This window comes from Artibeus jamaicensis, unplaced genomic scaffold (genome assembly GCF_021234435.1).
Source record: "Artibeus jamaicensis isolate MK-2021 breed Jamaican fruit bat unplaced genomic scaffold, CSHL_Jam_final contig_1998, whole genome shotgun sequence".
NCBI classification, from domain to species: domain Eukaryota; kingdom Metazoa; phylum Chordata; class Mammalia; order Chiroptera; family Phyllostomidae; genus Artibeus; species Artibeus jamaicensis.
In genome coordinates this window covers 2,585,535-2,712,109 of record NW_026521407.1, presented here as the reverse complement: position 1 = coordinate 2,712,109, position 126,575 = coordinate 2,585,535, and the positions used below count along the sequence as shown (strand labels likewise).

At 46.8% G+C, this 126,575-nt stretch overlaps 5 protein-coding genes, 1 non-coding gene and 1 pseudogene across 11 annotated transcripts; 4 read left to right on the top strand and 3 right to left on the bottom strand.

Moving 5' to 3' along the window:
* The first annotated feature begins 5,116 nt into the window (after window positions 1-5,116).
* LOC119052672 (U6 spliceosomal RNA) lies at window positions 5,117-5,227 on the top strand. Its single transcript, XR_005083173.2, has one exon. It is a non-coding gene; the product is annotated as a U6 spliceosomal RNA (small nuclear RNA).
* Window positions 5,228-13,955: 8,728 nt separating this feature from the next.
* On the top strand, window positions 13,956-19,364 carry GIP (gastric inhibitory polypeptide). 2 transcript variants are annotated; one of them, XM_037149990.2, is made up of 6 exons: window positions 13,956-14,153; window positions 14,979-15,083; window positions 16,527-16,673; window positions 17,181-17,270; window positions 18,191-18,292; window positions 19,240-19,364. In XM_037149990.2, exons 2-6 carry the CDS (start codon window positions 15,010-15,012, stop codon window positions 19,247-19,249), a joined length of 423 nt encoding a protein of 140 aa, XP_037005885.2. In that variant the 5' UTR covers window positions 13,956-14,153; window positions 14,979-15,009; the 3' UTR covers window positions 19,250-19,364. The 2 variants fall into 2 exon arrangements, with proteins under 2 accessions (XP_037005885.2, XP_037005886.2); XM_037149991.2 differs by lacking the exon at window positions 13,956-14,153 and adding an exon at window positions 14,169-14,255.
* A 5,876-nt stretch (window positions 19,365-25,240) lies between these two features.
* Window positions 25,241-34,277, top strand: SNF8 (SNF8 subunit of ESCRT-II). Of its 2 annotated transcripts, none has more exons than XM_037149976.2 (8): window positions 25,241-25,388; window positions 25,747-25,797; window positions 27,400-27,538; window positions 28,445-28,549; window positions 29,889-29,961; window positions 30,838-30,979; window positions 31,882-31,956; window positions 32,899-34,277. In XM_037149976.2, the coding sequence occupies exons 1-8, from the start codon at window positions 25,335-25,337 to the stop codon at window positions 33,034-33,036; spliced, it is 777 nt and encodes a 258-aa protein (XP_037005871.1). In that variant the 5' UTR covers window positions 25,241-25,334; the 3' UTR covers window positions 33,037-34,277. The 2 variants fall into 2 exon arrangements, with proteins under 2 accessions (XP_037005871.1, XP_037005872.1); XM_037149977.2 differs by having other exon boundaries at window positions 25,373-25,461.
* An 83-nt stretch (window positions 34,278-34,360) lies between these two features.
* On the bottom strand, window positions 34,361-49,017 carry UBE2Z (ubiquitin conjugating enzyme E2 Z). The gene is made up of 7 exons (XM_037149902.2): window positions 48,615-49,017; window positions 46,728-46,800; window positions 44,828-45,015; window positions 42,198-42,309; window positions 39,408-39,520; window positions 38,669-38,759; window positions 34,361-36,376 (listed from the first exon to the last, which is right to left on the bottom strand). Exons 1-7 carry the CDS (start codon window positions 48,929-48,931, stop codon window positions 36,206-36,208), a joined length of 1,065 nt encoding a protein of 354 aa, XP_037005797.1. The 5' UTR covers window positions 48,932-49,017; the 3' UTR covers window positions 34,361-36,205.
* Window positions 49,018-55,836: 6,819 nt separating this feature from the next.
* Window positions 55,837-58,624, bottom strand: ATP5MC1 (ATP synthase membrane subunit c locus 1). 3 transcript variants are annotated; one of them, XM_037150014.2, is made up of 5 exons: window positions 58,562-58,624; window positions 57,828-57,875; window positions 56,931-57,008; window positions 56,395-56,573; window positions 55,837-56,054 (listed from the first exon to the last, which is right to left on the bottom strand). In XM_037150014.2, exons 1-5 carry the CDS (start codon window positions 58,607-58,609, stop codon window positions 55,940-55,942), a joined length of 468 nt encoding a protein of 155 aa, XP_037005909.1. In that variant the 5' UTR covers window positions 58,610-58,624; the 3' UTR covers window positions 55,837-55,939. The 3 variants fall into 3 exon arrangements, with proteins under 3 accessions (XP_037005909.1, XP_053529181.1, XP_037005911.1); XM_053673206.1 differs by lacking the exon at window positions 58,562-58,624 and adding an exon at window positions 58,433-58,456; XM_037150016.2 differs by lacking the exon at window positions 58,562-58,624 and adding an exon at window positions 58,363-58,452.
* A 30,428-nt stretch (window positions 58,625-89,052) lies between these two features.
* On the bottom strand, window positions 89,053-114,523 carry CALCOCO2 (calcium binding and coiled-coil domain 2). 2 transcript variants are annotated; one of them, XM_053656986.1, is made up of 13 exons: window positions 114,418-114,523; window positions 106,466-106,654; window positions 102,118-102,220; window positions 101,822-101,955; window positions 100,891-101,016; window positions 97,851-97,939; window positions 97,400-97,469; window positions 96,678-96,800; window positions 96,308-96,394; window positions 93,759-93,854; window positions 91,638-91,773; window positions 90,349-90,377; window positions 89,053-89,832 (listed from the first exon to the last, which is right to left on the bottom strand). In XM_053656986.1, the coding sequence occupies exons 2-13, from the start codon at window positions 106,643-106,645 to the stop codon at window positions 89,662-89,664; spliced, it is 1,344 nt and encodes a 447-aa protein (XP_053512961.1). In that variant the 5' UTR covers window positions 106,646-106,654; window positions 114,418-114,523; the 3' UTR covers window positions 89,053-89,661. The 2 variants fall into 2 exon arrangements, with proteins under 2 accessions (XP_053512961.1, XP_053512968.1); XM_053656993.1 differs by lacking the exon at window positions 114,418-114,523 and adding an exon at window positions 114,272-114,411.
* LOC119052601 (60S ribosomal protein L37a-like) lies at window positions 109,830-110,107 on the top strand (annotated as a pseudogene).
* Window positions 114,524-126,575: the final 12,052 nt, after the last annotated feature.

Here is a 126,575-nt window from a genome sequence, read left to right as displayed (position 1 = left end):
TTTTACTAATATTTTATTACCAAAAGATTCATTAGAAACACTTAAGTCTGTCTCTGTGAAACCAGGTTTATAAAGAAAAAAAACCTAGTCTAATAGAATGTTATTTTTTTAACTGATTATTTGACTAAACTGAGATACAATTCTACATGTGATTTCTGATTTTCATGGGTTGATAATTTAGAAAGAGTTTTGGTCCGCCCACCTCTTTCCTAAACACCCTCAAATTTTTTAAGGATTATTATGAACACAACCTCCACGATGAAATAAAACCTGAAAGTATTTGGTCAACGGTCATGTAATAAATTAGTGAGTACGTTTTTAAAGTTCCCATTTTTAAATGTGTTTATAAAGTGTAGGAAACAAATATTAGAGTTATTTCTAAACTGCTTTGAAATAAGGTTCAGGATCTCTTTCCCTATCTTCCTCTTCCTCCCTGCCCCTCCCCCCACCCCTCCCCTCTCTCTCCCTCCCCCCTCCTTTTGTTCCTCCATTTTTCTTCCTACTCCCGACACTGTCAATTCCTTTCCTCCCCCCCTTTACCTTTACCCTCTTTTCAATTTTTCTTTTTTCCTTGTCACTTCTCTTCCCCGTTTTAGTGTTCTTGGGCTCCTCTGCCCCTCAATCCATTTCTTCCCTCTCTTTAATCAGTATATCTCTCCAAATTTTCTGTCTTTTTATTTCACTCCTTCCCTTTTCCTTCTGCTTCTCCCACCCTCACTACTTGTTATCATTCCAGTGTATTTGTGGGGTGTAGAAGGTGTCAGATATGCTTGAAACATTTTGTCCACCAAAGTGGGAACCCCGGGGTGAGGCAGGGCTCCCCCACCCTGTCCTCTCTGTTTGTGTTGTCTGCACACTTGCTGGACACTCTTACTGGTTTGTATTCTTTTTCTGCATCATATGTTGCTTATAACTAGCCTTGTTATTAGCACTTTATGTATCAAATTCTTGAGGGCAGAAACTATAAATTACTCGGGGAGTCCAACACAATGCTGACAGGTGTCTAAAACATATATTAAATAAGTATCTTTTGGTGCTAGCTGAGTAGACAGTGTCATTGCGATAAGATAAAACATTGTGTTTAGCCTGTTACGTGTTTTTTTTTCTTTCCTTCCTTCCTTTTTCCTTTTTTGTAAATATACTCCACAATCATCCAATGAAATACAGGTATATTCAGTCATTCAAAAGGTTGATTAGTCTGCATCAAAATAGCAACAAACTATTTGTAGCATCCTCTGGCGAGGATGTGAAGAAAAGGGGACCCCTGTGCCCCAATTGTGGGTTTGTGAGTTGGTGTAGAGCAGTACAAAGTTCCCTCAAAAAATTAAAGCTAGAACTACCCAGTAATTCCACGTGTGGTCATCCATCTGAGGAAAACAAAAACACTAATTTGAAAGGGAGGGTGCAGCTTTACGTTCATCGCAGCATTATTACAGTAGCCTAAACATTAAAGTAACCTAAGTGCCCATCAATAGATAAAGTGGATAAGGAAGATGTGCTACATATACAAGATGGAATATTACTAGCAATGGAAAAGAAAGAAATCTTGCCATTTACAACAACACGAGGGGACCTAAGGGGGGTAATATGAGTGAAATGAGTCAGGGAAGGACTAATACTGGATGACCGCATGCACACGTAGAATCTAAAAAACAAAACGAAACAGACTCCCAGATACGGAGGACAAACTGATGGCTGCCAGGGAGGAGGTGAGTGGGAGAGCAAAGAAGGTGAAGGAGAATAAGAGGCACAAATTTCCAGTTGTACAATCAGCCACAAGGATGTAATGTACGGCATAGTCAATAACATGGTGATAACTTTGTACAGTGAACAACTGGTTACTAGACTTACCACGATCGCTTCATTGGGTATGTAGGTGTGGAATAATTATGTTGTACAACCCAAACTAATATATGTTAACTATATATTTATATATATATATTTTTACTAACCAAGGGTTCTCTCTGGGCTTGTCATTTCCTAGTGTGGCACCCACAACGGTGCTGTGTCCAGTCTCCACTGAGGAGCATTCTTTCCCTTCTGTCTGGTCCTATAGCCTTGGCGTTCTTCTCAACTTAGGGTCTCAGGCAGCCAATGGCAACCGCCGGAGCCCGTGGGCACAGCCCTTTGCTGTCCTGCCCTCCCTCGACCAAGCAGCCAGGGGGATGAACTCAAGGCACAGCCCACACGCACCTTCTGCCAGGAACGCTATTCAGGTCTTTTTGTGTGTGTGTGTGTGTGTGGGATTGTAGCTAGCACCCCATTAACCATGTGAAGATTTGTTATTTGGTATGTTATCCAAAACAAGTGCCCTCCCAAGACAGCCTTCCATGGGATGTCTGGGAAAGCCAGCCACCCTAGCAGATGTTCGCTGACTATTCTAGGTTTCGATACAACTATGAGCACTCAAGAAGAAGGTAGAGCAAGTTTTATAGCAAGCTAAGTTAAAACAAAAATGAAGCAGGTCATAAAAACAGCAAAGTAGGGGTTTTCTTCATCCTCACCCAAGAATATGTTTACTAATTTTAGAGAGAGAGAAAAGGAGACAGAAAAAAATATTGATGTGAGAGAAACATAGACCGGTTGCCTCCCATATGTACCCTGACTAGGAAAGGAAACCACAGTCTAGGTATGTGCTCTGACTGGGAATCGAACCTGCAACCTTTTTTGGTGTATGAGATGACACTTTAATCAACTGAGCCCCCTGGCCAAGAAGTAGAGTGGGGTGTTTTAATGGTTAATGTGTAATACTCCTTACTAGCAAGAATATAGTGAAATAAAATATTCCATATGGCTGTGTGGGAGGATAATTTTCAGGCAACAAAAATCTTTTTACGTTCTTACTATTTGACTTAGAAATTGCACTTTTGAGTAACGCTCCTACCAAAAATCTAGTATATAAGTCATTTTATTCAGCCTTAAAAAGGAATGAGATTCTGAGACTTGTTACAACATAGGTGAATCTTGAAAACATTATGCTAAGTAAAATAAGCCAGACGCAAAAGGACAAATATAATATAATTGCGCTTATATGAGATACATAGAGTAGTGAAATTCATAAGGGCAGAAAGTAGAAGAGAAGTTACCAGGGACTGCTAGGAGGAGAGGGGTGGAGAATTAGTGTTTAATGGGTACAGAGTTTCAACTGGGCAAGATGAGAAAGTTTTTGAGATGGATAATGTGATGGTTTCACAACAGAGGAAATGTACTTACCATCATTGAATTTTACACTGAAAATCTGTTAAAATTGGAATTTTTTTGTCATGTATATTTTACCATGATTTAAAAAGGTAAAAAAAAAACTTTCAAAACTTCAAAAGAGATAATACACAAACACGTTCATTATCACTCTCAAGGAGAAAAAAAAAACCATAAATGCTTAAAAACAGGTGAATATTCCAGTAACTTTTAACATAGGCATCTGGTAAAATATGTAACCATAAAATTCGTTTTTGAAAACGGCTTTAAAAACACGGAGGGAAGTTTACAAAAAGTATGCATCACACACTGGGTATTTGAGCACATATAGTTCATATGATTGGAACCATCTTTTAAAAAAGATAGATATGTGTCTAAAAGATTAGAAATTGCCTTACAGAAACTCTTGTGCATGAACACTCAGAGGGGTGTACAAGAGTATTCACAGCAGAACTGTTTATAATAACAAAACCTAGAAACCACGCATGTCCATTTCACGGGAGAATGGGTAAGGAGAGCCATTCATAGCTTTGCGATGGAATACCAGTGAGCCGTGACAATGAGTGAACTTCAGCAACCTGTACCATCCTGGGGGAAGTCCACAGTACTGATAGACACAAACCAGCAAAAAGCCAGACTGAACATACATGTTATGGTTCCCTTTATTTAAGTTCAAAACATGCAAAACTAAACAATATGTTGTTTAGGGATGCATCCAGAAGGGGTCAAAATTTAAAGAAAAGAAAGAGAATGATGAATAAAATTCCAAATGGGGTTAATTCTGGGAAGTATGGCAAGGATGGTTGTAGAGGGTCTCACAGGGCACTTCGAAGATGCTGGAAACGGATGTTCTAGTTCTTGATGGAGTGGTGGATGCACAAGCATTTGTTGTTTTATTCTTGAAACTTCACATGTTATCTTTGTTAAGTATAGATAGTTCATAAAAATTAACTGAAATAATAAAAACCTGGGAAAAAGTGTTTGAGAACATAGATGCATTTCTCTCTGTTCCTCTCTCTCTCCCATTCCCTATTTCTCGCTCTCTTGACTCTGCTATGTTTCCCAAGATTTCTAGATTGTCTATTATATTTTTGTAATACATGAGTCACCCCAGGATACCTCTACAAGCTGAAAAAGGGATAGTTCTAGATCATCCGCCGTTTCGAGATTTGATGCAGCCAGAAATTTTTCCAGTAGCGACCAGGGTGAAGGGTTAACTACAACTCACCCTGATCGATCATGCATGTGACTTGACTTAGCTAAAGGGCTGATTCATTACATGTCTATTCCTAATAAACCGAGATGCCCTGTGCTGAAACTTAGGACCAGCAAGCTAATCAACTGGAAGCAAACCCTCAGATTGACACCTTCCTGGATTCCCAGCTTGTCCTGGATCTTGCTGACACTTCCCTGCTTTGAACACCTATGTTTGAGACATTTTCATCTCCTTTTGCGTTCACTGGTGCCCTCTCAGGGGCGAAGCCCATTTTTTTCTTCATCAGCCCGGGCGGCTCTTGCTGTGGAAATCTCAGAAAACACAGCTCGGGGTCCGTGTTGCTTTGTTTCTCTGAGTGATTTCCACTCTGTTCACCACCTGAGATCTCCTTTATTCTTTCTCCACAAGGCCAATGTTTTGAAAAATCTTGCCTATCAGAAAATTTCATTGGTCAAGTAGTAACGAACTGCACTGCTGTTGAAACTTACCCGTGTCTCAGCAGACACAGACAACAAGTGGAGTTGCTGCCCCCACAGGAAGCCTGAAATCAGAACTCGCCCGAGCGCCGCCAGGAGCACATGTCGGATTTGCGTTAGATGTTCAGCTGCCTGACAATAGCTCACGGAGACCGTGGCCCATTACACCTTCCTTCCCTCCCTCTTAGAACCCTGAGGTTCTAATGGTTTGCAAAACATTCCTCGAGGGCTCATTTGGCCAGCACATGTACTAAAATTGGGATGATACAGAGAAGATTAGCCTGGACCCTACACAAGGGTGGATGACACACTAATTTGTAAAGTGTCCCATATCCTGGGAGATGTGAAGGACAGCCTAGGGGACACAGTCCATAATGTCATACTAACTGTGTGTCAGTTGGATACAGAAATATCAGGGCAAACACTTTGTAAAGTATCTGATTGTCTCACCACTATGCTGTGCCCCTGAAACTAATAAAACGTAATATTTCATGTAAACTGTAGCTGAAAAAAATATTTTGCTCTGGCCAGGTCGCTCCGTTGGTGGGAGCATTGGCCCCATATACCAAGGTTGAGGGTTCGATCCCCAGTCAGAGCACCTGCAGGAAACAACCGATGAGTGCAAGAACTACTGGAACAACAAATCGGTCTCCCTTCCTTCCTCTCTCTCTAAAGTCAATCAATGCTTTTTTAAATGTTTAATATCCCAAATGTTTAAATGTTTATGTTTCCCAAAAATGTTTAATTAAAACATGTGTTAATCCTCACTTAAGGATATATTCATTGATTCACTGAATCCAGAGAGAGAAGAAGGGAGGGAGGGAGAAGGAGAGAGAGAAACTCCAGTGTGAGGGGGAAACATCCATTTGCCTCCCAGCCAGGGACTGAACCCACAACCCAGGCATGTGCCCTGACCAGGAATCAAAGGAACCCACAACCTTTTGGTACATGGTGATGATGCTCCAACCAAATGAGCCACTGGCCATGGAAAATATGAGTGCATATATTTTGTAATCCTCACGCCAGGATGTTTTTTCCATTGCTGAGAGAGAGAGAGAGAGAGAAACATGAATTGGTTGCCTCCTCCTACACACCCCAACAGGGATCGAACCTGCAGCCTGGGTGTGCGCCCTGACTGGGAATAGAACCTGCAACCTTTTGGTCTATGGGACGACACTTCAACGAACTGAGCCACACTGGTCAGGACCAAAAATATTTTTAATATGAAAAAAAAAAAAGAAAAGAAAAACATTATTCAAGACCAGCTTTCCCATTCTAGTACATTTCCGTGGAGGAGAGCAGAGGAGAGCAGAGGAGGCAGAGGGAACTTTGTAAATTGTAGAAAACACCGTGAGGTGCATGGTATTGTGTCTACTTTCTAGGTCAACTGTGCCTGGCCCCCAAGTCTGTGCTCCTGCCTTTCTGACAATGGAGCATTAAAAAATTCTAACCCAACCGTACATACATCACAATTTATACCAAAAAAAAAAAAATGTAAAGAGAACTCAGTGGAGGAAGGATAGTCTTTTTAACAAATAGTGCTGGAACTCTTAAGTATTCATTAACACAAATCAAACTTCTTTCCATACTCCATTCTATATACAAGTTAACTCAATAATGGACCTCAATGTGATCATTTAGGTCATATATCTAACTGTAAAACCAAAGTCTCACCCTGGCTGGTGTAGCTCAGTGGATTGAGCGTGGGCTGTGAACCAAGGGGTCACGGGTTTGATTCCCAGTCAGGGCACATGCCTGGCTTGCGGGCCAGGTCCCCGGTGGGGCCATGTGGGAGGCAACCACACATTGATGTTTTCTCTCCCACTTTCTCTCTCCCATCCCCCTCTCTCTAAAAATAAATTAATTAATTTAAAAAATCTCTAAGCCTTCTAGGATAAAACCACCGTGAACTTGGGTTAGGCAATGATGTCTCAGGTGTCTCACACATGCCCCCCTTGTATAAAGCTGAATTCATAAATTGAACATCATCAAAATTTGAAGAACTTCTGTTTCTCAAAAGATACTGTTAAGAGAATGAGAAGACAAGCCACAGACAGGGAGGAAATATTTGTAAATTATGTATCTGATGAAAGACTTGTATCCCAAATCTCAAAACTCAATAACACAAAACAAATAACCCGCCCCAAAAAGGGCAAAACATTTTAATATATATTTCACCAATGAGGACATACAGATGGCAGATAAGTCCATGAGACAATAGTTCATGTCATTAGTCATCAATAAAATGCAAATTCAAATCACAATGACATACCAATACATACCTATTAGAATAACTAAAATTGAAAAAGACTGACCACGCTCAGCTTTGGCAAGACTGTGGAGGAACTGGGATTTCTGCACAGCAGGTGGGAATGTTAATTGTTACTGCCACTTAGGAGAACACTTTGGCAATTCCTTAAAAAGTTTAACATACTCCAATCCTAGGTATTTACCCCCCCCAAAAAAAGAAAAGCATACGTCACCCCAGCCAACGTGGCTTAGTTTGTCATAGCATCATCCCATAGACCAAAAAGTTGTGAGTTCAATCTCCAGTCCAGTCAATGATTCTCTCTCCCAGTGATGTTTCTCTCTCTCTCCCTTCCTCTCTTGATAAACTCAATGAAAAAGAATGTCCTCTGTCTAGGGTTAAAATGTGTATGTGTGTGTGAGAGAGAGAGAGAGACATGTCCACAAATATTCATAGCAGCTTAATTTGTAACAGCCCAACTAGAAACTACCTAAGTGATAGGAGAGGAGGCTCTGGGAAAGTTTTGAGGATGGTCGATTATGTTCAGGACATAAACTGCAGTGATGGTTTCATGAGAGAGAGCATAGGTCAAATTGTACACTCTCAATTAAATGTGTACAGTTAATTGTGTGTCAGTTATCCCTCAAAAGTGCAGTGTTTTAAAACCCCGGTACCGTGGAGGGAGTGGTGAACAGGGAAATGACCATTTTCCATTATCACAGTAAAGATGGGTTCAAGCAAGAATCATCAATGGCTGTTAAATACATCGGAGGGTGGGGGAGGTCTGACCAGGGAAAAGGTATTTGCACTGTCTAAAAGTGTCTCCGTGCCCTGGCCGGTAGTGAAGTTGGTTAGAACATTGACCCTGTACACCCAGGTTTCGGGTTTGATCCCCAGTCAGGGCTCGTGCAAGAATCAAGCAATGACTCTGGCTGGTGTGGCTCAGTGGACGGAGTGCTGGCCTGTGAACCAAAAGGTCACTGGTTTGATTCTCAAGTCAGGGCACATGCCTGGTTGTAGTTGGGGGCGGGCAAGAGGCAACCGATTGCTGTGTCTCCCACACATCAGTGTTTCTCTCCCTCTGTCTCTCCTTCCCTTCCCTTCTCTTTCTAAAAAAGAACCAAAAAAAAAACCCTACCAATGAATGTATAAGTGGAACAACAAATTGATGTTTCTCTCTCTCTCTCTCTCTCTCCCCACCCCCTTTCTCTTAGTCCGTTAAATCAATTCAAAATATTTTTTGAAAGGTGAGCTGGGATGGGAGTAAAAGACAGAAAACTGTACCTGAACAATAATTAAATTAAATAATAAAAAAGGAAGTAAATAAATAAAAGCTAGATTTATTTTTTAAAAAATTTTTAAAGTGTGTCCCTGAATATAGCTTATTAGTTACAGGAAGAACAACTACAACTACATAGTGGGAAAATTCAACAAAAACTTTGCGTGATCAAAATGGTCATCAGTCACGGGCAGGCAGACACCTAGTTCCTCCCGGTGGGGTACAGTGACAAGGGCACCTCCATTTGTCTAGTGGCCTGGCCAGGACACAAAACCTGAATCTAATTAGGGAAAAAGCCGACAAACAAACCCAAAGCCTTCTGCGCATCACCGTCAGCGTCACGGGAGAGAAAGGCTGAGGAACAGAGCACACGGGACCAGAGACACGGCGACTAAGTGAACACGGCCTGGCCTGCCTCTAATAATGGAGCGGAAACACCCAAAAGGGCACGATTGGGACCATCGGAGAGAATCGCGATGTGGACTGTAGGCTTTACGTCAGTGTTACACCACTTGAATTGTGTAATTGTACTTACTGTGGTTGTATGAATGAGCGTCTTTGTTCAGAAGAAATATACATGAAAATATTAAGTGGTAAAGAAGCAGATGTACGCAGTCTACTCTCAAATGCTGAGAAGGTAGGTAATGGAAAGATAGAACGTAAGTAGCAACATGGTGAAAATTGTTGAGTATGTGGCTATATTGGAGTTCTCAGTATTATGTTGGCAACTTCCCTGTAAGTTTTCAACTGTTAAAGGTTTTTAAAACTTCCAGATGAATGACTCTGGGAATGGCACCGAGGTATTGGGATTTCAAAAGGCTTTTTATGTAGAGTTGCCAGATTTGGTAAATAACATACGGGATGTTTAGTTCAATTTGAATTTCAGGTAAACAACAATTTTTAAACTTTTTTTTTTTAGCAGAAGTATGTCCCATGCCATATTTGCTGCCTGACCATCCAGTGCTCTTTCGGAATGTAACAGAATGACATCTGTACTCTGCAAAATATCAGAGGAATTACTACCTCCGTGTCTTCAGGATCCAAAATCAGCTCAGCCCCCACTCTCACATAGAGAAAGAGACTAAGATAAATAGATTTCCAATGGCCAGGTTTTATGACAACGAGAAGGAATGTTTAATGAATCTAGCATCTTCTATAATAATGCCAGTGACAGTCAATACCTTTTAGGGCTGATTATACAAGGGTAGGCAAAAGTAGGTTTACAGTCATTCTTATGGAAAAAGATTTGCAGGTTATGATGATCACAATAGCTTTACTAACTCCGCATTTTACATACTCACAACTTAAACCTACTTTTACCTCCTTGTATATGTGGTAACCAACCTCTAAGGTGGCCCCCAAGGATCCCTGGCTCCTGCATAGTCTGTCCCACATTGTACCAGAGTTCGCCTGTGTGACGCATACCGTACAGTGGAAGTAATGGTCACATCTGGATTTAGGTTTTAAAAGGCATTTAGGCTTTCATCTTAGGTGCCTGCCCTTGCTCTGGGGGAAAAAGCCCCGTGGTGAGCAGCCCTGGGAAGAAGTCCACAGTCCAAAAAGTGAGCTAGGGAGGTGATCTACAGCCCCAGGCATGTCTTCTGAGGTTGCAGCCTGTCTGAGAGCTCACTGCGATTTCTTCGGGAGAGACCAGAGACCGGGAGCCGGAACCACCCAGCTAAGCCACGCCCAGATTCCTGAGCCTCAGAAACTGCGAGATAAAAAATGTTCCTTGTTTTAAACTGCAGACATTCAGAATCATTTGTCATGCAGCAAAAAGTAACTAATATATCAAGATATAATGTAATACAATGTATCTTGTATTATATATAATGTAATACTAAGTTAAGTATCCACATTCCCCAAATCCTTCATTTGAGGTAGGAATTGTTACCTCCCCCATTTTACAGAAAGGCAAACTGAAGCACAGGAGGAGTTGCTCTAATCAGCAACTAACTGATTACTAGCTGGCATAGGTGAGTCTCTCCCCAACCCTTGCTCCTCCTATGGAACTTCACAGCCTTCTCTGTGCCGGGCTGAGTCAGCCAGCTTCATTGTTTCATCTTACCTAATTCTCACCTTCCAGAGAAAACTACCAGCCAACACTCCCCAGACCTTCCCATTAACAAGACACAATAACTTCACACTTACCTGTGAGGTAGGCAGGGCAGATTTTGTTTCCTTATTCCCAGTTTAGAGTTAGGCAAGCTAAGGCTCTGAGTGAGTAAGGGCTTTGCCCGAAGTTAAACATTACTCAGGAATGGTGAGACGGTGGCGTTGAGGCTGGAGTCCTGCTACTCATCTCTCCAAAATCAGGGTTGTAGAAGCCTCCCCCAGCCCATACCCACTGCAGGAATCTGTGTGCATGTGCATGCAAGGGGAGTGTCCACTGGGGACCCTGGAACCGCTCCTTCCCTCATGTCCTGGTGCAAGCAAGAGGGAAGGAAAGCCCTCCCTCTCCCCACCTTCTTTCTGTGGGACGCACTCCCCCCTGGAACAGAGAAGGGCTTAAGAATGCTGCTCTCTCTGGGAGTCCAGCCCTTTGGCCTTTTATCCTAAATGCATCACCAGTTCTTTCCCTCCCTGGAAGTAAGAACCTCTGGCAACCCCTCCCCGTTCTAACTCTTCAGTGGGTTTCTCCTCCCATGGATTAGGCTGCAACTAAGACCTGAGCTCTTTTCTTGACAAACAAAAGCAAACAAAATAGCTTTTGAAAACAGCAAGAGGGATTGGAGGTAGAACTGAGAGGGGGCTTCCAAACTGATTCCTTGCAGCAGATGGCCAAGAGAGGCTGGAGGTGGTCTATTCTTTCTTGAAGCTCGTTCTGGAAAGTTGTCTGTCTTTACCTGGTCTGGGCAAGAATGTTTGCAACCGTGACTGCGTTTGTGCTGTGACTGGGGAGGAAAGGTCCCGGTAGTCCTTCTAAGAATCAAGATAGGCCAGATGACTGGACACAGTTTGTGAGGTTCCTGTCACCTCTTGTCTCCTGTGAAGGAGGAAAATAAATCTGCCACCTGTTTTAGGAGAGATCAGAGAATTCTGCCTTCTGAGTCAGCCGGTGAGCTTGAAGACCAACCGAACTTCAAAAGCAGAGTCCCCTTTGAAAGGCTGCATCCAATGCCTGAGTCACCCCGGCTTGGCTGCAGAGCTGGGCCTGGAATGTCTGCGGTGGTCCTGCAGGCCATGGGGTGGGAGCGGGGGATGGCGGCCTGGTGACTCACCACCTGGAGCTGGTAGAGTCAGCAAACCCCAAAGGCTCTCCTGCTGTTCCCACGCCATTCTGGGGCTTCAGTTAAGAAGCCAGGAGTGTGTGAGAAGCAGGTCCCTGGGTTCTCTTGCAACAGTCCTGCCGGTGTCTCTTCCCTGAACACATTCCTTGACTTCCAGGGCTCCTCAGACATCCCCCCCCCTCTAACTCTCTCCAACTATCTGGGCCATCAGCCCTTGACTCTGGGCTTTGGGCTCCATGGAGGGGTCCTCTCTGCCCTTCACATGCTGGAGATTCTCTGCAGTACCCACGGGCTCTGCCACCTCCTTAGCTCCCCGCCCTTGTGCCCCCACTGCCATGCACGGAGTTCTGCACACTGGGGCACACCTCTCCTCATGGCGTGAGTGGGTTGGCTAAGATACCAGTGGGGTTTATTGCACGATTTTGATCAAGTCCTGAAAGCACTTTTGATGCCCAGAAACCTCTCAAGGCCACATTTGCCATTCCCGGGGTGGCCGGTATGCCCTGGGGGTGGGTGGGTTGGGGAAGCTGTGAGCTCCCCTGGGAGTTTGGCATTTTCTCTGATCTCCTCAGCTGGTCCTGCCCACATCCCTCTCTCCCTCAGGGCCCAGGCTACATTCTCCCTAGTCTGTGCTCTCCACTGCAGGGCCCAGGAGCCAGAGATCAAAGGGAAACAGGGAGGGCGGCTGCAGAGAGGTCTCCTCCTGGAGGGGGTGGGTGGGGACTTAAAGCTGCTTTTGAGCAGCCCCCCCCCTCAAAACAAATCCACAGAGAACCAGGCCGGGTGCGGGGCTACCAAACCTATCACAGAACCTCCTCGACTCCGGTTCGGCGTCAGACCAGAGAACAGTGCCCGCCGTCTCAGAGACTCTCTGCCTCCAGGGTTTGGACACACCCTTCTGAGCCCATCAGTGGTGCCGATCCACAGGAAGCGGGACCCCAAGCAGCCCCCGTGTGCCCTTTGGAGGCCGGGTCTGAATGGATGTCTAATCACTGCCTATTGGTAGCTGGGAGATGGAGTTTGGTGAACTGGCCCAGTGCGAAGTTCTTCCACATGGTGAAAGATAGGGGGTGGGCGGTCAAGGTTTCTAGGAAGCAGAGGTGAGTTGCCCTCCTGGTCCAGTTACCTCTCATCCCACACAAGCACTTAATGTCATGCTGAAGCTGCTCCTAGGCTGGGAGCTCACCTGGAAAGAAAGTGGCCTTTCACAGGCCATGGAACCAAGAGGTAGAGCAAGAGTTTGGCGTAGTCCCCCCACCACCACCACTCCTTGCTTTCGTTGGCTTGGTTCACACCTGCTCTTTTCAAGAAGAGTCTACATTTCCAGGAGCTTGGCCGTTTATGGTTCAAAGTGTCCATGGCAAGTAGTGAATGGAGAGCCTGGGAAGAAGGCGTTGGGGGGTCAACAAAAAATGCAGTCTGCGCCCTGTGCCTTCCGGACGGGGAGCCCCCGTGGACAGAGCCATGCGCCAAGGACTTGGAGGAAGGCCACGGGAGCGTCCCAGTGGGGCTGAGGGGCAGACGCAGCCCCAGCCTCAGGAACCCTCTGTAGATGGGGAAGGCACAGCCCCTGGTCCACCCCCTGCCCTCAGAGAGCCCCCACTGTGATCCGGGGAACCAAGCCCCAGCCCTGGAGAGCCCTCCAGGGGCACAGAGAGGCACAGCATGACCTCAGGGCCCCCCAGTCTGATGGCAGGGACAGGACCAGAGGCCTCTCCCGTGTAGGAGAGGCAGGCATTTGAAGAGACGCCATTGGATTTCGAAGACCTCCACGGATAAGCAGAGCCGTAGCTGCTCCATCTCTCTCGGAGTCCCCAGGTGAAAACCTTCCTCTTTTCTCTACTCTCTCCACCCCCTAAGAAGGCAGACAGTTGGCGTGTGAGTTCTCAGTGCACCCAGCTACTGCCAGGGAACCTCTGTCCTCCCTGCCCCTGCCCCTGACTGCCCTCTTATCTCCCCGTCTTGCCCCAGCCAGCTGCCGCGTTGCCAAAGCTGCAGGCCACTCTCCAGAACCGGGGTCCAAGTGCCCGCAGCTCCGCCCTCTGCCACCCAGAAGTAGCCTGTCGTCTTTGGGAGTGTCCCCTTCCCCAGCTAGTGTCGTCTTACCCAGTCTGCCCTCACCAAGGGCAGCCTTCCTGACGGAGGGCACCAGTGGGAGAAGTGGGGGTAGAAGGACGCTGGGCCCTGTGCTCGAAAGGGAGGAGGGGGAGTAAAAAGGGGCACTTAAGGTCCCCACCCACAGGCGGGCCCAGATAGCAGCTGGAAACACCCAAATGTTAATCACCAATTAGCACAGTTCAGCTGGAAAGGGAAACTTTATTACGGGTAAAATGGACTTAATGTGGCAGGAGCTGTGGGCTTAATTTCTTGAGATAAGATGCTTTTAGGCTAATCAGAGGGTTTGTGATGCTGGACTATAAAGGAGGGGCAGCAGACTTCCTTGAGGCGCCAAAGTTGGGAGGAAGAGACCCCCATCCTGTTCTGGAAGAGCTGGAAAGGACATTTGGTACGAGAGCAGCTGGGACAGGGGATGCTGGGGAGAGGGGGACCTGCGCACCCCGAGGCGCTGAGCACCCTTGCATCCCACTTTCTTCCCTCTATATAAGAAGTAAGCAGGCAGCTCGATGGTTCCTTTAACTCCCAGGTGACAAAGGCAGGAAGATGAGGTCTGGCAGCCCCCCATCTTCAGCCTGGCTTTGGGGCTCCGGAGGAAGGCTCCTTTCGTCCCTGTTGAAGACCCCTGGACGAAGGGGGGCAAGCCCTCTGCAGAGGGGTCAGGCTTCAGAGAAAACTTCCCTGAGTCGAGATAGTAAAGTCTGACAAGGGGAGAGAGGGACGGTTCTCTGTGTGGTTTTCAGGAGGGCTCTGATGATTTAGGTGACAAGCTGATCTGAGAGATGGAAGGCTGGCTGGTATGAACTTCGGAGGGCTGCAGGGGGGCGGGCGGGGAGAATCTTGCCAAACCACATGCCTGTGATGTCTCGCTGGCTGCTGGAGCAGGGAAGGGGGGCTGTCCAGGCTGCTTTCCTCTGCCTGGATCTCTTCCCCACTGCCCCCCTCCCTCCCCACTCAGACTTCACTTAAAAAACAAAACGGAAAGAAGGTTCACCTCCTGGCAGACCCCTTGTTCCTCGTAGTTACTGTCATGGCCCCCACTCCCCACCCTAACAAACAACCCCACTCCAGCCACAGAAAATCTCCAAACCCCAGGGCTCAGTGTCCCCCCAGCTTTGAGAACCCCCACAGGTTTGAGGGGCCAGCAGCACGTTGTCTGACTAGCTGCCCCCTCAGCACAGTGCTTCCCCCTCATCCTGGTCCTGTTCTCTCTCAGCTCAGGAAATAACCCTTGGAAGATACCGGCCATGAAGATCTCTCTGCTGCTGGTGTCCCTGCTGCTGGCGGTGGCGCTAGGAGATACAGGAGAGGGTCATTCCAGGTAGGGGTGAGGAGGGAGGGGCAGGCTGCTGGGAAGGGGGTTGGGGGATGACTGGCTCCTGGCTTTCAAGGGGGGCGCGAGAATGGGAGGAATCCCAGGCCAAGAGGAGAGAAGCTCCAGGGGAAAATCTGCCAGCAGCGTGAGTACAGAGTGAGGACAGAATATTTATGGTGAGCTACTGTTGCAGCAGGAGAGACTGTGGTTAGATCTCTGGAAGGACTTCTCAGTGGCTGTATCTGCAGTAGGTGACAGTAGCTCCCTTAACCATTCATTTATGTATGCATTTGATCAAATTTTATAGCGAACCCCCTGGGTGCCAGGAGGGGGGATACATTTGAAGAGCGGTCTGCAAAGGCCGCCTGCCCTCGAGAAGCAGGCAGACCTGAGGGCAGAACAAAGAACTGCCTAGGCGCATTGCAAACTGCCCTGAGTACTCGGGAAAAGTGGAGTGTTAGGAATGAGCATAGCAGGGGCTCTGTGTTTTGGGGACCAACAGAGACCTATCCAAGTAAAGAGCTGGGCATTCTTGGATGCGAGGACAAGCCGCCATGCGCTTGTAAGTTCAGTGATGTAAATTTGAGACATGGCTGTCAAACATGTGCAAGGCGAGACGGTGTCATGGAGATGAACGTAGACCTGGGCCCAGACCACTTGGGGGTAAACCCTGGGTCTGCCACCTGCGCCATGTGCTACATTAATCTCTCTGCACCCTGATTTCCTCGTTCACAAAAGGGGGTATACATAGTGTCTCCCCGCTAGCCGTAGTGTGAGGGTTAAATGAGTGTGCATTAGAGGGCTGTTAGAGGCCCCGTCTCACATCTCACGTGCAAGAGCTCACTATTGTTGGCATTGACCGGGGACCAGTGACCTAGGCCAGGTATGGCCAGGGCAAGGACGGTCCAGGAGGGAACTGTGATTCAGTCCTTTAGGGTAAGGGGGCCCCCTGATCCCTCGTCACCCAGAAGCCAGAGCCACACACACTGAAGATGCAGGAAGTGGGCCCTTAAGCTGAAAATGAAGTCCAAGCAGCTTAATACATGGATAAGAGGGTGTCTTCATAAAAACTGAGTCCTGCCCTGGCTGCTCTGGCTCAGTGAATTGAGCACTGGACTGAGGCTCAGAGGATCACTGGTTCGATTCCCAGTCAGGGCACATGCCTGGGTTGCAAGCCAGGTCTCCAGTAGGGGATTCATGAGAGGCAACCACATTGATGTTTCCCTCCCTCCCTCTCTTTCTCTCTCCCTTCCCCTCTCTCTAAAAATATAAAAATAAATAAAATCTTTAAAGAAAACCCAAAACTTTGTCCCAAGAAATGGGCCGGTTCATTTTCAGATGTTGGCCCCTGGTCAGAGACAGTCATTCACACCGGCCTTGCGATTCCCCGCACCCCTTGGCCCTTTGTGGTGTCCTGGTTTCTAAGTCTCTCCCCTCCCTGCCCTGCAGATTCCACACTAAGGGCAGAGGCTCCGGACCTCGAGGCCGCAGGTACGCCGAGGGGACTTTCATCAGTGACTACAGTATTGCCATGGACAAGATCCGCCAACAAGACTTTGTGAACTGGCTGCTGGCACAGAAGGGGAAGAGGAATGAGTGAGTCACTGTGCAAGCCCCTCCTCTCCCTGTGCCTCAGTCTACCTTTCTGGAGTCAGGCCAGGGGCCATATGTGGCCACACGCCACGCGATGCACAGCTCCAGGTGTTGCCTTTCACTTAGAGGATGACAGGGAGCTGGAGGACATGGCGGCCCAATCCGGGCAGCAGGCCCGTCTGGGGGCAGGACTAGGGCAACTTTCCCCTATTTTCACCTGGGGGGCGGGGGTCAGTGAAGATGGTAGGGCTCACAGGGGATTTCCAGGAGGCTGGGGGTGAAGGTGGGGGAAGCTGAGCTGCTGCCGATGACTCTTTGGAGGCCCCTTCAGACTTTGGAAATGGAATAAACTGTCTTTGTCCTACTCCCTTCACTTGGCCCAATCTCTCCATGCCCTTGCCGTTGGGTCGGCATCATAGATTCTGGAAAGCCGCCCACTGGCAGCTGAAGATGAGCAGTGGGAAGGTACCCTCTGTTCCGCCACCCACTCCCTTATCTTTATCTGACCAGCTGGAAACACAGAGTCGCTCAGAGGGAGGCCCAGGCCCTAGAGCCGGCCCATCAATCTCACAGGAAGAAGGAGGCCAGGGAGCAGCACGGGTGAGTCAGCCCACAGGGGAAGGAGGGGTGTGGGCCTCCTGACCCACCCCCACCTCATTGTTCCCTCTCCCAGGCTCCAGAGTAGGGCTAGGCCCCAGATAAGCAGCCCCTTCCACTCCGAGTTCAAAGAGGGGTCCTCACTGAACTCTTGGAGGTCAGCCTGAGCTTGAGGGAGAGGCCTGGGAGGAAGGGGGGTGGGGTCCTGGGAGGAGGTTGGGGCCAGGGTTTCTAAGATTGATGACTTAGCGAGTGTGCAGGACGGCCCGTGAGAGACCTCAGGGACCGGCTTCCCCACTTCTCCCTGCCACACGTCAAGAAGAATACCTATGGAACCGGGACCTTCCTGCCCGGGGCCAGTCCCTAAAATCAGTTACCCCCTCTCCGAGGAAGCCAAGGAATCTATGGCACAGATCATCTTGAAGAGTGCAGTTGCCCTGGCCGGGAGCTCAGTTGGTTAGGGTGTTGTTTCAATACACCAGGTTGGTTGTGGGTTCAATGCCCGGTCAGGGCACTTGCAACAATCAACCAGTGAGTGCATAAATAAGTGGAACAACAAAGGGATGTTTCTCTCTCCTTCTTCCTCTATCTCTTTCCAATACAAATTTTAAAAAGCAGTAAATATTTGCCAAATAATCTCCTGGGGGTTCGGGATGCATTCTGGGACCCTCACAGAGGTGGAGGGGCTGGACGTGCAACGTCAGAGTTCTATCGGCTTCGCCTGTGCTGAAGGGACTGTGCCCGCCCCTGCAGACAGACAGACAGACAGGCGGGTTGGAGCTTTACCGCTGAGGCGGCGGAGTGGCAGCTGTGTTGACTCCCTCCCCACCCCCAGCTCCCCCCTTGGAGTCCCAGTCCCGTATTTACTCTCTCTGGGTGGGGCCCAGGCTTGGGCGGCCTGCCTGAGGCTCTCTCCTTTGCAGCGCCCTACCCAAGAAGCTCGGTGATGAAGATTTGCTGAAGAACTTTCTGATTCCAGAGCTGCTGGCCTGGATGGTGGATGAGACGGAGCTCTGCAGGCCCAGGTGGCAGAGTGGGGAGGCCCGGGCTGTCCTGCGTGTGGTTATCAGCTTGGGTGTTGGGGTCAGACACAGGTTCAGATCTTCACCTTAACATGTGCTGGCAGATTCTTAGACTCTCTGACCCTCCATGTTTTCTTGCAAAATGGGGCTATTTAAACCACTTCTCAGGACTGTTATAGGTTTTAAGTAAGAAAATGCAAGGAAAAAGGTGAGAGCAACATCTGTAGAGTAATGAGAATTCAGTGATGTTGGCAACTGTTATGACTGCTTGCACTTCTTCTTCAACTTCCTGCAAGCGAGGCGCTGCTCTCACCTCCCCTGCCCACCGGCTGGACCTGCCCACCCTATTTCTTCTGCTCTAGGGTAAAGCTTTCCCTCTTGCACCCTTGTGCTGTGTCGCCTTCCCAGCGATGGAACCAATATAGTTGGAGGCACGTTGCCCTTCTCTGTAGCTGCCACTTATTTCAATGGTCCTTGAAAGCACCCCACCAGCCAGGAAGGGCATCTATTCAATCTATTATGTTCTAGAAGAAAGGGATCGCTAAATCCCATGGAGAGACCCAGGCCACCTGAAGGGTGAGACAGGACGCTCATTCAGAATGCAGACACCCAGGCTCAGAAACCAAAATACATTTAGACTTCGGTGCTGGGGAGCTAGAGAAGGATTGAGGGAACAAATGTGGGAGGACTTCCTGTAAGAGGATGAGAAGGGGGGAGGAATGTGACCAGGACAGTAGAGAAGAGAGGATGAGAAAATCTCCATAGGAAGGTGGGTAACAGTCTCTGAGCTTTTGTAAAAATCGTTTTGACTATTTATACTTAAAATAAGTAATTTGGAGGCAGGAGCAGGTTACCTCTGGCTGGGTGCCAGTAGAAGTTCCATTTGCTGACCCCAAGCTGATAACGACCCTCCTCTCCACCCCTTCCCCTCCTCCCTTCACTCCCCACAGGTTGCAGTGACTGACTAGACCCGGCTCGGGACTGGACTCTGCCCTTCATTTACTCAGCTCCGGCCTTGGCCCCACTCCTGGGTACCCTGGAGAAGCCAAACCAATAAAGTTCAAGCTGAAATGAATCTTTGTGCCTCTTATCAATACCTATTCAAGTGTCTGCTGAGCATTAACAAGAAGTTTGTCTGTGTGTGCGCCACCCGAGGAAGAGAAGATGTGGCTCTTACCTGTCTGTTAATTCATCTACTTATTCTGCACTTCTTGGAAACTTCTCATAAGCAGGGGCTGTGCTAAACACTGGGTGTGCAGTAGTGAGGGAAACAGACACGATCCTTGTCCCAGTGAGGGGTTTATAGGCTAGAGGTGAAGATAGACATTAATCTTCAAACACACAAATGTTAGAACCACATAACGCACTAAGCTAGGTGAAGAAAGATGAGGTTGCTCTGAGAAAGGACGGAGAAAAGCTTATCCAGGTGGAGAGGGAGTCAGCAGAGCCTTCTGGAGAAAACGGCATGTAAACCAAATAAGATTTGAAGGAAAAAAATGACCAAAGGATGAATGGAGCATTAATACATATTAGCATTAAGGTGTTACTATTACAGCAAAGTGGGCAATGGGGAGAACAGGACAAGCAGAGGCTGGGCTTTAAAGACCATGTTTCTATTTTATTTATTTATTTTTAGAGAGAGGGGAGAGAGAGAGAGGGAAACATCGATGTATGCTTGCCTCTCGTGTGCCCCCAACCAGGGGCCTGGCCCACAACCCTGGCATGGACCCTGCCTGGGAATCGAACCAGCAACTCTTTTGGTCCACAGGCCAGCACTCAATCCACTGTGCCACACCAGCCAGGGCTAAAGACCATGTTTAAAGCTTTTGAATTTTATCCTCAGTGCAAACACAAGTCCCTGAAAGGTTTTAAGCAGGGACAATTCAGAGAGGGTCCATGTGTATTCCAAAACAATCGTACCGGTGGCAGTAAGAATTATACTGAAATGGACAGGGATGAACGTGGAGGAGCAGCACGGAGGCTCCTGCAGGGTCTCGGAGTCACACCAGGGTGATGACAGTGGGGGTGGAGGGACATGGCAAACTCAGTGCATCCAAAAGTCAATGCCTTTACCTCCCCGTGTTCAGAGCCTTCCTGCCCCAGCCGGCTGCATCCTCCCCAAGCCCCGTGTCCACAAAAGTGCCTTCTGCCCCTTGCTTGGGTCTTCTCCTGGAATGTCTCCGCCTCTCCCCTTGCTCTAGTCATCTAGGGGAGACTGGATTCAGATACACCTAGATTCCAATCACCTACTAGCTCTCTGACTTAGAAAGTTAGTTTCTCTCTTTTACGCTCAATTTTCTGTCTTTAAAAAGTATCCACCTCATAGGATTAAAGTAAATCTTAAGATAATGTATGGCACAAAATGGTCAATACATGTTAACTTTTATTGTTGTTGTTGTTATTATTATTGTTATTTTCTAAATTTCATTTATTTACTTATTTTTAGAAGGAGGGGCCCTGGCTGGTGTAGCTCCGTGGACTGAGCGCGGGCCTGTGCAACAAAGTATCACTGGTTCAGTTCCCAGTCAGGGCACAGGCCTGGGTTGCAGGCCAGGTTCCCAGTAGAGGGGAGCGTGAGAGAGGCAGCCACACATTGATGTTTCTCTCCCTCTCTTTCTCCTTCCCTTCCCCTCTCTCTAAAAATAAATAAATAAAATCTTAAAAAAAAAAAAAGAGGGAAAGGGAGAGAAATATGTGTGTGTGAGAGAGACATTGATCAATTGCCTCTGTGTGCACCCCAGCTGGGGACCGGCCTGCTACCCAGGCATGTGCCCTGCCCAGGAACTGAACTGGCAACATTTCACTTTGTGGGACAGTGCTCAACAAACTGAGCCACACCTGTCAGGGCTTTATTTATTTTCTTAGTCCTCAGCTGAGGACACGCTTACTGATGCTAGAGAGAAGGGAAGGGAGGGGGAGAGGTGGAGAGAAACATTGATTGGTTGCCTCTTGTACATGCCCCAACCACGGACTGAACCTGCATCCCAGGCATGTGCCCCAACCCGGGATGGACCCCACAGCTTTTTTTTTGGTTTATGGGACGACAGTGCAATCAACTGAGCCATATTGGCCAGGGCTAACTTTTGTCATTATTCTCATGCACCTAAACTTCAGTTTAAAAACACAGGGGTATTATTTTAAAATCAGAAAGTGGCAAGCTGGGTGGCTGAAGGTCTGCGCCAGTAATGTAAATGAGCAACATGGGGAGGGTGTAAGACAATGGGAGAAATGGGGACTGCGAACCTGGAAGAGTCACGCTTGCCTAAAAGCACTCTTGCGCCAAACGAAACCCTTTGGAGAGCTGAATTTCCCCGAGGGCTGCCAGTTTGCCATCCCTTCCAGCTCTGACATATTTGGTTTTCTCTCCTCTAAACTCTTGGAGTCCTAAGAGTGTGTACCACACAACTTAGAGCACACCTTTGTCCCAAGGGTGGGAGTCTTCACGATAGAGCTGATGGTCTTGGAGAGAAGTTGGGATCTATATTTCTGGAGTCTTGGGGTGTCTCTGGAGTCAGTAAATCAGAAAGGGTTATTTAAAATATATTTTGTATAATGTTCTTGTGATGGGGCAGGCATTGTGCTTTCTTAAAATTTAAAAAAATTATTGAATTTTTGAGACAGAGAGAGAAACATCGATTTGTTTTCCCGCTCATTCATGCAGGCATTGGTTGCTTCCCGTATGTGCCCAGACAGGGATCAAACCCGTAGCCTTGGCCTGTCTGGATGATGCTCCAGAAGTGCCCCACCCTTGGGCATCTCTGGGCCACACTGGAAGAAGAGTTGTCTTGGGCTACACATTAAATACACAAACGAAAACTAATGAGCAAAACAACAGAAGTTTTAAGCAAATTTACGATTTTGTTGGGCCGCATGCAGCCCCACGGGCTGTGGGTTGGACACTCGTGCCCAGGGCTGTGCTCAGTCTCTCCTAAACATGTTTGCAGCTTTTGAAGTTTTTTTATTTTTGTTTGTTTGTTTTTTGCTGTTCAAATGTATAAACATCACTTGAAAAAGTCACAGTGATCTCATTTAAAGCTTCATCACAACCCTCTAGGACAATGAAACCTTAATAGCTGTTAACCAGGCACTTGGCTGCCTCCTTGAAGCAGACAATAAAAACCTGTGCTCTTAGCCACTTTGCCAGAAGGCCAGTAAGTCACTTAAAGCAGGGAAGGCATCGGTGATAACCAGCATTCACGGTGTGCTGTGGCAGAGTGCTTCTGAGAGCCATTGTTAAACTGCCAGGAATTTTGAGAGCACGTACAACCACTGATAGCTTGAAATCGGCCATGGTTGGAGTATTTATGCCAAGGAAATCAGCAAATGTTATAAATCAGAGCTCCTCCCTTCCCACCTAGAGAGGTGGTTGTTAAACATTTACCAGCACATTACTGGGCAGCGTAATTTCTCTAAAATTATCAAGGAGAACAAATGTGTCTGAATACAGGAATGAGCACGTCTGCTTGAGGGTGGCAGAGAGGTTTATCAAGGGCCAAGGTCTGTACATAAGGGAGCAGGTGTGTGTGTGCATTGAGGGTTTGAACAGAGAAATCTGAGGTCATGGGTGCTAGTGAGGGATCAGCGTGTGCACCTTAAGGAGTCACACAGTGTGAGTCAAAAAGTGACAAATGAAGCAGGTGTGTCTAGATGGTGTCAGTGTGTACTTACAGGACCAAGTTTTTGTGTCAGGGAGTGGTGTAGTAGGAAAATGAGGACGTGAGGTCAGTGTAGCAGTGTGAGACCAGTGTTTTTCACAGAGAGGGGTGGGTCAGCATATTGGAGGAGATTGGCATGTACGAGGGCGGGGTCTGAAAAGGCTAGTATCTGCTGAAGGGGACAAATCTGTGTCTGAGAAAGTTTGTGTATTAAGGAGGCTTATGCAATCTGAGCATAGCGTCTGAGGGTGTGTATGAGAATGAACTGAAGGATGATTATGAAACACTGAATGATTGTTTCAGGCTTGGCCCTTGCATCCATTAACATTATATGCTGCCTCAAATAACAACAACAAAAAAACCCCCACAAAGTAACAGTGCCTTTAGCAAGAACATTTCTCTTTCTTGTGAACATCCAGCGGCAGGCAGGCAGTCCAGGGCTGGTGTAACACCTTTGCGCCATGAAATCCTCAGGGGCTCAGGCTCATAGAGCTCACAGCTATGCTCTCTCTCTCTCTCTTTTTAATATTCTTTTTAAAAAAGATTTTATTGGCCCTGGCTGGTGTAGCTCAGTGGATTGAGCGCGGGCCTGGGAACCAAGCAACCACGGTTCGATTCCCAGTCAGGGCACATGCCTGGGTTGCAGGCCAGTTCTCTCTCTCTCTCCTTCCTTTCCCCTCTAAAGATAAATAAATAAAATCTTAAAAAAAAAAAAAAGATTTTATTTTTAGAGGAAGAGATAGAGAAAGAGGGAGAGAAACATTGATGTAATATGGGAGAGACACATCGATCAATTGTCTCTCACATCCCCCCATGCCCCCAAATTGGGACCTGGACCGAAACTGTGCCCTGACTGGGAACTGGACCAACCACCTTTTGGTTTTGCATGCCAGACTCAAAACACTGAGACGCACCAGCCCAACTAAATATCCTGCCACCAGTCTCTGTACTCATCCTCTCATCCTTTTACTGGAAACCTCTCTGATAACATTATTCACCTTGGTTCCATGTGGATCTCTATTTTTTTTTTTTAAAGAGTGGGAGAAAAACATCAATCTGCTGCATTCCACATGCCCCCAACTGGGGATCTGGCCTGCATCCCAGGCATGTGCCCTGACTGGGAATTGAACCTGTAACTTTTTGGCTTGCAGGCTGGTACTCAATCCACTGAGCCACACTAGCCAGGGCCCAGCTTGGCTCTTTCTGTAGAGCATACCAGTACATCCAAATGACAACTGGCCATCTCTCCTGTGATGGCCGGCAGCCCCGTTTCCGCAAGTTTGAAACTACTCTTAATTATTTCCCCAACTTCATGCTGTGGTCTCCCTGTCTCCCAGTGGCACCGCCCTTGATGCCCAAGCCAGAAAATGGAGGGTCCTGCTGACTTTTCACACTTACTCTTCCCCCATCTGATCAGTTTGTCATTTCACCTCCTTAATATCTCCTTTGTCCCATTCTCTCTATCCTTATTGCCACTATCTTAGTTCTGGTCCTCATTATTTTTAGTTCAGATTGCAGAAACTGAATGAAGTATAGGTTGCCACTACTTTTTCTAAAATAAAAATGTGATCTTATTACTTATTGACTTAAGAATCCTCCATCTTTGTGAGACTCAATAATGCTATTGAAATCACCAATGGGAGCAAAAATCACCATTGGAGCTTCCTGAACACACAGGTGACTGATACCACTCCAGCCCTGATGCGTAACAATCATACCTAATATTTACTGATGTGCCAGGCATTGTACTAAATGATTTGTTGTATACCTTCTGACTTAATCCTCACAACTTCGTAATTGTTTTCACAACTATGGAAATTGCAATACAAGAAATTAAGGAATTTGCCTGAAGTTACTGGACCGTATGCAGTGGAAGTAAGTTATGGAGCCAGGCACTCTAATTCCGGAGTCCAGGTTCTGAACCGTAAGGCCTTCGCCGGTTAGAATCCATGCGTGTGACTTTCACAGGTAAGCTCCATTGGTGCAGAATGGATTCTGGTTTACGTTCTATACGGAACCCTCGGTGCCCAACCACCGAGCGGCCGGCCGACGACCATTGGTGCTGGGGTGGTAGTGGAGGGGCAGTCACAAGAGGATGAGAGGGTCCGAGGTGTCCACTGGGCGGGGAACACAGGGCCGCAGCAAGACAGCCTGGGGTCTTGCTGGCATCCGGAGACCGCGCGTTCCGGGCCATTCGGCCGTTAGCGAAAGGCCCCTAGCCCCGCGGCGCTGGAAGACCCGGAGCCCCGCGGCAGGAAGTCGGCGCGTAGCTTCCGGCGCGCGGAGATGACGCACGGACCGCGCTTCCGCATTGGGGAGCCCGCGGCAGATCCCGGGGAGCGGAGACCGGGGGTCCCGGCAGCGGGGCGGCCCGCGGGCCCACGGCGGGGATGCACCGCCGCGGGGTGGGAGCCGGCGCCATCGCCAAGAAGAAGCTAGCCGAGGTGAGGGACTGAAGGTGGACCCACAGCCGTCCTTGACCCGCGGGAGATTGAAGTCTGTGGAGCAGAGAGCACTGTACGCTCAAATCGCCTCCCGACAGAGTCTGGCACGGGCTTCTCGGGTCCCCGGGAACGGAGTTTCTCCAACTTCCGGTAGATTGGAATGTCAGCATCCCCAGATCCACCAACCCTTTCCCCCACGTTCCCAAATTCGACTGCAGACGAGTTGTCCGCTCTGTTTCCTCGTCCCTTTCCCTAAGAAGAATCGTTTAAGAGAGACCCTTCTCTTTTCAGTCGAGGCAGTACAAGTGGGAGCCCCCAGCGTCCATTCTCAACTCATACTGGTCTCTTTGTCTGACAGGCCAAGTATAAGGAGCGGGGGACTGTCTTGGCTGAGGACCAGTTGGCCCAGGTGAGTCGGTTGGAAGGCTGCAGGCAGGAAAGGAAAACTCCCACAAAGTTAGGCAGGACACCTTTGACATAAACTGGGCTGTTTGGATTGAACTAAAAATAGGGTACTTGGCAAGTCTTGATTTCTGGGCTCCTCAGATCTTCTAGGCGACTTGCTAATAATAATAATAATAAAATAATAATAACTAAAGTCTTCGAGCAGTTACATGCTCAGAGCCTCCCAGGCATGTGCCCATTTTCCTTACATAGACCATCTTGTTCATTCATGGTATAAGGAAGGAGCACTCTTCTTCCTAGTTTAAGATTGAGGACATGAAGTATTAATTCATTTATCCACGGTTACATGGGCAGTAAGTGGTAAAGCTGTTTGATTTGCATCTTTTGGAGTTTTTACTTTAAATGTCTAAGAACAACGTGGAAATACTACCTAACCTGCGTACCCGCCGCCACCACCATCACAGCTAGGTGCACACCAGAAGTGTGTATAAGTGCTGGGGTGTGACCCCTGTGCAGTCTCTTTTTCTAACACTTCCCTTCTCAGTGCTTGCCCTGAATTTACTCAGTGATTGTAACTGGTAAGAAGAGGACGGGGAAATGGACCCTTGAGCTGAGGAAAGATGATAAACACAGGCTCTATGCTCTTCAGAAGCTCCCACTCATGGGCAGATGGCATGCAGGCAACAACAGGAAACAATGGCTATAACAGTGTGTAACTTTCTAATATGTAGCAAATGCGGAGATACTGGGCCAGAAGTGGTTACCCTTGGTGGGGTAGGAGATAGGTTTTGGGAGCAGGAGTAATACAAATAGAAAGTCAGAAAGCCCCTCAGAAGATCTGTATTTAGCTTTGGAATGGAGTCTGGTGGATCCACAGCCTCTCCATCAGTGAATCGTTGTCTGGAGCTCCTCCTCCAGGAGGTCCTGACTCAGACTGAACAAGCGCTGCGCACCAACGCATGGCAGCCTTGCTTTCTCTCCTCTCCGGCTCTTCTGTCAGTGGTTGAAGATTTCCCATTGTGTGAATGCTGCATTCCCTCATTTTTAAGATAAAATGGATTATTAGGTTTGTCTCCAATTTAATAACAGTTTTATTGGGAAAAGGAAGGACCATAGCCCTGGCTGGTGTGGCTCAGTGGATTGAGTGCAGCCTGTGAACCGAAGGGTTGCTGGTTGGAGTCCCAGTCAGGGCACATGCCTGGGTTGCAGGCCAGGTCCCCAGTGGGGGTGTGCAAGAGGTAACTACACATTGATGTTTCTCTGTTTCTCCCTCCCTTCCCCTTTCTCTGAAAAAAAAAAGTAGTATCCCATTAGATGTGCACATGCATCAGGATGATGCATCCTGACTCGAGATCAGGAATACGTAGTAAAAAACAGGTGTGTTTAAGAATTGAGGAAACATTACAGCATCGCATTTCTGCTGACAACAGACCTGTGAAGGAGAGGCAAGGATCCAAAGAAAGGGGACAGAAAACCAGCATAATGGCAGGCCTGGGGACATAGGCTGTTTCAGTCTTTGCCCTGCAACTTGGTCAGTGACTTATTTTTGGCATCTGATTATCACCTAGGTGGGCTGCCCCTAACCTCCCCCTTGTTCATCTTACAGATGTCGAAGCAGTTGGACATGTTCAAGACCAACCTGGAGGAATTTGCCAGCAAGCACAAACAAGAGATCCGGAAGAATCCCGAGTTCCGAGTGCAGTTCCAGGACATGTGTGCCACCATTGGGGTGGACCCGCTGGCCTGTAAGGGGTTGTCTTTGGGAGTCTAGGGTTCTCCTAGGATTCCAAAGGGACAGAGCTACCTAGTTGTCATCTCTGCTGTTACAGGGGCATCTTCTAGAAGGGCCTGCAGGGAGATACAGAAAGTTTTGTCTTTAGGGAGTGCCTAGCAGGACACTGGGTGCCCAGTTTGATGGGGAAGATGGAGAGTCTGGAATGCAGTTTGAGAAGCCAGAGTACACGATTTTCCCTTGAATGATCTACAGTGGAATTTTTTTATGGCTATTTTTCTCCTTTATTAAAAAAATAACTTAGTTTTAATGAAAGTAGTATGTGATCATGCAATCAGCAAATGACAGAAAAATGGGAGAAAGAAGCCTTCTGACTTTGCCCTGATTGTAGAGATTAAGTGCTCCTAACAGTTTTAAGCTATATCTTTCTAGACACCTTTGTCATGTTTATAAACTTTGTTTTACATACAAGGGATTAATGCTATAATTATGACTCTACAACCTGCATTTTTCACTCAGTAAAGTATTGTCTTCAGTAGATTTTTGAATGCTCGGTCTGCATGTTTCTCTCAGCGTTGTCTGGACCATATGTCTCATTACGTTTCACTGTAGGCTTTGGGAAAGGAAAACTCATCTTTATAGCATCCTGAGCCAGAATCAGCAGCCAGATAGAAATGCCTTTTAGATTGCCTACACTTTAGAACTGCCTGAGCCTGTTCTTTAGCAGGAATTCCCAAGAGTCAGATTGCGCTGAGGATCCTAAGTAGTAAACGGAACAGAAGGACTTAGGCTAGGCAGGGAAGACTCACCCTAGGGAATCCTAGGGTAGGACATCTACCCTAGGTAGATGTTTTAATCTAGCTTTGAAAGAAGAGGTGTGATTAATGAATAACCTAGCTTTTGTTTTCTTGTCTTTTAGCTGGAAAAGGCTTTTGGTCTGAAATGCTAGGCGTGGGAGACTTCTACTATGAGCTGGGCGTCCAGATTATTGAAGTGTGCCTGGCCCTGAAGCACCGGAATGGAGGTGAGGGTGGCTGGGTTCTTGTACTTCTGAGAGGGAGAGACCTTGAAAAGTTACCTTTCACACCCTGCACTCTGCAGACCTGCAACGTCTTGAGAAACATCTTAGCTTCTTCATGCAGTTGTATCCGTGGTAGGTCTCTATGGCCAAGGGTGAATGGAATTACCGGAATGATTGTCTCCATTCTCCACAGATCTTTGGCTAGGAAGGTCTAGCCCCTCGTCATTGCAGAAAATAGTAGCAAGGTAGGAAAATAGGGTGTGGTGATGCCAACCGAGTGTCTGTGCTATCCAAAATGGGACCTTCGCCCTGGCTGGTGTAGCTCAGTGGATTGAGTGCAGGCCTGGGAACCAGAGGATCGCGGTTCGATTCCCAGTCAGGGCACATGCCTGGGTTGCAGGCCAGTTCCCAGCAGGGGACGCACTAGAGGCAACCGTACATTGATGTTTCTCTCCCTCTCACCTTCCCCTCTAAAGACAAATAAATAAAATCTTTAAAAAAAAAATGGGACCTTAAATATGGTCACCCAGTAATGTCATCTTATTTAATTTTTTTAGACAGAAAGGGAGAAAGAGGAGAGAAACTTTGGTGTGTGAGAGTAACATAGATCGGTTGCCTCTCACATGCCCCCGAGTGGGGACCTGGCCCACAGCCCAGGCTTGTGCCCTGAGTAGGAATTGAACCGGCATCCTTTCATTTCGTAGGCCAGTGCTCAGTCCACTGAGCCACGCCTGCAAGGGCTGGTAGCGTCATCTTAATGAGCACAGTAAGTGGTCTATTGAAGTTAAGAAAGAGAAAACTTAAAACTAGTTATAAATCGTTGGTTATAACCCTGGCGAGGTAGTTCAGTTGGTTGGAGCGTCATCCCGGTACATTGGGACTGTGGGTTTGATCTCCATCAGGGCACATACAAGTATCAACCAATGAATGTGTCAGTAAGTGAAAACAATCAATCAGTCTCTCTCTGAAGTCAGTGAAATCTTAAAAGTATTGGTTATAAATAAGACACTGCATTGATGTCAATAGACATCAATGTATAGTTTTTCTTTTAAAAAATTTTTATTTATTGATTTTTGAGAGAGAGGAGGGGAGAGAGGAAGGGAAACACCGATTTGTTGTTCTGCTTACTTGTGCACTCACTGGTGGTTTCTTGTGTGCGCCCTGACTGGGGATCAAGCCCACGGCCTTGGTGTATGGGGACGACACTCGGACCAGCTGAGCTACCGGGCCAGGGCTTAGCTTCCCAAAGGTGATGCTGCCCCTTTTTTTGTTGTTTGTTTATTTTTTAATTTTATGGCCATAAAGGTAACCCTCAGTCTGCTTTCTGTCCCCTCTCCAACAGGTCTGATAACGCTGGAGGAGCTGCATCAACAGGTGTTGAAAGGAAGGGGCAAGTTCGCCCAGGATGTCAGCCAGTAGGTCTTAACTTCCGACCCCATGGAGTATAGAGAGGGCTTTAAACATCAGGTGGCTGTTACTTCTCCTTACTGCGTGTATGTCTTGGATAGTTTAGGGATTGTTTTTATTACTCGTTATGATCAGAAAAAGAAGTTTTTATTTTGGAAAACTCAAAATATGGAGAGAGATTAAAAAAAAATACCCACCCATTATTTCTCAACTGAGAGAATACAACTGTTAAGTATTTTGGTATGTTTCTAAGTATTTTTTTCATGCATACCTGTGTATTTTGTTAAACCTTCTTGGGTCTGTATGTACTCCTGAGGTTATTTGAGATGGAGGATAACAGAGCAGGCACTGAGAAAGGCTAGGGAATGGAGTTGGGGTCGGAAGATGGGTATAAATTGACTCCAATTTGAGAAAAGGTAAAAAAGGCCGTTAGTCTGTGGGCTGGCTATGTCTGCACGTTTTGTAGGTTTTCTTTTACCCTAATTTGAGTCGTTAACTAAGAAATTAGCAAGTCTAGCAGTAAACAGCTTTGGATTGTGCCTATTAAAACGGACAGGGTGTCCGATTTTGCCCTAGTTCACATTACTCTGTTGTGCCCCACGTCCAGTGCATTCATTCACACTTCCTGATGGCCTCCCTCAGGCCTGAGTTTTACCTCTGTCCACTGTTGAAATGGTTTGGTTTGCTGCGTGGAGAGACTGACCATGCTCTTGCATGTCCAAGCACCATTTGGTGCCCTTTAACCTTCTCTTGACCCACCTGTTTAAATGTTGTGCAGCCTCTGGGGTCTTCTGTCTGCGTTCTCTGCCCAGGGCAGAGCTGGGACTGTGTTGTTGCTAGGTCTGCTCTGCCAAGGGTCTTTAAGCAGCTCTTCCTCACCTTAGAGACGACCTGATCAGGGCCATCAAGAAACTAAAGGCACTTGGCACTGGCTTCGGCATCATCCCCGTGGGCGGCACTTACCTCATTCAGTCTGTTCCAGCCGAACTCAATATGGATCACACCGTGGTGCTGCAGCTGGCCGAGGTACTGCTGTGCCTTCTGAGAGTGTGTGTGCACACGCGTGGCAGGGGCCGTCTGGGAGGGGGTTCCGGAATGCCTTCGATCTGTCACTGCAGTCTTTTTGCTGAAGCCGTCTGAGGGTTGCACTACGCAGACCTGTGCTTATTTAGCAGATGTTTATTGAGCAGCTGCAGTGCACAGCACTGGGCTGGGCCGTAGGCTGAGTAAAGATGGGAACCACATAGTTCCTGTTCTCAAGGGGCTCCTAGCAGAGCAGACACATGCAGACGACTAGTTGTATTTCCTTGGGTAGACAGACTTGGATGTCTTCTTAACACTACCTTATGGAGTCTTTAAAACAAATGTTTAATCTCGTTCGCCACCCTCCCTTCTTCAGCATGCCTTAAGCATATGCTGTTCTTCCCCGAATCCTTACCATGTGTTTAGGGAAGACAGGTTCACTCTTCTTAATTCTGTAACGTAGAGCAAAACTAAATGAGGGAGGGGCTTTTCTGGATTGGGGATTAGGTACGGTGAGACGGCAAGGGCCAAATGGGCTGAATATTTAAATATTTTAGATTATGAACAGTTAATGATCATCACCATTAATCATTTTTTCCTATCAATTAATCATTCCAAACCTTCCCTTGTCACACTCTAGTGTTCTCTGAGAAAGTAAAAATTATTTTAGTATCAGGGACTCTGCTTTTTAAGACCAAACCACTCAACCTGTTAGCTGAAAGTTACCCCTCCTCTCCTCTCCCCCTCACTGCTGGGACCTCTGAACATTCTTTTTCTGTGCTCAGGGGCTTCCTCTGCCCACAGGCCATTCCTCCTGCTGTCTGGTTAAGTCGGTCATCCAGGGGCAGATGCTGGGTTCTCAGGGAAAGCACATGCAACTGACTCGGTCCCTATTCTTCCTTCAGAAAAGTGGCTACGTGACTGTCAGCGACATCAAAGCCAGTCTTAAATGGGAGACAGAAAGAGCGCGGCAAGTGCTGGTATGTGACTTTTAGAAGGGCCCAGAAAAGATGGGTCCCAGATGGGAGGAGTCGGGTGGTCAGGAACCACACAGACGAACTCAGCCTTGTCCTGCTGGCCCCTTGCCCCGAAGGCCACTGCTGTCGCACTGGAAGTAACCCCAGCATTTCTTTGAAGGTGGCTCTGAGAGGCAGAACTCGAAAGCAGGCTTCTAAACTTGACACGTGGGCAGAGTCAGGCAGCCACTTCTGGGCGGTTACCAACACCTGCTGTCTCCTGAACTGTAGAACTTGGTCAGATGGTCAACATAGTTTACACTGGCAGTTAACAGTTCATGATGAGGGAAAGTACTAACAACTTACAATCACATCTAAATTACATGGTATTGCATCTGTATAATTATATACTATTGCGTGTATAGTTTTATGTATACAAATTTCATGGTACTAATGAAAGACATATTACTGAGCTTGAGTAAGTAGCATGGAAATGTAGGTTTTTAGTACCTTCTTCCTTATCCAGCGAACCTGTGGACACATCATCTGTAATGTTAGCACACACACTGTTTAATATTGGGCAGAACCAGCCCATCTTGAGCCTGTTTCCAGCTATAGGAACAGAGTCCATTCTCATAGCAACAGTGTCCTTCCATTAACTTCTCCAGCAAGTTTTACCCACACGTGTTGCCCAGTAAGTTAACTGAAAGGTAGCGATCTCCATTTCGCTGCATGGAGTCCGAGATCAGCTCCAGGCCGTACGTACACCAGGTATTTCTGCCACTCTGTCCCCTCCACAACATACTCCGTCTTCACCCTCTTCCAGCAGCACAGGTCAAGGCCAAACAGATCGTTCCAGTCTGTGTCAGTGTATGAAGGCACTCATGTAGATTTAAAGTGAAAACCCCACTGAAACCAGAGTGGGGTGGGAGCTCCCCTCTCTCACATGACTTCCTTTCCCTCTAGGAACACCTGCTGAAGGAAGGGCTGGCCTGGCTGGACCTGCAGGCCCCAGGGGAGGCCCACTACTGGCTGCCTGCTCTCTTCACTGACCTCTACTCCCAGGAGATTACAGCCGAGGAGGCCAGAGAAGCCCTCCCCTGACCCTGGAGTGTGGAAGTGGGGGTGGCAGCAGGCAAGAAGAGGGAGGACCTGATGGTGAATAAAAACTGGACAACTTTGTTTAAAAAAAAACCAAACCCACAGAAAAGATGTTCCAAATTTTTTCCTTCCCCCAATATTTTTCACTTATTACTTTATTTCTTTTTAAAGTGCCTTCACATTGCATCTTTATTGGAGGAGACCTCATTTATCCAGTAGGGGCAACCTGAGTAACACAGGTAACAGTGAGCACGTCAGGTGACTTGCACAGGTCACCTACAAGTCCACGGTGGAAGGCAATCTGTCTCCTGGCTAGACAGTTCCGTCCCTTTGTAGCCCTGAGACAAATTACAGCCTGGTAATCCAAACCTCTTCCTTATAAAAATGTTCATCTCAAATAAGCAGATCCTAAAAGGCCAGTAGATTGTATTTGCTCTTTCCGCTTCCTCTTGAAGAGGTTCCAGGTTATAACAGTATGAAGGAAATAGAAGTTAATGTTAAATGGTGGTTAGAGGGAAGAAAACAATGAAATTTTAGGGAAACCAACCGATAGTGAATGTGGTATTTTCAAATTCCCAACCAGCTCTCCCGTACTGATCACTAGGTCCTTACTAGCCTTAGCGGTGGGAAGGGAACTCCCAGAACACTTGCTCTGTGACCACTTCTATACACACTTCTTAACCACCTTAAAAAAGTAGGTGTCCTTAACTTTGCAAACAAGGAATCTAATTTGCCAGTGACCAGGTTTAGCAGCAGAGCCAAAGCTAGAGCCTAGGCCCACTAACTCAAGCCCACACTTCACATGGCACAGACTGGCCGGTCAAGACAAAAGTCCTCTGCACTGACCAGCAAAGCTCTTCCATTGCAAATTGGGAAGGTGGAGATAAGCAGGAAGGCTAGTCAAGCCCAGTCTGCAGTCTGAATGCTAATTCCTAGGAAGGGATGATTTTGTACAGAAAACCAACCCAATGGATTATCCATCCTAAACCACGGTTACCATAGCGTAAAGCTAAGCCCGTTTATATCTGTCTGCCCTTGTAGGACATGGTCACTTTCCAGTTTTGGCGTTTTTTCCTTTGGAAGCCACTGAGGCTACAATGGCACCCCTCTCCTTGACTGTCAGAGCCAGTGTCTTAAAAAAAAAAAAAAAAAAAGACCCTACTTCTGGTTGGTGGAAAACTCACCAGCAGCCCTGTTCCCACCCACAGCATGTACGGTTTCAGCTTCCAGACGATTCACTGAGCACTTTCCGGCCTCAGCAAGATGTGTGGTTGGTACCCCGTTCTTCCTTCACACAAGCCCTCCCACACCCATTGGCGCTTCCTCCTTCTGCCAAACAAACTTTATTGCACCAAAAAGGAAAAAAAAAACTTCATTTATGTACAGTCAGATATAAAGACATCTCTTTTGACTCCTGTGCATATATTTCCTCAAGATTAGGGCGTAAAAGTCAGGCCAGTATGCCAGACGTGCTCTGCCCATGGCAGGGCCAGGGAGAGGATTGTCACTTGAAGTGGGAACACTTAAATGGATGACAGACAACACTGGACCAGCAGACCAAGGGCATTCTTCCCAGCCCTGTCCTACCTCTGGGAACGGAAGAGGGGAAATTGGAAGCAGGGTGCCTTTTTTGAGCCTCCTTGTGAAAAGACCCAACATTTAGATACCGAAGGTAAACTTCCGTGCCCCAGACCCACTTCCTGTGCAGTTTGCTTCCTGGCCTCCCAAGTAGGACATTCTCCTTTGTGCCCAACCTCCTTCCCAGCACCTCCCAGGCAAGTCCCACGATACACAAGACAAAGGCGGGCAGAGCAGAAAACACGTTATCCCTCCCCACACGCAGCTGGTTACTGGCGGGGCCGTGTCACGCAGAGAACCAACACCCCATGGGAGGCCTTAACAAGCCTCTGGAAAGCACAGGGAGAACACAGCAAGTAGGGAGGGTGGGTTCCCTCCTTGCCCAGTATCACAGCGCACCTAAAGCATATTTTTCTCAGCCAACCAGCTAAGGATCACTGCAGATAAATACAGATAAGCAACACAGCAGGGCAAACACCCATCAGAGCAGGTGACGGAGCAGCTGGGAGGGGCTGGGGAGACAGGAGTCTCCAGAAATCTAGAAATCTCCCGCCCCGATCTCTATTGGCTCCCCTTGCTCCCCACTAGTCCCTGGGCCTTGAAGTGAGGATGGATGACTACAGGCTGGGGTGGGGGGAAATCCACAAGGACAGCCAAGCAAAATACAACAGGACTAGTATCAGCCTGCCCCTCACCACACCCAGGAGAAACACCCTCATTGTGACTGGTATTTATGGAAATCTGTAAGAGACTATCCTATTTAGTGGCTCGAATCCCATACACCCAGCAGCTGCTAGAGTTGGGAAATTTCCAATGATTTTGGGAACAAACAGCATCTCCAGCTACCTACGGTGCCTGTGAGGGCTTTTACCCAGAACTTGGTTCGAGTCCTATCACATTTATTTTCTGTCTTCAATCTCAAAAATGGGGCGTGGGGGGAGATGGGCAACAGGAGAGAAAGGTGCTCAGGTGCTAGGTAAAGCTCACTGATCAGCAGCCTAGATTCCACCACTGTTCCTTCTCTTTGGTCTGTCTAGAACAGTGACTATAAATTAGGGAAAACAAAATTATGCTGGCCCATGGGAAATAATGGGGAAGAGAGGCAAGGAGGAAAAGGGCGCGGGGAAGCCCTGCTTCAAGACCGAGGAGACACATACAACCACCCAGACTGCTTAAATGTCACAGACGGCCCCCCCACCCCAAACTCCCTTCCGGTTACCCCACAAATCATTTGGGCACATTCCCTCCTGGAATTGCAATTTCTACCTCCCACCTATCCCTAAGGAGCTGGCCCTGTGGAGAGGTGTGTTGGTTGTTTGCTTTTGCCAAAGGCCCTCACCCTATGTGCTCCTGCACAGGTACCTTGGCCCCTGATATGGGATGAACGAAGCCCCCAGATGCTCGAGAGCCAAGGAGGTCAGATCGGGAACAGACTCCCCATCCCCGCACCCTGGGATCCAAGCTTGCTTGGTTCTTGCTATCTTGCAGAATGACGTCACGTTGGAGGGAGATACACAGTGCCTCTCCATCCCTGGGGTGGGGGAAGGAACTTTGCCGGGACTCTCGAGTGGGGGGAGGGAGAGGGGAGCAGGATTTAAACCCTCAGGCTCCCGTGCAGGTCCGTCTCTGTCCCAGATGAGCTGCTGTCAGAGTCCATTTCGGCATTCTCATTATGGAGCCTCTCCAGAACTTTCTGACGAATCAGTCCCAGGCGCATCAAGAGGGACTGGTAGTCAAAGTGGCCCCGCTTCTCTCCAAAAGGGTCCTGTGGGGAGAAGGGGACAAGGGAGATGGGAGAGTCAAGTCTGAGTGGTCACCCTAGACAGCATGACGCTGGGCCCGTATGGGACGCGTGCCTGACTTCTGGGTCACGGGAACAGAGGAGGGCACGGCACACAAGGTCATCTCTGTTCAGGAACATTGTGGCACGTCCACTGCCCCGGGGCAGGCCTGGCTCCGGCCAACATTCAAACGTGCTGCATTCCTCAAAGGCAAGCCAGTGAGTATACAGGAGAAGACTAAGGACACGGGGAAGAGGAATTCAAGACGGGGACTGGAATGACTGACTAAGTGCGCCTGTGTTTCCAATTAACCTCAAAAACCACACAAAGGGAGAGTTACCCTTCGTTCCCTATACAGAAGGCCTTCAAGTAACCCTGCCCCGGATCAACGTCTTTGTTGTAACACTGATGAGATGCCCAGGAACTTACTCTTGTTTGCATCAATTAGACTACAGTAAACTTGGTTTTGTATGTTGCTTTGCTGCAGTTCCAAGAATGTAACAACATAAAGTGAGGGCATCCTGTACTCAAAAAGGGTAATGTGCTTTTCTAAGGTCACGGATGGGTCTAGAACTCAGGAGCTTGGACCAGTCCCGTTCCCCGGGGATCAATCACCGTATTTTGTTCTAGGTTTCTGGGCATCATGCTAGGGCCACCCAAACATTACACAGAAAAGCGTTAACCGTCCTGAAAGCAGAAAAATAACTGTGGTTGCAGTGGAGGATATAACGAAAGGAATTTCAAATGCTACACAGGCACTGTGGCAGCCAAGTAGAGTGGACAGGTCGCAGACAACTGGAGACCTCTTTCCTTGGCAGTCACGAAAAGGCGCATGATTTTTCCTCCTCACAGTGTGTCTGCTTCTCCCACATAAACTCCTTCCACTCTTCTGTCTGTGATCAGGGACCAGTGGACGAAAGTCCCAGTCACTGTGACTAGAGCAGGCGTTTTCCACTCAGGAGGCTTACATCACCCGAAGGCTGACCTCCGCACTTCGGGAGCTACTGATTTTCCAAATCTTCCTTCTTTCATCACTGGCTCCATTTCCACCCATTCTCCCCTCCCCAGATGCTGCTCCTCCCTTTCCTTCCCCCGTCATGAGGTATTTTCCCTTAATAGACTGAATACTGGAATTGCTGCTAGGTACCGATGATGAATTCCTTCCTGACGGGGCACTAACCATGGCATGCTGCATCTCCAACATACTCTGAGCTGGCCTTGCCCTCTGAGTTCAAGTGTGGCAGGTGGGTGGAGAGTCCTTGAAGGACGGAGAGGGAAACTAACATTTCCAAGCAGCACCTGAGGAAGTAAGACATTTACTCCTACTGCAGGAGGTGCTGGGTGGCAAGAGGGCTGGGGGGAACAGCCTCAGAAGAAATAGTGAGAACCCTAAAAGGTCCTAGTCACTTACCCAACTCACTGTATTTCTAAGCAAGACCAGTAAATGATCCAAAAGACATGAGAACCAGCCCTTCAAGACTAAGGTTCTCACTCACTTACCAACCAGGCTGTTTATATTGGAGCCTATCTGCAATTTGGTGTGATAAGAACCTCTTCTTTAAAACAGCCCTGGCTGGCGTAGCTCAGTGGATTGAGTGTGGGCCTGCGAACCAGAGTATCGCGATTTGATTCCCAGTCAGGGCACATGCCTGGGTTGCAGGCCAGTTCCCAGCAGGGGACGCATGAGAGGCAACCATACACTGATATTTCTCTCCCACTCTTTCTCCTTCCCTTCTCCTCTCTAGAAAAATAAATAAATAAAATATTTAAAACAAGCCGTAACTTCTGCATTTTTACTGGAAACACAAGCATGTTCCCCCAGTAGAGGCAGAGAATGAGCCATTGGTTACCAGCTTGTAATAGGAATTTTTTAACTCCTAACACGACACACGCAATGCTTGTCTAAGCCTTCTTTCTCTTAGTGCCCCTCTGAGCTAGGGATGGGATTCCAATAGGTGACTCTTACAATTCTTTAAGATTCTTAGAGAGCTGAATGTTCTTGGTTTGAAAAGACTACTGACCAAGAAGAGAAGGAGTTCCAGGCTAGAAAAGATGATTCACATTCTACTCATGAGTACCTACTTTATGCCAGGACCTTAGAACCAACTCCATATGGCTTTAGGCAAGTCAGTCTCCTCTCTGGGCCTCAGCTACTCAACTGAACCAGCTTCCTTTCGGCTCTCGGTTCTAGGAGAGATGTGGATGTCACCCCTGTAGGGGGATTTTACACGGTCTTGCTGGAAGGCCCCTGGAGTCAACAGCAGGGGCTGCATTACCTGCATAGTCTGACCTTGAAGATGCAGGCGATCTTTGCAGGCCACCTCATAGAATTCGTAATACTCCAGGAAGGACTTCTCCATCACCCCTCTGGAAAACAAGCAGAGACACTTATGTTGGGACCCAGGAGGGAAGGGGTCGCCCCTGCAGCATCTAGGCTTAACGCCAAATGAAACAGCTAGTGTTTCCAAGCCCATGGTTGGTTTCCCTTATACCCTAGGGATTACAAAATTCGAGGGACTGTTAATACCAATCATTCTAATCTCACCTTCAACCCAAGTCTCGCTCATTCTTGTTGGTTTTCCATAGGCCTTCCCTAATTTTAGTCCTTATTCAAAACTGTCCCAAGGAATTTTTTTCCATTAACTCCTGACTTTGTTCTTCCGGTTTTAACACTCAAGAAATAAACTCAAACGGTAAGAAATGGGTTTACTGTGAAGTGCTCTACAACTCATCTGGCCGTAGAACAGCGAGCTGTGTCTTTAATGTGTCCAGGTCCTTGGAAACTGGGGGCTCCCTGAGGGCACGGACCGGAGGCCCGACACTCCAAGAACAGAGCAGCTCTCTTGGAACTTCCTCCTGGGAACCTTCAGCCACATTAAAGTATAAACCACATGCGTTTAAACTACTGCTTCTTCTGTTTTGTTTCCCTCTGGTGTCCCCAAAGTTCTCAAAGGTCTGAACAAGCTAAATCTTCAAAAGGAATGCAAGTCCCAATGGGGCTCTCCAGACACATACCGTAAGGGTTCAGGACAGGGACACTTTCCTTCCATCATGTCACAGACCGCCACCCTGATGGTCTCATGCCGAATACATTCATTATAATTTTTGCTGTCTCCTGGATGTCTCTCCTGTAATGTGACAGACACCATAGTATCCAGGTACAAAATTCAGGCAAAGAGAAAAGCCAATGGGAAGACTTCAGGGTTGGTATGGGGCATGTGACCTAAGCAAATGAACTGGGAGGAAGTCTTCCCCATGGCGTGGGAAACCCACTAAAGGGCAATGAGGCCTTCTGTCAAGACCGTCACCTCCCCCGGAGCACACCAATACCCATCCTCCGCTGGGTCATTTGACCCATATAAGCAACGAACTAGATCCATCAGATTTTCCAAAGTCTGAAATGAAGGGCCTCTCAGGTAAGGATTAAATGGGAAATAACCAATTATGCACACAGATAACGGTAGGACTCAGTCTGCAGTCTCTGACGGGTGCTTCCTGGTTAACTCCTTCACACGTCTGTAGGGTTCTACTGTCATGAACTCAACTACAGTGAAGCTATCAGAAGTAGGCTTGAAATTTTCAAAAGAAAAACCCCAACTTTTGGTCTCTAAAGCTGATCTGAATGTGTGGGTATGAACAGACAGAAGTAACTCTCCTTTAACCTCTTCCTTTGCTCTTCAATGTTCGCTTTTCTACCAACCCTGGTGAATCAGAGCCTTGGCCTCCGACGAAGCCTTTGATAAAACCATGAACAGGAAAGATACACACACCTTCGGCCTCTTCACTATGGTTCCCAAAATGCACCACAACAAAATCACCCGGGTGCTTTGGGATATTTTAAATAGTTTTTAAACCTTTTTTTAAAAAGTTTTATTTCTTTATCTTTAGAGGGGAAGGGAAGGAGAGAGGGAGAGAGAAATATTAACGTATGGTTGCCTCTCGTGCATCCCCTGCTGGGAACTGGCCCACAACCCAGGCATGGGCCCTGACTGGGAATCGAACCAAAGGCACGTGCCCTTTGGTTCACAGGCCTGCACTTAATCCACTGAGCTACACAAGCCAGGCCATGAATATTTTAAATATTTGGAGAAAACCACAGTATTCGACACCTATCAAATACAATGTGAACTACTGGCTTAAGGCAGGTGATTCAGTTCTAACCGTAGTATAGTCCTGATGACAGGTTACCTTTGTGAGGATGGGTTTTCGGTCACTATGGGGATAAACAGCAGGTAGCATGTGAAAACAGTAGGAACAAAACTGCGGGTGGTAGGTTCAGTCTGGTCCAAGACTTTGAAAGTCACGTGATGCCTAACAGTTGCACGTCGTATTGTTATGCCATTATAGTTATTTTTTTAAAAAGTTATTTGAAACTAACTGCTTAACAAATGGAACAGTCTGGCAATTCTTTCTGCCTGGAGAACTGGAAAAAAAGAAAAAAACAACTACCAAGACAAGAGAGTGCTGTGAACCAAGAACATCTGAAAGTATTACAAATAAGTAGTATCTGCTGAATTTAAAGACAAGGAAAGTCTAAAAGTCAGCATCCTGGTTATTAGCCAATGAGGTCCACTTTCACTTCTACTTACTCCTGAAATACACCACTTGTTTGGAAAGAATGGTTTAGGGGGTAATTTTTGTTATTAAAGGGTATTTCCCTTTGTTCGGATTTATAGAAGACTCATCAACCTTAGTGATATCTCAAACAGTTTCAAAATGAATTCAGCTGTTTTAACCACCCTGACTGATTTATCTTTGGGAGTATCACCGGGACTCTTCTCCTGTGCTCATAATTAACCCTGAAAGGCACTTTGGCAAAATGGAAGAACTCTGGACTCCAGGGCAAACCCTGGGTCCGACCCTGATCTGGTGTGTCCACGTGAGAGTTCATTAACCTCTCTAAGCCACCATTACACCTTGAAAACAAGGATAGTAATATTCACCTCACAGAGCTATTATGGAAATTAACTAAGAATTATATATAAAAACTTGGCAGTGTCTGGCACATAACATACCCTTGGAAAATGTGAGTTTCCTCTACCTTCTGTTCGGCAGTGCCAACCTCCATTCTTGCCCTAGCTAATGACTAGCTTCTCTGACTCTGCAGGTAATGGTACAGTTGACTTTGAACAAAACAGGGTTGAATTGTATGGGTCCACTTACATGTGTTTTTTTTCTCCCCTCCAGGAAATACAGTTGGCCTTTCTCATATGGAGGTTTCATATTCGCAGATTCAACCAACAGCAGACTGAAAATGTTATCTCCACACTCCCCACCACAGATCCAAAGTACTGTTTTCATCCACAGTTGGCTGGACTGGTGGATGCAAAGGGCCCACTACAAAGTCCAAAGCTATATGTGAAGTTTTGGCTGTGTGTTGTTTAAGGGTCAATTGTTACTTTATAACTCCAAAAGAATGTCTGGCTCACCAGTGGTCACCGACATCACCTCAGGCGACACTGAGAATGGAGGCATACAGAAGAACCTACTGGATACAAATATAACAGCCCCCCCAACGCAGGCTCAGAACTAACTTCCAAATGACTCCACTGACTTCCACGTGGTAGATAAATCCAAGTCAAATGGAAATAACTTCACAGTGTTATTGTAACTTACCAGGGAAAAAAATTCATTAATGAGGAGCGTGCATGCCGGCTTCTTTTTTCTCCTATATACTGACAAGCTTATTAATACGTGGGGCTAAGTCAGGTTAAAAAAACAACCCAGAAACCCTTAAGCAGACAGGCCTCTCATGTCTTAAAACTTAGTATCCCAGGCCCCAGGGCTGGGCCACCCCGGACTTACCTGCTCGAAGCCAGGCTCGTTGTGATAGGGGTTCTCTGTCATCAGGGACTGGATGGAGATAAGCACGGAAGAGATGCTCTGGGCTGGGCTCCAGGCAGGGCCAGTCCACGTACTGCAAAACACATCAGAGGGGATGGAGAGGGATGAGGCGGAGACTTGGGAAAAGGCTGTCACAGAAAGCCCAAGGCACAAGTACCGGGGGCCTAGCAGCACAACCTTAAACTACTCAAGGTTTCTCTTTCATTATTAACACTCAAATTTCCCAGCCTCTGTCTCACCCTCATTCACCAGAAATCAGTCAAGTGCTTAATCCTCTTATCAAGTGAGACAAAAGAAAAGGGGATAAGGCAAGCAAGATAACTTTGAAGGGATTTTCTTCAGGCTAGGAAAGAAATAGTAGCCAGAGAAGGTTCTGTTCATCAGAATGAAAGAAATAAGGTAAGGAAACAGCTCCAAAGGGAGTCAAAATGTTAACCTCTGCAGATCTCAAAGAGCTTACTAACTTATTTGTGGGTGTGACAGAGTTAGAGAGGGGAGAGATGCTGAGCACAGAGGCACAGAGGGGAGCGAAGCCATCTGGTTAGAGGCTATGTGGTGGGGTCCATCAGGGGACCCACTACTCTATCAAGCCCCCAAGGAGTGTCAAATTCCCTGAGGACTACAGAACCCAGCCCAAGAACAGGAAGGGATTAAGGAGGACTTCTAGATTGTGGAGGGTCTGAAAATACATGAAAAATAACTTGAATAAGAGAGAAACACCAAAACCACTCCTCTCTCTCATAAATCTGATGGAGCATTCAGAGGAAGAAGGCAGGCTAGATGTTAACGACATTTGCTTTTGTGTTTTAGTAACTGATGAGCTGGAAGCTGAACACAACCCGAGACAGGACTGCTTCTTCCAGTTAACCGGCCAATGCCCCTTTCTCCCCTGGAACTGAGGAAAGCCCAGGGACATGATGTGCGACAATGATGTCATCAGAGCTTGCTCCTCGGTGCCTTTCAACCTGCTCTGTCCTCAGCTTTGCTACCCACAAAACTGTAAACTTTTGCTAAGGCTTCATATACCCAAGAATTCGAGTGAACATGGTAAACTTTCATGAAACTTCTTTTGTCAGTAAGTCAGCCAGTGTTTTTTTCTAGGTTGGAAGGAAATAAAATGAGGCTGATAAAGTGAATATAGTAACCTAAGAACACATGGGAATTTTCTGCTCTGACTCTTCATGGCAAATTTTCAATTTTGGGGTAGCTCCCCCTTTTCCACCCAACATACTTCTGCCACTTTTATCCTACCCTTTTACTTCCCCTATTTCTATTGTTAGCTAGTGTTTACTCAACATAATTTTATGTTAGCCTAATAAAGGAGAACCTCAGTGGCTGAGTGTCGACCTGTGAATCCAAGGGTCACTGGTTTGATTCCTGGTCTAGGGCACAGGCCTGGTTTGTGCGCCAGGTCCCTGGCAGGGGGTGCAGGAGAGGCAACCACACATTGATGTTTCTCCTCTTTTTGTCTCCCTTCCCCTCTCTAAAAAGTAAATAAGAAAAATCTTTAAAAAAAACCCATACACCTTCACGAATAAACTTCATACAGAAGTGACAACTACATTTCCTTACCACTGTGGGCTGCGCAGACCACTGCCCTACTGGCACAGATAATTATATGCCCTACCAAGGTGAAGGACGTCTTTAAGGGCAACCTGCTTTACAGGACTTCCTCACTGCCACCCACAATCACGGGACACATTCCTAGATCTGAAATTGAAAAAAAAACCCCACATCTCCAGCTGTGTCAGCTGCCTCGTCTTCACACAGACCCAGAAACTGATGGACAAGAAGGAAGAAAACAGTATCGCCAGTTTGGGCAACTTTCTCAGCTGCAGCCTGCACTTGCTCTCTGCCCCAGGGCAATGCAGACCACATGGAAAAAGACCAATCCTGAATATACTAGAAGACATTTCCATTCTGAATGTTTAACCCTCTCAGGCAATGAAAAGGAACAGATGAGAAACTATATGACGCAAAATCTCGATAGCACCCAGACACAAAATGCACTTAAAACTTGTGTTTTGTGTACGATGTGATTTCCGGCCTTAGACATTTTTCATTCAGTTGTTAAAATATCATAACCATCACCACCACCACCGCCTCCAAAGCCACTAATTGAGAGACTCATAAATAAGAAACCCACAATCCTGAATGGCACAGATCTGCAGCCTTTCTCAACCTGTTTGGAAGGGAAATTAAGCCCTGATGCCCTAATGGAATGGTTCTCAACCTGCAGTGTGCACGAGTCACCTGGAGGGCTTACATAACAGACTGTTGGGACCCGGTCCCCCAGTTTTTCATAGAGTAAGTCTAAGGTGGGGCCCCAGCATCTGCATGCCTCCAAGTTTCCAGGTGCTGCTACTGCTCCAGAACCACTTCACCAAGGCAGCCACTGTAACGAGTGAATTAACTTCTCTCTTTTGCACCTGGAATCATACTAGTCATGTACCACCCTGGGGAGAATGGAGGAAATAGTCGCTCCAATTATTTTCTGTGTTCTGTAGTTCAGATGAGAAACCCTGGTTGATAAAGGCCTAGAGTAATTATTTGCTAGCAACCAACTTGGCCACTTAGAAATCTCCTCTTACCCTAGGATACTCAAGCAGACCTTCCCATTGCGGTAGAAGTTGGGGTTAAACCTCACTGTGTTATTGCCCGTTGTCATCAGTTTGACCCGAGGTGGGTGGATGGGATAGTCGGGCGGACACCGAAACACGAACAGGAAGAAACCCCCTTCATAAGGAGTGTCAAATGGGCCTGTGATCAATGCATGAATCTGCAAAATAAAACCCCATCTCAAAATTGTGACGTGATGTCCCATCCCGACCCCTCCTGGCTTCCACTTGCTACCCACGTCAGAAGCAGGACCTTCCTCTGGTATCCACATTCCATACCCTCTCCATGCAGAATGAACAGGCTGTCCTCACTCACATGAATACTTTTAGTATTTTAAATCCCACTATAGCCGAGCGGCATCTTACTCTGGGGTTCCATTCTAAAGTAAGAGCCCAAGGTGAAAACTCCCTCTAGTCAAAATCGCCCTTGAGTATCCTTAAGACTCCTTTCAAGCATGGCTTTTACTCAGACTCTCTGGTCAGTGTTATGCATAACAAATGGATACAACACCAATGTGCAAAATATGCACCTGTAAAGTACTACCCTGGCATTTTTAATTTTAATAGGTATTTTTTTCCTGAGGATATACTTTTGGATTTGCCTAGATTTAACGTGCGTATGATGCAACTCCACCCTCCATTTATGTGGCAAAAAAGGGGAGGCGAGATGGATGGAAAAGTAGGAAGGGACTGGAAGCTGCAGCACCGGCGCCAGTGACAGTGCAGAGCAGAGGGGTGTGATGGAGGCCTAGGGTGTCTCCTTCCTCTGCAGGGGACCAAACCTACATCACCCATCCGGCTGTGTCAAAAGTACAAAGAAAAATGGGGAAAACTCATGGTCCACTCAAAAGCCATTACACCATCCCCAGAACTTGCCCCAACACTGTAGGTTAATTAAAAAATAAAAATAAAGAAAAATGCAGCAGCAGTTAAAACAGAACATTAAATTCTCTTCCTCCAGCCATAATTATTGAACAAGATTTCCCCAACCTAAACTCAGCTATACTTCTACAAAGGCTCACAGGCATATGAAGTCTGCTCAGAATTGGAACAGCAAGAGGAAAAAGGACCTGCGATCCAGTGCCTCAGCGGACGGTCCCTATCTTGCCCTGGCGACACCCTACATTTTCTTTTAGCTCAGTCACTGGAAGAGCAAGCTCAACTGGCATCGACATGGCGTCGATTCTGGGGACCCAGGGACTAGCATTTTAACACTGATACCTGACGGCGGACAAGATGTCTGAGGAAACATTTCCAACCCCATAAAAAGAAAAAATTAGTTGAAAGAGAAGCCTATTCATAATAAAACAGATATCAACAATACAAAATCTGAATTTCTACTGTTAAGAAAATGGAAACTGTAAGTTTCCATTTAAACACTAGATTTAGGCAATCTGATTTTGTCCCAACATCAGGTTAGGAGCCTAAATGACGCCCTTTCACTACCAACACTGCTCACTCACGCCTGCCCTATTCCCAGCCTCCGCTACCCTGATTTACAGCTGCTGCACACGTACAGGTCAAGAGTGGCAGGATGGGCGGAAGAGCTGGGTGGTACAACAGACAGGGTGACCACATAACTTATCATCCAAACCTTGTGAAAGGGGAAGAGCACCTTACTAACAGTTAAGCTGGAATAATAGATGTAAACTGGGATGTTCCAAGGCAACCAGAACCTGCTGGCACCCTAGTAAAACACCTGTTCAAAGCTTGTTCCACCTCACTGTGTGACCTTGGGCAAGACCCTTACCCTCTTGGGGGCTTGATTCCTTCCCTACGTAATCAGAGATGTGAGCTGGATAATCTCTACAGGCTCTTCCAACTTTATGGGCCCAATTTCCCAATAAACCCCAACCCCCAGCAAGTCACGTACCTTAGTCATGTCAACAGTATCAGGTACAACGAACATTCCCGGTGGAGGCTCCTTATAAATGGACATGATATCCCTGTATAACACCAAGAGGAAGTGGGGGAGGGGTGAGGGAGAGGAGAAAAAAAGGGAATCCCTTGAACAGGACAGTTGTTACCACCTCAGTGAGGCCAGGGTTCAGGAAAGTGGTGCCTGGTACCGCAGATGTTTGCACTGTCTTGCTGCACCAGCTGAGTACTAGTCGGGCAGGCAGAGAGCAAATTATTATCAAAGGGGCATTGTTTCCTCAGGGGGAGGGTAAGGAGAGGGCAAAAAACCCAGAGATCCCAAAGGCATCAGATGACACCCCGGAAAAGCCACATCCCATTTACTCTCACTTCCTCCCACATGGCAATTCATTCACTCCCCACCCCCGAGACTCCCAGGTACTACAGCTAAATGCTAAAGGAAGATTTTTTAGTAACTGGGAAGGCACCATCAACCCCACTAAAAAACTAATTCCATAAACCACTGTGGACCTTTGTTAGCAAGGGGATTATATGAAGCAAGTGAGCTGACAAGGAAGAACAATGATCTTCTTGCCCAAGAGACTAATAGGGCAGGAATCTCACAGCTGGAAGATGACAGGCGGCGGCTGCTATAGAAGTGAGAAGATTTCTAGGTTCTATCTCACAAGCTAGAATGTTATCAGCTGTGAGTGAGGGTCTAAAGGAGGGCATTCTAGATGGGAAAAGGCTAGGGACTTTCACGGGGACATGGAAAAGTGCAAACAGCTGGAGCAGAAGAAATAAGTATAGGCAGAACTCAAAGGTATGTAAGGAATGTAAAACTGCCCTGTGTCATGCACTGGGCCAGGTATACTTTACACACAACGTGCTCTTTAATTTTCACAGAAACCCTGAAGCATAGGTAGAGATACATCTAAAGGGACTTGAAAAGTGGGGGATGGGAACATTCAGATGAGGGCTGTGAAGGGAGCATGGTCAGTAGGAAACAGGTCCTACGTGACAGGTACTATGCTAAGAATTTTTTTAAAAGGTTGTCTGTTAAATGATATGATCTAAGATCAGTTGCCCAAGAAGCAAGAACAAAAACGACTTAGGACCTTGTTCCTATGCTTGAATTGGGTATTATTTACTCTAGGAAAGTAAACCTGATGGTCCAGAGCAAAAAAATATAGGAAAGAAATATCTTGAGTGGAATATTACAAGCCAGAGTAAGACTGGGGGGAGGAAGCCTGAGTTCCAGGAACAGGTGTGAGAGAGTGGACAGTGTCCCGAAACTGGGGGTATGGAAAAGTGGTTCAAGGAAAGATTGTGGGTATGAGAGAAGTGGACTAGACTTGGGAAGGGACTATAAGGAAGGGATTTGAGGAAAAGGGGACTAAAAAGAAAGGCTGGTTTCGAGTCTAAGGCCGGGAAAGCAAGCTGGGTCTGCATTACAAACGAAGGCCGGGAAGAGAGGGACCCCGATGGATTGGGACTCCACGCAGCACCTAGAAAGGCTAGGGTGGGAAGGGGGTACAGGGGTGGAACGGTGGGCGGGAGGGGGTGTTACTGAAGCGGGGAAAGGGTCGGGTTTCAGGAGGGAGGTATGGGGGGGAGGGTGTCCTGAGTGGAGACTGAGGGCCCCAGGGAGGCTGCCGAGGGGCGGGGTCGGACCTGGGCCACTAGAGTAGGGGTTTGGTGCGTGTGGAGCTAGGGGCAGGGGATGTGGGGGATCCGGTCCCGACTCCCCCAGCTGACTAGAAGTGGGCCTTGCAGCTGGGCGGCTGTGAGGGAAGCGCGAGGCGGCAAGGGAGAGTGAGGGCTGTAGTGGTAAGGGTTGGGGGGGGGCACGGAAGGTCGAGCCCCAGAGCTTGGGGCTGGGGAAGGAAAAATCCCGGCTCACCGCTTGATCCGGAGTAGACACTGAGGCGCGGTTCGCTCGCCGTCCCAGTCGGAGCTGAGTGTGGGGTCCCAGTGGCTAAGCAGCGCGGCCCCGTGGGCAGCGGCCGAGGGCGGGAGCCCGGGCAGCGGAGCCAGGCCGCTCCCTGGTCCCCCAGCCCCACCCGCTGCCGCCGCTGCCGCCCACACATCCGGCAGGAAAGGAGGCCCAAACCCTCCACCGCTGCCGCTAACGCCAACAACACCGGCGACTCCGCTCGCTCCCGGGCCTGCCGCCCCGGCGCCCGCCGTCGCCGCCTCTTCAGTCGGACTCTCCGCCATCACTGCTTCGCTTCCGGGACTGCCAGGCAGCGCGTCCGCCGACCAGAGCGGCCGCTGCTCGCACTGCCTTCCTCACCACCGAGAGCGGGGCCAGAGTGTCCACACCCTCCGAGGCCACAGCCTGGCTGCGCCGGCTCCGCCCACCCGCGCCCCAACCAGCGAGAGGCGTTCTGCAAGAGTGTCCACCCACGGTCCTCCAGGGCTGGCGGGTGAAGAACTAGCCGGAGGATCGCGGGTTCAGGCTCTTGCGATGGTTGGCACCGCGGTTTTCGGGACAAGGATTTTGGGCATGTCCCGGGGCGCCTCGGTGCAGTTGACAGCCCAATTCCAATGAATATTTTGTTTTCAAATGTTGAAAGGGAAGAACTGGAGGGCGGTATTCCCTCTTAAAGAGAGCGACCCTCAGATGTGCCCGTGGGGTAGGATTGGGGATCCAGTCTCCTTGTAGGGAGGTGCTGAGTAAACGGGTAACTCGCTTAAGTCCCTTGCTGCTCGAAAGGCTCTGTGATTTATCCTTATTCCCTAGGCTGCCTGCCATTGCCCAACCCACTACAGCACCAAGAAAAAGGAAAGAAGGAGTCAAGACCTGCGAATGAAAAAACTACCTTATTTCAGTGTTTATTCAATATATATTTAGGAAGAGCCTACTAAATTCTAGGCGTTGCCATACGGATAATGAAACAGACCTAGAGAGCGTGGTGAAGGGGAAAAAAAAATCAGGCCTCGACTCCAAACTCAATATTTTTACTTCCCACCAGTCCTTGAATACACAGGAATCGAGCAAAGGGGCTGTGAGTTTAAATCCTGGAAGGCTTCCCCAGGACTTCCTTGATAAGAAAGGTGAAAAATAATATTACGGACTAAGAAAAACAATAGCCTTCTAAAAAAAGAAAGCTTTACCTTTTCTCCCTAGTAAGAATACAAGCTCATATTCTTAACCAGAAAGACTTGGGGCCAGATGTGTTTCAGAATTTAGAGTGACCTGGGGCAGTATCAAGTAACTAAACGTTGATACTACTTCCATCCCAAAGGACATGAATATTCATAATTTGGATACCTTATGAATATTCATACAAAGTCCGCCCGAATAGCCTCCCTTTGAATTATATTTTGCCGCCATTTTTTTAAGTCCCGTTTTCACAGCTTTTGTGAATTTTCCGGTAAGGAAAATTGTACACTTGAATGAAAACGGCCAACATTTACTGATAGCTAAAAATTTGGTTTTTTAGCGAACATTTATCGGGCGCTTAATATGCTCCAAGCTCCTTGTATACTTTGTCTTATTTATTCCTTTCAAGGACCCTATGAAGTAAGTACTATTTTTAGTCTGTTCTGACAGATGGAAAACAGTCTTACAGAGGTTCAGCCACTTACGCTGTCACACTGAGAACAAGCTGCAGAATTAGGGCCACATGCCAAATGTGACTCCAGACAAAAAGTTCTAACCACTATGTGACGCCCTCACAGCTACGAACTCTCCCACACTCACTGCATGTTACCTTGCACCAAATGTCCTTTGGTAACTGTTGCTCACACTCCCTGTCCACCTAAACACATCCACACAGCACGCTTGGTGCTCCAGACCATGTATTTGTGAATCCAGCAAAGGGCACAGCTTAAGTACCTAACGTGAAACAAAACCAATCAATACAGATATGCTTTGTTGATATAGTGCTTTACCATTCTATAAAAAGAGGCCAGAGTATCTTTGAAAGTGTACACAAGAAATTTAACAGTGGCTGCCTCAGGATAATTTACTTGCTGACAAGGTGGGCCAGAGGTGTGTGTGTGTGTGTGTGTGGGCGTGCACAGTGCCTTTTAGATGTTGTACTATATGTCTATTGCCTATTCAAACTATATATTTTATTCATTTAAAAAGGAATCCAGAATTTTGCTTAGGTATTTATTTAGTAAGATGGTCAAAAGTTAACTCACTGGGTAATAACACACAAAGAAAACCACTAGTCCATAAATTCCTTAATGGCAACAGACTGCAGAGGCCCAAGGATGGCCCACGGGGTAAGTGGACTCCTTAGTTTGTCCCCTCCTTTCTACTGGACCACTGTTCTCAAGTACAAGGTCCTTAGTGGTGGGGCAATGAACAAAGAACACTTACCTTATACCCAGAAGAAACGTTCAAGCTTTTGATTTGTATCATTCAGCAAATATCCAATTTTAGCTAATTTCTGCATCTGTAGAATGGTGATATTTTCTACTTTTCAGGGTATTTTTGAGGATTAAGTGTGACATTTCTGGAAGTGTTCTCTAAGTGGCAAGTACTGTCCAAATGATTGGTACCTCACTTGTTCATGTACCTTCTTTCCCCCGGGCCTTTGCTCCTGTTTTCTCCACCTGGAATATTCTTTCCCTCTACCAGGGGAAAAACCTAGTTATTTAAACTTGCCAGGCCGCTTTTCTTCATCAGCAATATTAGTAAAATAATAGCAACTATAAAAACTTGGTAATATGATAATGAACATGCACAGTACTTGGCCAAAGTAAATGTTCAGTAATTAACTCAATATTTTTACTCATCTTCAAGGCTGGCTGGAATATTACCTTCTTGGCCAAGGTTAACACCTCCAGGCATATTATTAATATTATTAGTCATTTTTAATTACCCCATACTCTGGAGTAATTCATGCTTTTATTTAGGACATACTGCTTTTTATTTTAGTGGTTTGGTTACTCATCTGTCTACTACAAAGGACACCCTCTAGGGCAGAATTCTCGGCACACCGGTCTGGTATCTCTAGGACCAGACATTCGGTGAGCACTGCAGAAACAGTGAACAGACTAAAAATGAGGACATGGTAGCTAGTTGTCCTTCCCCTGGCTATGGATCTTCAAGACTTTACCTCGTCCTCCTCAGGTATGCCTATTTGCTTTCCAGAGGGCTGAGCTGAGCTTGGCATAAAGAATCTGGGCCTTAAGGCCTGCAGAAGAAGGCAGCTGCTTAAAGGGAACTCCAGGAGGCCTCTAAGCTGGGGGACAGAGGAAGGACCAGGGAGAGGCTCAAAGAACGTTTAAATTGGCATTGCTTACTTTACCCAGCACTTGCTGACTTTTTTGAAGGAAACACCTGGCTGGTTTTCACCGGCAGTTTGGCCAGAGGGCAAGAGTGTGCCTTCCGGAGCCATCTCATGCCCTCTGGTGATGAATGACATAACTGAGGTCTTCCTTACAGGAATCTGGACCCAAGCCTCTCACCTCCCTAGCACCAGACCGCCCTGCATTGAGCTATCTCTTTATGCAATGAGGTTTGGTAGTGCCTTGCTCACAGCAGCTAGGCAAATGCCCTCCCCTGACAGAGGCCAGTGAGTATTCCGGAGGCCTGATCACAGCTATGTTTCGACCCTCCCTAAAACAAGAGACTGATCGTTCTTCTCTTCTCCCCCAAACCCTGTGTCCCACTGCCCTCTGCAGCAGTCTTCCCCTCCAGGGAGCATCCAGCCTCCTATCTTGGGCTCAATGCCAGGGATAAATGAAGAGTTCCCATCTAGGCCATAAATTCTAGACTAAAAGGAAAAATTAGCACTTGGATGGGGTGTTTTGAGACTTCAAATTATAAATAATAACTATATTAAAAAGTTTACTAATACTGTTATCGCATTACGTATCTCAAATATATCTCATTAATACAGTACTTGAATACATTACGTGTATCATTTGCATAAGTGTACCTATATTATCTCATTTGTCGTCACAGCCACCACAAATTGTTCTCACTTCTGTTTTAGAGATAAGAAAACCAAGCCTCAGGGGAGATGACTTCTTGTTAGGAAGTGTTAGGGCTGGGGTCTGCATGCTCCTTGGACTCCCAAGTTCACAGGCTTCGCTACCACGCCCAACTCTAAGGCAATGACTACTGTCTGTTTTGGTCATCACCTCTCAGAGAATATAATGAAAACGATGGGTCTTCTGCCCCCAAAATGCACATCTGGATCCTCTCACAAATAATTTGCACTAAGCAAAATGACTCCACCTATGGACCATCGACCCTAGATGAACACCTCAGTGGCGATGGACTGACTGGCCTGTCCAGTCAGAAGAGGTGTCCTCTCCACTGACCCTGTAGGGCTCCATGGGCTGCCAACCACACCCCTAACCTTGCTGATCTGGATTTCCAAGCAATTGCAAGGCTGTCTGGAGCCCACCTGAAGAGAAATTCTTACTAGCCTCTTGGTAAAAACTAGGTTCCTGGAGTTACACAGAACCTTCCCTGGGGGCTGCTCCTTGATTACTGCCAGAGGGTAGTGACCTGGTAAAGATGTCGGTGTGACATCTCAGAGGTTACTGCATGCCATTTTTTCGTGAGTGTTAACAGTTAATCCACTGCTCCCTCTGTGATAGATACCTCAGCTGCCTGTTCAACCTCAGTCCCATTTTTCTTTGGCCCTGAGATTCCTGGGCTCTGCCTCAGGTTCTGTTGCTGGCTTGCTGAGACAACCTTGAGTTACTGAAGGGGAAGAGGCTGAGAGGGCAGGCATCAGATTATGGTAAACTGGTAGTTCTCAGCTAGGAGTGATTTTTGCCCTACAGCCAGGAGACATTTGCATCTGTTTGGCAATTGGTCGTCACTACTTGGGAAGGGGAGGATGTTACCGGCATCTAGTGGCTAAATGGCCATGGATGATGCTAGACGTCAAATGATGCACAGGACAGCCCCACAACAATGAATTACTTGGCTCCAAATGTGCCAAAGTTAAGAAATCTTGTGCTAGAAGACCATGACCATGATTGCTGAATGAATGTTAGATGGACTTGGGTTAGAATCATCGGTTTGCTATACGATATTGAGCTTGTCACTAAACTTGCACAAAACTTAGATGAGTCAACAGTAATAAGAACACACGTTCTGGAGTCTGGATCCCAGCTTTACGAACAGCTGTGTGACCTTCACAGGATGCCTCGGCTCTCTGAGCCTCCCAGTTTCCTTACCCATTAAATGACTTCACAGGCAGGTTGGTACATGGAAAGTACTTAGCAATGCGCCTGACATACAAGTGCTCAATGTTAGCTGACAGTCTCATTTTCCTCTTCTAGAGCGCACAGCTCAGTACCCACATATTCCATAACATATGGCACTGCTCACTATCATTTCCATTCTGCTGATGCTCCAGCTCCTTCTGAGTGGGACCTTAGATTTCTGTGCTTTCCCCAAGACACATAGGAGGGTGCTTAGTACCTAAATACCTGCATGACTGTCTTTTCATTGCATGTAAGTTAGCCCTGTCTGGGGTGGCTCAGTTGGTTGGGCATTGTCCTATAAAGGGAAAAGTTGCTGGCTTGATGCCCAGTCAGGGCACATACCTGGGTTACAGGCCATCTCTGGTCTGGCATGTGTGAGAGGCAACTGATAGATGTTTCTCTCTTTCTCCTTCCCATCCCCTCTCACAGAGTAAATAAATAAATCTTTGAAAAAAAATTAAAAATACATTGTACCCTGGCTGCTGTGGCTCAGTGGATTGAGTGCCAGCCTGTGAACCAAAGGGTTGCCAGTTCAATTATCAGTCAGGGAACATGCTTGGGTTGCGGGACCAGGTCCCCAGTGGGGGGCATGCAAACTTGAGGCAACCACATATTGATGTTTCTCTCCCTTTCTTCCTCCCTTCTCCTCTGTCTGAAAACAGGATAAATAACCTTTAGAAAATAACAATAAATTCCATATAAATTAAATCCATTCTTATTGACTCACATTTCTGTTGTTCTTAACACTAATTAGGAATATTCTGGGTTTCACTATTTCACAGAAATGTTTGCAACAGGTTGAGGTGAAAGGTTTTCACAAGAGGGGTTCCACTTAGCTATGATTCCTTTTGAAACTGTCTAATTTGAGACAGACCATGTCTACCAGCAACCTGACTCCATTCTGCTCATGTTCTGCTCCTGCTAGAGAAGCAGCAGCTGCAGATGTATCTGCTTAGCTTCCTCTTACCTGGGTATCAGTCCCACTTCAGCCAAGCGGGAGAGCCTGTCAAGCCGAGACGTTTTTGAGACCACAAGATGCTTGGCAAAGCTCTAAGCAATTTGTTAGTTTGTTTCCCCCTCCCTTCCCCCTAAACACCCTTTTTATTCCTAGCAAAGCTAAGATTGTACATTCTCCAAGAACAGAGACTGTGTGCCTCCTCTGCTTTATTCAAGAACACCTAGGGCCCTGGCCAGTGTGGCTCAGTTGGTTAAAGCATTGTCCTAAACACTAAAAGGTTGGGGGTTTGATTCCTGGCCAGGGCATGTACAGGAGGCAACCAATCAATGTCTCTCTCTCTCTCTCTCAAATCAATAACATATTTTACAAAATACAAAAAGATCCCCTAGGCACCCAAAAGGTGAATCGATAACGAAATATACAAGTGAGACTAAATGCAGGTGGGTAGAGGCCTCTCTCTACCTGTAAGCGCTGTACAACTTCTTTGGGACTAAGTCTCCCTATCTGCGCCACTTCCATTGTGTGGCCAAGACTAAAACACATGGGACGGCACAGTTCAAAGTTCAGGCTGGCCTGATGGGCAACCCCCAATTCTGCCACTTACCAGCTCTGTGACAGCTGTCAGGTTATTTTGCTTCCCTAAGCCTCATTCCCCCATTTGCAAAAACAGTTCTAATCACTGTACTTCTAATTCATAACATTGTTGAGATAAAGGCATAAAGCCTTTGGTACTGAGCCCCTCAGAAATGTCACATATTACTACACTAAATTGGAAGGGAAAAAGCACCAATTCTCAGACAAGTTCATGCTCCCTCTGGGAGAGAAAGAGAACCGTCCAGGTTCTTACAGGTATGGCAGTGACCTTTCTCAGCCTCAAAGAGTTCCTACTCAGCAATAACCCAACCCCACTTCCCTTGCCCCACCTCTCCACCAAGACCCTCTCCAAGGTCAAAGGACAGAGGCGCAGGCATATGGGTTTAGAGAAATGTTGTGTTTAATGGTAAAGCTTAGCATGTCCCAGCGCTGGGCATGGCCTGGAGTCGGAGCAGCAGGGATGGGTAGGTGACTCCCATGGAGGCTCACATGGCGAAGAGGATGAGGAAGGCGACCATCAAACAGAAGAGCCCCATGGCCTCAGACAGGGCAAAGCCCAGAATGGCATAGGAGAACAGCTGCTGCTTGAGAGACGGGTTCCTGCCAGGGACAGAGATCGATGGAAAGGAAGGGGTGAGAACATGGGCTGGGGGTGGAGGGCTCAGGTAGGTTAGGTGAATGGGGAGTGCTAACACCGGGAGGGCCTAGCCTACATGTATCCTGGGGATCTGGACAGACAAGCAGAGTACCAACATGGTAAGTTTAAGTGAGCCAGGTTGGAAGCATGTTTAAATTCTCATTCAGAGAATTCTGCTCTCCTCCGGAGAAAACAGGAAAGAGGTACAATAAACTGGAAGCCACAGGGATCTTCTCATGCCAAGACTTCCCCCAAACAGGTTGGAATTTACGGCGAGAGACTCTAGACCACCCCCAAACTCACCTGGCATAGCCAATGATCAAACTGCCGAACACTGTTCCAATTCCAGCCCCTGAACCAGCCACACCCACTGTGGCAGCCCCAGCACCAATAAACTTGGCTGCTGTGTCAATGTCCCGGGAGACAACACTGGTCTGGAACTCCCGTCTGGCCACCAGGAGTGGGGAGCTGCTGTAGGAAGGCTAGAAGGACAGAGAGAGGGCGAAGTAAGGAAAGAGAGGAAGAGATAAAGGAGAGAGTGAGGTACAAGGACAATGTCTGATTCTACTCCCTTTACCCCACCTGCCTGAGCTCTGAAACTGCTGGCACACGGCCTGGCAAGTGCAGAATGCTCAGACTGCAGGGCATGCTGGGCATTACTCTTAGGGTAACCTCACTGTTGCAAGTTTCTCCCCTACAATGCTCACCTCAGGGCTGCAGGGTGCTATCAAAGCACCACAGAGTCTCTAACTCTCCTTCCACTTTGGCCTAAAGGCAACACAATGAACTTGAAGGACCTCTGTCTGGAGAAGTTCGTAAGTGAGCCCATACTACTTTACCTGTTCAGATGGGATCTCTGGCCTACTCAGGAAGGACGCAGACAGAGGCCTGATTAGACCCCTGGTACAACAGCGGATCTGTAAAATCAGAAAGACACGTCCCCCAAATCAGACAAAGAAAAAACAAACAAATCTGAATGTTGAGCTTCTGTCAAGAAGGACTGCAAATGTTAGGAACAGGAAAAGTCCAATATACTTCAAGATCAATTCATGTATTCCTGTTTCTACCAACTATGCCTGCACCAAACACAGCTGCCCTAAGACCCTGGTGTTGCTGGCAGTAGCAACCTTCCCATTTAAAAGTGGGTACCAAAGTTCACTTCTACGGGCCCTGATAAGTATCCCAGAATGCAGCAAAAGCCCACACTAATATTAAACCAGGTTCAGGATGGTTTTGTACCCAGATTACCGAAGGAATCAGAAAGGGGAGATCTCATTTTGCTAAAATGGTACTCATTGCTATATATCCTGAAATGGAGTGGACTAGTAAGCCTGGAGAGGCTCCTGAAACAGACATCTAAGCAGAGCCCTTTGTAACATGGCTTTCTTGATACATTTGCATAGGCTCCACTCTCATTCCCAGAATCTGTACAGCCAGGGCATCAGTACTTTTCAAGGATCTCCAGTTGATTCTAATGCTCAGCCAAGAGAGAGAATCACTTTTATTAGTGGGCTGTCAAACAGAGGGTAAACATCAGATTCCGACCCTCTGACCACATTCCCAAGACGACATACTTTGGTTCACACATCCAAATAAGCAGGGGTTAACTGCATCACATCCTATAATCTCCCCAAAGAGCCAACATCATCAGGATGCCAAGATTCTCTCAGTTCATTCATTAAACAATGATGGCTCTCACTCCTGGCACTACAGAGCACCCCGGAGCCACAGCTTACCAGAGCCGGAGAAATGAGTAGAGCACCGGTGGTCTGCATTTTTTCAATCTGCAGAGGAAAACAAAAAATTCCATTGACAGTCTGCTTATTTCCTTATAGTGGCGACCTTCGTTCGTCCCCTTCACCCTCGCCCGTCCTCCCTGGACCACGCTCTTTCTAGCACCATGCCCAGCATTAGAGGTCAGAGGGACAACATGAACTCCCGGGTCCACCACTTTCTGTGAGACGGATCTGCAAAGGAAGGTCATGAGATCGGAAGTAAAGGAAGCAAGCCTGAGCCCCAGGAGGGAAATGTAGCGAAAGAGGATGGTCTCTCGGGAAGACTGGAGGCCAACACTGGGCAGGTGCCTTGCAGGGTCCTGTTCGTTCATTTTACACAGCCTCTGGCGTAGAGTAAGTCGGTCATTACCGTTGGTAATTAACTAATAGTTAAGGCTACAGATGCCCATCATCTCTCCCGGCCCTAGGGGTAAATGCCCCTCCGCACAGCCCAACCCACATCCTTGAGAACCGCGGGTGTGCAGCCCCAAGTCACCTGCACTCCCACTGCCCTGCTGCCCTTGCTCAGACCACGGCGCTCGCCCCGCTCAAGGTGACTGACTTACGTCCCAGCTTTAGCTCTAGGTTTCAGAGCTCAGCTCCCCCACCCACGTGTCCCGGGGTCCCCCCACTCTCATTGGCTGCAACCCCTCTGCGTTCCCATTGGTTGACATGCTCAATTCCTCCTTTCTTACTGGTTTTCCACAGCTTTTTCCTCTCTCTCCACAGGAGCTTCGTGGCATTTCCCGCCTCCTTGCGGGTGAGGGCGGGGTTTTTCTCCAATATCTGGCTTCCGATTGGTTGATCCCCGAAATGCAAGATCATAGAGTCGGCGGGACTCAGAAGTTCCGTAACCTCCCGCACAAAATGGCGGCTAAGGTGGAAACTGTAGGAAAAGGCGTGAAAGAGAGGACCGACGCCTTACGCAGACAGACACATGACCTTGGACCCAAGACATCATTCGGACTCTCGGGCCTTTAGCGAGTTGCATATTGGGATTTGTAGTCAGGTCGTAGGTCCCAAGGACAGCTGAGATCCCGCGAGATGGTCCTGCAGAGGCTGGGGAAAGCCAAAGCCTTTGCTGCAATTCCCGCGATGGTGATGTGTGGGAACCCGGCTTCCGCCGTGAGGAGAAAAAGGCAGCCCGCTGGCCGTGAAAGTTCACTGGTGGGCGAGCGTGCCATTGTGGACCTCTGCTGGTGTTTAGCAGTGATGCACTAGCAAGTAGGTGTTTTGTGTTTTTTTTTTTAAAGATTTTGTTTATTTATCTTTAGAGAGAGGGAGAGGGAGGCAGGAGATAAACGTCAATGTGTGGTTACCTCTGGCGCACCTCCCCCACTGGGGACCCGGCCCTTAGCCCAAGCGTTTGCTCTAACTAGGAATTGAGTCGGCAACTCTTTGGTTTGCAGGCTGGCACTCAATCTACTGAGCCACAATAGCCAGGGCTAATTTTTTTATTTTTATTTTATTGTAAAAGCGATTGTTCTAGGGATGAAACACTACCCTGATAGAAAAATGAGCAAAGGATAAGAATAAACAATCCACTAAACTTTTAGAGATTGAAGGATAGAACGTCCAACTTCGCTAATCAAAGAAATAGAAGTTTAAGCTAACATTTTGCAGTTATCAAGAGTAGATTTCTTTTTATTAAGGTAAGCCAGGTACTCCTCTGCTGCTAATGAGAGTATGATATAGAAAGCCTTTCTTGAAAGCAGTCTGGCAATTCTCATTGAAAGACTTTGAGTGAAATAAAATACATGACAGATTAAAAAAAAAAAGAAAAAAGAAAGACTTTGAATGGTCCATTCTCTTTGTTCCAGAAATTCTTGAGGAATTGAGAGCTTTTAAACTCTATTTATTTATTTTCACTGCTGCTAGTGAGGGAGAAAGAAACATTTATTGGTCTTGTATGTGCCCCAAGTTGGGGGTAGGGTATCAGACAGCAACCTGGGTATGTGCCCTGACCTGGAATGGAACTTGCGACCTTTTGGTCTATAGGGTGAAGCTCCAACCAACTGATCTAAAGAAAAAGTAAACAAATGGGATTATATCACTTAAAAAGTTTTTGCACAGCAGGGGAAACCATCAAAAAAACTGAGACAGCCTACTAAATGGGAGAACACATTCACCAATGATACATCTAATAAAGGGTTAATATTTAAAATTTGTGAAGAACTTGTACTACTCAACACTAAAAAACAATCCAATTAAAAAATGAGCAGAGGATCTGACAGACACTTTTTCAAAGAGGACATACAGATGGCCAATAGACATGAAAAGATGCTCAACACCACTAATCATTGAAGAGATGCAAATTAAAAGCACAATGAGATACCGCCTTATACCTGTCAGAATGGTTATCATCAATAAATCCACAAATGGCAAGTGTTGGTGAGGATGTGGAGAAAAGGGGACCCTAGTGTGCTGTTGGTGGGAATGCAGACTGGTGCAGCCACTGTGGAAAGCAGTATGGAGTTTCCCCAAAAGATTAAAAATGAACCTGCTTTACTGTCTAGCAATTCCACTGCTAGGGATTTAGCTGAAGAAACCCAAAACACTAATTCAAAAGGATATACGCACCTCTGTGTTCATTGCAGCGTTATTTATAATAGCCGAGTTATGAAAGCAACCCAAGTGTCCATCAATAGATGAGTAGATTAAAAAGCTGTAGTACATATATACAATGGAATATTGGCCACAAAAAGTATTAATTCTTACCATTTGTGACAGCATGGAAGGATATTATGCTCAGTGGAATGAGTCAGAGAAAGACAAATGCCATATGATTTCACTTACGTGTGCAATCTAAAGGACAAAGTAAGCAAACAAAATTTAAACAGACACGTAGGTACAGAGAAGGAAGTGGTGGTTGCCAGAGGGGAGGTGGGGTTGGGGCACTGGGTGAAAGAGTTGAAGGGATCAAGAAGAATACATTTCATGAGGAAGTAAGACACAGGAAATATAGTCAATAACATGGTGGTAACTATGTATGGTGTCAGTTGGGGCTACTGGAGTTATTGAGGGAAACACTGCGTAAAGTATATGATTGTCTAACCACTAAGCTGCACCCTCAAAACCAATATGTAATGAAAAATATAAGTAAATCTAAAAAATGTAATCCTTACAAAAACCCTTTAAGTATTATTATCCCATTTTACACATTACCCCCTTTAATAGGCTATCTTTCTCCAGTTTGGCATATTGGGTAAGAGGAAAAGTCAGGATTGAAACCAGTACTGCCTGGGTAGGTCAGGTTAGAGTGTCATCCTAGTATACCAAAGTCGTGGGTTCGATCCCTGGTCAGGGCACGTACAAGAATCAACCAATGAATGCATGAATGAGTGGAACAGCAAATTGATGTTTCTTTTTAAAATAAAGGCCAGACAGCCCTGACTGGTGTGGCTCCGTGAACTGAGTGCTGGCCTTTGAACCAAGGGGTCACTGGTTTGATCACCAGTTAGGGCACCTGCCTGGGTTGCCACCCAGGTCCCTGGTAGGGGTTCGGGGCATGTGAGAGGCAACCACACATTGGTATTTCTCTCCTTCTCTTTCTCTGTCTCTTCCCCTCTCTCTAAAATAGATAAATAAAGTCTTTAAAAATAAATAAATAAATAAATAAAAGAAAAGCCAGACACATGTTAGTGGTTGGTGAATGTTTCATTTCTGTTGCTGCTCTAGGACAAATTACACTTTTCACGTGGATCATCCCTGACTTTGTCTACAGTATTAATTTTTTTCACATGCAGATTTGTTACACAGTTCTACTCAGCACACATTCAAAGGTGCCAGATTTATCCTGCGTCCTACTGGAAATCAGACTGACTAGTGTCATATTTAGAATGTGAGTTTTGGAGTTAAATAATCAGGATTCAAAACCTGCCACTGCTACTTACTACTACTGTTTGATTTGGGGCACTGCCTCTCTAAGAATTCTTCATCTGTGAAAGGGAGAAATCCCTTTTTCAACACGATTATTATAAAGAGTAAACGAGAAGTGCTCTATTGACGTATGCTCTGTATGTGGAAGTGCTGTGTTGACGACAGAGACAGAAAGTACTGGGAAACCAGGAGAGCCTGTGAGCAGTGGGGGCGGCTCGGAAGCCTCAGGTCTAGACCTGACTTGAGGATTACAACAGCTCCGGGAACCCTGAGAGAATTCCTGAGCAGGCAGACATGCCTTGGGGAAAGGAGGCAAAGGACACATTTCTAGGTAATGAGCCAGCAGTTCCTGCTTTCCAAAGGCATTTCTGATTCTTTTCAAAATCCACCTCTTCCACCAGGCCTCTTATCTCAAATCCTCTCTTTCCATTCAAGCCCAGTTCGTCACTGTTTCTTCAGAAATTCAATAAACATTCTTGAGCACTTAGCTGTTGTAAGCACTGTACTTGGTGCTGGGAGTACTTTGCTTACACAGATGAGTGAGACCAGTCTCAGCCTAAATAAACTCAAAATTAGCAAGCAAATAAATGTGTGAACAAGTAATTAAAACTGTCATGTTAATGAACATCACTAAACTACCTGCAAAATACAGAGGAAGGGGAGGACTAACTCTAGGCAGAGAGAACCTGAGAAAGCTTTTTGAAGAAAACATGATTTCTGGACTGAGGTTTGAGGATAGGTATCAGTCAGCTAGATACATTAAGGGAGAGGGTGAGAATGGATGAGGCTATTCCAGGCAGAGTGAACATGCATAAAACACAGAGGGGAGTTGGTGTATCCAGTCGTGGACTCATCAGCCATGGCCAGGGGACATCACAAATGTGACCGCTACACTTCCATTTCTGGCAATATTTTAGAATATTTAATTCTAAAAATCCTCCTGCTACCACACCTAAAAAATGCTACATAAAATATAACAAACATTTTAAGTGCATAGGTTTGTTTTTGACATCTAAAGGAAATGTATTCTATATTATATCCAAATCACCAATTTCCCACAGTCTAAAACAAACACTTCCTCTGCCCAAAGACCCAGCTGGTGGTAATTCATTCCATATCACTAATAGTTACAAACATAAAAGGAGGGTTTTTTTTTTTTTTAGGGGAAAGGAGGGAAAGGGAAAGAGAAATGATTCTTAATGACAAATCCTAGTTTTTAAATGGATAACTGAGCTCACAAGAAAGTAAGGAAAGTCCTTAAGGAGCCAAAACAGAGAACATAAAACCAGAGCCGTAATTGTGAAATACTGAACTGAAGCCACCATGGCTGGGAATATGATGGAACAGAGAAAGGAGGTCACACACAGAAAGCTTGCGAGGCTCGAGTTTTAATTCACCGTAGGGATGGAAGGATTTGGGGCTTGTTCAGGTAGGGAGATGGAATTGAAATGACCTTTTGGTTCAAGGTCAAACAAAGAGTCAGTGTAGATGGAGAAGTCCAAGGAGGGAGCTTTGGGACGCCCAATGAAAGAGGTCAGGTAAATGAGAGGAACTAACAAAGGAGTCTGAGAAGGAATGGCCAGTGAAGTAGAAGGATAATTAAGGCAAGGTGGTGTCTTGAAAGTCAAATGAAGTGTTTCAAAGAGGAGGGAGTGATCAGCTGTCTCAAATGCTGCTGATAGGTCAAGTCAGGTGAGAACTGGACTTGCCCCTTGATGGAGCTACCTGGAGGTCATCAGTGAACTTAACCAGAGTTTTGTGTGTGGGCGGGAGTGCAAGCCGATTAGAGTGGGTTTAAGCATAGTTATTTGCTATCCTTTTATAGAGCTATTTAGCTGAACTTACCTTGAAAATTGGCGATGAAAGGAAAATAAACATTTATCTTGCCTTTATAGTAGGAACTGTATTTTAGGATGATCAAATAAATTCAGTTGATAAGGAAAAAATTTACTGAAAGATCTAGAATTTGAACACCATCATTTTGCAAACCCTATGAAATGACTGATTCAGGCAAGGATTGTTCATTGGCTCAAACCCATCAGGACAGTGAGCGGGCAGGGATCTGACGTTCTTTCTGGTCTCGAGGGGGAAACGTGATTCACACTGAAGGGATTAGACTCTCCTCACCCTGAACCAGAACCAGTGGTTCTGTCACAATAGGTGTGTCACCAGCTATGGCATTTTATGATGAGGCGCGATGTGAGATGTACAACACCGTCTGTCATACACCCATCTCATCAAAGCAGTTTAACCTGGAACCATTAATCCTCCAGATCTGGCTTTCAGTTTATAAGAAATTCAGGTTATAAGGGGACAAGCTAAACAGTACCAGGAGGGAGCACCAGACAAATTCAAAAGGTAGGATGTCTGGTCTAGTCCCTTCAACAAGGTAGTGTCATGAAAAGAGGGGATTTTACTAGAAGACCAGATGCAACATGTAGCCATTGGTTAGCTACTGGTATGGACAAATCAGTTATAAAGGACATGTTTTGGGATAGTTGGGAAAATTTGCTTATAGTCTATGTATTGGGTGAGATGAAAAATTTCCAATTTGGAAAGGTAGAGGTGAATAAATAATATAAAGAGGTTATAAAATGGCATGTATAATATGATCTCATGCTGATTTAAAAAAACATTTATATATATATATACACAAAAGATCCAGTTATTACTGTAATTTTACTAAGCATTGAAACTCTCAGCATGGTGAGAATATGTTTTCATTTTTATTATTTTTGCTTATCTATATTTTCTGATTTTCTTTTAAGATTTTATTTATTTATCTTTAGAGGGGAAGGGAAGGAGAGAGGGAGAGAATATCAATGTATGGTTGCCTCTTGTGGGTACCCTGCTGGGAACTGGCCTGCAACCCAGGCATGTGCCCTGACTGGTAATCAAACCATGATCCTCTGGTTCGCAGGCCTGCGCTCAATCCACTGAGCTATACCAGCCAGGGCCTCTAATTTTCTATATGCTTGTGTATTCCTTCTGAAATGTAACAGTTTATGTATTCATTTTTATACTTAAAAACTTTTTATTGAATTCATTGGGCTGACATTGGTTAATAAAACTATGTAGGGTTCAAGTGCACAATTCAATAACGCACATCTGTATATTGCATTGTGTGTTCCCCATTCAAGGTTAAGTTTCTTTTTATCACTATTTCACCATTTATCCCCCTTTTGTCCTCTTCTACTTGCCCTCACCCACTTTCCCTCTGTTAACCACCATACTGTTGTCTGTCTATAAGTCTCTTTTTCTTTCTGCTTTGTCTTCATCCCTTCACCTTTTCCACCCAGTCCCCAAAACCCCTCCCCTTGGACAACTGTCATTCCGTTCTCTGTCTCTGAGTCTGTTTCTATACAATAGGTTATTTAAAAACAATGTAAAACAGTGAATAAAACACTAAGAATGAGAAAACTAAGAATGGGAGGGGAGAACTAAACATTATTCTTTTGAGGAGTTTTTCTGTAAAGGGGAACAAAGAATTGCTGAAGGAGGAAGTGGAGTCAAGTGAATTTTTTTTACAATAGAAAAATAGCAACATGGTTTTATTCAGATTGGAATAAACCAACAGAGATGGAAAACATTTCTAAGCTGCATGCATCTAATAACATGCACGTAAAACAAAAATTGACAGAATTATAAGGAGAGATTCAGAAATTCACCCTCATGATGGGAGATTTAACACATCTTTGTCAGTAACTGACAGATTTTAAAGACCAGTAATTAACTAGGATATAGAAGATTTGACGAACACAATTAACTACCTGTATTTATTGAACTTATATAGAACTCTGCACTCAGCAATTAGAGTACACATTCTTTTCAAGCATACATGGAACACTTACAAAATTGATCATTTACTAAGCCACAGGACAAGATTCAATAAATACTAAAGAATCAATATCACACAGACCACAATCCACAATCTCTGACCACAATGAAACTAAATAAGAAATCAACACAGGACTTCTGGCCAAGACGGAGGTGTAGGTAGACACACCGTGCCTCCTCACACAACCAGAAGAAGGACAACAACAATTTAAAAACAATAAATAACCAGAACTGACAGAAAACCAAACTATGGAAGTCCAACAACCAAGGAGTTAAAGAAGAAAGACTCACCCAGACCAGTAGGAGGGGCAGAGATGGGCAGCTGGGTGAAGAGGTCTCTAGGCAAGATGGTGGCTGGTGGACTGGGGTGGGCAAGGCAACGGCTGGTGGAGCGGGTGGTCGCACATTTGCATGCAGATAAACCAGGAGGAACAACTGGGGAGTGAGACAGACCCTGAAACCCAGGGAAATAAAACCTCAAAACCTCTGGCTGTAAAATCCTGTGGGGTTTGAGGCGGTGGGAGAAACTCCCAGCCTCACAGGAGAGTTCATTGGTGAGACCCACAGGGTCCCAGGATGTATACAAAACCACCCACCCAGGAATAAGCACCAGAAGGGCCCAATTTGATTGTGGGCAGTGGCTAAAGTGACTGAAAACCGATGTAGAGCCAAGCAAGCGCCATTGTTCCCTCTCAGACCCCTCCCCAACATACAGCATCACAACGCGCAGCGATGTGGGTTGCTCCGCCCTGGCAAATACTTAAGGCTCCACCCCTTACTACATAACTGGTGCAGGGAAACCAAAAAAAAAAAGAAAAAAGAAAAAAAAAGCCCAATTGAAAGAACAGATCAAAGCTCCAGAATAAATACCACTATGCAACAAAGAGGTAGCCAACCTATCAGATACACAGTTCAAAACACTGGTAATCAGGATGCTCACAGAATTGGTTGAATATGGTCACAAAATAGAGGAAATAGTGAAGGCTATGACAAGTGAAATAAAGGAAAATGTAGAGAACCAATAATGACAGGAAGGAAATTGCAACTCATATCAATGGAGTGGACCAGAAGGAAGAAAGATATTTGACCAGAGCAGAATGAAGAAGCAAGAATTCAAAAAAAATGAGGAAAGGCTTAGGAACTTCCAGGACAACTTTAAAAGTTCCAACATCCAAATCATAGGGGTGCCAGAAGGAGAAGAGGAAGAGCAAGAAATTGAAAACTTATGTGAAGAAATAATGAAGGAGAACCTCCCTGATCTGGCAAAGGAAATAGACTTCCAGGAAGTCCAGGAAGCTCAGAGAGTCCCAAAGAAGGTGGACCTAAGAAGGAACACACCAAGGCACATTATAATTACATTACCCAATATTAAGGATAAGAAGAGAATCTTAAAAGCAGCAAGAGAAAAGGAGACAGTTACCTACAAAGGAGTTCTCATAAGACTCAGCTGATTTCTCAAAAGAAATCTTACAGGCAAGAAGGGGCTGGAAAGAAGTATTCAAAGTCATGAAAGGCAAGGACCTACATCCAAGGTTGCTCTATCCAGCAAAGCTATCATTTAAAATGGAAGGGCAGATAAAGTGCTTCTCAGATAAGGTCAAGTTGAGTTCATCAGCACCAAGCTCTTATTATATGAAATGTTAAAGGGACTTATCTAAGTAAAAGAAGATTAAAACTATGAACAGCAAAATGACAACAAACTCATAGCTATTAATAATCAAATATTTCTTAAAAAACTAAGCAAACAGCTAGAACAGGAACAGAACCACAGAAATGGAGATCACATAGAGGGTTATCAGCAGGAGATGGGGAGAGGTAGAATGGAGAGAAAGGTTTAGGGAATAAGCAAAAATGGTAGGTAGAAAATAGACAGGGGGAGGTTAAGATTAGTGTAGAAAATGTGGAAGCCAAAGAACTTACAGATATGACCCATGGACATGAACTTGTAACAGTGAGGAGTGTGAGTAGGGGGAGGTATGCAGGGTGGAGGGGAAATAAAGAGGGGGGAAAAAACTAAAATTTGGGAGAATAGCACAATAAAATTGTATGATATTTGAAAAAAAAGAAATCAAAACATTAAAAACCCTGACTTTAGACAAAAAAAGGAAAAAAGAAAAAAGCCTTTCCAATGTGACTGTCGGAGTCTACACCAAGAACTGAGGGACAGTGTCTGAGAAGGGGAAGTGAAGGCTCATAGCCAGGCAGGCAACCCAAGAGGTCTCCCAGCCTGGTGGACACTCCAGGCCACGTTGTTCAGCACACGTGTACAGCACAACTGCATGCACACACAGACACAAACAGACCTTTCCCCTAAGATTACCCCCACCAAACATAACCCAGCCACCTCAGGGACAACCACAACTTCTTTCCTTGTCAAAGTTGAATCAAAGAAGACAGATAGGTAGAATCTCCAGTTGGGAGCTGTGCAAGCTGAGCCACCCTCTTCCTACTACTGCTGTATTCTTCTTTTATGGGGCTTGGGACTGAGTCTGCCTGCAGCATCAGATTAAGAAAGTGCCAGGCTTGCCCTGGCTGGTGTAGCTCAGTGGACTGAGCGCGGGCTGCAGACCAGGGGGTCGCCAGTTTGATTCCCCGTCGGGGCACATGCCTGGGTTGCAGGCCTGGTCCCCAGTGGGGGCCATGTGAGAGGCAACCACACGTTGATATTTCTCTCTCTCTCTTTCTCCCTCCCTTCCCCTCTCTCTAAAAATAAATAAATAAAATATTTTTTTAAAAAAGTAAAGAAAGTGCCAGGCTTCTGTCGGCCAGCATTTTATATATTTTTTCTGGTGCTACAGTCCCCATAACACCTCAGCAGCCTGAGCATTTCCTTTGGGAGGTCTCTGCTAAAGAGCCCGGAGTAGGGATTTTTGTCTTTGATGATTGTCCAGGCCCTATGGAGGGCCTTAGCCTCAGGGCAGGACAGTGGATAATGAGGGGTGATTGGAGCCTTTCTCCTCTTATCTGCCTTGGAAGTTAAACTCTGCAACCTTGCATTCCACAGCTAGGGGGAAGCTCATTTAAAATGGGAGGCAATTTCACCTTTGTCCTTATCTGACAGTGAAGACACTCAGTGAAGAGACGGGAGGATTTGTTGTTTAAAAAAACAAACTGGCTTCTCTTACACCCAACCCACAACCCCAGCCCAGGAAACCATTTTGGTTCTGCTTTGAAATTCCATCTGTTACCAAACAGAGGTCCAAGGGGGGGGCAATATTTGGCCCACCCAGGGACGCCAAAAACTGCTACAGAACAACAGGGGCCCCTCCCAAGGATGGAATACTAATATTTACTGGGCTCTTCTGTCTGCTGCCAATTGGAAAGACATCTCTCAATGCCAGAGATTTGTGAAAAGGAAATGAAATGTTTATTTAATGCTATTTAGGCCTAATGCCTCCACTAAAATATCAAAGTCCTTTAGGGTATACACCTACACACACACAGAGCTTTCCCTTCTCCCACTGTCCCAACTCTGGGTACCGTAAATCAGGAACAGAGCACACATCTGTTTTTCCAGGCCGCTGGTATGGTCAGCTGTTTTGACTGTCCAGGCAGGATCTCTTAATTAATCCAAAGTCATGTGGCACCCTCTCACAGTCCACTGGCAAGAGTTCTTTGTACCAAGTTCAAGTCAAAGTCTCTCCTGCTTTCCAGGCCACACGGCCAAAGGGGGCACCCCAAAGCCATGTGGGCCTCTTCTACCAAAGCTGCAGGGGTCAGCACTCTGACCAAAACCATGTGGCTTTCTTCTTCACCTGGCTGCAGGGGTCCCCATTCTGGCAAAGCTGAGCAGTACTCTTTCACTCTGTTGAAACCGTGTGGCTCTCCCTTTCACCTGGCTGCAGGGGTCTGCACTCTGGCCAAAACCGCATGATTCTCCCTTCAATGGCTGCCACGTCTGGGTTTAAATCTCTGCACCCATCCTCCTTTGCAGCCCCATTTCCGACTCCTCCTACAATCAGTTACACCTGCCAGTATTTCTGTATTATTACGAGTTTACGGGGCTGCCATTGTTAGTCTGGGCAGGTATGGCCTCATGGCATGGAGCCAATCAACTCCAAGCTCTCATGCAGGGGCTGTAACTTGGGGGACCTGCCCCCCAGTGACATCCTGGGTAGAAGCCACTCCCTTCTCCCTGGCTCAATAGCATGGCTATAGCTATTTAACATATCTATGAAACCAGTTAAAGGTTATTGATATGTTAAATGACCATTCCAGAGGTTAGCTGCAAAACTGTTGTTATGTAAAACAGCTCTCGATGGCCTTGCTCCATTTGTTTCTTCCCCCAACTGACACCTGGGGGTGGGGAGTAAGGACATCTTAATATTTCCTGGACACCCTGAGCTCTGGACCCATCCCAAATCCTTTTCTGAAGCCCCCCTCTTGGCTCTGCCCTGTTGCAATCCCTCCTTTCATATTTACAACCCCTTTATAATCATATAAAGGAAAATAGATGAAGGTCTCATCTTCTTCTAACTACTTCCAGCTGGACAGGGACGTTGTCCTACCTACCCTTGGGTCAGCGGTACCCTGAAAGGGGGGTGTGCAGCATGGAGGGAATCCTTCCTGTGAGGGGAAGGACCTTACAGGATCCTGGTCAGTTGGCTGTCACCAGGAAGTCGCAGGCTTGGTGTCCAAAGGCTGGCATTACTGGACCGTTGGCATCCTGGTTGTATTCTGGAGGTGACAGATTAGGCAAGAAATTGGAAGCACAATTAAATTATAATTATTAAATGATAAAGGCAGGGACTTCAGCAAAGAATGGCTTATCTAGTGAAAGGTGTACAAGGCATGCTACACCTATCCAAGACTCTTGTGGCCCACTATTCTTCACTCGGGCTGAGGGGAATACATTAAGATTTCCCTCCTTTCAGATTTCTGAGTCCTTTTTGTCCAAGCCATCAAGACAGAAAAGGGAAAATCAGTTCTAAAATGAAGCCCACAGACCTCCCCAGTCCTTCACCAACCCAACTACTTAGTTCAGCCAAACCGTTGAGTCTCAGGGAGGCAATGACGAAGATGGACTCCTTAAGCGAGGCCTATATTGCAACCAATCACTCATAGGCACTGGCAGATCATAGGCATACGCTCTGTGAAAACAGAAGAACACACAGGTTAATTCGCACAACAATCCCCAAGGCAGTCTCTGTATCTGTGAGACTGTCTTTTGGGAAGACATTCCATTGCAAGGTCCTTCCTGCAATGCCATTTAACAGTGGTAATTTGACAGGTCCTTTGCACCTGGAAATTGCACATCTTTGATGATACCACAAACCTGGTTTCAACTCTTTAATGAAAACAAACATTCAAGACAGTTCTGTGCCATTCTGATGTGCAATGCTGAGCATTGTGATTTTCTTTGAACCACAATTTTTCTCCTTAAGATCATCCTCACTGTTATTACAGGGACTACTCTGGGTCCTGCTTTTGATTTTGACTGTTCGTTTGCATAAACACACCAAGAGCAGCCTGGATCACTTACGATCCTTAAGTCCACTTTGCTGGAACTCACACACGGAACCCTCAGATTGACTTCTCAGTCCGTCTCTTGGGGCACAGAAGCAGAGCCACACATCTGCCATCTGGCTTTGCCTGTACCAGTCATTTCCCTCAAATCCTTGAGCCTCCATTGTGCCTACAGGTTCCTTTTTAGCCATCTTTCAGGTAAGCAACTTTCGTTCCTTCCCTGGAAAGGCTGGCATGAACCGCACAACCAATCAAAGTACCAGGCTTTTCTCGTGGGCTTTCACTAGCTTCACAAGTCAATCCCAGTTCCTCAGGGCTTTCTGGTAACGACCAGAACCCATACATGCCTCCTTCAGGTGTTACATTCCAGTCAAAGTCTTGGTTAACAAAACCACTATTAAAGACTGGTCATATTGGTTTTATGCAAAGAAACCTTATGTTGTCACTCATTCCTTCAGACTGCCAAATTGTGGAGAGATCAGGTAGGGAGAAAAATACAAAGCATAATGGAAAATCCTTTTCCTTGATCACTTTCTTAGAGAGTATGAAGTTTCAACCTTTTCTGGAATCCTCAGTTTCCTTTTCAGAGCAGATACAGAGCAAAATTCGAAACACAGAGTTCAGAAACAATACACAGGTAGAGGCATTCTCTTGCACCAATGTGTCCACTGGTGCCTCATAGAGACATGCTCCTTCAGGCCTGGTCTCATGGCAGAGACATGCTCTTTGCCTCAGGCTGATACACTCATCAGCACCAAATGACCCTTCCTGGGTCCCCAGCAGCAAAAGCATTCTCCCCAACCAGCTATGGTGACCTTTCCTAGGTCTTCAGATACACAGGGTTTCTGATCATAAGCAAAACCAATATGTGAGAAATTTGCTCTTTTCACACAAAACCAGAAAACAAGTAGTTGAGGTTTCTTTTACTCCAGGTTTAAAACTTTCACATCCTTTATACCTATTTCTACTCATCTAGATTTAACCATCACTCTCTTTTAATTTTGGTTCTTTTTCCACATGGGAAGGACTATACTTAAACTCAGTGTGTGGCAGCTAAAAGTCCCTAGCACTGTAGGTACCTTCCACTAAAAGTCCTTAGATTCACAGGGACATTTTGTGCCTCTCTGAAGCTTAGATCTTGCAAACAACCTATAAATCAGATGGTCACCTCAGTTCATGACCTTCAAAACCAGAGCCATTCCTATCAGAACCAGTTACACAGAGAACCTGACTGCTGCAGTGTCCACACAGCAGCAGCATACAGCCCATAATCTGAAGAGAATCCTTATCTAGTTCCAAGATGGTGGCGCCCATGCAAGTGAGATCATCCAAAATGGCAGCACCCAAGCATGCGAGGGTCATCCAAGATGGCAACTCCCATGCATGCTCTGTCCTCCATGGTGGGGCACTCAGGTGGCTCATCCATTTTACCCAAAATGGCAGCACCCCAACTCTGGTTCTGCCCATCTGTGAAGGTCCCAGGACTCCGGTTTCAGGAGCCTCGGAAGCCCTCAAGGCCCCTTCCACCCACAGGCATGTGGGCACCACAGAGCCACCCTCCACCCATTGCGGGTGGTGCACTGAGGCTGCAGTCACCAATGCAGGTGGAGATCAGGATCCACCCATCTGTGAGGGTGGAGGCCCTGCGGCTCTGTTTTTGGGAGCCAAAGAGGCCCCTGGCAACCCCTGGTGCCATGGGTGAGCAGAGCCCACTTGCAGAGGCTGCGAATCCGTGGTGGAGACTTCTCCCACTTACATGGCAGGAGAAGTTGTAGTGGACCTCATCTCCCCAGAAAGCAGTGTCACCGCCGGAGTTCCTGCTGTCTGGGGTCCCCCATTCTCTGGGTTCAGAGCATTAATGAGGTTTCTTTACTCATCGTGTGATCTACTATCAGGGAGGGGTTCTGAGACCCCTTTCTCCTTCTGGACCACTACAAGCTTCTGTCTCTGGCACAAGGCTGTTGTGCAATATTATAAATGCATTAAGGTAGTGTAAGTCTTCTGAGAGTTCACACTGCCGGCAATACCGTTTCAATCTAGTAATGATGCTGTAACTCAAAGAACCATTCACGGGCCATCTCAGTTCATCACTCAGAACATAAGTAGGCCACACCGTGTTACAATAGTAAACCATTAACTCCTTAGTCAAGGGATTCCTGTATGTCAATTTAGCACCGTAGCTCTCCCAATCTCTTAGGATTGTACCCAGTGGACTCCACTTAGGCACCGGCTCAGAACTACTCACACAGTTCCAACAAAGCAAACAAATATTCAGAGCAAAAAGAATACAGATGGCGTAAAGACCAGGTAGTTTCCCTGCTGTTGTCCACAATTCCAGTTCCATTATTGCAAAAGAGCAGTCAGAAACCAAGTTTTCAGCCCAAAACACTTTCACATCTCTTCTCCCTCTCCGCTTCATTTCCTTTTCACCTTTCCAGGTGTGACTAGGTGGCTGATGCCCTCAAGAGCGCAGAGAAATACTCAGAGACTGGGAAAATTCCGAAGCCTCACTCTCTCGCACCTGAGGGGGTCGGTCTGCCACAGACAATTATAGTCCCATCTGGGTCGCCAAAAACTGTTAACGAACAACAGGGGCCCCTCCCAAGGATGGAATACTAATATCTACTGGGCTCTTCTGTCTGCCACCAATTGGAAAGACATCTCTCAATGCCAGAGATTTGTGAAAAGGAAACAAAATGTTTATTTAATGCTATTTAGGCCTAATGCCTCCACTAAAATATCAAAGTCCTTTAGGGTATACACCTACACAGACACACACACACAGCTCTCCCTTCTCCCTGGCTCAAAGCATGGCCATAGCTATTTAACATATCTATGAAACCAGTTAAAGGTTATAGATATGTTAAATGACCATTCCAGAGGTTAGTTGCAAAACTGTTGTTATGCAAAACAGCTCTCAATGGCCTTGCTCCATTTGTCCCTTCCCCCATCTGACACCTGGGGGTGGTGAGGACATCTTAATATTTCCTGGACACCCTGAGCTCTGGGCCTCATCCCACATCCTTTTCTTGGGCCCCCCTCTTGGCTGTGCCCTGTTACACATCCGCGATTTGCCCACTTCTCCACACCTCCAGTTCAGAGTCCCCTTCATTTTCTCAGGGGGGCTCCCGCACAGACAGAACACTTGCCCTGCTTTTACTCGCTTCCTTCTCGTCTATCCTCATCTGCCCAGCCAGAGAGAGCCTCTTCTGATATAGCAAGTCCTGGAATCACGTCCTTTCCTTATAGTGTTGATGAGATGAGTAGGAACTTAACTCTTGCTTATATCAATTAGCCTATGGTAGAACTGATTTGGTTACATGTCCTTTAGCTTACAGTCGCAGAACCTATTCAGGGTGTTCAGTGAGGAGTTACTGTGTAAGTTCACCAAGTCACTCCTCTGCTCAAGATTCTGCCCTGGCTTCTTGTTTTGCTCAGACAAAAGCCAAAGCTTTTAAAATTCCATCCCACTTCATCCCCGGTCGTTTGTCTGACCTGTCCTGTTGGTCTCTACTCATCTTCCTGCTACTGCTAGAGCTCCCAGGCACGTTCTTGCTCTTCCCCTTTAAATCCACAGGACTTACTCCCGACTTTCTTACATGTCTTTGCTCGAATCTTGCCTTTACAATGAGGTCTGTACTGACCTCCCCATTTAAAATGGCAACTACCCTACTCTCCCCAAACTTCTTACCCAGCTCTGATTTCCTCTGTAGTACTTAGTACCTTAGACTGTTCTATTCTGACTGCAGTGCACGAGTGTAATGGTTTGTTAGGTTTACTATCTATCGTCCTTCTCGCTCCTGCATTTAAGCTCTTTGAGGCAGGGATTTTTGCCTCCTGCCCCCACTGTCTCTTTTTTACATTGTTTAGAATAGTATCTGGCCCAGATAAGGGGCTCACTCAGTATCTACTGAATGGATGAATCAACATCCTCATTCCAACAGCTAAGACCTTTCGGTTCTCTAATCAGTTCTCCAAACTGCATTCTGGGGTGTGGAGGTGGTATGGAGAACCAGGGAATCTGATAACACAATTTAGCAGAATTTAAGATTAATTTTTAAAGATATTTTATTTATTTATGTTGAGACAGAGGGGAAGGGTGGGAGAAAGAGATGGAGAGAAACATCTATGTGTGGTTGCCTCTCACCTGCCCCTCACTGGGGACCTGGCCTGCAACCGAGGCATGTGCCTTGTCTGGGAATTGAACCAGTGACCCTTTGGTTTGTCAGCCAGTGCTCAATCCACTGAGCCACACCAGCCAGGGCACTTAAGGCTAATTCTTGATCTAGACTGTGACAATCCCAGGTTGCCCTTGGATTTACCATCTTTGGTCAACTGGGCCCGTGACGGACAACAGCTTGTCTCTCTGGCTGTAGCTTACTGGAGTCCACAAGCAATGACCAATGGGTTCTGCTTGCTGTGAAGTCACCTGAAGCCTGTTGTCAGGGGACACGTGGACTGAGCACCATAGAACGTCAGGGAAGAGCTTAACCAACCATTTAACCACCACGCAGCAAAGTGGTGGTGGTCACATATTCCTCCTCGTCCCCTTCCCCCAACTCAGCCAAGTCCGCAGTTTCTTTGAGGGCTTATTATATGAGCCCTACTCCAGATACTCATTCCTGGGTCATTTAGGACCTTTTGGTTGTAAGTAACAGAATCCAAGTTACGTTTATTTAAAAATTGGGAAGATTTATTATAAAGTATATGGGTATTTCACAGGGAGTAAAAGCTGAGGCTTAACTTTCATAAAACCCCAAACTTTTCAGCTTATACAATAGGTGGCCTAGATATAACAGGATTCCTTCTTTTTAAAAATTCCCAAGTAATTTTATTTTTTTTATACGATTACTTCTTTTCTTCCCCAAGAGCATTACTTGCTAGAACACTCTGGTGGTTTGACTGCCTTCCCAATAATCATGTCTTTCTCTTCTTCCTTATTAACTGTCATCTGGTTTAAGCCCAGAGTTCCTTCTCCACAGTGTCAGGTTATGTCAGCAGAAGGGGACTGCAGCCCAGCTCCAGGGGCAGAGCCTGAATGAATCATGGTAATTGCATTTTCCTTGCCACTGCTTGGTTTAATCATGGTCGACTGTCCTACATTGGGTTTCACTAGACTAGCAGCCTAGCACAGCCTGAGACAGGGATGCTTGCACAAGTGACTGATGGACAGGCTGATGAGGGAAGCGGGGCAAAGGGAAGCAAGGATATGGTCTTACTTGGAGACTAGCTTCAATCTGAGCCCATGGGGAGCTCTGGAGGGCATCTTTGTTTTAATATGAAAGTCCTACATCCCAGAAAACCCCTCAGTCCCAGGCCAACTGAGATGGTTCCTCTGCAGAGAACCAAGTTTGGTCAATGATAGATGAAGGGAAGTCTGCTGGGGGGGGGTTTCAAAGAAAGAGACACAATGGGGATAAATTATTCTTTTTCTCACTGTGGATGTTGTTGCACACGGATGTATGCTTTGAAACTGCTGTGCTTGCCTGGAGGCCGGGACGGGAGAGAGTCCTCAGGCAGCGCTGACACTGTGAAGAGGCTTTCAGGGTGTCTCTGCTACCTTCAACACGTGGCTTCCATCTCTGAGTCTAGCCACTCCTCAGTCAACAGGAAGCAGGAATGTGAGGAGAACAAACAACATTTTTTTCTTCTAAAGATGCAATCTAGAAGAGGCATACCTCACGACTGCTCACCTCCTGTTGGCCAGAACTTAGTCACATGGCCACACCTAGCTTCAAGGAGGGTCATAGAATCTGGTCTCTGGCTGAATTACCAATTATTCTACTAATGCTTAAGGGTGGGGTTTCCCTGGCTAACAGGAAGAAAGGGGGAGTGGCTTGTATGGGGTACCTCAGGGGGTAATTAGACTCTGTCCCAGGGCTTGCATGAATGATAATAAAGGACATTTATTGGGTGATTATTAGTGGACACCCTGTTTCAACCGCTTGGTATGTGTGAAGCATTTAATTTGCACAATTCCATCTGAGGTAGGTACTACACACTATTATTATAGAGAGGAAACTGGAGCAGGGAGCAGTCAGTTCATTTTGCCCAGAATCTCGTAGGCAGTAAGTGATAGGACCATCTAATTTTAGAACCAATATTCTCAGCCACTATTTCATTCTGTTTCTGGGCCATGCTTATGTATTTTCAGATATTTTGTGTTCTCCGGCACGAGAGCCCTTTTTCCCCTGACACAGACATCAACCGCTCAGCTTTCAGGCATATCACACTCATACACTTTAGTAGGAACACGAGATGTTTGCCGGTGAAGGACTGCCTTCCCCACAGCTGCACGGTCACCTTGTGGACCACTCAGTCACCTTCCTGTCACTATGTGGCCTGGCTGCTTGGTGGCTCAGAGGCCTGTTCTCCTGCCTTCCACGTGTGGCCGTTTAGTAATCCCCCCTTATATAAGTTACTTCAGTGTGACTCAGGTCCTTGCTATTCGAAAGAGCCTTGGTCCTATGAGCACTGATGAAGCGTTTTAAGCAGGGGGAAATCAGAAGCAGACTTGTGATTTCCAAGTGACATGCTTCGGTAGCGTAGCGACATGCAGGGCAGGTAGGAGGCCAGAGGGAGGAGAAACAAGGAGGTCAGTGCAAGCAAGATCTTCACCTGGACAGGGCAGTGGGGACAGAGACAGGCTCCTCCCTCTCTTTGTCACAGGATCCTGACCAGAACATCCCATCCTTGTTTTTCCACTGGTAGTTTCCTCTCTGCCTGGCCCCGCCTGCCTCTCCAGGTGGGTCTTGCACTCTGTACTATGCATGCTCCAGCTACACCACGCTTCTCACTGGGGCACCAGCCTGCACTTCAAAGGTACATTGCCTTTGGTCATGCGGTTCCTTCCCTCTGCTAGGAATGTCTTTCATCTCCAGCGCTGCCTAGCAAACTCTTACTCATCCTTCAAGGCCAAGGTTAAATGTCACTTCTTCTGTGATGCCTTCTTTTACTGCCCCAGACTTACTCCCCACTCCCATAGAACTTGGTACCTCTATTACAGCGGTCATGGCTCTGAATTCTGACCATGTGTTGATGTGGTTGCAGTCGCTGTTGCAAAATGGTGACTTCCCAGAGACAGGAATGAGCTTTATTCTCTTCATAGTACCCTTTGCTCCGAGCCCATACATGGTGCCTGGTATAAACAGGTACTCAATAAATGCCAGTGAGTTGTAGGGAGGATCTCAGCCTGATAGAAGAGAGATCTCCTCACTTGCACCTTCCTGGAGCAACCTCTAGAGGGCAGTCTCACACCACGCACGTCTCTCTAACTTCTGCCCAGTTGCTTTTCTACCTTAGGCAGCTTAGATAGATAGATAGATGATAGATAGATAGATAGATAGATAGATAGATAGATAGATAGATAGAAGGAAAGAATATAGAGGATACATAGATAGATTGTAGAGCAATACATAAGTAGTTAGAGAAATAGAGAGAGATAGTACAATAGGGCAAGTGTGGTCGGGATGGGCTCCGGGACCTGGGAATTTGAGCACTCTGATTTAGGCACTGCGAGCCCATTCCTTAAGAAAATAGGCTGTGGGCGTAGGAACCATAGTTGAAACTTAGAAAACAGTTACTGGCTTCACATTGCAAAATGGTAATTCACAAATACTTAAGAAATAGCCTTAAAACACAATGCCTACCAATCAGTTGCACCTCCGCTTGTACACAGTCTACATGTAAATTACATTTCACGTGGGGTGAATGCATCTTACTATTTTGGACATGCTGTGGGCAGTCCCAACCTGTCAAGGGGCCTTGATGCCCTTGAAAAGGCCTTGAGGGGGAGGAAGGAATGGCCTGTTAAGTGCAACCTCAGATTGTCCACCAGAGGGCTCAGGGCACTGCCCACTGCGCTGGGGCTGCAGGTCCAGCCCCAGCTTCCTGCTGAAGGCTTTGAAGCCAAGCCCATGAAGACAGCCGTCAGTAACAAAGACTACCCTCAACCACCATCTCTCTCGTCAGTAACAAAGACTACCCTCAACCACCATCTCTCTCGATCTCAAGGTAATTTGGGAGAGGGGTGGGAGTTCATTTACTTGAGTTCTTACACTGGGGAGATGCTGGTTGGAAGTTCCACTCCTGGAACTTCTGGTTCATAGAGTGGAATGGACAGGAGACAAGAGCAGAACCAAGTGACTCCAAATTCAAGTCAGAACCAGTCAGGGGTTCTACAGCACCAAGTGGGACCCAGGAAGGCTTCTGGTAAGAGGCAGCATTTTGAGTGGGCCTTGGCAGGTGAGTTAGCAGCTGCACATGCAATAGGTGGAACATCTTAAAAGAGGAGGAAGAGAGAGAGAAAGGGAGACTAGATGGCATGTGCTTCAGCCCTTACAGAATTTTTGGGTTGTTACTGTCTCTGTTTATACCAGAATTGACTGAAATTTAGGGAGTTAACTATAAGAGTAACAAGGGCTGCTTACTTAGTGCTTATATCCAGCCACACCCTGTGCTGAGTCCCTTACTTAGACAAGGTCTAGAAAAAGTCCAGCCATTGTTAATGTAACAAGAACAGTTTGTGTGGCATCTGTGTAACCTGGCAGCCGAGGAGAGTAGACTGGAATGCACCTGCGTGAACAATGACAACATCACTGTACTAGTCAGTGGGGGTGGTAAATGCTATTGCACATGTACTGTGTGGTCGTCACATTCAAAATGACTGAGCGAGTAAAGCAACAAATCTGCAATCAAATTTTGCATTAAGCGTGAACATTCCGCTGTGGAAACTATTCAGATGATTCAGAAGGCCACAAATCCATAGCTGTGACTGCCAACTGGCGATTGTGCCAACTGATGATTGGCAGCTTCATCACGACAATACGCCTGTTCATGCATCATTTCTTGTGCAGGGTTTTTGGCAAAACATCAAATCACCCAGGTGACTCAGCTCCCCTACAACCCAGAGTTGGCGCCCTGTGACTTCTGGCTTTTCCTAAAGCTAAAATCACCTTTGATTTTTAAAAGATTTTATTTATTTATTTCTAGAGAGAGGGGAAGGGAGGGAGAAAGAGAGGGCAAGAAACATCAATGTGTGGTTGCCTCTCATTCACCCCGAAATGGGGACCTGGCCCACAACCCAAGCATGTGCCCTGACTGGGGATTGAACCAGGGGCCCTTTGGTTCACGGGCCAGCACTCAATCCACTGAGCCACACCAACCAGGGCTAAAATCATCTTTGAAAGGGAAGAGACTTCAGCCTGTCGATGAGGCTCAGAAAATACTATGGGGCAACTGATGGTGATTGAGAGACCTGTGTGAGGTCCCAGGGTACCTGCTCTGAGGGGGACTGAGACATCATTGTCCTAAATACAATGTTTCTTGTGCCTTGTATCTTCTTCAATAAATGCCTCTATTTGTCATATTACATGGCTGGACACCTTCTGGACAGACATCACATTGTCTCATTTAATCCTCTCAATGACCCTGATAAAATTAGACATTATTAAGTTCATTTTATAGATAGACCCGTTATTGAGGTCAGAGAGGTTAAGCAAGTTGTTGAAAGTCAGGATTCAAGGGCAAGGCTGTCTGACTTCATACCCTTGTTTCTGCTCAGTTTCACAGGGCTCTCAATTAAGTGGCAGAGTGGAGCATTTACCGAGTGCTGACAATCCATGTGTCACTGTTCTAAATGCTTCACACGTCGTCACTCATCTAGCTGACGCAGGGGCTGTAATTACCACTGCCATTTACAAATGGGGAAACCAAGGCCCAGAGAGGCCCAGTAACTTGCCTAAGGTTTCTGCCAGGCTGTCTGGTTCCAGAGTCAGGGTTCTCTGCCATGACGTTCTACTGGACTTAGGGGGCCAGTGACAGGCTGTGTCACTGGGACAGTTGCAGTGATATGTGAGGTACATCAGGGAGATGGGACCGGAAGGAAGACCCAACCACAGGTGGCATCCGCGGTGTTTTTCTTTTCTCTTTCTCCTGTAGGAATTCGGTGCTGTGTTCCCAGCAAAACAATTGAGAGCATAATACGTGTTCCTTAAAAGGCATTTTGTTGAGGTGTTTTTTAATGAGCTAACATGGCCACTTTGCAAATAGCATTCTTTTCCCCTCACGCCCGGCCCCCCGGTTTGCTGCAGCTTCCTCGAATGGCTTGCACGGCCCTCCAACAGGAGGAAACACTTTGTTGAGAAGGATTTGAGCTAAGCGAGGCTTTACAGGTGGAACGGCTGGTGTGGATATGGTCAGAGACTGAACTGAGTCACGGAGAGGAAACCGTCCGTGGCTCTGGTCCTTCCCATAAATCTATCCAGGGCCTTCGGAGCCAGGTCTGGCTTTCCTGACTCAAAGGGAAATAGTAAGGGCAGGCTCCTGGGGGTGGAACGACCCCATCTGGAGAAGGGAAAGCTGTGGGGAGATGGAGAGCATTGATAAGTAAGCTCATGGGCTCTGAATCTGGATTGTCTGAGTGCAAGCTCTGACTGTTACTGTTTGACTTGGGTAATTTACTCAATTTCTCAAAGTCTTCATGTCTCCGTGTCTCCTCTGTAAGGTGGGTATATTAATGATGTTTAATCATTGTTTACTCATTAATGATGGACGGTTTATTGCGGGCATTAAAGTGACCAAATATGGTACCAGCACTCGATGCCTATTGTTTTATCCGAATTAAAAGGAGACAGTAAAGAGCAGAAAGTGACTACAGCAAAAATAACCCTACTGTTGAGCCTGTATTCACGGAGACCGATGTTGGCTGCAGGCAGGATTTCCTGCCAACAAAGGGTGTGAAGCCTCAGCCAATTGTAAAAGCTCCCCCTCGGTTTCATCCCAAGGGCCTTTCATCTCAGGGGTGGTCATTTCTGGGGGCCTGGCCCGGAGGAAATGCCCTGATGATGGCGGGTCTGTTTGGCTTCCTGGATCCATGACGGTTGATAAACAGATGGTCTGTTTGGCATCACCTGGGCTTCACGAGCAGGAGAGGGAGCACCAGCACTGCCCAGGTGCCCGTTTACAGTTTCCTGGACCCGAGTCAATGCCTGTTTAAAAGCGTCTCCTGGGCCCTGCTGGAACCTCCATCCTGCTCCACACTAGCAACTGCTTCCCTTTGCCTGAGCGGTAACTGAGCTGCCAAAACTCTGGGAAGGAAGAAAGAAAGGGAGAGATGGGTGGCAGCGCAGTCAGGATACACCCCCTGGGGGGGGGGGCCAGATCTGGGCTTGGATGTCACCAGGCCTCTTCAGGAGGGTGTATCCTGACTTGTAGGTAGCTGGAAGGCCTGGGCCCTCTCCCAGCGAAGAAAGAGTTACTGCCAGCTGGAGGGATGGCACAGGGTGAGGGAGCTCCTGCAGTTCTTATCTTCTGGGGAAGTTCCAGAGTCGTTGTCACTTTCGGGGAGTTTCCTGGATTACAGACTTTTATTGCAGAAAGGATGGAATGGCTGGAGAGAGGAAGCTGGCCTCAGGTTCCATACCCACCCTCCCAGCAGGGTTTGCCGTTTCCCCGGGAACAGGACACAGTGTTACAGCCCTAAACCCTGTCCCCGCGGCCCCCCTGTGCCTGCAAACCCTCCTCAGGTCCTCGTCCCCACTCAGCCGTGGCTCCCTCCTCTGTGAAAGGGGGTGGATGACACACTGGAAACCTACAAAGTTTTATTAACCAGTGTCACCTCAATACATTTAATTTAATTTTTTCCCTTTATTGATTCCAGAGAGAGGGGAAGGGAGGGGAGGAAGAGAGGGAGAGAAACATGGACCGGCTGCCTCTGGTACACACCCTGAAGCCCCTGAAGCTTGCGTCTTGACCAGGAACTGAACCCACGATCTTTAGGTTTGCAGGAGGACACCCAACCAAGTGAGCCACTCCGGGGAAACACATGTACTTTTTAAACAGGGGGTGGCAGTAGCACTTGCGGTAAACACGCAGTGTAGGTTGGATTTAAATGAAACATGCTGACTCCTGGGGTGGGAGCTATGCAGTGAGGGGGAAGGAACGGAGAACAGGGTCTGTGCCTGTTCTTGGGTGCTGGTTCCAGAAACGAGACAGGCATAAACCAAAAGAAATGCAACGGGAAATGCCTTTTCCAGCCAGTGGCAGGGAGCAAAAGCACCAGTACCGGAAACAAGCTCCAGTTCCTCTTGGCCGTACGTTCATCACATTTCTGTATTGGTTTTCTCTTCCCCATTCATTTGGGGACGTGGGACAAGTGACCCTATGTCCCCAGGGCTCCCACAGGCTGACAACGGGAAGCAGCAGGCAGGAGGCGGCAAGCGGACGTCTGGTCGGGTGTGTTCCGGGCCCACCAGCACACGCAGGGAACGGACCGCCGGTTACCGGCGCACGGAGGGGCCGCGGGGCGACACTGTGCTGCCCGGAGACCAGACCGAGGCCCCGAACTCCGCACCAGGCGCCCGGTTCCATCCGCACTGTGCTCTGCGACCTGGAGCAGGGCCCGTGCTAGAGTATAAATCTGATTACTGCACGTCCGTTAAAAAAACAACCCTCGAGATCTCTTTATTGCCTGCAGCAGGGCCAAGTCCAGGTTCTTCCTCAGAACATTATACACGCTCTTCCCGCACCGCCTTGGACTGGCTCTCCCGGCTCCTCTCTCACTGCGCCGCCCGGGGGACACCACGCTCTGGTCACGGGGAGGGCGGCGAGCCCCTCTTCTCAACGTGCGCTTTCAAACAGCTTGTTCTTTTTTTTTTTTTTAATTAACTGTTTAATTTTGAGGTAATTGTAGATTCACATGCAGTTGAAAGAAATGGTACAAAGATCCTGTGTACCCTTTATGGCATTTTCCCCAATATTTTACAAAAACTTTAGTACAGTACTACAACTAGAATATTGACATTGGTATAACCCACCAATATTTTCTTTTCTTTTTTTTTAAGATTTTCTTTTTTTTAAAGACAGGGGAAGGGAGGAACAAAGAGAGGTAGAGAAACAGTCGCCTCTCACATGCCCCCAATGGGGGGCCTGTCCCGCAATCCAGGCACGTGCCCTGAGTGGGAATCAAACCAGTGACCCTGTGGTTTGCAAGCCGGCGCTCAGTCCACTGAGCCACGCCAGCCAGGGCCACTGATCTTACTCAGAATTCCCGTTTTCCTGGTTCTCATCTGTGTGTGCGCTTGGTGCAGCAGAGTCTACCCTGTGCGGGTCTGCGCAGCCGCGGGTGCAGCCGTGATACGGTTCTACCACTAGGACCCTCGGTAGCTCTTTACACCCCACACCCACCTCCCTTCTCCCTCCCCTTGCCTGGACCTAACCCTCAGCGATCACTAATCTAGTATCCATTCTTACGATTGTGAGATTCCAAGGGCGTTAAATAAACACAGTATATAGTATATAATTTAAAACGCTTTTCGACTTCAGCACAGTTCTCTGGACATGTCAGTCAAGTGGTTGCACACATATCAGGTCTGTCCCTTTTTATTGCTGAGTATTCCATCCTGTGCCTTTTTACTGCGTCCTGCTCAATTTTTTTTCTATCCAAGGGCCACTCATATTTTAATATCAGATTCAGATCCCACCTTCCCATCTTATTGCAATTATTTGTTGTATGCTCAGCTCACACCTGTTGTTTGCTGGCGTCTCCTTCTCCCCACACCAGACCCTCCCCACTCTCACAGCGAGTGTGGCGGCCATGCTGGTGCAGGGGGACCACATTCTGGCCACATTTGAACGAGGAGTGAGCACTGGTTCACTGTAGCACAGCCAGGGAGTCCCTCAGTGAATCTAGAATTGGGCTAAGAGGTTCCCATCCTTTCAAGTCCTCTGTGTGTGTGTGTGTGTGTGTGTGTGTGTGTGTGTGTATGTTTAATTGAGTGACTTAAAAATCTACAGCTACAAGAAGCAACCATTTTGCATCACGTGGTCCAGGAGGCAAAGTGTCAGTCCAGAGTGAAAGAGGAGTGTTGAGTCAGAGGCTGAGAAGCAGGGTGAGGGGTGACGAGGGATGATGTCGGTGACAGCTCTAGCCCCCCCATGCTGGGACTCCGAGGCACTCTGGTATCCTTGTGACCGTCGTTCTCCCCCTAGCCTCACTCCTGTCCCCTGGGAGCTCGCAAGAGCTTGTTGGATGGGATTCTACTAGACCGTCGTGTCTTTCAGGACGGAACTGGTTTCTTTTTATGTGTGTGCTGGTACTTTTGCTTAGAAGCCCTGTGCACTCTGGGCCAGCTTCTCTGCTTTCACTTCTCCCTCTGCCTTCTCGGAGCAGACCCTCAGAACACCCTTCCTGTTTTTGTCTGCCATTTCTGTCCCTCAATTTCTTCCAAAGCACACTCTTATAAGACATCAGTAACTTGGACTTTGATTACAACTTAACCAACCCTCAGGTCCCACAACTCTGTGTCCTCGGCTTGTGTCCTTATTTTTGTGTCCTTAAATTGCTTTTATGGGTGGCTGCCCCTTTTCCCCATGACTAGGAGACCCCAGAAAACTGAGACTCTCTCCCCCAACAGTCTGAGAGTTCCCCCGAGGGCAGATCCCTCAGAGATCCCTCTTTAAGATTAGTCTTGTAGATCCCTCAGAGAAAGAGCCTGTCTTCTCTCTTTGTAATCTCAATAAATGTTGACTGATGGAGCAAACAATGAACTTAGTCCCCTGGAGTGTCATATTATTTCATTCCACAGTGAGAAAGTGATAATACTAGGCAGAGCAGGCTGGACCCCTTAATACGATTGTCTGGGAGTTGTGGGTTAGTGAGTCTTTGTCCCAACTTTATTTGGTACATTCATCTCCACGGGATACACCCAGAGATCACTTGCGCTGCTTGGCTACTAACTGCACTGACCCTTTTAATCACAGTGAAGCTGCTGTCTCCAGCCCAAGATGGGAGAACCCACATTGTAGTAGCCATGGGCTGTCCTGAGATAAGTGTATTCTAACCAAGTTCAACAGTGCTGAACTTGCTCTGTACGGTATCTGGATTTAAGACATCCTACCATGTGCCAATGTATGACCATAGCAAGGTGTTTTTAAAAACCTATTCAATAACATAACAACTTGAGATATAATTCACACCGTATAAAGTTTTCCCATTTTAATTCTAAATTCAGTGGTTTTTAGCACAGAGTTGTGCCAACACCCCCATGATACATTTTAGAGCATTTTCTTTACCTCCCAAAGAAACTTCACGCAGTCTCTCTCCATTTTCCCCGACTCCCAGCCTTAGGGAGACACTGATCTATTTTCTTTCTATAGAATATTTGCCTATTCTGGGCACTTCATGTAAATGGAATCAGACAATTGTGTGTGTGTGTGTGACTTCTTTCTCTTAGCATGCTTTCAAGGTTCATCCATTCCTTTTTTAAAAAAAAGGATTTTATTTTCAGAGAGAAGGGGAGAGAGAAAGAGAGGGAGAGTATCATCGATGTGTGAGAGAAACATCAGTTGGCTGCCTCTCGCCCACCCCCAACCAGGGACCTGCCTGACAGCCAAGCGTGTGCCCTGATGGGAAATCGAACCGGTGACCTTTCAGTTCGCAGGCCAGCACTCAATCCACTGAGCCACACCAGCCAGGGCCATATCATTCCTTAGTATTAATTCCTTTTTATTGCCAGATAATGTCCCACTGTATGGCTATACCATTTTTATTTACCCATTCATCAATTGATAGACATTTAGGCTGTTTCCACTTTGGCGAGTTACTTCTCTGTTCCAACTCATTCATCTATAGAAATGGGAAATACATTCTGAACTATGAAGCACTACATGCATGTAAAGACCTCATTTTCATACTTACAGAATGAAGGCAAGCACTGGGGCGGGCGTGACCTCCTTGAGCGTGTGGCCTATTGTCGCTGAACTTGGGGGAATTAGGCATCTCTTTGGGTTTGAGCTCCGTGTTAGCTCCATTTTGCTCTCTTCCTAGGTAATGGACTGTATCACTCAGCCCCAGCCTATCATCTCATTAATATTTGTTGCTAGGAGACCAGGCTAGAGCAGGCTTAGCTCAGTGTAATCCAATGCCACTGTAGAAAGCCACTCGAATCATAGGAGAATAGTTTTTAAACAGTAGGCAGTTTCATTTCATCCCAATTTTCAGCAAGAACAGGGAAAGGGGCTGAAGCTACAGGTGTCCTTAGGGGCCTGGGTTTACCGACTCTCTCACCAACTCTCCCATTTCTGATTTTAGGGTAGTTTTCCTTTGCTGCTCCCTCTCACCTGGGCCAGGGTGACTTCTTCCCACTGCCCATCCAGTAAGTGTGTTAAGGTAATATAAAAATATTTCAGTACTAGACCAAGAGAAAATAAATTAGGAGGGAAACCTTGCTGTCATAGGAGACACTGCCTTCTATGTAAGTATAAAGATTCTAAAAATCTAATTTAGATATAAATCCTATTTTGCTCCCATAACTTCCTGCCTTTTTTTTTTTTTTTTTTTTTGCAGGTATTTCGCAGCGATGACACACGGGGTACCAAAGGTGTACAGGGGAGAGGCCGGGGTGAGGAGCGGATTGTGTAAGAATGATTGTTTCCTTTACCGCTAGTAGCTGCCTAGAGCATAATTACCCCTTCAAAGCCTTGGTAAGAGCAGCTGGGGATAATGAACAGTGGTTAAAGATGCTTTGTTTTACATCCAGCAAAGAGGATCATTAACACCTCAACTGTTCTTTTAACCCAGCTTGTGGAAGGGCTCCCGCTGCTGTTGACTGTCACACTAACCCTTCGGGTGGTGGCAAGGACGGGGTGGGGGGGGCGGAGGGGCGGTGATTCACCAGGAAACAGTATTCACCAATTTGGACTAAGTGCACTACTGCTCCTCTCCACTCCCGAGCTTCGTTAAGAGGTGACTAGTACAGAATAAATGAAACTGCAGTTCTTCGCTGGAACTATCCGGGGAGCAGCAGAAATTTCGCAGGGAGGAGGGGGATCTGCCAGAAAAGCTGCGTTATCATCTCCCATTACATTTCTATTTAGAGTTCGTCTTAAGGTCACAGCCAATTCTTTAGGGGCAAAAGGACCCGTAGGTCCAAGAGACATCTTGTTGGAACGATGATGCAAAAGAAGTGGGAGCATAGTTCCGCCTTCATTTTATCGAAGGCGAAATACAGGCAAAGAGCTGTGACTAGGACAGTGTAGGGTGCCTAAGATGTCACTCCAGTCACATCAGGGACACCCCCAGATGGAAGGCGGCTACGGTCAGCTCAACCTCATCCACAACACCATGTTTCACATCATTCAAAACGGTTTGTAAAAGTTTCTATCTCGACTTGCTGCCTGGGAGCCGTTTCTGTTTGTTCAGTCCCTGGGGGGAGAGAAAATGGAACTATTTTCTTACAGTTCAGCTTGGTTGGAGGGAACTGAACTTTGGTCACAAAAGTACCAAATTCTACACCACCTTCTTTCTAAAAATGCATGAAAGATAACAGCAAGAGGTCAGGGTTCTAGATGGTCAAACTGATGCTTCATCAGCTCCTCTCCACCTCAAGACAACCGCCAGGAAGCTCTTCCACTGACAAGACTCGTGAAGGGAGGTCACGGGTGGGGTCCATAATTCCCACAATGCTTTCAATTGCGCTTTTCCCATAAACTTAAAAATAAAAGACCATGAACTCAAGGGTTATTTTTTTTAAATATTTTATTTATTTATTTTTAGAGAGAGGGGGAGGAAAGGAGGAAGAGAGGGAGAGGAACATCAATCAGTGGTTGCCTCTCACATGGCCCCCACTGGGGACCTGGCCTGCAACCCAGGCATGTGCCCTGACTGGGAATTGAACCAGTGACCTTTTGGTTCACAGCCCACGCTCAATCCACTGAGCTACACCAGCCAGGGCTCATGGGTTATTTTAAGTTACCAAAGTCCCCGAAAAAGAGGACTAATTTATTTTTAGTATTAAAGAGATTAACCTTAGTCTCATTATTCCGACTCATCCATATTAAAATTCAGAAAGTTGCAAACCCCATACAGGTTCTAACAACTCCAACTAACTGTTAAGAAAAGACAATCAAAAGTGTGGACGTAGGAAAGATCAAAGAGTAGAAAATGCCAATCAGAGGTATCCCCAGACAAAGCAGACTTTCTGTGATTGAAATAATATTTCATGTCTATGGTTCAAGAAAAAGAGGCTTTTTTATTAGCAGCTGAGAAATCAAGATGAGAAACCGTTGGTATCCAAATTGGATGCCTGATTCTCTGCCGTGCCGGGTTTTCGTTTTTGCCAGTCTAATGCCATTGGGGGAGAAAGAGGCCTGAGGGAGAGGAGGAAGAAATTTTCAACTTCTGGTCAACCTCCAGCCCCAAGGGCAGGACTGAGGACTGAGTACAAATATACTCAGGGCCTCACCTTGAGTGGCTGTGGGACAACTTGGAAAACTAACCACATAGGATCAGAGTCAGGCCTGCTGGGAACAGCCAGGTGGCGCGCATCCCAGGGCCCGTGCACTGGAGACCATCGGAGGAATGGGCATCGTAGGTGACAAGCTGATACAACCAGGAGCATGTGATTCGAAAGGTGGTAACCAGCGTGGATGGAAGTACCAGCCCTTAACACTACCCGTTAGATTATTCAAATGATTCTACCTTTTGGGCAGCAGGACTAAATAAATCCCTAATATTTTCAGGTTAGGCAGGATCTTCTGTCATAAGTCATAGTAGAAGCTACAGATTTTACTCTATAAAATCTATGTACAGCGTGGATCCAAGAGGCTGGGGCACTTATAGACTGTGGCAGAACATATGGTCTTCAAAGATTTGCGTTTCTGTTGCTGAGAAGCTCTTGTCACAAATTGGACAATAAAGGGTCTGAACAAGCTGCTGCTCCAAGATGTGGTCACAAATGTCACCAGTAAAGTCTGGTTTGCAGGTGGGGCATTTCTTACTGGAGAGCTGGGAGGAAGAACAAAAGAGGTCAGGAAAGATGCAGGCTGCGTGGGGCGGAGCCCGTCTCTATCTGATTTTCCACTACGTCCTCAGCATCCAGCATGATGCTTACACTTGGCAGGTCCTCCAGGCACAGAGGACGAACAAACAAATTCATCTTTGGGGAGACTCACTAGGGCTACCTCTAACCTCAGGACTGAAAGAACCTAATGCTGCTGAAGCAGTCAAACAGCTTTCAGCCTGGAAGGGGCACTGGCTGTCCCTCGTTCGGTCAGCTGCCCGGTTCACATCTCCTCTTGATTCTGCCGCTAAACTCAGCTCACGAGGGAGATGGTGAGCAGAGCGCTGCTGGAGGAACGGTTCCCTGTGCCCAGCTCAGCCAGGGCACTCGGCACCAGGCCCTGAACACCCTGGGCCCGCCGACTGCTGGAGTCATCACCATGAGCCCTGCGGGTCTCCTGGGAACTGGAGCAGCAAGGGCAAATTTCTCAAGGGTTTGCAGCAGTCACTCAAAATACTTACCAGGCTAGAGGCAGAACTTTCCTGGATGCCTGAAGGTAATAAAAAAAGAGATTTCATTCAATGAAAAAAGAGCATTCTTAGATCTCCACGTGTGTTCTAACAGTTGTTTTCTGTACCCTCGTTGTTCCCTTTCACCCACTGCTTTTGGCCCTTTATCTTTCTTTTTAAATTAAACATTTTTTTTTTTTACTTATTTAGAGGGGAAGGGAAGGAAAGAGGGAGAGAAATATAAATGTATGGTTGCCTCTTGTTCATCCCCTGCTAGGAACTGGCCTACAACCCAGGCATGTATGTGCCCTGACTGGGAATCGAACCTCAATCCTCTGGTTCCCAGGCCAATGCTCAATTCACTGAGCTACACCAACCAGGGCAGACCCTTTATCTCTTTGATAAACCATCTACTTTTGAAAGAGGGGATCTAGGTCAGGGACAAGGGAAAAAAAGGAAAAAATACAGCGGTGGGCTTTTTAGTGCATATCACATAAAGGGGTATACGTAATATACACTAGCCTTATATATTACATAATAAACCTATTTAGTGGGTGGAAAAGGAGATTTTAATAAAAACAGTAATACTCTAACCCAGAAACAGTCTGAGAATATATTTTAAGACTGCATCCACATGGCTGTTTTTTTTAAATGAAGTGTTTACAAATATTTTTAAAACACAAAATAAACTTGGACCCCTGCCTGTCGCGAAGACCTGATGGCGGCCCCTGAGAAAGCACGACAGGCTTAACCTGTCTGAAAAAAGCAGATGAGGTCTCACATCACTTTCGAAGACAAGAGAGTAAAGTTCCCTGTTAGGCAAGGACACGTGACCCCCGCTCCTCGAGTGACAAGAACCCCAACCCACCCGAGTCTGTGCAGCACACTCCTGCCACCCTCGGCCAGGCCGTCGGTGGCTGCTGTGACTGCCCATTCCTGGGTGGCATTTACCCGCCTCTCGGGCTTCCGTTCCCAAACCTTAATTAGCTTCCTCAGCTTTTTCTGTGTGTATCTTCTACACAGAGACATTTCTCTGATTTATGTATCTGGAACATAGCCACGGGACTCAATTTGTGTCTGCCGCCTCGAGGCGAGCGATCTGATTTGCGTCTTCTGGATTTAGATTTATTTCTCAATTAACACTTCTCGCCCGGCAATCTTTCTACTGGGTTCTCAGCTTCTGCCCAGCAAGTCTTAACAATGAGATTGGTCTTAATTAGCATCTGAGACACAAACAAAATTTAGTGGGGGACAGGGATGCAGGCAGGGGTCTTTCAGCTCCAACGGCAAAGCTGTCTCACCAGCGTAGGGGTTCCCGTAGACCAGCCCCGGGTTCTGTCCGGCACTTCCTGGATCCGAAGCAGGCCCTTGGCATGGCAGAGAGTCAAAATCCAGACCCATGTAGCTCATCAGTCTGCTGTTCTCACTCTTCAAATGCTAAGGACAGAAGATTCATAGCGACATGTTGAAGGACGGCCGAGAGCGGCCCCAATGAACTGGCCAAGGGCGCCCATTACAGGTGGTTCTGAATTCCCAGCGTGGTGCTGGGAGTCCAGGGGATGATGAGGCAGGATTCTCCAAAAGGGGAAGTAGCAGCCTCCGTACTATGAAGAGCTGAGTTCTTACCATACGGATTTAAGTGCCTACCACATTTTGTTTGGATTAATGTAAAAAAGAACTTAAAATCTCTGAATACATACCAACTGCAGGAGGTACAAAAAACTGGGTGGATATACGAGGCTGGCAGAAGCTATGCTAAGAATGAAATTATTGTATGCTATTGGGAGCAAAATGCTTCTTTTTAAAAGTCTCCTTGGTAGAACAGTTTTCTTACACGATGTAAATATTCATCTGATATAATTTCCCTTCTTTACATCTTATCCCTCCAATGGATACACAGACAGAAAGAGTGAAATGGAGGAAGGCAGGCAGGGAGGGAGAGGATGAGAGAAAGAATGAGGGAGAACAAGCTACACGGGGGCAGACAGCACCGAAAGTTCTTTAAGAAAATAAAATTAGTAAACTGCCCCTGAACGTCCTTTTTTAAAAAGACCTTATTTATTTATTTTTTTAGAGAGAGGAGAAGGGAGGGAGGAAGGGAGGGAGAGAAACATCAATGTGTGGTTGCCTTTCATGTGTCCCCTAGTGGGGACCTGGCCTGCAACCCAGGCATGTGCCCTGAGCAGGAATTGAACTGAGGACCTTTCGGTTCGCAGTACGGGGCTCAATGCACTGAGCCGCACCAGGCAGGGCTTACATCTTAAGAAGGCTTTACTATAGGTCTTAACAAAGCTTCCAAATATCAGATCTTTTCCTTCTTGTGGTAAATTGTGTGCACACTCCCTACCCCGACCTGACCCCATCAGACTATCTCAGGAAAATGAGGATTTCAAGCCCAGGTATACTTATCTAACGCAAGAGGTTGAGAATGACAGGGCCAGAAGCAGACCCCAAATGCCTATTGAAACACAATGGCATGAACAGTAAAATCAAAAGCAGAAATAATCGCTCGGAGGCACGGCCCAGGACAGGTACAGAGAGGGCAGAGGTGGGGAGCTGGCGGAGGGGTAGAGCCGGGAGCAGCCAGAACGCACGGGCTCCCTCTCTTCAGTGCTGGGTGAGGGCATGCGGGTGACTTCAAGTGCTGTGTTTGCTGCCCTCGTCCTTGATCAATGGGCCAGCCCTAACTTGTGTTGAACCCAGCAGAAAATAACTGTCGGTTGGATGAATGAACACACTGACAAGTGCACGGATGAATGCACCGCACCATCGGAGCCGACCACCGGCCGGCACCGGTCCAGCCCACCACGTCTGCTCCTGGTTTGGCAGCAGAGAGAAAAGGAGTTTGCACGGAAGGAAAGGGGTTCCTCAGCTGGCATGAACGTGACGTCAGGTATGTATTTCCCTCCAAAGACAGCATTGACAGTAACGGTGAAGATAAAACTGGAAATGGGGAGTGAGATCTTCACCAGAGCAGTTCCTTTCAGGTTGAGTATCGCTGCGCCCAGTAAGTTTATTGTGGTGATTTAGGAAACCAGACTGAATTTACTTTCTTCAGGAGCAACTGCCTCCGCCACTGTCCCGGAAGGGGTGCTTTTATTTTTTAAAAGAATGTATTTATTTTTAGAGACAGGGGAAGGGAAGAAGAGAGGGGGAGAAACATTGATGTCAGAGAGAAACATCTACCAGTTGCCTCTCATACATGCCCCGACCGGGGACTGAACCTGCAGCCCAGCCATGTGCCCCGACTGGGCACTGAACCCGCGACCTTTCGCTTTGCAGGATGTCGCTCAACCAGCTGAGCCCCACCAGTCAGGGTGGGACTCTTTCATGTAACTTTTTAACTTATCAGCACACCTCTGGGTCACTCCACTCTTTCCCCTTAAAATCTTGGGGTTTTCTACTCTCATTTACATACTTACATCATTTTCTCTTTCCATTCTCTCTTTCTCTTTCTGCAGAACATTATATATAATCTTGTTTTCACTCAGTCTTCTTGACAGGTCGAAGTTCTGGTCCTGTCAATAATTTAAAAAGGTAAGATTAGGATCACATATGGAAATCTGGGTCCAAGGTGGGATGAAGCAAGGAGATGGCAGGAGCTATAGCTTTCTGAAGTGTCGGGGCTGAGGTGGGGAAGGAGGGGACTGGGGTGGGGAGGGGGGCACTAGGCGGGGACGCTGACTAACAGGAAAGAGGCTTGACGAAGTGCCTGAGGCCTGGGCTGATGCTGGTTTCCTCTGGTTTAGCTGGGAGGGTACGTGTGTAAGTGACCAAAGAGAGAAGTAAGCTCGGGGAAAACCTCAAGACTGAGTTACCATCGTTAGGGATAAATGGAGCCTTGCTTAACCCAACCATGGAAACAGTTCGTCGTGAGCAAACCTCTCAGTCAATGAGCCTGAAGCACTTAGGGTTAGGGTGGCCTGACTCCCTCTCGGGTGTGAGGACAGAAGTCACAGAGAGGAAGAAAAGAACCCTGGAAGGAATTTATCCGAGGCTACCAGGAACCCAGACTGGGACCTTGAACGTCCCCGTGTGATGGGTCGACCTGGCTGGTTTCATGAACCCAGAGCTCTCAGGCATGCCTCAGAGCTTCCCATCTCTTTCCTACACGTGTCCACATTCGGGTACCTCACAAAAACACGTAAGCTTAATCCCGTCAGCTGTGCCCCCGCCACCAAAGATTTTTTATTTGAACTCGGAGCCCAAACTGCTGTGCACTTCTAGCTGGCCCTGGGGCAGTCATGCGAGAGGGGCCGTCCCAGGATGGGGCTGGGCTGACTGCAGGCTCCCGTGGGTTCTTCTGGTCCTGCCTCGCTTCCTCAAAAGGCAGAAATGAAAAAGGGCTCTCTGAATGTGTGCGGAAACCTGCTCACCGGTTACGAGAACCTTCCCTGAGTCACGGCTGAGCTGGGGTCTGTATTTCTGGGGATTCTCGGGCCGGTTTCTGGCCACACACTCCATCCCTCCTCTTTTTAGCAGGAAGATAAATGTCTCTCCTTTACAAGGGTGTGCAATCCTCTGGGCCACAAACCTTCACACCCCTTGCTTCCTGGGCCCCTTACCTCCGTCACCTACCAGGGCGGCAGCCCTGAATCGCCTGATCTGTTTGTGGAGTTGCTGACACCCTTTGTACCTCTCTAAGAAACAGCTTTCCCGGCCTCTACCTTTGCCTTTGGGCGGCCCACCTCTCCCCCGCCCCCAACCCAAGATGAATGTTCCGGGGGCCCACCTCTTGTACTAACTGCTAATCCACTGCTGTTTTTTTTGGTTCCCAGGCTCCTGAAGTATGAGATACATAGTCCTCATAGGGGCCTTTTGGGTGCATGAGGAATAAAGAACTGCCATCCGCTGGGGAGCCCCTGGGTCTTGCAAAAATGCTCCATGAAAATACTTCCAAGGAAACCCATACCTGCCACAAGACAGTGCAAGCCTTCCAATGGCTCTAGATTGTTTAAAACAGTAATTTCTTTGCTACAGTAGAGGTCACAAACTCAAATGTGTCTATCGGCAGGGGCCGGGCAAGGAATGTAACTAAATGAAGGAGTGGAACGCAGTGAAACAGCGAAGCCGCAGCCAAATGGAGGGCACATGACTCATTAAGGGGCGCGGCAGCTGCTTGGCTCTAGGCCTGGGCTCGCGTCTTCGATTTTTCAACAGAGCCTGGGATACAATTTTTTATGGGAAACATTCCCATTTTTAAGTATAGGTAATTGATTCAAGTTTTTAAAAAGCACCATCGAGGCCAAATAAAACATTTCTGTGGACGGAACTTAACCTGTGAACTGGTGATCTTCGAACTTTCCCATATGATACCACTTTCTACTCATGTTATACCAGGCCAAAATGCGCAGTATCTTCCACACGGCAGGTGCTCCGTGATTCATGGGACAGCGACTGAATGAATGAGCGATGCACACGTGACACATTTCTTACACGCTTACATCCGCTCAGAAGACGGGCTCCCAGGCACCTGCCGTCCCCAGGACTCCTCTTTTCCAGCAATATATTTCAGAAAATTATTAGGCAATTAGGCTATCATTCCCATTTTACTGTAGCTCAGAATAATTTATAATGATGATAACTGCTAATATTATATTAATTACAACAAATTTTGTTTTGACAGCTGAAATATTTTCCAGTCGTAGAGCGAGGCCGTCTGGGGGTCACTTGTGCGGCCGCACGGCAACTCTTTCTGGAGGGGACACCGCCCAAGGCTGCATTTACTACGGCCTGTCACGAGGTTTAACTTCCAATATTCCTTTATCACTCATCACACATCAGAAATACCTGCCTTTCCTGAACATTTTGAACATAGCGAATTCTCTGCCCTTCTGGGTAGAATGCAAACATGTCCCGAGGAAAGGGCTATTCCCGTCTGTCTTAGTTAACCTGTCCATCACCTGAGTATGGACCCCACCCCTTCCTTTCTGTCGGCTCCTCCCATAAAGCCCCACAAAGACAGACATGCCGTTAGCTCCTGCTGTTTCTTCGCTGTAGTAGCTTCTTTCTGCTTCAGCTCAGTCACGGTCTGCTCAAGCTTCTTCAGATGCTCCCTCTGCACAAAGACAGGACCACCGTTAGAAACACACACACAGACATGCAGGCAGGCAAGCACCGGGCAAGGGCCCGCCCAGCTACCGAGCAAGTAGGATGCAGACAGAGAAGCCGGTCTTCTCTTACTAGTTTCCTAGAATGGCCACGAGATGCATCATTTCAGATGGCTTCTCCGAGACCTTTCCAGAGCCAGTGACACCCAGGTACACAAGAGACCAAAGAAGGAACAATGTATATATTTTCTCCTAAATGCCGGAAAATGTTATTTTCTGTCATGACTCTACCTGCTCCGTCAAACTGAGAGAAAGCTGGCTGTTTTCCCTTTGCAGATGCTTCAGCTGCTTTGTGTTATCTTTCTCTCCCTGGACAAGCTTCTCCATTTCTTTCTCTTGAGTGGACAGCTGCTCCTACAGCAAAAATAGTGAATAAAACTGAGGTGCAAAAGAGGAAAAATTAAGCAGGAAAAATTAAGCAGGAACAACGCTTTTTAGTGTGCAGTGACATGAAGGAACGTGTGTTCCGTGACAACCCCTGACGGCTAAATAACCCTTGGGACTTCACTCTTCAGCTGTACCCTGCACCCTGAGAATCGAACATGCAACTGAATAAAATTCAACATCTTGCTCCTTAAAGCCCTTCTCTAAGGCACAGCTTCCTAAAAACAGGGGAGTTCTGCTATTTGCTTTACATTCTAGATTTTGCTTTAAAGGACTTTGTAGTTTAAAGAAAAATGTTTGACAACCACTGGTATAGATGACAGTCATCCATCTTAGGAGCTCATGATAAATATAAACTAAAAAATTATTCAGTTCCTGTGGACTGGGACTATTAAAAACAAGTGCGGGAGGGTCAAGAATAGAAAACACATACTCTGAAACTTTAGTCTGATGCTTTGAAAGGTATACTGTTAGGCATTCACTACAATGAAATGGATCTTCCTGGGCCGCCAGACAGGAGTGGCGGCAAGACTCAGGGAGTGCACCCGGAAAGGTCTGCCATTACCTACCTGAAGCTGATCCGCTCTGACTCGCATCTTCTCATTTTCGGAGGACATCTCCTGGTTTTGTTCTTTCAGTCTGCGGATGCAGAGACGACTATGTGAAGTACATGCCGATGCCAGCTGGCTGCCCCAGGCCTGACGTGACTTAAGGCCCTAAGCTTGCAGACTTATTTGAATATTCACTCGTTTCTTCTTCAATCCTGTTTTGGCCTCCTGACCTTGGAGCGCAGGTATTCAATACCTGGTGTTAATACTTGAATTTGGGTCATTTCTCCTGACCATTCTGACACTAATTCTCAAGCCTAGAATCAAAGAGCTCATGGCCCAAAGGGGAGAACCACACCGATCAACGTCGTAACAGGACGACTGTAGTCTAACAAAGTCTGGAAATCTAACTGGACCCTCCCTGTGGGTGCCGCTACTCCGGTGGCTCCTCCCAGCCCAGGGTCGTACTCACCGAAGCACCTCTGTCTCCCAACTGTCCTGCTGCTCCTTTGCTTTCCGTTCCAGCTCCTCGTTGATGCTCTTTAAGGTTTCTAGTTCCTCCTGTAGATGGAAACGTCAAAGGGACAGATCATTTCTAAGACAGTTTTAGTGTCTCAAGGAGCCAACACACAGCGATATTTATTGAGCATGTATTACATGTTACATGTCAGGCATAGCATGACACAACAGTGAATAAACTATCCATCTAAAGGGGTTTCCATATTCAAATATTCTTAATATGTTCTGTCCATACAAAAAATGTATCTACCTAAGTCCTTCTTCCACTGGAGCACCAATTGCCCACTAATTTGTTAAGTGAGCATTTGATGAGCACCTGTTACACACCAGACACTGTTCCGGCATTGCAGGAACAGCACTGGATAAAATAAAGTTGCTTTTCTCCTAGAAATGTGCCGTCCAATAATTTCAGAATGCCACACAGGTAATAAAAAAATGGTAGTAGCCACATCAAAAAAAGTAAAAAGAAAACAGGAAGTTCATTTTCCAATGGTATACGTAGTGCGATAGGTCTCAAGCCCTGTTGCAGCCCTGACCGGTGAGGCTCCGTGGGCTGGGCGCCGTTCCACGAGGTGAAAGGCTGCCTGCTGGCTTCTCGGTCAGGGCACGTGCCTGGGTTGCGGGTTCGCGTAGGAGAGGCAACCGATCCATGTTTCTCTCCCTCTCTCTCCCTCCCGTCCCCTTTCTCTAAGAATAAATAAATAAAATTCTTTACAAAGTAAAATAAAATACTGGTTCAACGTGTGAGCAATAACAAATCTCACATCTTTTCAGACTAAGTCTTCAAAGGCTGGTGTGTATTCTACGCTTTAGCATCCACGTGTCGCATGCGACCAGTGGCCCCCGTGTTCATCCTACACATTTGTTTCTCTTTCCCAATTTCATTCTGAACTGAATCAATTCTATTTTTTTTAAGATTGTATTTATTTATTTCAGAGAGGGGAAGGGGAGGAGAAAGAGAGGGAGAGAAACATCAGTGTGTGGTTGCCTCTCACGTGTCCTCCCACTGGGGACCTGGCCCGCAACCCAGGCACGTGCCCTGAGCAGGAATCAAGCCAGTGACCCTTTGGTTCACAGGCCAGTGCTCAGTCCATTGAGCCACACCAGCCAGGGCTTAAACTGAACCAATTCTTATATGTAAATCACAACTATCTGCTTTTAGCCTCAAGATTTAATAAGTTTGGGGTTATAGACTTTTTAAAAAATCTTTTTTTTCTGTTTTAAAAATCGCAGTCAAATACACATAACACCAAATGTGCTGTCTCAACCGGTTTGAGCGCTCGGCTCAGGGGCACCGAGCACTCCCACACTGCGGCCCAGCCCCCACCACGCCCACCCGCAGGACTCTCTTCACTGTGCAGAACTGAAGCTCTGGGCCCGCTGAACGCTAACTCCCACTTCCCCCTCCCCCCAGTTCCTGGCAAGCCCCACTCTACTTTCTGTTTCTGTGAAGCCGACGACTCTCCACACCTCATGTCAGTGGGACCACACGGTGTCTACCTCTCCATGTCTGAGCCCTTCCCCGGGCACCGTGTTGTACCGCGTGTCGGCGTTTCCTTCCCTTTTAACCCGAGCGCAATGCCATTTTACGTACACACCCTGCCACGTCTCTCCATCTGTTCATCACCGATACCTGCCTCCACCCTTTGACCCTTGAGAAAAATGCTGTTATGGAATTGGGTCCTAGTATCTCTTTGAAAACACAGGTATTATCAATCCTCTTTTTCCAGGGAGGTCGTCTGAGATGCTCATCAGCGATGTTAAGAAATTTCTTGTGGCTCATCAAACAGTAAGTGGGAGAACCAGCCTGTGCGACTCCAAAGACCAGGTTCCTAAGCATTGTATAACCCTGCCTCTAAAAATCAGGGCTTTAACATAAAAAATAGCTGAGTTCAAATCCCAGTCAGTGCCAAACCACAAACTGTGACAGTGGGCAAGTGTCTGAACCTCTGTGAGCTGTGGGGCTGTTGTAAGCATCAAGTGACACAATGTGCTTAATTGTGGTGCCTGGCGCATAGTAGGTGAGTAACAAATATTGGCTTTTGTCGTCATTATAATAACTGGTAGCAAGAATGGAGGAAAGCTAACCCAAGAACCCAGACCCTCCGACTCCTGGGCTAGAACCTGGCAGGGAGGCTGGAAGGCTCCTGGCCAGACGCTGGTTCTTGACAGCCAAGCCGTGAGTTACACCACTGCCGCCTTTGTTTGTTATCTCCCTGCTTGGGACAGGCCAGGTCTGCAGCCTGGACCCGCCACCCACACTTCTACACCAGCCCAGGACAAGGACATCACATGCAAGTACTCGTGTGACAGCGAGCTGTAGAGAACAGAGCACTCTGGGAGTCAAGAGGAGTGAGTCCTGATCCCGTGTCATCACTGAACTTCCCTTCTCCCCTGGGCCTCGGTTTCCTCACCTGCAGATCAAGGGCTTCACAGGCGGTGATTACCAAGGTCTGTGTGTTTGGGAAACTTCTAAGCTATGACCTCAGTGTAATCAGTGTATAATCTTTAGGAAAAACTCTCCACTTCCGCTCCTGGCATTATCAACTCTCATTCGCCACCTGATTTGAAGACAAGTGGCAAAGAGTTTGGATAACCCACAACTTGACTTTATTACTGTCTCTTCTCTTGATGTCATGTCCTAGCTGATCCAAGCAAATTATTTCACATTATAAATAGGCAATGGGAGGAAGTGGCCAGACTGCCTGGGTCTGAACCCTGGCTCCGGCAGTGACTAGCCGTATAAGAGATTACTTAGCCCCCTAAGCCTCACGTAACTCATCTACAAAATTGGAGTAATAATAGCACATATTCCAAAGGTTTGTCATGACGTTTAAAAAATAATCCACACAAAACTTTCAACACTATGCCTATTCAAAGGTATTAGTGTAAGGGAGTGAGATCGCAAGCCAAACAGGAAATGCTGCTGGCCAAGAGGCACCATTCGGTTCTGATCTCCACACTCCGAATTCACCTTTCACCAGCAGCCATACCTGCTTCTTCTGGAGCTCAGCCTGCAGGTCTGAGTTCTGCTTCTGGAGGCTGACACAGCTGTCCTTCAGCTCCTGGTTTTCTTTGCGAAGCTCATTGTTGTGCTGCTCAATCTCTTCCACCTCGCCCTGCGAAAGAGCATTTCATAAACTCCGATTTGACCCTTTATAGCTCAGGGGGTGTTCGAATCCGTCTAGTAGAAAGTTCCCATAGTCTGGGATAGTGAGGGTCTGGCCCCACTCACTGTAGTGGCACCTGTAGACACCAAATGGGAGCAGCCTCCCAGTATGTAAGGAAGATAGTACTGGAGATACATCTGTATGAACTGCGGCTCTGACTCTGCCGTTACGGAGAAGAAAGATAAACCAAATTCAGGCCATGGAAAGTGAAAGGGGGAATGACAGAAGAATGCAGATTCTTCTTGCAAACATTCAGTACTGCTTGTTTCTCTTGTGGACTTAGCTCCCTGAGGCCGAGGGACAGTGTTTTAATTAATTCTTCACTGCATCCCTGGTGCCCGCCATTGTGCTGGATGGCAAGTAGGTACCCTGTCAAGTAACAAAGTAAGTAAGTGAGTCCAATACTCATGCATGACAGGCTCTGTGTCAGAACTGACACAGAATATTTGGTGTGTCTCTCCTCAAAGGAGCTTCTCAATTAACTGTGGGGATGAGATGTGGCGATGACAAAAATTACAGAAATAACCGAATGCCACTAAGTCACAGCAGTTTTAAGAGAGACAGAAACCACCTGTGATGATCCTCGTTCATGTTCCTTAAGTCATTCTGGAGTGGGTTTGAGGGAGTATTGTGTAAATTCTTCTCAACGGCATCTGCTAGAAATTCAGTAAAGGCTTTTTGACCCAAATTCTCCCTTCCTCTGGCATCGTTACTCTTACTGGCAGGAAGGGAGGGAGGTGAGATGCTCACAGACCTGAGTGGTGACAACCAGGATGTCCTCCTCATTTTCTGGACGGAACTGGAAAGGGATACTTGCTCCCCGGACCACGCCATCCTGATCCACATAGCAGAACTGGTAGTACTCATCATCCTTGGGCAGGTAATAGGCTGAAAATACAATCAGATTTGTAATCCAAAATAAGGTCTAGTCAGAACACTAAAAACCTGGAAGTCTTTTATCTGCTCCAGGAAGCCCAAGCTCAAGGAAATAAATTAGTCTTGGTGGCTCACTGTCTCCAGCACCTTTGATCCAGCCGGTACTTTTCTTACCTTTGAACTGGACTTCCTGCTGTTTGGTCGATTTGCTGTTCAGGTCCATGGGCAAAGTAACCCACATGAAGGTATAATACTCACGGGTTGTCTTCCATCCCACCTGCAACAACAAGAGGCTCTCATTCAGCATCTGAAAATGCTCAGGGACAAAAATCCTTATTTGGGCCTGGCTGGTGTGGCTCAGTGGTTGAGTGCTGGCCTGCGAATGAAAGGGTTGCTGGTTCGATTCCTAGTCAGGGCACATGCCTGGGTTGCAGGCCAGGTCCCCAGTTGGGGGGCATGAGAGGCAATCACACACTGATGTTTCTTTCCCTCTTTTTCTCTCTCTCTTCTCTTCTCTAAAAAAATAAACAAATAAAATCTTTTAAAAAATCCTTATTTGGGCCATGTCTTCTCAAAATGCTCTTACTTTTTATTCATGTTGAAAAGACAGTGGAATGAGTTTATTATGATGAGATCCACCCACCATGGATCAGATCTTATTTTTTGACTTATGACAATCATCTATGGCGAAAGGTTTGATACAAGAAAAATTGGCACACGCACGGCATCCAAAATACCTGTCTTGGAAGGAAATGAAAACTGGCCACTCAGCATCCAGGACAAGCTCCAAAAATTTTATCTCCAGGCCAGACACATAACTGAGAGTGGTTGAGGAAAAAATTCCAGAATTGTGATCCCTGATCCCGTAATCCTCTTACCATGGTTTGGGGACTTCTTATCCAGAAAGCACTTTGGATTTGCTCTCTCCACGGCTCTGCCCTCTCCTGTGTCTAATTCAGACTGGTCACTTCTACCACCCTGGTTACATTAGTGCATTTTTTTAAAATGCATTTTTTGAATAATGTGAGTGTTGGGGGTGGAGGGGTAAGAGGCCTCTTAGATTATGAAGCACCAGGTAACTGAGTCCAGTCCATAGAGTTTTCTTTTCTTCAGTGTTTTTCTAAGGCATGTTTCATGAAGGCTTTTTGGTGCTACAAAGAATGACAACAATATGTAATCATAAAGGCTTTTTCTAGGTGGTGAATGCACTGAAGTCATAAAATATAAAGACACAGTAAAATATGCCTCCGAGCAGACAGCTGGCTAAGTGGAAAACATCCTCACTAAATGTGAAGAGGAGTAAAAGATAGTTCACGTCGGATCTGAAAGGTAAGAGCACACCAGAGAATAGAAAGGGAGCCGTCGTGTCTTCAAGGGGAGAAACTTGGCAAATGAGGAGCAAAATTACATTTATTGCCATATTTTGACCCTGCCTGAGCCCAGTGGGAAGAAAAAAAACTAAGAATAAATTCCATTTTTATACATTACGGAATTAGAGTAGGGTTGAGAAGGCTACACTGAAAGCTCATCGGAACGTACGAGGGCATGTTTTAGTGCCTCATTAACACACACCCCATCGCTGTAAGCATCTCAGAGCCACTGCAGCGCGTGGTGGTGCAGGAAGCAGGAGTTTTATGGCGTCTTCATTCACATCCTGGAGTTTCTTAATGCACTGTGACCAAAATATCATCTGGAGAGGCCTAAGAATTACTGCTGCCTAGGAGCAGGGAACAACTTTTAGCCACCTGTGATTTCTGTCCCCTTGACTCCTCCACCTGAGCGGTCCTAGTCCCAGCCTGCCTCTCATGCCATGGGATCTCCCCTCTGCAGCCTTGGAAACATCTGCACGCCCAGGTGAAGGGGAGCATGGAGCACAGTACTATGTACACTGAAGGAAGGAGAGCCGACCCCCACCCACCCTGGGCTCGATCATTGGTGGTGGCTTTTGCTATAGCGAGAAGATGGAGCATACTGCACATTCAAAAATATTTCATGAGCCCTGGCTGGTGTAGCTCGGTGGATTGAGCACGGGCCTGCGAACCAAACAACCGAGGTTCGATTCCCAGTCAGGGCACATGCCTGGGTTGCAGGCCAGTTCCCAGCAGGGGATGCATGAGAAACAACCATACATTGATATTAAAATTTTTTTAAAAAATTTCATGAGTGCCTCCTTGGTGCCAGAAACTACCAGTGTTAGGGCTGATGTGGAATTGAGGAGAATGATTAAAAACACACTGGCCCTGGCTGGTGTGGCTCAGTTGGTTGGAGCATTGTCCCATAACTGAGGAGTTGTGGGTTTGATTCCTGTTCAGGGCATGTGCCTAGGTTGCAGGTTTGATCCCTGGTCCGAGTGCACACAGGAGGCAACCAATAGATGCTTCTCTCTTGAATCCACGTTTCTCTCTCTCCCTTCCTCTCTCTCTAAAAGTAATGAAAAAATGTCCCTGGGTGAGGATTTAAAAAAAACACACACACTGAAAAATCACTGGGGAAGCTGTAGAAGTGACAAAACTTCACAGTCAACTTCTAGTCCTAATTTATCAACTGTTGTTCAAAGGACTTCAGCAGAACAGAGGAGAAGCAGAGGTTTAAATGTCGAACAAGCGTGCTTTACCCAGTACCCCTGGGAGACCTCTGGAAAGTCACCCCCTGAGCAGATTCATTGTACTCAGCTGTGTGCAAGAGGCGATACTACCTGCCTCAGGAGGTTGCTGTGCGGGTTAAATGAACATGCACACACACGCGACCTCATCAAAGACCTATCGTATTGCATAGTCTCAAAAAGTGTCAATCCCTTCTCTATTAGTCTTGAAACTTTTAGGCTTCAGGGTAGGTGTTCAAATCAGTAGCTTTGTGGACAATAAACATTAGAGGCCATTCTTTGGATTAGCCACTTCTTCACTGAGGTATGGCAATACCTCAGAAATGTAGATGCATTTTTAAATGTTTTTAAACATTTGTTTTTAATAAGCTTGACTCTTATTTGGCCTAGGGGCAAGACCTCACTGGAAGTTGCTAAGTGCAGTCTCAGCTAAATGGAAGCATAACAAAAAATGTTACAGATTCAGTACAAACTCTAATACGTACTCTTTTGAATTCTCTTTTTTGGCAATCTACACTTGCCCCGTCCAATATGTTAGCCACTAGCCACATGAGGCTATTTAATTTTAAATTGACTAAAGTTAAGTTAAATTTATAAGCCAGTTGCTCAGCCACACCAGCCACATTGTCAGTGCTCAGTAGCCACATGTGGCTGGAGGTTACAGCGCTGGACATGGAAGGCACAGCTCCATGGCAGTAGGTCCCGCTGCACAGCTTTGCCACCGTGTGCTTCAGAAAACGGGACACACCCTGGTAGGCGGCCGGGGTTCCGTGTCGGAGCATCTTTCAGTCCAACGATTCCACATCCTGCCGTCTCGGAGCTGTTGTGAGCCTGCCACTGCCCCTCGGGCTGCCTACCCTATCTCTAAATACCCCCCGCCAAGGCTCCATCAATTAGCTTGGAATTTCAAACAATTAAGAAAAAGCCACTTAATGAGGGATGTAAATAAGCACCGGCTCATGCACAGCGCAGGAGGAATGATGTCCAACTGCAGGATGAGCAGCACGGGCAAACTCGCACCGACATACCGAGCTGTCAGAACAAAGGTCACGGACGTTGGAACTCTACAGTGCAAATTGCTTAAGTTTGACCTTTATTTCCTGTCTCTGGAAATAGGAAGATTTGTCATTATGGGGTGTGTGTGACAGGCAGAGAAAGACACAGATGAGGGCAAAAACCGACTAAGCTGCCTACCATAAAAAAGTACCTTTTCCGTACTTGAACTGACAGGGGGATTGGCCACCAAAGAGGCCACTGAGGGAAATCATCAATGCTGTCACTGGGAATCTTTACGAAGCAGTAAGACACACTTACTCACCATCCTTCTTGGAGGAAGGATGTTGGACCAGGTAACTTCTCAACATCCTTTCCAGATTTGTAATACTCATATTAAAACAAATTAAACACAAATAATGTAAGGGAACAATCATCCCAGTCAAGCCACAGATAGACATTTCAAAACAGGATACTTTTGCCCTGGCTGGTGTGGCTTAGTAGGTTGAGTGCTGGCTTCCGAACCATGGGGTCACTGGTTCCACTCCCAGTCAGGGCACATGTCTGGGTTTTGGGCCAGGCCCCCAGTGGGGGGTGGGCAAGAGGCAGCCACACACTGATGTTTCTCTCCCTCTCTTTCTCCTTCCCTTCCCCTCTCTTTAAAAATAAAAATAAAGAAAAAAAAAGGATACTTTAAAAAAATTTACACTTGGTCTTTGCAAACATAATGAAAGTTGGGGATTGTATGATTTGCCACCTCATTTTCGCTTGCCTCCCACAGACATGTTGGCACGTGAAGGGGGAGGTGCTAGGGAGTTTAGTTCGGGATTTTAAAGTCGGCCGATGTAATATGCAAAATGCTCATTGCACAAGGCAATGAAGACTCACTTCTGTTCCTAGTCACTTGGTATTAAGTTAACTACTCACTCTAAAGATTCCAATCCAGTCCTTCCGACGGGGGACGAAATGCTGGGTGAGGGTGTAATAGCATGTGACGTCCCCTCCAGGCACATAGAACTTCTCCACGCTGTTGAAGATGACCTGAGAGAAATGACAGTGATCCAGCAAGACAGCGGATGTGGGGGGGTCTTCTAGCGTCTCCTCCATGGTGGGGTCCTGTGGAGGAGGCATGGGGTCAAATAAGGCTCAGAAAGGGTTCTCTGAAATGGTGGAGATTTCTGGGCTCTCACTCAGGGAACATTCCATTCCAGAGAGAAAAAAAAAAAAAAGAAGGAAGGCCTGACTAGCACTGAGGTCACACAACTTGCTTGTGGTTTCGCTTTGCGCCGTTTATAATGTCCCATGTGATCAGGGTTTTCTGAGACCGTCTTTGACCTCTGCACCACTGGCACCCCCACCCCACACACCCTTCTTTTCTCTGCTCCTGGCTGGTCTGTCCGCCTTCTCCTAAATGCCTTAGGTAAGCGAGGCAGCCTGAAGGAAAGTAGCCTGAGCTGGGAATGGAAATCATGGAAAGGGTCCAGTCCTGAAATCAGCACTCGCGACGGAGGAGACACTTCACACAAAACGGAGACGTGTGGAATGACAGAAAGAAGTGATTGGCACAGAGTCTGCACAGAGAACGGTTTTAACAGCCCTGGCTGCTGTGGCTCAGTGGATTGAACACCTGTCTGCAAACCTAAGGGTCCCTGGTTTGATTCCCAGTCAGGGCACACACCTGGGTTGCAGGCCAGGCCCCCAGTGGGGGGCATGCAAGAGGCAACCACACACTGATGTTTCTGTCCTTCTCTTTCTCCTTCCCTTCCCCTCTGTCTAAAAATAAATAAATAAAAACTTTAAAAAAAGGTTTTATACAGATGTTAGTGATTATTACTATTTTTATGGGTTTTTTTTTCCTTTTGGCCCAGTCTCTGCCCTCAAATAGGGTTCCGACCCTACAGAGAAGTCAGATACGTAAACAAGGGACAGGCAAATGGATAGTGTAAGTGCAAAACGTCTTAGATTCAAAAGAGGGAGAGATGTGACTGATTAGGAAAATAAAGAAAAGCTTCGGGGAGTGAGTAGAATCCTAGATAATCCCCTAAGGAAGATTAAGATTTTGACAAGTGGGTTTGGGGGAGGGAATACCAGGAATGAAACAGCAGGCAAAAAACCAAAGAAACAAAAAGCGCAGCCCAGGTTCGGAGGACAGCAAGCAAGTTTGGATCCCTATCTGTAAAACGGGGACAGTGAACTCTCTAGGTCATGGTCCGGATCAAACGCGATCGAGGATGGGAAATGATTTGGAAGGTACAAACAATGCAGAAAAGAAGCAAAGTCTTTAGAGTTGTTCAGACCTGACACTTGCTGCCTTGTAAAGGCCCTGTCTTCCAAATGCCTCCCTGGTCTAGTAGGTACTGAGTTCATGATCTCAACCCAGAATTTTCCTGGGAAATGAAAACAGTACTGCAGCTGTTTACACAGCAGAAGGAGGAGGAGCTGTCTGCATGCAAACACTGTGGGATACCTTACAAATCCAGCCGTTGGAAGGTGTTGGAAGATTGTAAGCACACATACCCACAATGTAAAATAAGCACCATTAAAAAAAACCAAACCATGCACGCAGTAGCTCTTTCAGCCCTGCCCCACCCTACTTATTTCCTGGTTTTATTTTGAACTCTAAGCAACCAAGCCTCTTCTTCCAACTCCACACAGATCAGTTTTTTTCACAGAGAAAGGGACTTTGAGGCATTAAACTATCTATTCTTGGGATTGAATTTGTAACAAAAAAAAAAAATGTATTGGCTTTCTGGTTTGTGACACAGTTTAACCACATCCTCGACCTCAAACCTCAGATCAGTTTTGCTAGGGAAGAGAGAGATCGCGTTACAGCCTGGGCCAGGGCTTGCTCCGCCCGCGACAAGCTGCTGCCTGTGTGAGCTCTGAGATGTTTGGGGGGTGGGGTGGGGAATTTCCCAGCCTGCAGACCCCTACCTTCCTGGCGGTCTCCAGTCATACTGAGGCCAGCATTCCCTCTGTCCTGAGCCTGGACAGAGCATGTTAAATGCTAAGCAAGCATGTAAATCCAAGCATGTAAAATGACTTCATCTGTCCTTTGGCTATGGATCTGAAGAACGCCCAGGTGAGAGGAACTTCAGCACGTGTCTCAGCCTAAGGACCTTGCTCCCTGTTCTCTTCCTTCACAACATAATGCCTCGCCCATATTGATTGCTGACTGTGTATTCATCAAATAAATGAATAAATAAGACACATACATAACTCATCAAAAAAGAAAGGAAGGGGATCTGTAGGCAAACAGTGGTATGAATGGTGGTGGGTCTAACTCTTCTTTTTTTTTTTCAGTTCTGCTCTTAATTTGTTGGATACCCTTGGAGAAGCTGCTGTTTCTCAGCTTTCTCTTTTCCAAAATAGGGTGAGGAGATGATGATCTCCAAGTGCTATATCAACTCTTGGTATGGCTGGTTCAGCTGGCAGAGCTGGTTCCAGTTGGCATGGTGCCAAAAAAACAAAAGGCACAGACTTGATTTCCTCAAGGACTCATAAAATTCACACTCCATCGTCACCCGCCTTCCACACACTCAAACTCAGGCTCGCTGCTCTGCCGATGGACGCGCCTGTGAGAGACAAGAGCAGCCCAGGGCACGGGGGCTCGGGTCAGCCTCTCTCCTTACTAGAAAAACAATCTACCCCTTAGTTCGTGAACAGAAGGACAGTGAAGCAAGGTCAGCCTAAATGTCCACAATGACACGGAGCCCTGACTGTTGTGGCTCAGTGGGTTGGGTGTAGCCCTGCACTGCGAGAGGTCGCAGGTTCAATTCTAGGTCAGGGCACATGCTTGGGTTTCAGGCCAGTCTCGGTTGGGGTGCGTGGGAGAGGCAACCATTCAATGTTTCTCTCACATCAATGTTTCTCCCCCTCTCTCCCTCCCTTCCCCTCTCCCTAAGAATAAATAAATAAATAAATAAATAAATAAATCTTTTAAAAAGGTGACATGGAAGAGCTCAGGCCAAAGCTTGAGTGTATAGCCAATGGACACTTTATCTGTCTTTCTTTTTTTTTAAGATTCTATTTACTTTTTAGAGAGAGGAAGAGAAACATCTATCAGTTGCCTCTCATGCGCCCCCAACTGGGGGCCTTAGGTATGTGCCCTGACTGGGAATTGAACTGATCATCTTTCAGTCCACAGGCCGGCGTCCATCCACTGAGCCACACCAGCCAAAGCCCAGTGGACACTTTATTTCTTTTCTTCCATCTGAAAACCTAATCATCTGTCAGGAAAAGTCAACAGTCTAGATTCCATGCTTATCAAAAATGTAAGAGACTGGGAAAAATGGCTAAATGCACAAAGAAAGTCAGAATCGTCGGTGAACATGGCAGCCATTATGGTGCCTCCCTCGGGAAAATGGTGAAGAAAATTGAGATCAGCCAGCACGCCAAGTACACTTGTTCCTTCTGTGGCAAAACCAAGATGAAGAGGCGAGCCGTGGAGATCAAGCATGTGGTTCTCGCACCAAAACTGTTGGTGGTGGCAGCCGAACCTACCACACCCCTTCCGCTGTCACAGCAAAGTCTGCCATCAGGAGACCGAAGGAACTGAAAGACCAGTAGAAGCGCCACAATTTGAAATATTGCTAGCCAATAATAAATGGGTTAATTTATGTAGCAAAGTTTAAAAAAATGTAAGAGAATCCATGAAATTCTTCATTTCAATGATCTTGTAACTTTCCCAGAAGGACTCCGAGAGAGGGCACTCAATGGCATTCTGGGTAATCGGAACTCACTCATTCTTAAAACAAAAACTCCTCTCTGCCAAGACTGGGAAAGCAGCTGAGGAGGCAGGCGGAGCAGAGCAGAGCCGTGGCTTCCCTCGTCTGCTTCTTTCCCAAGCTGAGCACAGAAAAGGCCATGGGCAAACCTAGAGCGTAACCTTGCCAATCTGAGCTGGGCCAGTGAGGACACCTCACTGCACTTTTCCTGGAGGGAAGGTATCTACTGAGTTTTAAGGTCAGTGATCCTTAAAGCCTTTCTTCTCCCGCAGTGATACAATTCCCTGGGGCAAATGGGCACTTACCTTCCTGACAAAGCAATCTAGAAATGACTTTTCTGTGGAGGAGAATGGGGAAGGTATGGAAGGAAAATTAGAATGATGTAAGCCTCAACTTCTGCTCCTTTAAAAACCACTCTTCCCACTACAGAACCTGTCCACCATCCACTTCTAATTCTGGCACTATCCCCAGAGGCAAGGAAGGGAGAGGAAATACAAGTGCAAAAGTTAATTTTAGAAGCCCACAGAGCTACTGAGTCATGAAAAAGCAGTGGGATGAAGTTGGCGCCCTAGAAATTGTGGAATGGTATTCCACCAATTCTTTACTCCTACCCGCCAGTCAAAGACTGGTCCTATAAGAAGTGAGGGGGGGGGGAACAAACAGGGATTTTTAAGAACAAATCATCAACCACGGGAAAAGAATGCAGATTCCACAAACTGTCACAGGCCTTTTATTTGGACTCTGACATCGTTGTTACTTTTATTTATTTATTTATTTTTGTGGCTCGGTTTCCAAAATGATTAGGGTCCTCAGAGGAGGTGGCAATAATAGGCAATGTATTTCCTATTAAATACAATGTATTTCCTATTGAAATAGGCAGTGTATTTCATTTTAAAATGAGTCCCCTGAACTGCTTCCTGGCTTCTAAGAAAATCTGACACATTTTCAGTGGATGGGCTTTTCAAGCCTAATATACGGCTCCCGGAACCGTTCCATGAATGCACAGATTCTCTTACGTGCTCCTGAAGGAAAGGAACAACAGCCAGTTCTACTTCTGTTCACCCTGCGTGAGTCTGAAGGCTATACTGATGGGCTTTTTAGCAGAAACAGTTTAGAGTTCCTAAAGATTTTTCCTCATGTATGTTGAACCACAAAGAAATAACTTTATTAGAAATAACTAGAATTCTCCCTTAAAGAATGTCTAACTTTTGTCCTGACTGGTGTGGCTTAGTGGATTGAGTGCCAGCCTGTGAATCAAAGGGTCACAGGTCCGATTCCCAAACCAGAGCACGTGCCTGGGTTGCAGGCCAGGTCCCCAGCAGAGAGTGCGGTGCGCAAGAGGCAACCACACATTGATGCTTCTCCCCCTCTTTCTCCTTATCTTCCCCTCTGTCTAAAAATAAATAAATTTTAAAAAGAGTGCCTAACTTTTTAAAAAACATTTTTTAAAGATTTTATTTATTTATCTTTAGAGGGGAAGGGAAGGAGAGAGGAAGAGAAATATCAGTGTATGGTTGCCTCTTGTGCGTTCCCTGCTGGGAACTGGCCTGCAACCCAAGCATGTGCCCTGACTGAGAATCCAACCGCAATCCTTTGGTTCGCAGGCCCGCGCTCAATCCACTGAGCTACACCATATGCCAGCCAGGGCTCCAACTTTTTACATTAGCCTTTTATAGCAGTGGGTACATGTTTCAAGAGAAATGAAGACTATAGGTAGTTTCTCTGGATTAGTTCACAGAAGAAAACAAAAGGCTTCCACAAATGAGAGCAAACTGCAAATCAATTCTTCATTTGGGAAAAGTGAAAACAAAGACAAATAAAACCCAAACCCACATTAATCTAATTTGTTCATCCTTCTGCTTACTTAACTTTCTACATAACTAGTGATTTGCAGTGGATGAACCACTTTGAGTCCCACTCCCCTCTGGCCCAGGAAGGGAAGCTTCCCCAGCAATGCCCTTAGAGAACACTGGCGATAGATATAATGGATTAGTGGGTGGCCTGAGATAGGGAGAAAAGCAAAGACATGTAGTCACTGGTCCTCAAATCATTAAGCCACTTGCTGTAACTCAAATTTCCCAAGTTCATTATAGTTCCTTACCTAGAATCTTTCAGAGTGCCTTAGAAAAATTGTACAGCCCCAGGAGACTTTCAATAGTTCTCATGGACAGCTCTTTGGATTGGCCGCCCCGCTTGTTCTAAGCAGGCCCTTGCCCCACATCCCTTGCCACCAGAGCCGGCAGTACTAGGGAAGAACGGAAAAATAGTCCTGGGGCATGCAGTCCAGGCAACCGGAAACTGAAAGGCTCAATGCTGTGTAATAAATCTCCAGTTTACTAGACGGAGATTTTACACTTTTTTCCCCAAAAGGGGTGACTACGCTAACCTCTGAAGTGACGAGGGGAGTGACCGTGTTTGGAGTGTCGTGGAAATGGGCCTAGGCCAGGACCTGAGGCACCTGGGTTCTTGTCTTAGTTCTGCCACTAGAAAGCTCTGAGATCTTGGCCAAGACACACTACCTCCTTTTAGGTCTCAGTTTCCTCATCAGTAAAATGCACAGATCAGGCTAGAATATCTCTAAGAAACTTCCTAGCTACAGTGATGATCCTAAGTAAAAGGAATTAGAAGAGTTCATTTTGGCCCTGGCTGGTGTAGCTCAGTGGATTGAGCACGGGCCTGCGAACCAGGCAATCGCGGTTCGATTCCCAGTCAGGGCACATGCCTGGGTTGCAGGCTGGTTCCCTGCAGGTCAGTTCCCAGCAGGGGACGCACGAAAGGCAACCATACATTGATGTTTCTCTCCCTCTAACCTTCCCTTCCCCTCTAAAGATAAATAAATAAAATTAAAAAAAAAAAAAAGAAAAGTTCATTTTAACCATCTAAGAAAATAAAGAAGTATGGCATTACATCAACAAGCACTGTCAATTTTTTTAAAAGAGCCTTAAATGTACTATCTGACTTGAAAGATAATACGGCTTCTTAGTGCTATGGAACTCTTACTGACCACCTTTCTCAGCGTCCTTTCCACTCCACAGCTGTCAGATCTGCTGAAGGGTAGAGTTTCAGGTAGAGGCCTTCTGAAAATACCTGTGAAAGGGAGTCCCCTGGATATTCCTTAACCATGTGCTCTACACTATTTACAAAGGCCTATGGCGTAAAAAGTCCTTCACTTTAAGTCATTTTTGCAACAGAGGAGATAAGTTATAATATACAGCAGATCCTCGAATAACGTCCATTGGTTCAGCGTTTAGTTCTAATGTTGATGAGACATTGTAGGAAGTTAACTCTTGTCTCTATCAGTTAGCTTCTGAAAAAACTGGCTTGCCTATACAACGTTTGGCTTAAAGGCATAGAACCTATGACAACGTTAAGTGAGGACTAACTGCATAGCATCTGTATTATTCTACTCAGCCCTAAGCACGGCCACTTGTGGGCTTGCATCAGGAGCAAAGAATCCAAGTGATAGAAAAAGTTAACACGCCCGGGAGAGGTTGACATTACAATGTGAGTGGGAACATTAGCCCCTAAACTAAATTGGCCTGAACGTGGCAGTGGGAGGGGCTATGGGATACCGACTGTAAAGAAACAGGTCACTGCACTCCAGCGGCTCCTTCTTCTCGGATGCCTAGAACCTCCTCCAATTACAGAGGCCCCATCGGAAGGAAAGGGGTTTCAGGGATCGAACCTACTCATATAGACAGGGCAAATGAGGCCCAAAGAGAAAGTAAGTTGCCTAGGGTGACTAGGCAGGGCCCCGCCTCCAAGCAAACGACCAAGTGTCAAGGACAAGGATTAAGGAACCACTGGGACCTCTGCCCGCCGGAGGGGCGTGATGCTGCGTCAAGACCCTCACTCCCGTCAGAGGGATCCCTTCTGCCCAAGAAGTCTCCCACCCGGCTGCAAGTACTGAAGCCCTGCCTTACTCGGGGAGGGGGGCGGGAACTGTCCCTCAGCCCTTCAAGGCCGCAGAAAGAGATCCGGGGGCTCCGACGCCACTCCCACTTACTGTTTCCCTAGAAAGAGGGACGGAACTGGAAACCGAAACCGGTAGCACTTTAGCCGCTCACGGTACTTTCTCAGGACTGGCAGTCCGACTTGGGGAACACGAGGGCCCACCGCCACTAGTTACCCTCCTTCACTCCAGGGACTCACCGCGGGCAGCAGCGGGCAGCGGCGCAACAGCAACAGGACAGGACAGGACAGGGCACAGGGGCGGGGCCAAAACCCCAAGTGAGCTCCGTTCTCGCCTCACCCCGCCCACACGTCAGGTTGGTCAGCAAGCCCCGCCCCCACCGCGGTGCTTTCTGGGACTTGTAGTGTTCAGGTGGCTGGGTTCCGTTCCATTTACGGTTTTCCTTAGTCTGGAGCACAATTCTCACCCTAAGAAGCTTATTTCTTCCTCTAAAACAAGCCATTAACTTACCTTAAAACAAACAAACAAACAAACAAGCACGGCGGGGGGAGTGAAGACAACTGTAATAGAATAAGTTTAAAGAAAACCAACCAACTAAACATTATTTCAGATGTGAGTGAGGATTCTCCATATGCTTCAAGTGCCATTCAGAGGTCATCTTCACTTTTCTCCTGCCTCCGCATAACACTTCACTAAGAGACCCACAGACGAGACTCCTTTTGGCATTTAATCATGCCTCCCACCTGCCCAGGAAATCCGACAGTCTCCCTGGGTGCTCCAGATTTTGTGTTTCCTCATTGCCTTTCTATAAAGAAATTACTCTTTAGTATTAACTCTGTCAAAGTAATACTCTTCCCAACCGCGCTAAGAATAAATTCAGCAAGAATCCTGCTAAGTCAGCTTAGAATTCCCCATCCTTGATATCTGAACAATCCCCAGCTGACCTTTAGCAAGAATCCTAAACTGGTTTTGCAAGAATCCCCCCCTACCCTTGGGGTCTCCTATCAGTAATTTTCCACCACTTGTCCTAATTGTATTTGGAGTTGAGCGTGCTCTCTCCCCTATTGTGTGTGATGTTCCTGTTGCGGTAGTCCTGGATAAAGCCTTCTAACCATTTTAACAAATGTCGGAACAGTTATTTCTTAACACTGCTCTCTGTGAAAGGTTAAAGTTACAAGTGTCCCTTCTCCAAGGAGTAGGATCTGTCTGAATCTGTCGTCTAACCACAGAAGTTATGTGCCCCTGACCCACTGTAGGTTTCAGGCAGGAGACTGAGCGTTCCTAATTCTGCCTTCTCACGATACTGGTGGCATTCAACTGAGGCGAATAGATGGTGAGAAATGAGTAAACCAGGGAGAGGGGCTCCCGTTGGAAGTTCAGATCACCTTCTGCTTTACCAGAATAGTGCTCTTCCACTTTAAACTCTCTCTACAGAGATAAGGGCAGTCAGTATCCCAGATAACATTTCCTTTCATTTTCCTTATTAGCTTTTACGAGCACTGAGAGCTGATACTTCCTACACTCACGCAGCTTACTATCTACATTAACACAACTATTTTACAATGCTCTGGACTGGAAGTTTAAAATGCAGATAACTCTATTGTTCATTTTAGAAACTTTCTAAGAGAGCCACCAGCTCTTCAATAGAAAGCATCACATGGCAGTTCCGGACACTCTGAGAACCCTGTGTTCAAAATCCTTGCTTGGCTGTGTCCACCAGTCCTAAACTATGATGTCATGACCTTATCCAACCCTAATCAATTCCTGTCCCGCCACCCTCCTCAATGCTAAACTTTAAAGTCTCAATACCACAACGTTGTCCTGCCACCTCTGAGCCACCACCACGGCTATGCCAAGGTAGTGTTCTTCCTTATCGTGGTACGAAGAAACTCAGTTTTGTCTTATCAACGGATAGTTTTGTTGATATTTGGGAGAGCTAAATTTCATAGCGTAGAATAAAAAAGATTAGTCTGATTTATTTCCAGTGGAAGTGTCAAGAGGAGGTTGTAAGTACAACCCTTTTAAACTGGATGTTAAAGGAACGGGACTTGATATTCAGACCTAGAGAGAAAATGTCCTTCTTCTATCTTCAACTGCTAGGATTGGAGTCAAAGACTGGGGGTGGGGTGGGGGGAGGGGAGTCACTCTGTGCCTGAAACAACGGATTATCTCATTTGATCTTTGTAGGGGAAGCACTTTTGTTATTTATTATTATTTTATTTATTTATTTTTAGAGCGAGGGGAGGGGACGGAGAAAGAGAGGGAGAGAAACATCAATGTAAGAGAGAAACATTGATCGGTTGCCTCTCACATGCCCACAGTGGGGGACCTGGCCCGCAACCCAGGCGTGTGCCCTACGGGGAATCAAACCAGCGACCTTTCAATTTGTGGGATGATGTCCAACCAACTGGCCAGGGCAGGAAAGCACTTTTATTATCTCCATTTGACAAATGAGGAAACTGAGGCTTAGAAACATAAGGTTACTTGTTCAAGCTCACACAGCTAGTAAGTTCCATCAGAAGGCTGTGAGCCCTGTATTCAGACTCCAGTGACTGCACATTCTTTATTGCTGCACTCACTGTACTTTTCATGAGAGTTCAACAATCCGTAAAAAAGACAAACGCATAAATGAGCATAATGTCACACGATACTGGCTTTAGGAGAGGAATTCACATAGTGCAAAGAGAGGACAGAATTAATTTTTCCTAGGGGCAAGGAGGAAGGTTTCATAAAAAGAGGTATGAATAGAAAAAATTATTCTGAAGCCTATTAAAATAGAAAGAAAACCTTTATTCGGGACTATATAATAGGAACATTACAATAGGAGAGAGAGAGATTGTGCTCAACTCAGATACAGTAAGGGCAAACTGGGACTTACAGCCATCAAGCCAAGTAAAAGGGTCAGTGGATGAACTATTACTAAGAAGGTAGGGTGGATTTTTGCTAAACTGACTTAATAGGATTTAAAATTTTTTTATTTATTTCTTTTTAGAGAGAGGGGAAGGGAGGGAGAGAGGGGGGGAGTGAAACATCAATGTGTGGTTGCCATACTCCCTACTGCGGAAATGGCCTGCAACCCACGCATGTGCCCTGACTGGGAATCAAAGCCGAGACGCTTTGGTTTGCAGTCCCATGCTCAATCTGCTGAGCCACATCAGCCAGGGCCTTGGCTTAATAGGACTCTTGCTGAAGGCAGGCTAGGGGTTGATCATACGTCAAGGGGAGAGGGTTCTCTCTAAACTAACATAAAGTCTTACTAACATAAGACTTTTCGTAAAATTGGACTTAGGAAGAACAGACGCGGATGCCCAGAGTTGAGGCCTAGATGAGAAAAGGGCTCAGAGGAACCTAACTAAAGTTTGACAGCGACTAAAGACAGAGTCACTGTCAGAGGTGACATATGATTTATTTGAATAACAAGCAATAAGCGTGGCAAGCAGAAAAAGGATGGGAGAGAAATCTGAGATGGGCGGAGGGAGTGCTCACCTATCGCAGGGCTCTCAGGTAGAATTCACTGCAATGATGGACATGTTCAATACCTGCACTAGCAGATCCAGTAAACACTAACACCTGTGGAAATGTGGTTTTGCAACTGGGAACTGGGTGTTTATATGTTATTGCTGTCCTGGCTTGGGCAGACCTACAGCGTCTGGGTAACTGGGGTGTGGACTCGGGGAAGGAGATGCGGGAGGCAGCCTGGGAGAAGGGCCCCAAGCAGCAGCTGCTACTCTCACCTTTGCCCTGAGCCCCAGTGCTGCCCAGCAGCAGTGACTCTGGCCTGTGGCCTCTCAGCTCCACTGAAGAAGAAAATGAGAGAAATTTGCTCTCTGAAGCTGGCTGTCTCTGTAACCACCCAGACTCTGCAGTTTTATCACTTACGAAGTCCAGATGGTTTCCATGTCCAGGTTGGACAAAGAGGAAGATTGGACAAGCAATGGGAAGGAGACTACCAATCAGCTGGAGATACCACCTGTTCTCAGGTCATGTATGATGTTTATAAACTGCCGGAGATACAGGGGTCGGGGTGCCTCACGCAATCACATTTCTGAAATGCACTGGCAAACACGGTCGCCGAGGAAACACTCTACAGAGTCTTAATATTCTTTAAAAAAAGATTTTATTTATTTATTTTTAGAGAGAGGGGAAGGAACAGAGAGCAATATCAACGTGCAAGAGAAACATTCGTACAGCTGCCAACCATGTGCCCCCAGTGGGGGTGAGGGGCCTGGCCCACGACCCAGGCAGGAGCCCTGACAGGGAATCAAACTGGTGACCTTTCCGTGTGTGGTTGGCAGTATGACACCCAAACCACTGAGCCACACCAGCCAGGGCAGGAATCTTAATATGTAAAGATGTTTGCAATGGTCCCTTTAAAGACTTAGGATGGATATCTTTGTTTTTAAAGATTACATTAAACAAACAAACGAGATCCCCCAAACATCTCACCCATGTTTTTAAGACTGTTGCTGAAGAGAAAAATTTATCTGTTGAACACTCTTCCTTAAATTAGCTGATTCACAATCAGTTCCATGGGAATTACTTTGCAACTCTGTAAACTGTACCTAATCGCTAGACAACCAACTATTTTTCTCTGGGGTGATAGAGGTTTGATTGTTACCCTCTTTTCTTTAAGGAAGAAACCAATTTTGCCTCCATTTGCAATTCTCATTCAGCTGCTTGTTTTGAAGTAGCTGAAACTTCTATCGAATTCCTTCATTGAATCACTTAAGTCTCTAACACATGCTCATTGTTGTATCTGTATGAGTCATGGGTTTACCTTTTTAAAAGATTCTCTTAACATTTATTTCATTTTTTAAAAGATTTTATTTATTTATTTATAGACAGAGAGGAAGAGAAGAAGAAAGAGAGGCAGAGAAATAATGTGTAGTCACCTCTCGTGTGCCTCCTACTGGGGACTTGGCTGGCAACCCAGGCATGTGCCCTGACTGGGAATTGAGCCCCTGACCCTTTGGTTCGCAGGCCAGCACTCAGTCCGCTGAACCATACCAGCCAGGGCCTGTGTCCTCTCTACGGAACTTGTTTCCAAGAGCCTGATCCACACTCAGAAACGGATGCTCTAACCACAACATGAGCAGCACCGTTCAGGGAAAGCTCTTTTCCCCAGCAGGTAAAGGGAAGGTGAAAAAGGACAAGATGAAAACGGAAGCCTGGGAGCTCCCTTGCTAGTGGCCCAGCAGCCCTGTTCTCGGGGGGGGGGGGGGGGGGGGGCGGGGCTCTCAGACCCATCGGATACGGGTCAAAATGGGTCAAAACGAAGAACTCAAAAGCGGTGCTGGGCGGCAACTTCTGCTTCTGCCTCCCCACGAACAGTACTGAGCGTGTGAAGGAAGGGGAGGCGTGCTCTACGCATCCACCGCAAGGCCTTCGTGAAGCCACACTATTTTTCTGAGCCTCACTTTCCTCATCTGAAAATAAGAGAAATACCAGGGTGTTTCTAAGATCTCTTCTGATCGAACAAGACTCCTGACTTGGGATTATACACAGTTCTACAATCTTCCATCATACATTGCAGACTTAAAAGCAAAAATAGTAATTTTTAAACATCTACCTAAGCCTCTTTGTCTCACTTCCACTCCCTCCCCCACCCCTGGTCCATATATTGTACCAAGACTTTCTTCTGACCCGCCCAGGAAGGGCTTCTAGGCGGGACCTTGCTTCAGAGGAGCCGCAGCAGGGGGCGCTCAAGAGCCCCAAACTGAGAAATAGAGACTGTGTGTCAACTGCGGAGCAAACAACCTTCTGAGGATTTTGTTACCCTCTTAGTATTTATTTAGTCAGGTGGGTGCCTAAGGAACAGAAAGACCGTGAAAACAAGAGTTTCAAACCTGGGTGTTTTGTTTTTCCCCACACACTCTTGTCTCTGAGTTGAAGCTCAGAGGAGGGGACAAAATCCACATTTTTCGATGACCAGACCAGAGGACCCGCCCGCCAACACATTGCTTAAACCTTTCACGTTCGGGTTCAGAAAGGCCCTGCGATTGCCAGGTAGAGCTTTCTGCTGCTGGTTTGCCTGGCACAGATCACGAATGCTCTCTGGTTTCCTGGCTGTCCCTGTCCGGCCCTGGAGGCAATGCCCGATGGGGGCTCGAGCCTGCTTTGGGCTACGGCTTTGGCAGCTTTCCTGTGTGCCCTGTGTTTGTCCCTGTCATCACCCCTGAAGGCCAGTGGTGCCAGACTCTGGCCTATTAGCTTCCAGTGCAGCCAGTCCTCTCATAAATAATCGTCTGTCAGGGATTTTAATGGAAACCGTAAATCTTTGCCCCTCCCTTCCGCAGCCTCTCCCTCATTTCCATCACAATATTACTCCAGAGGGACCAGAGACCACGAAGCAAGAGCTTGGCAGAGCAGATTGGTAGGACTCTAGGGAAAGAGAAAGGTGGGGTGGGGGAGGGGAACAGAGCTGGGACAGTTGGTCGTAGGGAAGCATCTGCTGGGTGGCCAGTTGATGACAGTCAACTGGGTCCCCAGGGCCCTGGAGAGGGGGAAGGGCAAGATAGCCTGGGGCCACCTGGAGGAAAAGGGAAGAGGAAAGAAGACAGGATGGTAGAGGCTTCTGGAAGGGCAGCAGATGGGCCACTGATTCCATCTCCCGCCCCCCAGGATGAACCTTGTAGCGGGCCTTCTCTGTCTTCTTGGGGCCCAGCCATGCCTTTGCCTCTAGCCTCCTGCCTGGGCAGATCAGCAGGTAAAGGGGCAGTGTTCTGTGTGGGGAGGAAAAATTTCCCTCTACCAATTTAGGTCCAAAAAAATTAAGTTTATTTATATGCACATGAGAGCACTTAGTAACTCCCCAAGTAGCTAGGGATAAAGGTTTACACATCAGCTTAATAAGGTGGTGGTGGTGGTTGTAGGGCTTGGAAATGCGGGAGGCTCCAATGAGATTTGTCTGCATAGTGTTTTTCAGAATGTCCGAGTGTCGAGTCTGACTGGAGATCTCTCTGGAGATGGGGGTTGTGGCAGTTGACTCTCAAATAAGAGAAGTTCAGATAAGGTTTCTTTCTGCATCTACTATAGCTCAAATGTTTTCACTTCAAAGTAAAAACCATCCTGGAGGATTGTTTTAGTCCCTTCACCTGCGATTTCACTGGTGTCCTATCACAGCCTGATGTCCTGGGCACACTGGAGGGACACAATATCCCCCACGAATGTGGTAAAAGTTTATACCCTCTAGGAAATCTTCCTGGACCAACCTCATCAGAGACGTGAATCTTGTTTTCCATTAGTCCTTTAGGCTGGAGGTGCTCTGAGAAAGGCCTGTTGCTCTCCCCTCAACTGCCGAAAAAGCTTTCTATCCTCAAAAGAAAGTAATGATCTGTAGTCTTATGCAAATCTTATTCCTTGGGAATAAATAATTCTTTTTCACAGGAGCAGCTACATTTCACTGGCATTGAAAGAAGCATCTGGAAAATTCTTGAGAAGGAAGAGGGAAGGACATAGGCAATGAGAATCCCGGGCTCGGTCCCAAGTGTGTCTCTAAAATCACTATGGTTCGGAAACTTAAAGTCGATTTTTTGTTTGCTCTTTCACCAACCCTGAGATAACCTAGGCAGGAACAACTCTACTGGCTGCCAATCCTCGGCAGGTAGGAAGCTGGGCCTAGACAGGTGCGGGTGAGAAAGGGGCCACATACTAAACCCGACAAGCTCCAAGGCGGCCTATGTGGTGGCCACACAAACTCAGAGACCCGAAGTGGCCACGTGGAATGGTCTGAAATGAATACTTTCTCATTAAAAATGAGCCATGGCAGGTAGTCATGTCCTAGTCTGGTTTCTTTCCCGACAAAGGTCAATCTTTACCTTAATCGAGCCTGTCTATTGTCTTACAGCATACCTTTGGAACCTCAGGGTCATTTCCTTTTCCCAAGAGCCTCAGGGCACAAACACTCACAGGGCAGAGACACAACCCCCCCATTGTTGTTAGCTTGTTAACTGTTGTATACCCACCTATGTAAAGAAAGTATTTGTCAATTCATTTCACTTTTTATCCAGTTCCAGAGATTTCCCCAATTTGCTTTCTCCTGCCTCCCTAATCTATCACCCTTATATTTTCCCTTGATTCCGATGTATAAAATAAGCGGTGAAACTGCCATTTTCTGAAGCATGTTCTCAATCCGTGGTGATATCTGCTTCCTGACAATTGTCGTCAGTTTGGCCCAAATAAACTCATCAAGATTTTCTACAGGTTTGGACCTTTCTTACGTTGACACAAGTAGAAAGCAAAGGAAACTACAATCATTTGAATGCAGCCACTACTCTGATTCCACACCTGCCTGAGAACTGTCAACATGTTCCTGTGAGAAAACAAGACCTCCTAGCCTGGGGCGGCCCTCTGGTTTTGGCCAGGTCAGTGGAGGAGCCACGGCCTTAACACTTTTGTTGGGAGTTGTCATGCATTGAAAAAGCTGAGCGGTTCATTGTAGGTTTGCGATACCCCTTTTACAGTTAAAGACGCTAATCGTCAGAGAAATCATGTCAACTGCCCGAGGTTACACAGGTAATAATATGATGCCTGAGATTTTGACGTGCGTCCCCATCCAATGCTCTCTGCCTAGCGCTTCTTGCTCCCCCGAGGGTCTAAGTACAGCGCAACCCCGCGGAGCTGGAGCTCGGGAGCCAGACGTTTTGGATCCGCGCCTGCGTACGACTCCCTGATGGCGAGGACAGCTGTGGACCGGACTGGGAGGGTCAGAACCAACCCGCAGAGGGCGAGCGGTAGTCTAGCCCCGCGCTCCTGAAGCGCCACCCAGCGTCCTCGGCGTCTCCCGTGACAACCTCCCGAGCTTCCCTCTCAAAGCACAGGGGCGGTTAATTGGCAGAGGGAGGGGGGCCCGACAGCTCACCTCAAGGGCCAATGGAAGACCTGGAAAGCCCTATATGCAAATATGATCCCCGGACGGACCCTAAGGTAGATAGAGCACGGGTTGGGGTTAGGGGTTGTCCGGCAGCCAATGGGAGAGTGTCTCAACTTCGAGGAGGGGGTCCGCCAAGTGTGCTGGCGAGCGACCGGGGCCCGCAGAGCCGGGGAGACACGGGGGAGTAAGAGTCGTGGGTAAGAGCTCCCCAAAGCCAGGTGCTGGCCCCAGATCGCGGCTTCCTAGTGCCTCCCCACTGGTTCTACACGCCCCCGATGGGCTCAGTTCCCCAGGGCTATTCCTCTGCCCTCCCTGGTAGCGTTCCACTCCAGGGAGCCAAAGCCACTCACCCTCACGCCCCCAGCTCCCCTTGGCTCCTTAGCCTATCTCTTCTCAGCGGGTCTCAGTAACGCTCTCCCACTTCCCCACCCCACACTCGATCTTACAGCCAAATACCCTCACTCTCTTTTCTCAACTTCAAGACCCGATGCCAGGACCTTGCCTGCACACCGGCCCTGCTTTTCCAGCTCATACGCCCTCCTGTCCGCACACATCTCCGGGGGAACCCTCTCTTCCTGCCCACCCTCGATTTCCCAAACCGGTGCCGCCTAGGGACTCTCTCTGTCTGCTTTGTCCCCGTCGTTATACCCTTCCCTCGATCACCTTTCTTCCTTTTTCTGGAGACACCTTCCGGAAAGACACTTGTGTTTTTCATGGCCAGCACAGCCCTCTGCAAGTTCCCCCAGCCCTCTCTTTTTCTCTCACTGCGGGTTATTTCTCACCCTGCTGAAGGAAAAATCGTTGAGGCTTGAGGAAAGTTCTCTCTTGGGATTTGAATTCTAGGGAAAGTAACATATACGGGGGTGAGTGGGAAGGGAGCACTTTGGTGTTATTTAACACATACAGTATACCAGTCCCACCATTATATTTTCATTTTACAATATAGCCCTTATTTTTGAATCAAGCACTGCTTTAAGGAATGTTTAATTATTTAACCTTTAAAACACTATGAATATTACCCTCATTCTACTTATGAGGAAACTGAGGGACAAGAGGCCCAGTTCCTCATCCACAGTCACCCTTCCAGTATGAGTTAGAGCTGGGATGGATCCAGATTCACCTGTCTGTGCTAGCGATCCACTGAGTGTTGTGGAGAAAACAGCTGGGCGTGAGCTCTGAAAACTGCATCTTCCAGGCTTGTGGAATTCCTCAATTTCTGGCAGAATAAAAGATGGCATTGGAGTCATCAGGATTCTCTTTGTTTTCAGAGAATGTGGCCAGTCGTTCTCAGCACTTTTATTTTTTAAAGATTTTATTTATTTAGTTTTAGAGAGAGGGGAAGGGAGGGAGAAAGAGAGAGACATCAATGTGTGGTTGCCTCTCTTGTGCACCCCTGACACTGGGGACCTGGCCCATGACCCAGGCATGTGCTCCAACTGGGAATCAAACTGGCCACCTTTCGGTTCGCAGAATGGTGCTCAATGCGCTAAGTCACACCAGCCAGAGCTCAGCACTTTTTTAAAAAATTAATTAATTTATCTTAAACGTATAATTGACATACACTATTATATTAGTTTCAGTTGTGCAACATAGTGATTTACCATTTATATATCTTAGGAAGTGACTGCTTAAGTGACTGGTAAGTCTAGTACCCATCTTCCACCACACAAAGTTATTATGATATTATTATTATTAATTTTTTCAAGATTCTATTTGCCCATTTTTAGAGAGAGGAGAAAGGAGGGAGAAAGAAAAAGAAGAAACATCAGTGTGTGGTTGTCCCCTGCGCAACCCCCACTGCGGACCTGGCCTGCAACCCAGGCGTGTGCCCAGACTGGAAATCAAACTGGCCACCCTTTATTTTGTAGGCAGTCACTCAATCCACTGAGCCACACCAGCCAGAGCTATTACAATATTATTGATTATAGTTTCTATGCTATACATTACTCTCAGCACTTCTTACTGGCAAAGCCCTTAAGCAACTGGGTGACCCCATCCCTTCCTTTTTAGCACATTTTGCTACTGACCCCTTCAAGCTAAAATGAGAAGGCTAGCCAGAGTAAAAGCCAAAAACCATAGAAGTCATCCTATTTGATCATGCCCGCATCAAAATTCAAAACAAGATGAGAAGTTTTAATCTTCTCGGTGATCCTGTAATCACTGAGAAGATGGGGAATGGGGGAGGAGATAATTACAGTAATCCCCTTTCTCTCCAGGGGATTTGTTCCAAGATCCCTTAGTGGATGCCTGAAACTGCAGATAGTACCAAACACTTGTTGTACTATGTGTTTTCCTCTACAAAAATAACTCTGATAAAGTTTAATTTACAAACTAGGCATGGTAAGAGATAAATGACAATAACTAATAATAGAAAAATTATAACAATAAACCATAACAAAAGTTATACGAATGTGGTCACTCAAAATACCTAATTGTACGGTACTCACCGTCCGTGGGATGAGGTGAGATGTTAGAATGCCTATGTGGTGAGACCAAACGAGGTCGACAGGGTAGGCATTATGATGTAGTGTGAGGCTACTATTAGCTCTTTGACGATACCTAGAAAGTGGAACATTGAGCAATGACGATGTTAATGGTTGAGAGTCAGGAGCAGATGATGTCGATGGCTGGGGAAATTTAATATTTTCAGACTTTGGTTGACTGCGGAAAGCAAAACCACGAATAATGGGGGAACCTCTGTATTGGGCTTCTTGGGATACACTGTGTCAAAGAGGCAAATCTGAAAACAAGTCTGTAAGCAGACCTCTGCCTTCCACCTCTTGCCCCCACCCCAATCCCCTTCAGCCTTTTCTAAGAGCTGATCCCCAGAAGCCCGCAGAGGGGCCCTTCTGGTAGGAGAATGAGACCAAAAGATAAAAACGGGGAGGTGGTGGAGGGAACACTATTGTTTGGGGGAAGAGAAGGAAGTCACAGGAGAGCTCTTCAGTTCTTTATTTATTTCTCCAGAGGGAAGGAAAAGTTTAGGCTGTGAAGGTCAGGATGAAGAGACTTGTCTAAAACTTGAAACATATTCCCCTATTGTTCTTAATCAGATGATTCTTTCCTCCCATTCACTGGACACTATTAATTCAGCCTTGCAAAAGGAAGCACTAAACGTTTTCTACCCTTTGGCACCACCTCCAGGGGCACAAAGAGTAGTCAACAGGTACAGCCCGGGGTGTGTTTGCATGGAGCCATCCCAGTGCTCATTTCCTCCCCCTGGTGGCCAGTGAAGGTAATTTTCAGGCTTTGGCTGGCAGCTTTTTTCTTGGAAGATTCCAAGATCAAATCCCTTTCTAGAATGCAAGACAATATCAGGAGTTTTTCTCTGTCTTAACTATCCTGTTTGGAAAGGTGAACTAAATGTGTTTTGTGTCATTAAGAAGATGGTATTTACCATGTTTGTTACATTGGTACCCTAACTTAGTCTTCTTTTTTAAACTCCCCAAATTATTTGGTCCACATTGCCTGCCTACTAACCTGGCATAATAGAAAGATATGTAGAGGGTCGGGAAGCTGGGATTT

What these genes read in the sequence shown, in the direction of transcription:
- ATP5MC1 (XM_037150014.2), bottom strand. Translation starts at nt 58,609, where the DNA reads ATGCCACGAAGCTCCTGTGGAGAGAGAGGAAAAAGCTGTGGAAAACCA. An exon ending in GAAAAAGCTGTGGAAAACCA is followed by an intron (nt 57,876 to 58,561) that starts GTAAGAAAGGAG and finishes TTTCCTCTGCAG; the next exon opens with ATTGAAAAAATGCAGACCAC. An exon ending in TTGATCATTGGCTATGCCAG is followed by an intron (nt 56,055 to 56,394) that starts GTGAGTTTGGGG and finishes TGTCCCTGGCAG; the next exon opens with GAACCCGTCTCTCAAGCAGC.
- UBE2Z (XM_037149902.2), bottom strand. Translation starts at nt 48,931, where the DNA reads ATGGCGGAGAGTCCGACTGAAGAGGCGGCGACGGCGGGCGCCGGGGCG. An exon ending in CCCTGTCCTGAACCCTTACG is followed by an intron (nt 38,760 to 39,407) that starts GTATGTGTCTGG and finishes CTTGTTTTCCAG; the next exon opens with AGGGGTGATGGAGAAGTCCT. An exon ending in TTCAAGGTCAGACTATGCAG is followed by an intron (nt 36,377 to 38,668) that starts GTAATGCAGCCC and finishes TTCTCCCCACAG; the next exon opens with GACCCTTTTGGAGAGAAGCG.
- GIP (XM_037149990.2), top strand. Translation starts at nt 15,010, where the DNA reads ATGAAGATCTCTCTGCTGCTGGTGTCCCTGCTGCTGGCGGTGGCGCTA. An exon ending in ACAGGAGAGGGTCATTCCAG is followed by an intron (nt 15,084 to 16,526) that starts GTAGGGGTGAGG and finishes CCTGCCCTGCAG; the next exon opens with ATTCCACACTAAGGGCAGAG. An exon ending in CAGAAGGGGAAGAGGAATGA is followed by an intron (nt 16,674 to 17,180) that starts GTGAGTCACTGT and finishes TTATCTGACCAG; the next exon opens with CTGGAAACACAGAGTCGCTC.
- SNF8 (XM_037149976.2), top strand. Translation starts at nt 25,335, where the DNA reads ATGCACCGCCGCGGGGTGGGAGCCGGCGCCATCGCCAAGAAGAAGCTA. An exon ending in CTGAGGACCAGTTGGCCCAG is followed by an intron (nt 25,798 to 27,399) that starts GTGAGTCGGTTG and finishes TTCATCTTACAG; the next exon opens with ATGTCGAAGCAGTTGGACAT. An exon ending in TGGGGTGGACCCGCTGGCCT is followed by an intron (nt 27,539 to 28,444) that starts GTAAGGGGTTGT and finishes CTTGTCTTTTAG; the next exon opens with CTGGAAAAGGCTTTTGGTCT.
- CALCOCO2 (XM_053656986.1), bottom strand. Translation starts at nt 106,645, where the DNA reads ATGGAGGAGACGCTAGAAGACCCCCCCACATCCGCTGTCTTGCTGGAT. An exon ending in GAATGGAAAGAGAAAATGAT is followed by an intron (nt 91,774 to 93,758) that starts GTAAGTATGTAA and finishes TTCTGTCCTTAG; the next exon opens with CATTTGAAGAGTGAGAACAG. An exon ending in AAAGTTCTGCCTCTAGCCTG is followed by an intron (nt 89,833 to 90,348) that starts GTAAGTATTTTG and finishes TCTTCCTCCCAG; the next exon opens with CTCTCCAGTAAGAAATGCCC.